The sequence below is a fragment of the Mchenga conophoros genome, linkage group LG13 (assembly GCF_057382185.1).
Source record: "Mchenga conophoros isolate Kocher_MC1m ecotype Shallow Benthic linkage group LG13, M_conophoros_male_GT1.1, whole genome shotgun sequence".
NCBI classification, from domain to species: domain Eukaryota; kingdom Metazoa; phylum Chordata; class Actinopteri; order Cichliformes; family Cichlidae; genus Mchenga; species Mchenga conophoros.
Window position 1 is genome coordinate 34,278,698 of NC_140538.1, and position 144,179 is coordinate 34,422,876.

Consider the following 144,179-nt stretch of genomic DNA (forward strand, 5'->3'; position numbering starts at 1 on the left):
TCCGGAATGTTCGGAATTCCGGAATGCACCAAGGTTCCGGAATGTTCGGAATTCCGGAATGTTCAGAGTTCCGGAATGTTCGGAATTCCGGAATGCACCAAGGTTCCGGAATGTTCAGAGTTCCGGAATGCACCAAGGATCCGGAATGTTCGGAATTCCGGAATGCACCAAGGTTCCGGAATGTTCGGAATTCCGGAATGTTCAGAGTTCCGGAATGCACCAAGGTTCCGGAATGTTCGGAATTCCGGAATGTTCAGAGTTCCGGAATGTTCAGAGTTCCGGAATGCACCAAGGTTCCCGAATGTTCGGAATTCCGGAATGTTCAGAGTTCCGGAATGCACCAAGGTTCCGGAATGTTCGGAATTCCGGAATGTACCAAGGTTCCGGAATGTTCGGAATTCCGGAATGCACCAAGGTTCCGGAATGTTCGGAATTCCGGAATGTTCAGAGTTCCGGAATGTTCGGAATTCCGGAATGCACCAAGGTTCCGGAATGTTCAGAGTTCCGGAATGCACCAAGGATCCGGAATGTTCGGAATTCCGGAATGTTCAGAGTTCCGGAATGTTCAGAGTTCCGGAATGCACCAAGGTTCCGGAATGTTCGGAATTCCGGAATGCACCAAGGTTCCGGAATGTTCGGAATTCCGGAATGTTCAGAGTTCCGGAATGTTCAGAGTTCCGGAATCCACCAAGGTTGCGGAATGTTCAGAGTTCCGGAATGCACAAAGGTTCCGGAATGTTCGGAATTCCGGAATGTTCAGAGTTCCGGAATGTTCAGAGTTCCGGAATCCACCAAGGTTCCGGAATGTTCAGAGTTCCGGAATGCACCAAGGTTCCGGAATGTTCAGAGTTCCGGAATCCACCAAGGTTCCGGAATGTTCGGAATTCCGGAATGTTCAGAGTTCCGGAATGCACCAAGGTTCCGGAATGTTCGGAATTCTGGAATGCACCAAGGTTCCGGAATGTTCGGAATTCCGGAATGTTCAGAGTTCCGGAATGCACCAAGGTTCCGGAATGTTCGGAATTCCGGAATGTTCAGAGTTCCGGAATGTTCAGAGTTCCGGAATCCACCAAGGTTCCGGAATGTTCAGAGTTCCGGAATGCACCAAGGTTCCGGAATGTTCAGAGTTCCGGAATCCACCAAGGTTCCGGAATGTTCGGAATTCCGGAATGCACCAAGGTTCCGGAATGTTCGGAATTCCGGAATGTTCAGAGTTCCGGAATGCACCAAGGTTCCGGAATGTTCGGAATTCCGGAATGTTCAGAGTTCCGGAATGTTCAGAGTTCCGGAATGCACCAAGGTTCCGGAATGTTCGGAATTCCGGAATGTTCAGAGTTCCGGAATGCACCAAGGTTCCGGAATGTTCGGAATTCTGGAATGCACCAAGGTTCCGGAATGTTCGGAATTCCGGAATGTTCAGAGTTCCGGAATGTTCAGAGTTCCGGAATGCACCAAGGTTCCGGAATGTTCGGAATTCCGGAATGTTCAGAGTTCCGGAATGTTCAGAGTTCCGGAATCCACCAAGGTTCCGGAATGTTCAGAGTTCCGGAATGCACCAAGGTTCCGGAATGTTCAGAGTTCCGGAATCCACCAAGGTTCCGGAATGTTCGGAATTCCGGAATGCACCAAGGTTCCGGAATGTTCGGAATTCCGGAATGTTCAGAGTTCCGGAATGCACCAAGGTTCCGGAATGTTCGGAATTCCGGAATGTTCAGAGTTCCGGAATGTTCAGAGTTCCGGAATGCACCAAGGTTCCGGAATGTTCGGAATTCCGGAATGTTCAGAGTTCCGGAATGCACCAAGGTTCCGGAATGTTCGGAATTCCGGAATGTACCAAGGTTCCGGAATGTTCGGAATTCCGGAATGCACCAAGGTTCCGGAATGTTCGGAATTCCGGAATTTTCAGAGTTCCGGAATGTTCGGAATTCCGGAATGCACCAAGGTTCCGGAATGTTCAGAGTTCCGGAATGCACCAAGGATCCGGAATGTTCGGAATTCCGGAATGTTCAGAGTTCCGGAATGCACCAAGGTTCCGGATTGTTCGGAATTCCGGAATGCACCAAGGTTCCGGAATGTTCTGAATTCCGGAATTTTCAGAGTTCCGGAATGTTCGGAATTCCGGAATGCACCAAGGTTCCGGAATGTTCAGAGTTCCGGAATGCACCAAGGATCCGGAATGTTCGGAATTCCGGAATGTTCAGAGTTCCGGAATGCACCAAGGTTCCGGATTGTTCGGAATTCCGGAATGCACCAAGGTTCCGGAATGTTCGGAATTCCGGAATGTTCAGAGTTCCGGAATGCACCAAGGTTCCGGAATGTTCGGAATTCCGGAATGTTCAGAGTTCCGGAATGTTCAGAGTTCCGGAATCCACCAAGGTTCCGGAATGTTCAGAGTTCCGGAATGCACCAAGGTTCCGGAATGTTCAGAGTTCCGGAATCCACCAAGGTTCCGGAATGTTCGGAATTCCGGAATGCACCAAGGTTCCGGAATGTTCGGAATTCCGGAATGTTCAGAGTTCCGGAATGCACCAAGGTTCCGGAATGTTCGGAATTCCGGAATGTTCAGAGTTCCGGAATGTTCAGAGTTCCGGAATGCACCAAGGTTCCGGAATGTTCGGAATTCCGGAATGTTCAGAGTTCCGGAATGCACCAAGGTTCCGGAATGTTCGGAATTCCGGAATGTACCAAGGTTCCGGAATGTTCGGAATTCCGGAATGCACCAAGGTTCCGGAATGTTCGGAATTCCGGAATGTTCAGAGTTCCGGAATGTTCGGAATTCCGGAATGCACCAAGGTTCCGGAATGTTCAGAGTTCCGGAATGCACCAAGGATCCGGAATGTTCGGAATTCCGGAATGTTCAGAGTTCCGGAATGCACCAAGGTTCCGGATTGTTCGGAATTCCGGAATGCACCAAGGTTCCGGAATGTTCGGAATTCCGGAATGTTCAGAGTTCCGGAATGCACCAAGGTTCCGGAATGTTCGGAATTCCGGAATGTTCAGAGTTCCGGAATGTTCAGAGTTCCGGAATGCACCAAGGTTCCGGAATGTTCGGAATTCCGGAATGCACCAAGGTTGCGGAATGTTCAGAGTTCCGGAATGCACCAAGGTTCCGGAATGTTCGGAATTCCGGAATGTTCAGAGTTCCGGAATGTTCAGAGTTCCGGAATGCACCAAGGTTCCGGAATGTTCAGAGTTCCGGAATGCACCAAGGTTCCGGAATGTTCAGAGTTCCGGAATGCACCAAGGTTCCGGAATGTTTGGAATTCCGGAATGTTCAGAGTTCCGGAATGTTCAGAGTTCCGGAATCCACCAAGGTTCCGGAATGTTCAGAGTTCCGGAATGCACCAAGGTTCCGGAATGTTCAGAGTTCCGGAATCCACCAAGGTTCCGGAATGTTCGGAATTCCGGAATGCACCAAGGTTCCGGAATGTTCGGAATTCCGGAATGTTCAGAGTTCCGGAATGCACCAAGGTTCCGGAATGTTCGGAATTCCGGAATGTTCAGAGTTCCGGAATGTTCAGAGTTCCGGAATGCACCAAGGATCCGGAATGTTCAGAGTTCCGGAATGCACCAAGGTTCCGGAATGTTCAGAGTTCCGGAATCCACCAAGGTTCCGGAATGTTCGGAATTCCGGAATGTTCAGAGTTCCGGAATGCACCAAGGTTCCGGAATGTTCGGAATTCTGGAATGCACCAAGGTTCCGGAATGTTCGGAATTCCGGAATGTTCAGAGTTCCGGAATGCACCAAGGTTCCGGAATGTTCGGAATTCCGGAATGTTCAGAGTTCCGGAATGTTCAGAGTTCCGGAATCCACCAAGGTTCCGGAATGTTCAGAGTTCCGGAATGCACCAAGGTTCCGGAATGTTCGGAATTCCGGAATGTTCAGAGTTCCGGAATGCACCAAGGTTCCGGAATGTTCGGAATTCCGGAATGTTCAGAGTTCCGGAATGTTCAGAGTTCCGGAATGCACCAAGGTTCCGGAATGTTCGGAATTCCGGAATGTTCAGAGTTCCGGAATGTTCGGAATTCCGGAATGCACCAAGGTTCCGGAATGTTCAGAGTTCCGGAATGCACCAAGGATCCGGAATGTTCGGAATTCCGGAATGCACCAAGGTTCCGGAATGTTCGGAATTCCGGAATGTTCAGAGTTCCGGAATGCACCAAGGTTCCGGAATGTTCGGAATTCCGGAATGTTCAGAGTTCCGGAATGTTCAGAGTTCCGGAATGCACCAAGGTTCCGGAATGTTCGGAATTCCGGAATGTTCAGAGTTCCGGAATGCACCAAGGTTCCGGAATGTTCGGAATTCCGGAATGTACCAAGGTTCCGGAATGTTCGGAATTCCGGAATGCACCAAGGTTCCGGAATGTTCGGAATTCCGGAATGTTCAGAGTTCCGGAATGTTCGGAATTCCGGAATGCACCAAGGTTCCGGAATGTTCAGAGTTCCGGAATGCACCAAGGATCCGGAATGTTCGGAATTCCGGAATGCACCAAGGTTCCGGAATGTTCGGAATTCCGGAATGTTCAGAGTTCCGGAATGCACCAAGGTTCCGGAATGTTCGGAATTCCGGAATGTTCAGAGTTCCGGAATGTTCAGAGTTCCGGAATGCACCAAGGTTCCCGAATGTTCGGAATTCCGGAATGTTCAGAGTTCCGGAATGCACCAAGGTTCCGGAATGTTCGGAATTCCGGAATGTACCAAGGTTCCGGAATGTTCGGAATTCCGGAATGCACCAAGGTTCCGGAATGTTCGGAATTCCGGAATGTTCAGAGTTCCGGAATGTTCGGAATTCCGGAATGCACCAAGGTTCCGGAATGTTCAGAGTTCCGGAATGCACCAAGGATCCGGAATGTTCGGAATTCCGGAATGTTCAGAGTTCCGGAATGTTCAGAGTTCCGGAATGCACCAAGGTTCCGGAATGTTCGGAATTCCGGAATGCACCAAGGTTCCGGAATGTTCGGAATTCCGGAATGTTCAGAGTTCCGGAATGTTCAGAGTTCCGGAATCCACCAAGGTTGCGGAATGTTCAGAGTTCCGGAATGCACAAAGGTTCCGGAATGTTCGGAATTCCGGAATGTTCAGAGTTCCGGAATGTTCAGAGTTCCGGAATCCACCAAGGTTCCGGAATGTTCAGAGTTCCGGAATGCACCAAGGTTCCGGAATGTTCAGAGTTCCGGAATCCACCAAGGTTCCGGAATGTTCGGAATTCCGGAATGTTCAGAGTTCCGGAATGCACCAAGGTTCCGGAATGTTCGGAATTCTGGAATGCACCAAGGTTCCGGAATGTTCGGAATTCCGGAATGTTCAGAGTTCCGGAATGCACCAAGGTTCCGGAATGTTCGGAATTCCGGAATGTTCAGAGTTCCGGAATGTTCAGAGTTCCGGAATCCACCAAGGTTCCGGAATGTTCAGAGTTCCGGAATGCACCAAGGTTCCGGAATGTTCAGAGTTCCGGAATCCACCAAGGTTCCGGAATGTTCGGAATTCCGGAATGCACCAAGGTTCCGGAATGTTCGGAATTCCGGAATGTTCAGAGTTCCGGAATGCACCAAGGTTCCGGAATGTTCGGAATTCCGGAATGTTCAGAGTTCCGGAATGTTCAGAGTTCCGGAATGCACCAAGGTTCCGGAATGTTCGGAATTCCGGAATGTTCAGAGTTCCGGAATGCACCAAGGTTCCGGAATGTTCGGAATTCTGGAATGCACCAAGGTTCCGGAATGTTCGGAATTCCGGAATGTTCAGAGTTCCGGAATGTTCAGAGTTCCGGAATGCACCAAGGTTCCGGAATGTTCGGAATTCCGGAATGTTCAGAGTTCCGGAATGTTCAGAGTTCCGGAATCCACCAAGGTTCCGGAATGTTCAGAGTTCCGGAATGCACCAAGGTTCCGGAATGTTCAGAGTTCCGGAATCCACCAAGGTTCCGGAATGTTCGGAATTCCGGAATGCACCAAGGTTCCGGAATGTTCGGAATTCCGGAATGTTCAGAGTTCCGGAATGCACCAAGGTTCCGGAATGTTCGGAATTCCGGAATGTTCAGAGTTCCGGAATGTTCAGAGTTCCGGAATGCACCAAGGTTCCGGAATGTTCGGAATTCCGGAATGTTCAGAGTTCCGGAATGCACCAAGGTTCCGGAATGTTCGGAATTCCGGAATGTACCAAGGTTCCGGAATGTTCGGAATTCCGGAATGCACCAAGGTTCCGGAATGTTCGGAATTCCGGAATTTTCAGAGTTCCGGAATGTTCGGAATTCCGGAATGCACCAAGGTTCCGGAATGTTCAGAGTTCCGGAATGCACCAAGGATCCGGAATGTTCGGAATTCCGGAATGTTCAGAGTTCCGGAATGCACCAAGGTTCCGGATTGTTCGGAATTCCGGAATGCACCAAGGTTCCGGAATGTTCGGAATTCCGGAATGTTCAGAGTTCCGGAATGCACCAAGGTTCCGGAATGTTCGGAATTCCGGAATGTTCAGAGTTCCGGAATGTTCAGAGTTCCGGAATCCACCAAGGTTCCGGAATGTTCAGAGTTCCGGAATGCACCAAGGTTCCGGAATGTTCAGAGTTCCGGAATCCACCAAGGTTCCGGAATGTTCGGAATTCCGGAATGCACCAAGGTTCCGGAATGTTCGGAATTCCGGAATGTTCAGAGTTCCGGAATGCACCAAGGTTCCGGAATGTTCGGAATTCCGGAATGTTCAGAGTTCCGGAATGCACCAAGGTTCCGGAATGTTCGGAATTCCGGAATGTTCAGAGTTCCGGAATGTTCAGAGTTCCGGAATGCACCAAGGTTCCGGAATGTTCGGAATTCCGGAATGTTCAGAGTTCCGGAATGCACCAAGGTTCCGGAATGTTCGGAATTCCGGAATGTACCAAGGTTCCGGAATGTTCGGAATTCCGGAATGCACCAAGGTTCCGGAATGTTCGGAATTCCGGAATGTTCAGAGTTCCGGAATGTTCGGAATTCCGGAATGCACCAAGGTTCCGGAATGTTCAGAGTTCCGGAATGCACCAAGGATCCGGAATGTTCGGAATTCCGGAATGCACCAAGGTTCCGGAATGTTCGGAATTCCGGAATGTTCAGAGTTCCGGAATGCACCAAGGTTCCGGAATGTTCGGAATTCCGGAATGTTCAGAGTTCCGGAATGTTCAGAGTTCCGGAATGCACCAAGGTTCCGGAATGTTCGGAATTCCGGAATGTTCAGAGTTCCGGAATGCACCAAGGTTCCGGAATGTTCGGAATTCCGGAATGTACCAAGGTTCCGGAATGTTCGGAATTCCGGAATGCACCAAGGTTCCGGAATGTTCGCAATTCCGGAATGTTCAGAGTTCCGGAATGTTCGGAATTCCGGAATGCACCAAGGTTCCGGAATGTTCAGAGTTCCGGAATGCACCAAGGATCCGGAATGTTCGGAATTCCGGAATGTTCAGAGTTCCGGAATGTTCAGAGTTCCGGAATGCACCAAGGTTCCGGAATGTTCGGAATTCCGGAATGCACCAAGGTTCCGGAATGTTCGGAATTCCGGAATGTTCAGAGTTCCGGAATGTTCAGAGTTCCGGAATCCACCAAGGTTGCGGAATGTTCAGAGTTCCGGAATGCACAAAGGTTCCGGAATGTTCGGAATTCCGGAATGTTCAGAGTTCCGGAATGTTCAGAGTTCCGGAATCCACCAAGGTTCCGGAATGTTCAGAGTTCCGGAATGCACCAAGGTTCCGGAATGTTCAGAGTTCCGGAATCCACCAAGGTTCCGGAATGTTCGGAATTCCGGAATGTTCAGAGTTCCGGAATGCACCAAGGTTCCGGAATGTTCGGAATTCTGGAATGCACCAAGGTTCCGGAATGTTCGGAATTCCGGAATGTTCAGAGTTCCGGAATGCACCAAGGTTCCGGAATGTTCGGAATTCCGGAATGTTCAGAGTTCCGGAATGTTCAGAGTTCCGGAATCCACCAAGGTTCCGGAATGTTCAGAGTTCCGGAATGCACCAAGGTTCCGGAATGTTCAGAGTTCCGGAATCCACCAAGGTTCCGGAATGTTCGGAATTCCGGAATGCACCAAGGTTCCGGAATGTTCGGAATTCCGGAATGTTCAGAGTTCCGGAATGCACCAAGGTTCCGGAATGTTCGGAATTCCGGAATGTTCAGAGTTCCGGAATGTTCAGAGTTCCGGAATGCACCAAGGTTCCGGAATGTTCGGAATTCCGGAATGTTCAGAGTTCCGGAATGCACCAAGGTTCCGGAATGTTCGGAATTCTGGAATGCACCAAGGTTCCGGAATGTTCGGAATTCCGGAATGTTCAGAGTTCCGGAATGTTCAGAGTTCCGGAATGCACCAAGGTTCCGGAATGTTCGGAATTCCGGAATGTTCAGAGTTCCGGAATGTTCAGAGTTCCGGAATCCACCAAGGTTCCGGAATGTTCAGAGTTCCGGAATGCACCAAGGTTCCGGAATGTTCAGAGTTCCGGAATCCACCAAGGTTCCGGAATGTTCGGAATTCCGGAATGCACCAAGGTTCCGGAATGTTCGGAATTCCGGAATGTTCAGAGTTCCGGAATGCACCAAGGTTCCGGAATGTTCGGAATTCCGGAATGTTCAGAGTTCCGGAATGTTCAGAGTTCCGGAATGCACCAAGGTTCCGGAATGTTCGGAATTCCGGAATGTTCAGAGTTCCGGAATGCACCAAGGTTCCGGAATGTTCGGAATTCCGGAATGTACCAAGGTTCCGGAATGTTCGGAATTCCGGAATGCACCAAGGTTCCGGAATGTTCGGAATTCCGGAATTTTCAGAGTTCCGGAATGTTCGGAATTCCGGAATGCACCAAGGTTCCGGAATGTTCAGAGTTCCGGAATGCACCAAGGATCCGGAATGTTCGGAATTCCGGAATGTTCAGAGTTCCGGAATGCACCAAGGTTCCGGATTGTTCGGAATTCCGGAATGCACCAAGGTTCCGGAATGTTCGGAATTCCGGAATGTTCAGAGTTCCGGAATGCACCAAGGTTCCGGAATGTTCGGAATTCCGGAATGTTCAGAGTTCCGGAATGTTCAGAGTTCCGGAATCCACCAAGGTTCCGGAATGTTCAGAGTTCCGGAATGCACCAAGGTTCCGGAATGTTCAGAGTTCCGGAATCCACCAAGGTTCCGGAATGTTCGGAATTCCGGAATGCACCAAGGTTCCGGAATGTTCGGAATTCCGGAATGTTCAGAGTTCCGGAATGCACCAAGGTTCCGGAATGTTCGGAATTCCGGAATGTTCAGAGTTCCGGAATGCACCAAGGTTCCGGAATGTTCGGAATTCCGGAATGTTCAGAGTTCCGGAATGTTCAGAGTTCCGGAATGCACCAAGGTTCCGGAATGTTCGGAATTCCGGAATGTTCAGAGTTCCGGAATGCACCAAGGTTCCGGAATGTTCGGAATTCCGGAATGTACCAAGGTTCCGGAATGTTCGGAATTCCGGAATGCACCAAGGTTCCGGAATGTTCGGAATTCCGGAATGTTCAGAGTTCCGGAATGTTCGGAATTCCGGAATGCACCAAGGTTCCGGAATGTTCAGAGTTCCGGAATGCACCAAGGATCCGGAATGTTCGGAATTCCGGAATGCACCAAGGTTCCGGAATGTTCGGAATTCCGGAATGTTCAGAGTTCCGGAATGCACCAAGGTTCCGGAATGTTCGGAATTCCGGAATGTTCAGAGTTCCGGAATGTTCAGAGTTCCGGAATGCACCAAGGTTCCGGAATGTTCGGAATTCCGGAATGTTCAGAGTTCCGGAATGCACCAAGGTTCCGGAATGTTCGGAATTCCGGAATGTACCAAGGTTCCGGAATGTTCGGAATTCCGGAATGCACCAAGGTTCCGGAATGTTCGGAATTCCGGAATGTTCAGAGTTCCGGAATGTTCGGAATTCCGGAATGCACCAAGGTTCCGGAATGTTCAGAGTTCCGGAATGCACCAAGGATCCGGAATGTTCGGAATTCCGGAATGTTCAGAGTTCCGGAATGTTCAGAGTTCCGGAATGCACCAAGGTTCCGGAATGTTCGGAATTCCGGAATGCACCAAGGTTCCGGAATGTTCGGAATTCCGGAATGTTCAGAGTTCCGGAATGTTCAGAGTTCCGGAATCCACCAAGGTTGCGGAATGTTCAGAGTTCCGGAATGCACAAAGGTTCCGGAATGTTCGGAATTCCGGAATGTTCAGAGTTCCGGAATGTTCAGAGTTCCGGAATCCACCAAGGTTCCGGAATGTTCAGAGTTCCGGAATGCACCAAGGTTCCGGAATGTTCAGAGTTCCGGAATCCACCAAGGTTCCGGAATGTTCGGAATTCCGGAATGTTCAGAGTTCCGGAATGCACCAAGGTTCCGGAATGTTCGGAATTCTGGAATGCACCAAGGTTCCGGAATGTTCGGAATTCCGGAATGTTCAGAGTTCCGGAATGCACCAAGGTTCCGGAATGTTCGGAATTCCGGAATGTTCAGAGTTCCGGAATGTTCAGAGTTCCGGAATCCACCAAGGTTCCGGAATGTTCAGAGTTCCGGAATGCACCAAGGTTCCGGAATGTTCAGAGTTCCGGAATCCACCAAGGTTCCGGAATGTTCGGAATTCCGGAATGCACCAAGGTTCCGGAATGTTCGGAATTCCGGAATGTTCAGAGTTCCGGAATGCACCAAGGTTCCGGAATGTTCGGAATTCCGGAATGTTCAGAGTTCCGGAATGTTCAGAGTTCCGGAATGCACCAAGGTTCCGGAATGTTCGGAATTCCGGAATGTTCAGAGTTCCGGAATGCACCAAGGTTCCGGAATGTTCGGAATTCTGGAATGCACCAAGGTTCCGGAATGTTCGGAATTCCGGAATGTTCAGAGTTCCGGAATGTTCAGAGTTCCGGAATGCACCAAGGTTCCGGAATGTTCGGAATTCCGGAATGTTCAGAGTTCCGGAATGTTCAGAGTTCCGGAATCCACCAAGGTTCCGGAATGTTCAGAGTTCCGGAATGCACCAAGGTTCCGGAATGTTCAGAGTTCCGGAATCCACCAAGGTTCCGGAATGTTCGGAATTCCGGAATGCACCAAGGTTCCGGAATGTTCGGAATTCCGGAATGTTCAGAGTTCCGGAATGCACCAAGGTTCCGGAATGTTCGGAATTCCGGAATGTTCAGAGTTCCGGAATGTTCAGAGTTCCGGAATGCACCAAGGTTCCGGAATGTTCGGAATTCCGGAATGTTCAGAGTTCCGGAATGCACCAAGGTTCCGGAATGTTCGGAATTCCGGAATGTACCAAGGTTCCGGAATGTTCGGAATTCCGGAATGCACCAAGGTTCCGGAATGTTCGGAATTCCGGAATTTTCAGAGTTCCGGAATGTTCGGAATTCCGGAATGCACCAAGGTTCCGGAATGTTCAGAGTTCCGGAATGCACCAAGGATCCGGAATGTTCGGAATTCCGGAATGTTCAGAGTTCCGGAATGCACCAAGGTTCCGGATTGTTCGGAATTCCGGAATGCACCAAGGTTCCGGAATGTTCGGAATTCCGGAATGTTCAGAGTTCCGGAATGCACCAAGGTTCCGGAATGTTCGGAATTCCGGAATGTTCAGAGTTCCGGAATGTTCAGAGTTCCGGAATCCACCAAGGTTCCGGAATGTTCAGAGTTCCGGAATGCACCAAGGTTCCGGAATGTTCAGAGTTCCGGAATCCACCAAGGTTCCGGAATGTTCGGAATTCCGGAATGCACCAAGGTTCCGGAATGTTCGGAATTCCGGAATGTTCAGAGTTCCGGAATGCACCAAGGTTCCGGAATGTTCGGAATTCCGGAATGTTCAGAGTTCCGGAATGTTCAGAGTTCCGGAATGCACCAAGGTTCCGGAATGTTCGGAATTCCGGAATGTTCAGAGTTCCGGAATGCACCAAGGTTCCGGAATGTTCGGAATTCCGGAATGTACCAAGGTTCCGGAATGTTCGGAATTCCGGAATGCACCAAGGTTCCGGAATGTTCGGAATTCCGGAATGTTCAGAGTTCCGGAATGTTCGGAATTCCGGAATGCACCAAGGTTCCGGAATGTTCAGAGTTCCGGAATGCACCAAGGATCCGGAATGTTCGGAATTCCGGAATGTTCAGAGTTCCGGAATGCACCAAGGTTCCGGATTGTTCGGAATTCCGGAATGCACCAAGGTTCCGGAATGTTCGGAATTCCGGAATGTTCAGAGTTCCGGAATGCACCAAGGTTCCGGAATGTTCGGAATTCCGGAATGTTCAGAGTTCCGGAATGTTCAGAGTTCCGGAATGCACCAAGGTTCCGGAATGTTCGGAATTCCGGAATGCACCAAGGTTGCGGAATGTTCAGAGTTCCGGAATGCACCAAGGTTCCGGAATGTTCGGAATTCCGGAATGTTCAGAGTTCCGGAATGTTCAGAGTTCCGGAATCCACCAAGGTTCCGGAATGTTCGGAATTCCGGAATGCACCAAGGTTCCGGAATGTTCGGAATTCCGGAATGTTCAGAGTTCCGGAATGTTCGGAATTCCGGAATGCACCAAGGTTCCGGAATGTTCAGAGTTCCGGAATGCACCAAGGTTCCGGAATGTTCGGAATTCCGGAATGTTCGGAATTCCGGAATGAACCAAGGTTCCGGAATGTTCGGAATTCCGGAATGCACCAAGGTTCCGGAATGTTCGGAATTCCGGAATGTTCAGAGTTCCGGAATGCACCAAGGTTCCGGAATGTTCGGAATTCCGGAATGCACCAAGGTTCCGGAATGTTCGGAATTCCGGAATGTTCAGAGTTCCGGAATGTTCAGAGTTCCGGAATGCACCAAGGTTCCGGAATGTTCGGAATTCCGGAATGTTCAGAGTTCCGGAATGTTCGGAATTCCGGAATGCACCAAGGTTCCGGAATGTTCAGAGTTCCGGAATGCACCAAGGTTCCGGAATGTTCGGAATTCCGGAATGTTCAGAGTTCCGGAATGCACCAAGGTTCCGGATTGTTCGGAATTCCGGAATGCACCAAGGTTCCGGAATGTTCGGAATTCCGGAATGTTCAGAGTTCCGGAATGCACCAAGGTTCCGGAATGTTCGGAATTCCGGAATGCACCAAGGTTCCGGAATGTTCAGAGTTCCGGAATGCACCAAGGTTCCGGAATGTTCGGAATTCCGGAATGTTCAGAGTTCCGGAATGCACCAAGGTTCCGGATTGTTCGGAATTCCGGAATGCACCAAGGTTCCGGAATGTTCGGAATTCCGGAATGTTCAGAGTTCCGGAATGCACCAAGGTTCCTGAATGTTCGGAATTCCGGAATGCACCAAGGTTCCGGAATGTTCGGAATTCCGGAATGTTCAGAGTTCCGGAATGTTCAGAGTTCCGGAATGCACCAAGGTTCCGGAATGTTCGGAATTCCGGAATGCACCAAGGTTCCGGAATGTTCGGAATTCCGGAATGTTCAGAGTTCCGGAATGTTCAGAGTTCCGGAATGCACCAAGGTTCCGGAATGTTCGGAATTCCGGAATGTTCAGAGTTCCGGAATGTTCGGAATTCCGGAATGCACCAAGGTTCCGGAATGTTCAGAGTTCCGGAATGCACCAAGGTTCCGGAATGTTCGGAATTCCGGAATGTTCAGAGTTCCGGAATGCACCAAGGTTCCGGATTGTTCGGAATTCCGGAATGCACCAAGGTTCCGGAATGTTCGGAATTCCGGAATGTTCAGAGTTCCGGAATGCACCAAGGTTCCGGAATGTTCGGAATTCCGGAATGCACCAAGGTTCCGGAATGTTCAGAGTTCCGGAATGCACCAAGGTTCCGGAATGTTCGGAATTCCGGAATGTTCAGAGTTCCGGAATGCACCAAGGTTCCGGATTGTTCGGAATTCCGGAATGCACCAAGGTTCCGGAATGTTCGGAATTCCGGAATGTTCAGAGTTCCGGAATGCACCAAGGTTCCTGAATGTTCGGAATTCCGGAATGCACCAAGGTTCCGGAATGTTCGGAATTCCGGAATGTTCAGAGTTCCGGAATGTTCAGAGTTCCGGAATGCACCAAGGTTCCGGAATGTTCGGAATTCCGGAATGCACCAAGGTTCCGGAATGTTCGGAATTCCGGAATGGTCAGAGTTCCGGAATGCACCAAGGTTGCGGAAGTTCAGAGTTCCGGAATGCACCAAGGTTCCGGAATGTTCCGAGTTCCGGAATCCACCAAGGTTCCGGAATGTTCGGAATTCCGGAATGTTCGGAATACCGGAATGCACCAAGGTTCCGGAATGTTCGGAATTCCGGAATGCACCAAGGTTCCGGAATGTTCGGAATTCCGGAATGTTCAGAGTTCCGGAATGTTCAGAGTTCCGGAATGTTCAGAGTTCCGGAATGTTCAGAGTTCCGGAATGCACCAAGGTTCCGGAATGTTCAGAGTTCCGGAATCCACCAAGGTTCCGGAATGTTCGGAATTCCGGAATGCACCAAGGTTCCGGAATGTTCGGAATTCCGGAATGTTCAGAGTTCCGGAATGCACCAAGGTTCCGGAATGTTCGGAATTCCGGAATGTTCAGAGTTCCGGAATGTTCAGAGTTCCGGAATGCACCAAGGTTCCGGAATGTTCGGAATTCCGGAATGTTCAGAGTTCCGGAATGCACCAAGGTTCCGGAATGTTCGGAATTCCGGAATGTACCAAGGTTCCGGAATGTTCGGAATTCCGGAATGCACCAAGGTTCCGGAATGTTCGGAATTCCGGAATGTTCAGAGTTCCGGAATGTTCGGAATTCCGGAATGCACCAAGGTTCCGGAATGTTCAGAGTTCCGGAATGCACCAAGGATCCGGAATGTTCGGAATTCCGGAATGTTCAGAGTTCCGGAATGCACCAAGGTTCCGGATTGTTCGGAATTCCGGAATGCACCAAGGTTCCGGAATGTTCGGAATTCCGGAATGTTCAGAGTTCCGGAATGCACCAAGGTTCCGGAATGTTCGGAATTCCGGAATGTTCAGAGTTCCGGAATGTTCAGAGTTCCGGAATGCACCAAGGTTCCGGAATGTTCGGAATTCCGGAATGCACCAAGGTTGCGGAATGTTCAGAGTTCCGGAATGCACCAAGGTTCCGGAATGTTCGGAATTCCGGAATGTTCAGAGTTCCGGAATGTTCAGAGTTCCGGAATCCACCAAGGTTCCGGAATGTTCGGAATTCCGGAATGCACCAAGGTTCCGGAATGTTCGGAATTCCGGAATGTTCAGAGTTCCGGAATGTTCGGAATTCCGGAATGCACCAAGGTTCCGGAATGTTCAGAGTTCCGGAATGCACCAAGGTTCCGGAATGTTCGGAATTCCGGAATGTTCGGAATTCCGGAATGAACCAAGGTTCCGGAATGTTCGGAATTCCGGAATGCACCAAGGTTCCGGAATGTTCGGAATTCCGGAATGTTCAGAGTTCCGGAATGCACCAAGGTTCCGGAATGTTCGGAATTCCGGAATGCACCAAGGTTCCGGAATGTTCGGAATTCCGGAATGTTCAGAGTTCCGGAATGTTCAGAGTTCCGGAATGCACCAAGGTTCCGGAATGTTCGGAATTCCGGAATGTTCAGAGTTCCGGAATGTTCGGAATTCCGGAATGCACCAAGGTTCCGGAATGTTCAGAGTTCCGGAATGCACCAAGGTTCCGGAATGTTCGGAATTCCGGAATGTTCAGAGTTCCGGAATGCACCAAGGTTCCGGATTGTTCGGAATTCCGGAATGCACCAAGGTTCCGGAATGTTCGGAATTCCGGAATGTTCAGAGTTCCGGAATGCACCAAGGTTCCGGAATGTTCGGAATTCCGGAATGCACCAAGGTTCCGGAATGTTCAGAGTTCCGGAATGCACCAAGGTTCCGGAATGTTCGGAATTCCGGAATGTTCAGAGTTCCGGAATGCACCAAGGTTCCGGATTGTTCGGAATTCCGGAATGCACCAAGGTTCCGGAATGTTCGGAATTCCGGAATGTTCAGAGTTCCGGAATGCACCAAGGTTCCTGAATGTTCGGAATTCCGGAATGCACCAAGGTTCCGGAATGTTCGGAATTCCGGAATGTTCAGAGTTCCGGAATGTTCAGAGTTCCGGAATGCACCAAGGTTCCGGAATGTTCGGAATTCCGGAATGCACCAAGGTTCCGGAATGTTCGGAATTCCGGAATGTTCAGAGTTCCGGAATGTTCAGAGTTCCGGAATGCACCAAGGTTCCGGAATGTTCGGAATTCCGGAATGTTCAGAGTTCCGGAATGTTCGGAATTCCGGAATGCACCAAGGTTCCGGAATGTTCAGAGTTCCGGAATGCACCAAGGTTCCGGAATGTTCGGAATTCCGGAATGTTCAGAGTTCCGGAATGCACCAAGGTTCCGGAATGTTCGGAATTCCGGAATGCACCAAGGTTCCGGAATGTTCAGAGTTCCGGAATGCACCAAGGTTCCGGAATGTTCGGAATTCCGGAATGTTCAGAGTTCCGGAATGCACCAAGGTTCCGGATTGTTCGGAATTCCGGAATGCACCAAGGTTCCGGAATGTTCGGAATTCCGGAATGTTCAGAGTTCCGGAATGCACCAAGGTTCCTGAATGTTCGGAATTCCGGAATGCACCAAGGTTCCGGAATGTTCGGAATTCCGGAATGTTCAGAGTTCCGGAATGTTCAGAGTTCCGGAATGCACCAAGGTTCCGGAATGTTCGGAATTCCGGAATGCACCAAGGTTCCGGAATGTTCGGAATTCCGGAATGGTCAGAGTTCCGGAATGCACCAAGGTTGCGGAAGTTCAGAGTTCCGGAATGCACCAAGGTTCCGGAATGTTCCGAGTTCCGGAATCCACCAAGGTTCCGGAATGTTCGGAATTCCGGAATGTTCGGAATACCGGAATGCACCAAGGTTCCGGAATGTTCGGAATTCCGGAATGCACCAAGGTTCCGGAATGTTCGGAATTCCGGAATGTTCAGAGTTCCGGAATGTTCAGAGTTCCGGAATGTTCAGAGTTCCGGAATGTTCAGAGTTCCGGAATGCACCAAGGTTCCGGAATGTTCAGAGTTCCGGAATGCACCAAGGTTCCTGAATGTTCGGAATTCCGGAATGCACCAAGGTTCCGGAATGTTCGGAATTCCGGAATGTTCAGAGTTCCGGAATGTTCAGAGTTCCGGAATGCACCAAGGTTCCGGAATGTTCGGAATTCCGGAATGCACCAAGGTTCCGGAATGTTCGGAATTCCGGAATGGTCAGAGTTCCGGAATGCACCAAGGTTGCGGAAGTTCAGAGTTCCGGAATGCACCAAGGTTCCGGAATGTTCCGAGTTCCGGAATCCACCAAGGTTCCGGAATGTTCGGAATTCCGGAATGTTCGGAATACCGGAATGCACCAAGGTTCCGGAATGTTCGGAATTCCGGAATGCACCAAGGTTCCGGAATGTTCGGAATTCCGGAATGTTCAGAGTTCCGGAATGTTCAGAGTTCCGGAATGTTCAGAGTTCCGGAATGTTCAGAGTTCCGGAATGCACCAAGGTTCCGGAATGTTCAGAGTTCCGGAATGCACCAAGGTTCCGGAATGTTCGGAATTCCGGAATGTTCAGAGTTCCGGAATGCACCAAGGTTCCGGAATGTTCGGAATTCCGGAATGTTCAGAGTTCCGGAATCCACCAAGGTTCCGGAATGTTCGGAATTCCGGAATGTTCAGAGTTCCGGAATGCACCAAGGTTCCGGAATGTTCGGAATTCCGGAATGCACCAAGGTTCCGGAATGTTCGGAATTCCGGAATGTTCAGAGTTCCGGAATGTTCAGAGTTCCGGAATGCACCAAGGTTCCGGAATGTTCGGAATTCCGGAATGTTCAGAGTTCCGGAATGCACCAAGGTTCCGGAATGTTCGGAATTCCGGAATGCACCAAGGTTCCGGAATGTTCGGAAATCCGGAATGTTCAGAGTTCCGGAATGTTCAGAGTTCCGGAATGCACCAAGGTTCCGGAATGTTCGGAATTCCGGTATGTTCAGAGTTCCGGAATGCACCAAGGTTCCGTAATGTTCAGAGTTCCGGAATCCACCAAGGTTCCGGAATGTTCGGAATTCCGGAATGCACCAAGGTTCCGGAATGTTCGGAATTCCGGAATGCACCAAGGTTCCGGAATGTTCGGAATTCCGGAATGTTCAGAGTTCCGGAATGTTCAGAGTTCCGGAATGCACCAAGGTTCCGGAATGTTCGGAATTCCGGAATGCACCAAGGTTCCGGAATGTTCGGAATTCCGGAATGTTCAGAGTTCCGGAATGTTCAGAGTTCCGGAATCCACCAAGGTTGCGGAATGTTCAGAGTTCCGGAATGCACAAAGGTTCCGGAATGTTCGGAATTCCGGAATGTTCAGAGTTCCGGAATGTTCAGAGTTCCGGAATCCACCAAGGTTCCGGAATGTTCAGAGTTCCGGAATGCACCAAGGTTCCGGAATGTTCAGAGTTCCGGAATCCACCAAGGTTCCGGAATGTTCGGAATTCCGGAATGTTCAGAGTTCCGGAATGCACCAAGGTTCCGGAATGTTCGGAATTCTGGAATGCACCAAGGTTCCGGAATGTTCGAAATTCCGGAATGTTCAGAGTTCCGGAATGCACCAAGGTTCCGGAATGTTCGGAATTCCGGAATGCACCAAGGTTCCGGAATGTTCAGAGTTCCGGAATGTTCAGAGTTCTGGAATGCACCAAGGTTCGGAATTCCGGAATTTTCAGAGTTCCGGAATGCACCAAGGTTCCGGAATGTTCGGAATTCCGGAATGTTCAGAGTTCCGGAATGTTCAGAGTTCCGGAATGCACCAAGGTTGCGGAATGTTCAGAGTTCCGGAATGCACCAAGGTTCCGGAATGTTCAGAGTTCCGGAATGCACCAAGGTTCCGGAATGTTCAGAGTTCCGGAATCCACCAAGGTTCCGGAATGTTCGGAATTCCGGAATGTTCAGAGTTCCGGAATGCACCAAGGTTCCGGAATGTTCGGAATTCCGGAATGCACCAAGGTTCCGGAATGTTCGGAATTCCGGAATGTTCAGAGTTCCGGAATGCACCAAGGTTCCGGAATGTTCGGAATTCCGGAATGTTCAGAGTTCCGGAATGTTCAGAGTTCCGGAATCCACCAAGGTTCCGGAATGTTCAGAGTTCCGGAATGCACCGAGGTTCCAGAATGTTCAGAGTTCCGGAATCCACCAAGGTCCCGGAATGTTCGGAATTCCGGAATGCACCAAGGTTCCGGAATGTTCGGAATTCCGGAATGTTCAGAGTTCCGGAATGCACCAAGGTTCCGGAATGTTCGGAATTCCGGAATGTTCAGAGTTCCGGAATGAAGCAAGGTCCCGGAATCCACCAAGGTTCCGGAATGTTCAGAGTTCCGGAATGCACCAAGGTTCCGTAATGTTCAGTGTTCCGGAATCCACCAAGGTTCCGGAATGTTCGGAATTCCGGAATGCACCAAGGTTCCGGAATGTTCGGAATTCCGGAATGTACCAAGGTTCCGGAATGTTCGGAATTCCGGAATGCACCAAGGTTCCGGAATGCTCGGAATTCCGGAATGTTCAGAGTTCCGGAATGCACCAAGGTTCCGGAATGTTCAGAGTTCCGGAATGTTCAGAGTTCCGGAATCCACCAAGGTTCCGGAATGTTCGGAATTCCGGAATGTTCAGAGTTCCGGAATGCACCAAGGTTCCGGAATGTTCGGAATTCCGGAATGCACCAAGGTTCCGGAATGTTCGGAATTCCGGAATGCACCAAGGTTCCGGAATGTTCGGAATTCCGGAATGTTCAGAGTTCCGGAATGCACCAAGGTTCCGGAATGTTCGGAATTCCGGAATGCACCAAGGTTCCGGAATGTTCGGAATTCCGGAATGTTAAGAGTTCCGGAATGTTCAGAGTTCCGGAATGCACCAAGGTTCCGGAATGTTCGGAATTCCGGAATGTTCAGAGTTCCGGAATCCACCAAGGTTCCGGAATGTTCGGAATTCCGGAATGTTCAGAGTTCCGGAATGCACCAAGGTTCCGGAATGTTCGGAATTCCGGAATGCACCAAGGTTCCGGAATGTTCGGAATTCCGGAATGTTCAGAGTTCCGGAATGTTCAGAGTTCCGGAATGCACCAAGGTTCCGGAATGTTCGGAATTCCGGAATGTTCAGAGTTCCGGAATGCACCAAGGTTCCGGAATGTTCGGAATTCCGGAATGCACCAAGGTTCCGGAATGTTCGGAAATCCGGAATGTTCAGAGTTCCGGAATGTTCAGAGTTCCGGAATGCACCAAGGTTCCGGAATGTTCGGAATTCCGGTATGTTCAGAGTTCCGGAATGCACCAAGGTTCCGTAATGTTCAGAGTTCCGGAATCCACCAAGGTTCCGGAATGTTCGGAATTCCGGAATGCACCAAGGTTCCGGAATGTTCGGAATTCCGGAATGCACCAAGGTTCCGGAATGTTCGGAATTCCGGAATGTTCAGAGTTCCGGAATGTTCAGAGTTCCGGAATGCACCAAGGTTCCGGAATGTTCGGAATTCCGGAATGCACCAAGGTTCCGGAATGTTCGGAATTCCGGAATGTTCAGAGTTCCGGAATGTTCAGAGTTCCGGAATCCACCAAGGTTGTGGAATGTTCAGAGTTCCGGAATGCACAAAGGTTCCGGAATGTTCGGAATTCCGGAATGTTCAGAGTTCCGGAATGTTCAGAGTTCCGGAATCCACCAAGGTTCCGGAATGTTCAGAGTTCCGGAATGCACCAAGGTTCCGGAATGTTCAGAGTTCCGGAATCCACCAAGGTTCCGGAATGTTCGGAATTCCGGAATGTTCAGAGTTCCGGAATGCACCAAGGTTCCGGAATGTTCGGAATTCTGGAATGCACCAAGGTTCCGGAATGTTCGAAATTCCGGAATGTTCAGAGTTCCGGAATGCACCAAGGTTCCGGAATGTTCGGAATTCCGGAATGTTCAGAGTTCCGGAATGTTCAGAGTTCCGGAATCCACCAAGGTTCCGGAATGTTCAGAGTTCCGGAATGCACCAAGGTTCCGGAATGTTCGGAATTCCGGAATGTTCAGAGTTCCGGAATGCACCAAGGTTCCGGAATGTTCGAAATTCCGGAATGTTCAGAGTTCCGGAATGCACCAAGGTTCCGGAATGTTCGGAATTCCGGAATGTTCAGAGTTCCGGAATGTTCAGAGTTCCGGAATGCACCAAGGTTCCGGAATGTTCAGAGTTCCGGAATCCACCAAGGTTCCGGAATGTTCGGAATTCCGGAATGCACCAAGGTTCCGGAATGTTCGGAATTCCGGAATGTTCAGAGTTCCGGAATGCACCAAGGTTCCGGAATGTTCGGAATTCCGGAATGTTCAGAGTTCCGGAATGTTCAGAGTTCCGGAATGCACCAAGGTTCCGGAATGTTCGGAATTCCGGAATGTTCAGAGTTCCGGAATGCACCAAGGTTCCGGAATGTTCGGAATTCCGGAATGCACCAAGGTTCCGGAATGTTCAGAGTTCCGGAATGCACCAAGGTTCCGGAATGTTCGGAATTCCGGAATGTTCAGAGTTCCGGAATGCAGCAAGGTCCCGGAATCCACCAAGGTTCCGGAATTTTCAGAGTTCCGGAATGCACCAAGGTTCCGTAATGTTCAGTGTTCCGGAATCCACCAAGGTTCCGGAATGTTCGGAATTCCGGAATGCACCAAGGTTCCGGAATGTTCGGAATTCCGGAATGTACCAAGGTTCCGGAATGTTCGGAATTCCGGAATGCACCAAGGTTCCGGAATGCTCGGAATTCCGGAATGTTCAGAGTTCCGGAATGCACCAAGGTTCCGGAATGTTCAGAGTTCCGGAATGTTCAGAGTTCCGGAATCCACCAAGGTTCCGGAATGTTCGGAATTCCGGAATGTTCAGAGTTCCGGAATGCACCAAGGTTCCGGAATGTTCGGAATTCCGGAATGCACCAAGGTTCCGGAATGTTCGGAATTCCAGAATGCACCAAGGTTCCGGAATGTTCGGAATTCCGGAATGTTCAGAGTTCCGGAATGCACCAAGGTTCCGGAATGTTCGGAATTCCGGAATGCACCAAGGTTCCGGAATGTTCGGAATTCCGGAATGTTCAGAGTTCCGGAATGTTCAGAGTTCCGGAATGCACCAAGGTTCCGGAATGTTCGGAATTCCGGAATGTTCAGAGTTCCGGAATCCACCAAGGTTCCGGAATGTTCGGAATTCCGGAATGTTCAGAGTTCCGGAATGCACCAAGGTTCCGGAATGTTCGGAATTCCGGAATGCACCAAGGTTCCGGAATGTTCGGAATTCCGGAATGCACTAAGGTTCCGGAATGTTCGGAATTCCGGAATGTTCAGAGTTCCGGAATGTTCAGAGTTCCGGAATGCACCAAGGTTCCGGAATGTTCGGAATTCCGGAATGTTCAGAGTTCCGGAATGCACCAAGGTTCCGGAATGTTCGGAATTCCGGAATGTTCAGAGTTCCGGAATCCACCAAGGTTCCGGAATGTTCAGAGTTCCGGAATGCACCAAGGTTCCGGAATGTTCAGAGTTCCGGAATGCACCAAGGTTCCGGAATGTTCAGAGTTCCGGAATGCACCAAGGTTCCGGAATGTTCGGAATTCCGGAATGTTCAGAGTTCCGGAATCCACCAAGGTTCCGGAATGTTCGGAATTCCGGAATGTTCAGAGTTCCGGAATGCACCAAGGTTCCGGAATGTTCAGAGTTCCGGAATGCACCAAGGTTCCGGAATGTTCAGAGTTCCGGAATGCACCAAGGTTCCGGAATGTTCGGAATTCCGGAATGTTCAGAGTTCCGGAATCCACCAAGGTTCCGGAATGTTCGGAATTCCGGAATGTTCAGAGTTCCGGAATGCACCAAGGTTCCGGAATGTTCGGAATTCCGGAATGCACCAAGGTTCCGGAATGTTCGGAATTCCGGAATGTTCAGAGTTCCGGAATGTTCAGAGTTCCGGAATCCACCAAGGTTGCGGAATGTTCAGAGTTCCGGAATGCACAAAGGTTCCGGAATGTTCGGAATTCCGGAATGTTCAGAGTTCCGGAATGTTCAGAGTTCCGGAATCCACCAAGGTTCCGGAATGTTCAGAGTTCCGGAATGCACCAAGGTTCCGGAATGTTCAGAGTTCCGGAATGCACCAAGGTTCCGGAATGTTCGGAAATCTGGAATGCACCAAGGTTCCGGAATGTTCGGAATTCCGGAATGTTCAGAGTTCCGGAATGCACCAAGGTTCCGGAATGTTTGGAATTCCGGAATGTTCAGAGTTCCGGAATGTTCAGAGTTCCGGAATCCACCAAGGTTCCGGAATGTTCAGAGTTCCGGAATGCACCAAGGTTCCGGAATGTTCAGAGTTCCGGAATCCACCAAGGTTCCGGAATGTTCGGAATTCCGGAATGCACCAAGGTTCCGGAATGTTCGGAATTCCGGAATGTTCAGAGTTCCGGAATGCACCAAGGTTCCGGAATGTTCGGAATTCCGGAATGTTCAGAGTTCCGGAATGTTCAGAGTTCCGGAATGCACCAAGGATCCGGAATGTTCAGAGTTCCGGAATGCACCAAGGTTCCGGAATGTTCAGAGTTCCGGAATCCACCAAGGTTCCGGAATGTTCGGAATTCCGGAATGTTCAGAGTTCCGGAATGCACCAAGGTTCCGGAATGTTCGGAATTCTGGAATGCACCAAGGTTCCGGAATGTTCGGAATTCCGGAATGTTCAGAGTTCCGGAATGCACCAAGGTTCCGGAATGTTCAGAATTCCGGAATGTTCAGAGTTCCGGAATGTTCAGAGTTCCGGAATGCACCAAGGTTCCGGAATGTTCGGAATTCCGGAATGTTCAGAGTTCCGGAATGCACCAAGGTTCCGGAATGTTCGGAATTCCGGAATGTTCAGAGTTCCGGAATGTTCGGAATTCCGGAATGCACCAAGGTTCCGGAATGTTCAGAGTTCCGGAATGCACCAAGGATCCGGAATGTTCGGAATTCCGGAATGCACCAAGGTTCCGGAATGTTCGGAATTCCGGAATGTTCAGAGTTCCGGAATGCACCAAGGTTCCGGAATGTTCGGAATTCCGGAATGTTCAGAGTTCCGGAATGTTCAGAGTTCCGGAATGCACCAAGGTTCCGGAATGTTCGGAATTCCGGAATGTTCAGAGTTCCGGAATGCACCAAGGTTCCGGAATGTTCGGAATTCCGGAATGTACCAAGGTTCCGGAATGTTCGGAATTCCGGAATGCACCAAGGTTCCGGAATGTTCGGAATTCCGGAATGTTCAGAGTTCCGGAATGTTCGGAATTCCGGAATGCACCAAGGTTCCGGAATGTTCAGAGTTCCGGAATGCACCAAGGATCCGGAATGTTCGGAATTCCGGAATGCACCAAGGTTCCGGAATGTTCGGAATTCCGGAATGTTCAGAGTTCCGGAATGCACCAAGGTTCCGGAATGTTCGGAATTCCGGAATGTTCAGAGTTCCGGAATGTTCAGAGTTCCGGAATGCACCAAGGTTCCGGAATGTTCGGAATTCCGGAATGTTCAGAGTTCCGGAATGCACCAAGGTTCCGGAATGTTCGGAATTCCGGAATGTACCAAGGTTCCGGAATGTTCGGAATTCCGGAATGCACCAAGGTTCCGGAATGTTCGGAATTCCGGAATGTTCAGAGTTCCGGAATGTTCGGAATTCCGGAATGCACCAAGGTTCCGGAATGTTCAGAGTTCCGGAATGCACCAAGGATCCGGAATGTTCGGAATTCCGGAATGTTCAGAGTTCCGGAATGTTCAGAGTTCCGGAATGCACCAAGGTTCCGGAATGTTCGGAATTCCGGAATGCACCAAGGTTCCGGAATGTTCGGAATTCCGGAATGTTCAGAGTTCCGGAATGTTCAGAGTTCCGGAATCCACCAAGGTTGCGGAATGTTCAGAGTTCCGGAATGCACAAAGGTTCCGGAATGTTCGGAATTCCGGAATGTTCAGAGTTCCGGAATGTTCAGAGTTCCGGAATCCACCAAGGTTCCGGAATGTTCAGAGTTCCGGAATGCACCAAGGTTCCGGAATGTTCAGAGTTCCGGAATCCACCAAGGTTCCGGAATGTTCGGAATTCCGGAATGTTCAGAGTTCCGGAATGCACCAAGGTTCCGGAATGTTCGGAATTCTGGAATGCACCAAGGTTCCGGAATGTTCGGAATTCCGGAATGTTCAGAGTTCCGGAATGCACCAAGGTTCCGGAATGTTCGGAATTCCGGAATGTTCAGAGTTCCGGAATGTTCAGAGTTCCGGAATCCACCAAGGTTCCGGAATGTTCAGAGTTCCGGAATGCACCAAGGTTCCGGAATGTTCAGAGTTCCGGAATCCACCAAGGTTCCGGAATGTTCGGAATTCCGGAATGCACCAAGGTTCCGGAATGTTCGGAATTCCGGAATGTTCAGAGTTCCGGAATGCACCAAGGTTCCGGAATGTTCGGAATTCCGGAATGTTCAGAGTTCCGGAATGTTCAGAGTTCCGGAATGCACCAAGGTTCCGGAATGTTCGGAATTCCGGAATGTTCAGAGTTCCGGAATGCACCAAGGTTCCGGAATGTTCGGAATTCTGGAATGCACCAAGGTTCCGGAATGTTCGGAATTCCGGAATGTTCAGAGTTCCGGAATGTTCAGAGTTCCGGAATGCACCAAGGTTCCGGAATGTTCGGAATTCCGGAATGTTCAGAGTTCCGGAATGTTCAGAGTTCCGGAATCCACCAAGGTTCCGGAATGTTCAGAGTTCCGGAATGCACCAAGGTTCCGGAATGTTCAGAGTTCCGGAATCCACCAAGGTTCCGGAATGTTCGGAATTCCGGAATGCACCAAGGTTCCGGAATGTTCGGAATTCCGGAATGTTCAGAGTTCCGGAATGCACCAAGGTTCCGGAATGTTCGGAATTCCGGAATGTTCAGAGTTCCGGAATGTTCAGAGTTCCGGAATGCACCAAGGTTCCGGAATGTTCGGAATTCCGGAATGTTCAGAGTTCCGGAATGCACCAAGGTTCCGGAATGTTCGGAATTCCGGAATGTACCAAGGTTCCGGAATGTTCGGAATTCCGGAATGCACCAAGGTTCCGGAATGTTCGGAATTCCGGAATTTTCAGAGTTCCGGAATGTTCGGAATTCCGGAATGCACCAAGGTTCCGGAATGTTCAGAGTTCCGGAATGCACCAAGGATCCGGAATGTTCGGAATTCCGGAATGTTCAGAGTTCCGGAATGCACCAAGGTTCCGGATTGTTCGGAATTCCGGAATGCACCAAGGTTCCGGAATGTTCGGAATTCCGGAATGTTCAGAGTTCCGGAATGCACCAAGGTTCCGGAATGTTCGGAATTCCGGAATGTTCAGAGTTCCGGAATGTTCAGAGTTCCGGAATCCACCAAGGTTCCGGAATGTTCAGAGTTCCGGAATGCACCAAGGTTCCGGAATGTTCAGAGTTCCGGAATCCACCAAGGTTCCGGAATGTTCGGAATTCCGGAATGCACCAAGGTTCCGGAATGTTCGGAATTCCGGAATGTTCAGAGTTCCGGAATGCACCAAGGTTCCGGAATGTTCGGAATTCCGGAATGTTCAGAGTTCCGGAATGCACCAAGGTTCCGGAATGTTCGGAATTCCGGAATGTTCAGAGTTCCGGAATGTTCAGAGTTCCGGAATGCACCAAGGTTCCGGAATGTTCGGAATTCCGGAATGTTCAGAGTTCCGGAATGCACCAAGGTTCCGGAATGTTCGGAATTCCGGAATGTACCAAGGTTCCGGAATGTTCGGAATTCCGGAATGCACCAAGGTTCCGGAATGTTCGGAATTCCGGAATGTTCAGAGTTCCGGAATGTTCGGAATTCCGGAATGCACCAAGGTTCCGGAATGTTCAGAGTTCCGGAATGCACCAAGGATCCGGAATGTTCGGAATTCCGGAATGCACCAAGGTTCCGGAATGTTCGGAATTCCGGAATGTTCAGAGTTCCGGAATGCACCAAGGTTCCGGAATGTTCGGAATTCCGGAATGTTCAGAGTTCCGGAATGTTCAGAGTTCCGGAATGCACCAAGGTTCCGGAATGTTCGGAATTCCGGAATGTTCAGAGTTCCGGAATGCACCAAGGTTCCGGAATGTTCGGAATTCCGGAATGTACCAAGGTTCCGGAATGTTCGGAATTCCGGAATGCACCAAGGTTCCGGAATGTTCGGAATTCCGGAATGTTCAGAGTTCCGGAATGTTCGGAATTCCGGAATGCACCAAGGTTCCGGAATGTTCAGAGTTCCGGAATGCACCAAGGATCCGGAATGTTCGGAATTCCGGAATGTTCAGAGTTCCGGAATGTTCAGAGTTCCGGAATGCACCAAGGTTCCGGAATGTTCGGAATTCCGGAATGCACCAAGGTTCCGGAATGTTCGGAATTCCGGAATGTTCAGAGTTCCGGAATGTTCAGAGTTCCGGAATCCACCAAGGTTGCGGAATGTTCAGAGTTCCGGAATGCACAAAGGTTCCGGAATGTTCGGAATTCCGGAATGTTCAGAGTTCCGGAATGTTCAGAGTTCCGGAATCCACCAAGGTTCCGGAATGTTCAGAGTTCCGGAATGCACCAAGGTTCCGGAATGTTCAGAGTTCCGGAATGCACCAAGGTTCCGGAATGTTCGGAATTCCGGAATGTTCAGAGTTCCGGAATGCACCAAGGTTCCGGAATGTTCGGAATTCTGGAATGCACCAAGGTTCCGGAATGTTCGGAATTCCGGAATGTTCAGAGTTCCGGAATGCACCAAGGTTCCGGAATGTTCGGAATTCCGGAATGTTCAGAGTTCCGGAATGTTCAGAGTTCCGGAATCCACCAAGGTTCCGGAATGTTCAGAGTTCCGGAATGCACCAAGGTTCCGGAATGTTCAGAGTTCCGGAATCCACCAAGGTTCCGGAATGTTCGGAATTCCGGAATGCACCAAGGTTCCGGAATGTTCGGAATTCCGGAATGTTCAGAGTTCCGGAATGCACCAAGGTTCCGGAATGTTCGGAATTCCGGAATGTTCAGAGTTCCGGAATGTTCAGAGTTCCGGAATGCACCAAGGTTCCGGAATGTTCGGAATTCCGGAATGTTCAGAGTTCCGGAATGCACCAAGGTTCCGGAATGTTCGGAATTCTGGAATGCACCAAGGTTCCGGAATGTTCGGAATTCCGGAATGTTCAGAGTTCCGGAATGTTCAGAGTTCCGGAATGCACCAAGGTTCCGGAATGTTCGGAATTCCGGAATGTTCAGAGTTCCGGAATGTTCAGAGTTCCGGAATCCACCAAGGTTCCGGAATGTTCAGAGTTCCGGAATGCACCAAGGTTCCGGAATGTTCAGAGTTCCGGAATCCACCAAGGTTCCGGAATGTTCGGAATTCCGGAATGCACCAAGGTTCCGGAATGTTCGGAATTCCGGAATGTTCAGAGTTCCGGAATGCACCAAGGTTCCGGAATGTTCGGAATTCCGGAATGTTCAGAGTTCCGGAATGTTCAGAGTTCCGGAATGCACCAAGGTTCCGGAATGTTCGGAATTCCGGAATGTTCAGAGTTCCGGAATGCACCAAGGTTCCGGAATGTTCGGAATTCCGGAATGTACCAAGGTTCCGGAATGTTCGGAATTCCGGAATGCACCAAGGTTCCGGAATGTTCGGAATTCCGGAATTTTCAGAGTTCCGGAATGTTCGGAATTCCGGAATGCACCAAGGTTCCGGAATGTTCAGAGTTCCGGAATGCACCAAGGATCCGGAATGTTCGGAATTCCGGAATGTTCAGAGTTCCGGAATGCACCAAGGTTCCGGATTGTTCGGAATTCCGGAATGCACCAAGGTTCCGGAATGTTCGGAATTCCGGAATGTTCAGAGTTCCGGAATGCACCAAGGTTCCGGAATGTTCGGAATTCCGGAATGTTCAGAGTTCCGGAATGTTCAGAGTTCCGGAATCCACCAAGGTTCCGGAATGTTCAGAGTTCCGGAATGCACCAAGGTTCCGGAATGTTCAGAGTTCCGGAATCCACCAAGGTTCCGGAATGTTCGGAATTCCGGAATGCACCAAGGTTCCGGAATGTTCGGAATTCCGGAATGTTCAGAGTTCCGGAATGCACCAAGGTTCCGGAATGTTCGGAATTCCGGAATGTTCAGAGTTCCGGAATGTTCAGAGTTCCGGAATGCACCAAGGTTCCGGAATGTTCGGAATTCCGGAATGTTCAGAGTTCCGGAATGCACCAAGGTTCCGGAATGTTCGGAATTCCGGAATGTACCAAGGTTCCGGAATGTTCGGAATTCCGGAATGCACCAAGGTTCCGGAATGTTCGGAATTCCGGAATGTTCAGAGTTCCGGAATGTTCGGAATTCCGGAATGCACCAAGGTTCCGGAATGTTCAGAGTTCCGGAATGCACCAAGGATCCGGAATGTTCGGAATTCCGGAATGTTCAGAGTTCCGGAATGCACCAAGGTTCCGGATTGTTCGGAATTCCGGAATGCACCAAGGTTCCGGAATGTTCGGAATTCCGGAATGTTCAGAGTTCCGGAATGCACCAAGGTTCCGGAATGTTCGGAATTCCGGAATGTTCAGAGTTCCGGAATGTTCAGAGTTCCGGAATGCACCAAGGTTCCGGAATGTTCGGAATTCCGGAATGCACCAAGGTTGCGGAATGTTCAGAGTTCCGGAATGCACCAAGGTTCCGGAATGTTCGGAATTCCGGAATGTTCAGAGTTCCGGAATGTTCAGAGTTCCGGAATCCACCAAGGTTCCGGAATGTTCGGAATTCCGGAATGCACCAAGGTTCCGGAATGTTCGGAATTCCGGAATGTTCAGAGTTCCGGAATGTTCGGAATTCCGGAATGCACCAAGGTTCCGGAATGTTCAGAGTTCCGGAATGCACCAAGGTTCCGGAATGTTCGGAATTCCGGAATGTTCGGAATTCCGGAATGAACCAAGGTTCCGGAATGTTCGGAATTCCGGAATGCACCAAGGTTCCGGAATGTTCGGAATTCCGGAATGTTCAGAGTTCCGGAATGCACCAAGGTTCCGGAATGTTCGGAATTCCGGAATGCACCAAGGTTCCGGAATGTTCGGAATTCCGGAATGTTCAGAGTTCCGGAATGTTCAGAGTTCCGGAATGCACCAAGGTTCCGGAATGTTCGGAATTCCGGAATGTTCAGAGTTCCGGAATGTTCGGAATTCCGGAATGCACCAAGGTTCCGGAATGTTCAGAGTTCCGGAATGCACCAAGGTTCCGGAATGTTCGGAATTCCGGAATGTTCAGAGTTCCGGAATGCACCAAGGTTCCGGATTGTTCGGAATTCCGGAATGCACCAAGGTTCCGGAATGTTCGGAATTCCGGAATGTTCAGAGTTCCGGAATGCACCAAGGTTCCGGAATGTTCGGAATTCCGGAATGCACCAAGGTTCCGGAATGTTCAGAGTTCCGGAATGCACCAAGGTTCCGGAATGTTCGGAATTCCGGAATGTTCAGAGTTCCGGAATGCACCAAGGTTCCGGATTGTTCGGAATTCCGGAATGCACCAAGGTTCCGGAATGTTCAGAGTTCCGGAATGTTCAGAGTTCCGGAATGCACCAAGGTTCCGGAATGTTCAGAGTTCCGGAATGCACCAAGGTTCCGGAATGTTCGGAGTTCCGGAATGCACCAAGGTTCCGGAATGTTCGGAATTCCGGAATGTTCAGAGTTCCGGAATGTTCAGAGTTCCGGAATCCACCAAGGTTCCGGAATGTTCAGAGTTCCGGAATGCACCAAGGTTCCGGAATGTTCAGAGTTCCGGAATCCACCAAGGTTCCGGAATGTTCGGAATTCCGGAATGCACCAAGGTTCCAGAATGTTCGGAATTCCGGAATGTTCAGAGTTCCGGAATGCACCAAGGTTCCGGAATGTTCGGAATTCCGGAATGTTCAGAGTTCCGGAATGCACCAAGGTTCCGGAATGTTCGGAATTCCGGAATGTTCAGAGTTCCGGAATGTTCAGAGTTCCGGAATGCACCAAGGTTCCGGAATGTTCGGAATTCCGGAATGTTCAGAGTTCCGGAATGCACCAAGGTTCCGGAATGTTCGGAATTCCGGAATGTACCAAGGTTCCGGAATGTTCGGAATTCCGGAATGCACCAAGGTTCCGGAATGTTCGGAATTCCGGAATGTTCAGAGTTCCGGAATGTTCGGAATTCCGGAATGCACCAAGGTTCCGGAATGTTCAGAGTTCCGGAATGCACCAAGGATCCGGAATGTTCGGAATTCCGGAATGTTCAGAGTTCCGGAATGTTCAGAGTTCCGGAATGCACCAAGGTTCCGGAATGTTCGGAATTCCGGAATGCACCAAGGTTCCGGAATGTTCGGAATTCCGGAATGTTCAGAGTTCCGGAATGTTCAGAGTTCCGGAATCCACCAAGGTTGCGGAATGTTCAGAGTTCCGGAATGCACAAAGGTTCCGGAATGTTCGGAATTCCGGAATGTTCAGAGTTCCGGAATGTTCAGAGTTCCGGAATCCACCAAGGTTCCGGAATGTTCAGAGTTCCGGAATCCACCAAGGTTCCGGAATGTTCGGAATTCCGGAATGTTCAGAGTTCCGGAATGTTCAGAGTTCCGGAATGCACCAAGGTTCCGGAATGTTCGGAATTCCGGAATGTTCAGAGTTCCGGAATGTTCAGAGTTCCGGAATCCACCAAGGTTCCGGAATGTTCAGAGTTCCGGAATGCACCAAGGTTCCGGAATGTTCAGAGTTCCGGAATCCACCAAGGTTCCGGAATGTTCGGAATTCCGGAATGCACCAAGGTTCCGGAATGTTCGGAATTCCGGAATGTTCAGAGTTCCGGAATGCACCAAGGTTCCGGAATGTTCGGAATTCCGGAATGTTCAGAGTTCCGGAATGTTCAGAGTTCCGGAATGCACCAAGGTTCCGGAATGTTCGGAATTCCGGAATGTTCAGAGTTCCGGAATGCACCAAGGTTCCGGATTGTTCGGAATTCCGGAATGCACCAAGGTTCCGGAATGTTCGGAATTCCGGAATGTTCAGAGTTCCGGAATGCACCAAGGTTCCGGAATGTTCGGAATTCCGGAATGCACCAAGGTTCCGGAATGTTCAGAGTTCCGGAATGCACCAAGGTTCCGGAATGTTCGGAATTCCGGAATGTTCAGAGTTCCGGAATGCACCAAGGTTCCGGATTGTTCGGAATTCCGGAATGCACCAAGGTTCCGGAATGTTCGGAATTCCGGAATGTTCAGAGTTCCGGAATGCACCAAGGTTCCTGAATGTTCGGAATTCCGGAATGCACCAAGGTTCCGGAATGTTCGGAATTCCGGAATGTTCAGAGTTCCGGAATGTTCAGAGTTCCGGAATGCACCAAGGTTCCGGAATGTTCGGAATTCCGGAATGCACCAAGGTTCCGGAATGTTCGGAATTCCGGAATGGTCAGAGTTCCGGAATGCACCAAGGTTGCGGAAGTTCAGAGTTCCGGAATGCACCAAGGTTCCGGAATGTTCCGAGTTCCGGAATCCACCAAGGTTCCGGAATGTTCGGAATTCCGGAATGTTCGGAATACCGGAATGCACCAAGGTTCCGGAATGTTCGGAATTCCGGAATGCACCAAGGTTCCGGAATGTTCGGAATTCCGGAATGTTCAGAGTTCCGGAATGTTCAGAGTTCCGGAATGTTCAGAGTTCCGGAATGTTCAGAGTTCCGGAATGCACCAAGGTTCCGGAATGTTCAGAGTTCCGGAATGCACCAAGGTTCCGGAATGTTCGGAGTTCCGGAATGCACCAAGGTTCCGGAATGTTCGGAATTCCGGAATGTTCAGAGTTCCGGAATGTTCAGAGTTCCGGAATCCACCAAGGTTCCGGAATGTTCAGAGTTCCGGAATGCACCAAGGTTCCGGAATGTTCGGAATTCCGGAATGCACCAAGGTTCCGGAATGTTCGGAATTCCGGAATGGTCAGAGTTCCGGAATGCACCAAGGTTCCGGAATGTTCGGAATTCCGGAATGTTCAGAGTTCCGGAATGTTCAGAGTTCCGGAATGCACCAAGGTTCCGGAATGTTCGGAATTCCGGAATGTTCAGAGTTCCGGAATGTTCAGAGTTCCAGAATCCACCAAGGTTCCGGAATGTTCAGAGTTCCGGAATGCACCAAGGTTCCGGAATGTTCGGAATTCCGGAATGTACCAAGGTTCCGGAATGTTCGGAATTCCGGAATGCACCAAGGTTCCGGAATGTTCGGAATTCCGGAATGTTCAGAGTTCCGGAATGTTCGGAATTCCGGAATGCACCAAGGTTCCGGAATGTTCAGAGTTCCGGAATGCACCAAGGATCCGGAATGTTCGGAATTCCGGAATGTTCAGAGTTCCGGAATGCACCAAGGTTCCGGATTGTTCGGAATTCCGGAATGCACCAAGGTTCCGGAATGTTCGGAATTCCGGAATGTTCAGAGTTCCGGAATGTTCAGAGTTCCGGAATGCACCAAGGTTCCGGAATGTTCGGAATTCCGGAATGCACCAAGGTTGCGGAATGTTCAGAGTTCCGGAATGCACCAAGGTTCCGGAATGTTCGGAATTCCGGAATGTTCAGAGTTCCGGAATGTTCAGAGTTCCGGAATCCACCAAGGTTCCGGAATGTTCGGAATTCCGGAATGCACCAAGGTTCCGGAATGTTCGGAATTCCGGAATGTTCAGAGTTCCGGAATGTTCGGAATTCCGGAATGCACCAAGGTTCCGGAATGTTCAGAGTTCCGGAATGCACCAAGGTTCCGGAATGTTCGGAATTCCGGAATGTTCGGAATTCCGGAATGAACCAAGGTTCCGGAATGTTCGGAATTCCGGAATGCACCAAGGTTCCGGAATGTTCGGAATTCCGGAATGTTCAGAGTTCCGGAATGCACCAAGGTTCCGGAATGTTCGGAATTCCGGAATGCACCAAGGTTCCGGAATGTTCGGAATTCCGGAATGTTCAGAGTTCCGGAATGTTCAGAGTTCCGGAATGCACCAAGGTTCCGGAATGTTCGGAATTCCGGAATGTTCAGAGTTCCGGAATGTTCGGAATTCCGGAATGCACCAAGGTTCCGGAATGTTCAGAGTTCCGGAATGCACCAAGGTTCCGGAATGTTCGGAATTCCGGAATGTTCAGAGTTCCGGAATGCACCAAGGTTCCGGATTGTTCGGAATTCCGGAATGCACCAAGGTTCCGGAATGTTCGGAATTCCGGAATGTTCAGAGTTCCGGAATGCACCAAGGTTCCGGAATGTTCGGAATTCCGGAATGCACCAAGGTTCCGGAATGTTCGGAATTCCGGAATGTTCAGAGTTCCGGAATGTTCGGAATTCCGGAATGCACCAAGGTTCCGGAATGTTCAGAGTTCCGGAATGCACCAAGGTTCCGGAATGTTCGGAATTCCGGAATGTTCGGAATTCCGGAATGAACCAAGGTTCCGGAATGTTCGGAATTCCGGAATGCACCAAGGTTCCGGAATGTTCGGAATTCCGGAATGTTCAGAGTTCCGGAATGCACCAAGGTTCCGGAATGTTCGGAATTCCGGAATGTTCAGAGTTCCGGAATGTTCAGAGTTCCGGAATGCACCAAGGTTCCGGAATGTTCGGAATTCCGGAATGTTCAGAGTTCCGGAATGTTCGGAATTCCGGAATGCACCAAGGTTCCGGAATGTTCAGAGTTCCGGAATGCACCAAGGTTCCGGAATGTTCGGAATTCCGGAATGTTCAGAGTTCCGGAATGCACCAAGGTTCCGGATTGTTCGGAATTCCGGAATGCACCAAGGTTCCGGAATGTTCGGAATTCCGGAATGTTCAGAGTTCCGGAATGCACCAAGGTTCCGGAATGTTCGGAATTCCGGAATGCACCAAGGTTCCGGAATGTTCAGAGTTCCGGAATGCACCAAGGTTCCGGAATGTTCGGAATTCCGGAATGTTCAGAGTTCCGGAATGCACCAAGGTTCCTGAATGTTCGGAATTCCGGAATGCACCAAGGTTCCGGAATGTTCGGAATTCCGGAATGTTGAGAGTTCCGGAATGTTCAGAGTTCCGGAATGCACAAGGTTCCGGAATGTTCGGAATTCCGGAATGTTCAGAGTTCCGGAATGCACCAAGGTTCCGGATTGTTCGGAATTCCGGAATGCACCAAGGTTCCGGAATGATCGGAATTCCGGAATGTTCAGAGTTCCGGAATGCACCAAGGTTGCGGAATGTTCGGAATTCCGGAATGCACCAAGGTTCCGGAATGTTCGGAATTCCGGAATATTCAGAGTTCCGGAATGTTCAGAGTTCCGGAATGCACCAAGGTTCCGGAATGTTCGGAATTCCGGAATGTTCAGAGTTCCGGAATGTTCGGAATTCCGGAATGTTCAGAGTTCCGGAATGCACCAAGGTTCCGGAATGTTCGGAATTCCGGAATGTTCAGAGTTCCGGAATGTTCAGAGTTCCGGAATGCACCAAGGTTCCGGAATGTTCGGAATTCCGGAATGCACCAAGGTTCCGGAATGTTCGGAATTCCGGAATGTTCAGAGTTCCGGAATGTTCGGAATTCCGGAATGCACCAAGGTTCCGGAATGTTCAGAGTTCCGGAATGCACCAAGGTTCCGGAATGTTCGGAATTCCGGAATGTTCAGAGTTCCGGAATGCACCAAGGTTCCGGATTGTTCGGAATTCCGGAATGCACCAAGGTTCCGGAATGTTCGGAATTCCGGAATGTTCAGAGTTCCGGAATGCACCAAGGTTCCGGAATGTTCGGAATTCCGGAATGCACCAAGGTTCCGGAATGTTCAGAGTTCCGGAATGCACCAAGGTTCCGGAATGTTCGGAATTCCGGAATGTTCGGAATTCCGGAATGCACCAAGGTTCCGGAATGTTCAGAGTTCCGGAATGCACCAAGGTTCCGGAATGTTCGGAATTCCGGAATGCACCAAGGTTCCGGAATGTTCAGAGTTCCGGAATGCACCAAGGTTCCGGAATGTTCGGAATTCCGGAATGTTCAGAGTTCCGGAATCCACCAAGGTTCCGGAATGTTCGGAATTCCGGAATGTTCAGAGTTCCGGAATGCACCAAGGTTCCGGAATGTTCGGAATTCCGGAATGCACCAAGGTTCCGGAATGTTCGGAATTCCGGAATGTTCAGAGTTCCGGAATGTTCGGAATTCCGGAATGCACCAAGGTTCCGGAATGTTCAGAGTTCCGGAATGTTCAGAGTTCCGGAATCCACCAAGGTTCCGGAATGTTCAGAGTTCCGGAATGCACCAAGGTTCCGGAATGTTCAGAGTTCCGGAATCCACCAAGGTTCCGGAATGTTCAGAGTTCCGGAATGCACCAAGGTTCCGGAATGTTCAGAGTTCCGGAATGCACCAAGGTTCCGGAATGTTCGGAATTCCGGAATGTTCAGAGTTCCGGAATGTTCAGAGTTCCGGAATGCACCAAGGTTCCGGAATGTTCGGAATTCCGGAATGTTCAGAGTTCCGGAATGTTCGGAATTCCGGAATGCACCAAGGTTCCGGAATGTTCAGAGTTCCGGAATGCACCAAGGTTCCGGAATGTTCGGAATTCCGGAATGTTCAGAGTTCCGGAATGCACCAAGGTTCCGGATTGTTCGGAATTCCGGAATGCACCAAGGTTCCGGAATGTTCGGAATTCCGGAATGTTCAGAGTTCCGAAATGCACCAAGGTTCCGGAATGTTCGGAATTCCGGAATGCACCAAGGTTCCGGAATGTTCAGAGTTCCGGAATGCACCAAGGTTCCGGAATGTTCGGAATTCCGGAATGTTCAGAGTTCCGGAATCCACCAAGGTTCCGGATTGTTCGGAATTCCGGAATGCACCAAGGTTCCGGAATGTTCGGAATTCCGGAATGTTCAGAGTTCCGGAATGCACCAAGGTTCCGGAATGTTCGGAATTCCGGAATGCACCAAGGTTCCGGAATGTTCAGAGTTCCGGAATGCACCAAGGTTCCGGAATGTTCGGAATTCCGGAATGTTCGGAATTCCGGAATGCACCAAGGTTCCGGAATGTTCAGAGTTCCGGAATGCACCAAGGTTCCGGAATGTTCGGAATTCCGGAATGCACCAAGGTTCCGGAATGTTCAGAGTTCCGGAATGCACCAAGGTTCCGGAATGTTCGGAATTCCGGAATGTTCAGAGTTCCGGAATCCACCAAGGTTCCGGAATGTTCGGAATTCCTGAATGTTCAGAGTTCCGGAATGCACCAAGGTTCCGGAATGTTCGGAATTCCGGAATGCACCAAGGTTCCGGAATGTTCGGAATTCCGGAATGTTCAGAGTTCCGGAATGTTCGGAATTCCGGAATGCACCAAGGTTCCGGAATGTTCGGAATTCCGGAATGTTCAGAGTTCCGGAATGTTCGGAATTCCGGAATGCACCAAGGTTCCGGAATGTTCAGAGTTCCGGAATGTTCAGAGTTCCGGAATCCACCAAGGTTCCGGAATGTTCAGAGTTCCGGAATGCACCAAGGTTCCGGAATGTTCAGAGTTCCGGAATGCACCAAGGTTCCGGAATGTTCGGAATTCCGGAATGTTCAGAGTTCCGGAATGTTCAGAGTTCCGGAATGCACCAAGGTTCCGGAATGTTCGGAATTCCGGAATGTTCAGAGTTCCGGAATGTTCGGAATTCCGGAATGCACCAAGGTTCCGGAATGTTCAGAGTTCCGGAATGCACCAAGGTTCCGGAATGTTCGGAATTCCGGAATGTTCGGAATTCCGGAATGAACCAAGGTTCCGGAATGTTCGGAATTCCGGAATGCACCAAGGTTCCGGAATGTTCGGAATTCCGGAATGCACCAAGGTTCCGGAATGTTCGGAATTCCGGAATGTTCAGAGTTCCGGAATGTTCAGAGTTCCGGAATGCACCAAGGTTCCGGAATGTTCGGAATTCCGGAATGTTCAGAGTTCCGGAATGTTCGGAATTCCGGAATGCACCAAGGTTCGGGAATGTTCAGAGTTCCGGAATGCACCAAGGTTCCGGATTGTTCGGAATTCCGGAATACACCAAGGTTCCGGAATGTTCGGAATTCCGGAATGTTCAGAGTTCCGGAATGCACCAAGGTTCCGGAATGTTCGGAATTCCGGAATGCACCAAGGTTCCGGAATGTTCAGAGTTCCGGAATGCACCAAGGTTCCGGAATGTTCGGAATTCCGGAATGTTCAGAGTTCCGGAATGCACCAAGGTTCCGGATTGTTCGGAATTCCGGAATGCACCAAGGTTCCGGAATGTTCGGAATTCCGGAATGTTCAGAGTTCCGGAATGCACCAAGGTTCCGGAATGTTCGGAATTCCGGAATGTTCAGAGTTCCGGAATGTTCGGAATTCCGGAATCCACCAAGGTTCCGGAATGTTCAGAGTTCCGGAATGCACCAAGGTTCCGGAATGTTCGGAATTCCGGAATGTTCAGAGTTCCGGAATGCACCAAGGTTCCGGATTGTTCGGAATTCCGGAATGCACCAGGGTTCCAGAATGTTCGGAATTCCGGAATGTTCAGAGTTCCGGAATGCACCAAGGTTCCGGAATGTTCGGAATTCCGGAATGCACCAAGGTTCCGGAATGTTCAGAGTTCCGGAATGCACCAAGGTTCCGGAATGTTCGGAATTCCGGAATGTTCAGAGTTCCGGAATGCACCAAGGTTCCGGAATGTTCGGAATTCCGGAATGCACCAAGGTTCCGGAATGTTCGGAATTCCGGAATGGTCAGAGTTCCGGAATGCACCAAGGTTGCGGAAGTTCAGAGTTCCGGAATGCACCAAGGTTCCGGAATGTTCAGAGTTCCGGAATGCACCAAGGTTCCGGAATGTTCCGAGTTCCGGAATCCACCAAGGTTCCGGAATGTTCGGAATTCCGGAATGTTCAGAGTTCCGGAATGCACCAAGGTTCCGGAATGTTCGGAATTCCGGAATGCACCAAGGTTCCGGAATGTTCGGAATTCCGGAATGTTCAGAGTTCCGGAATGCACCAAGGTTCCGGAATGTTCGGAATTCCGGAATGTTCAGAGTTCCGGAATGTTCAGAGTTCCGGAATGCACCAAGGTTCCGGAATGTTCGGAATTCCGGAATGCACCAAGGTTCCGGAATGTTCGGAATTCCGGAATGTTCAGAGTTCCGGAATGTTCGGAATTCCGGAATGCACCAAGGTTCCGGAATGTTCGGAATTCCGGAATGGTCAGAGTTCCGGAATGCACCAAGGTTGCGGAAGTTCAGAGTTCCGGAATGCACCAAGGTTCCGGAATGTTCAGAGTTCCGGAATGCACCAAGGTTCCGGAATGTTCCGAGTTCCGGAATCCACCAAGGTTCCGGAATGTTCGGAATTCCGGAATGTTCAGAGTTCCGGAATGCACCAAGGTTCCGGAATGTTCGGAATTCCGGAATGCACCAAGGTTCCGGAATGTTCAGAGTTCCGGAATGCAACAAGGTTCCGGAATGTTCGGAATTCCGGAATGTTCAGAGTTCCGGAATGCACCAAGGTTCCGGAATGTTCGGAATTCCGGAATGCACCAAGGTTCCGGAATGCACCAAGGTTCCGGAATGTTCGGAATTCCGGAATGTTCGTTTGCACAGTGTCTGAGGGTGGCAGGAGACACACCGTCTGGGCCGGGAGCTTTCCGAGCATTCAGATTCTTAAACTGCTTCCTCACATCTGCTTCATGAATATGAAGAGTTGTGGTGGGAGGAGGTGGTGTGAAATCCTCTTTTGTGTGGGGTGAGGAGGGGGGTGTTGTAGGTGAACAGTTTGAAGGTGGTGATGGCTCTATGGAGGGGGGAGAGGTGGGGGGATGAGTGTCCAAAGTGTCTCTATTGTTGGGGCCGTTGGAGGTGTGAAGGCTGCCTGATGGCTCGTCAAAACGGCAGTAAAAGTCGTTGAGGGTGTTGGCCAAGAGCAAGTCGTCAGTGGAGTGGGGGGTTTTAGGCTTGTAGTTTGTGATATTCCTAAAACCTTTCCACACAGAGGCAGAGTCATTCTCTGAGATCTGCTACTGCATCTTCTCAGAGTGCTGATGTTTAGCAATGTCCACTTCTCTAGTGGCATCAAAGGCCCTGATGTAATGCGGATGGCCTCAGCCAAAAGCACAGTCCCTGGTTTGGTTAAGATGGCCTCACAGGAAGCACTGTCTCTGGTGTAATGTGAATGGCCTTAGCCAACACCACTGGCCCTGGGAAATGTGCATGATATCGATCAGCACCACTGGCCCAGTGGTGTAATGTGGATGGCCTCATCCAACAACACTGGCCGTGGTGAAATGTGAATGGTTTTGGACAGCACCACTTGCGCTGGTATAATGTGGATGGCATCAACGACTAGCACAGGCCCTGGTGAAATGTAGTTGGCCTCAGCCAGTAGCACAGGCCCTGTTGTTATGTGGATGGCACCAGCCAGCAATGCAGGCCCTTGTGAAATGTGGATGGCCTCATCTAACAACACTGTCCCTGGTGAAATATGGATGGTATTGGTCAGCACCACTGGCCCTGGTGTAATGTGAATGGCCTTAGCCAACTCCACTGCCCCTGGTGTAATGTGGATGGCATCAGCCAGTATCACATGCCCTTGTGTATTGTGGATGTCGTCAGCCAGCAACACAAGCACTGGTGAAATGTAGTTGGACTCACCCAGTAGAACAGTCCCTGGTGTAATGTGGATGGCATGACCAAGCAACGCAAGCCCTGGTGAAATGAGGATGGCCTCAGCCAGCAACAAAGGCCCTGGTGTGGTGAAGATGGCCTCACAGGGAGCACTGGCCCTGGTTTAATGTGGATGGCATCAGCCAGTAGCACAGGCCTTTGTATATTGTGGATGGGATCAGGCACCAATACAGGCCCTGGTGATATGTAGTTGGCCTCAGCCATGACCACACCCTGGTGTAATGTAAATGTCCTAAGCCAGTAGCAAAGGCCCTGGTGTAATGTGAATGACCTTAGCCAACACCACTGGCCCTGGTGAAATGTGCATGATATCGGTCAGCACCACAGGCCCAGGCATAATGTGGATGGCATCAACGAGCAGCAGAGGCCCTGGTGGGGTGAAGATGGCCTCAAAGGAAGCACTGTCCCTGGTGTAATGTGGATTTTAGAAGTCGGCATCACAGGCCCTGATGTAATGCGGATGGCCTCAGCCAAAAGCACAGTCCCTGGTTTGGTTAAGATGGCCTCACAGGAAGCACTGTCTCTGGTGTAATGTGAATGGCCTTAGCCAACACCACTGGCCCTGGGAAATGTGCATGATATCGATCAGCACCACTGGCCCAGTGGTGTAATGTGGATGGCCTCATCCAACAACACTGGTGTTAAGTCTAATTGTTGAATGTTGCCATTGTGTTTCTTAAATTTGTACAGTCTTAGTAAGCAGTAGGATCAAAGCCATTCCTTTGATCCTGACCACCTCTCCAGCCACTCTGTGCTGGGGGAGGTTTTATTGTAGATACATCCTAACTTGAAGATCTGTTTGATGTTTGGTAGAGCTTCCTACCCTTTGTATGGTTTCACTGTGTTATCTTTGGTAAACCATACATTGGGTGTGGGGGAAGACTACCCTCTTTATGACCAAGGATGTTGTTCCTGCTTTTAGGTTTTATGACCCTTTGATCAAACACACACACACACACACACACACACACACACTCTCACATAACACCCACACACACACACTTACATACAGTGCCTTGTCTTTGTAACCAAAGGGGGTTGCAAGGGGAGGTGTTTTGTAAACTATTGTTTGAAGTTTGTCAATAAAAGGCGGCGAGAGGAGGCCACCAGCGTGGTCATTTCAACGTGCTGGTCACAGACGAGAGGCCTCCCTTGCGCAAGAAATCGATCGAACACTGTTGCCTTGCTTTTCTTTCATGGGAATAAGTCCTGGATACAGCGGGGTCTGAGTTTAGACCCAACATTTTTTGGTCCTTCGGAGCCGGAGCCTAACACATTGCATCCACCGAGGAGAGGGAGAGGACGCCACCGCAACGTCTGGGATGATTGACGTAAAGCCCTGGTGTTTTTGGCTTGCCACCAGGCCGGGAAGTTTGCGCCTGACCTCCCCTCGGGATGGATGACGATTGACGGGATCCAGAGACTCTTCCCATGAACGTAAACAAACAGTGAGTACAGAAGGCCTTAGAGAGCGTCTCTATAACCGTGTGAATGAATGTGGGATCCTAGATACGCGTCACCGTGATTCTGCGTGAAACGTTTGAGTCCCGGGGAGCGCTGGTCACGAGAGCGCACGTGGACCCAAAACAATAGAGAGCGGCTACGGGCTGTGCGTTAAACGTGAGTCCGGGAGCGCGCTAGCCGCGTGAGAGAGACGCAGGCTTCTTCGCCGTTTGGGGCGTAGAGAGTTCTCCGCCATTTGGGGCGTGGAGAGAACCTAGGTTCAGAGTCCGGAATCTCCGCCATTTGGGGCGTTGGAGAGTGTCCGAAGGTTGAATTCTCCGCCATATGGGGCGTTTGAGAGTTTTCAACAGAGAGCGCTAGCTGTGCGTGCAGACGCAAGCAATAGGCCTATGTTGTGTGTGTGCGGGCCAGACGTGGTCTGCGTGAGTGTGGCTGATTGTTGTCTTGTAATGGAGAATAAAATGTGTAAGTCTGCCTTAGAAGGAGATGTAAAATTTATGCAGAAAGTTTTACCAGGCAGCACGCAGTATGTAGGTTGTTGGTATAAGAAATGTGGATTTGAAGGGACATTAGTGGAAGTTCAGTGTAAAATGCTGGTAGAAAGAATAGCTGTAAGTGTAGCAGGTAAAACAGGTAAAGCGAAGCAGAGGAAGGAATTGCAGTTAGCAGTTGCTAAGTTGTGGCTGGAGCAGGCTCAGAAGAGGAGAGAAGCACAGAATGTTAAAAGAGCAATATTGCAAGCAGTAGTTGTGAAACCTGAGGATGAAACTACAGCTCAATCCACTGCAACTACTCTAGAACAACACCATAGAAAAGCATTAGGAAGAGCAAGAATGTTAGCAGAAAGTAGAGTCAGAGAAGAGCGTGAGAGAGCAGAGGCAGAAGTGGAGGAGAGATTAAAGGCATATTAGGAGCAGCATTGAGTCCAAGACAGACTTGGCAGGGTAGGAAACAGAAAGTAAAGTTAGTGAACACAAACGTTACAACTACATATCCATCCCTGACACAACACAAAAAAAAAACAAAAAAACAAAACAAAACATATGGTGTTTCTGTAACAGAGTGTGAAGATGAAGAAAGTTTTTCTCCTGATCAATTCCATGAGTGTGAGAGTGTCTGACGTCATGGTGTGTGTGAAAGGTATCCAGCTGGGGCAGACGTGATTCTGCATGTCACCTGCCCAGTGGACAAAAAGAAATAAAATAGTTGTGTGGATGAATGATAGCACGAAGAGTGTTTGGTGTTTCTCAGTCTGAAACAGCTGTAATGCTATTTTCTGTTTTGGAGAAAAGTACAGTTAAAGAAAAAAAACAGAGAGATGTGTGTTGTTTTAAGCAGTGATGAGAATAATGGAAGTGTGGTGAGAGATGAACACAAAAACATACTGAAAATGCATTAACCATACTAACCCTACATGCATATACACATACAATGATACTCATGAGACCAGACAGCATCTTAAGCATGAGATTCTGTTTGTCATCTTGTCCAAGTCACTAGTAAGATGAAAGTGATACATAGACTAGTGGACTGAATATTATAGGAGGACAGATCGTTGCATCATAGAGGAGTGTCATTTTTTTCAATTTGTAGATGTCGTGAGGTGCCATGATGAGAAGGAGAGACTGAGAGGATCGTCCACAAGATGGAAGCTGAGGCCTGGAGGGAGTCTTCAGGAGGATCGGAGATCACCTTCAGCACAGAGAGCTGTGCTACTGGGCTTCCAAAGGATTGTCACAAGGAGACTTTCAGCGTTGGAAAATGGAACCTGAGGGAGCGTGCCAAGCTCCAAAAAGTGACAGCGCAGAGGAGGTCCAGCGATGGACTTGTGGTTCTGTGAACAGCACAAATGCCAGGTGACTGTAAAATAACTAACAGCACTTTTTCCACAAGTGAAGCCAGTAACTTACTATCCTAAAAGATTAGCTCTAGTTGCTCGTGCTTTACCTCCATGCGTGAGATCAGTATGTGCAGCAGCTTAAGCTGTACAATGTTTCAATAGTTTATTTCACCTTTTGCAATTGTTAGTTCCACACGAGGTAGATGTTTACTATTGCAGACTAAACTTACATTTCTGTCACCTACAAGACACTTGTCTTTAATGTTACTGTTACTCTCACAACCACACATATTACCATAAAGTGGTGCAGAATTCTGAATCTGTCAAACCCTTTTTGCCAACGGAGGAGGACACTTCTCATGAGTGTAGAGAGCGCGAGGAGAAGACGTGTAAGCTGAGGGATGACTTAATAGATGTGCCACTCGTTGAGGGAAAGGTTTGGTTTGTTGATGATTTGAGTTTTACAACAGCAGAGGGACAGACTAGAACACGTTTTACTGTAGCTGACAGTGAGAGAGAGTTATCTATGTAGGACAACTAGCATGTTTCATGTTTGCTTGAGCAGCAGAGATGCTAGCTTTAACGGAAGCGTGTAAAGCTGTAGAGAGATTGTATACACTGATAGGTAGAATACATTTGCTACTGTACATTTCTTTGTAGTGCAGTGAGTGAGACGAGGTGTGACAACCTCTACAGGGAAACCTGCAGAACACACCAAACTCTTGCAAATTCTGCTGGATGCAGCGTTATTAACCAGTGGAATTGCCGTTTGTAAATGTGCAGCACACATGTGAGGGAAAGATCCGGTTGCATTAGGGGAAGTTTTTGCAGATAAGATCGCAAAAGAGGCAGCTTTAGTTAAACATGGTGTTAACCTTTTATCAGTACAGCATTAGCAGACATGCAGGCCCACTCACCTACTGCAGGACAATAGTTGTGACTTACAGAGGGAGCAAGCTTGCAGGATGATTTTTTTATCTGTGTGATAAACCAGTACTGCCTAATAATTTGTATAAGACTGCTGCTATTTTGAGCCATTGGCTATGCCATGTCTCAAACAGGAGGGAGATGAGCAGTCGTTATACTCACTCTAGGATTATTAAATACTTTAAAAAAAAAACTTTTGCAGACAGTAAAGTTAAGATTTAGGAAGACAGGCAGGACATGGTTAGACTGTATAGAATAAGTACATGAGGATTACTCCAACAGAGAATGGTCTGACTCTTTGAGATTACACATGTTAGAGCATTTAGAGTTCCAGTCTTCTGTAGTGATGATAGAAAAGCAGAAGAGAGAGCATATTAGCAGATTAGATGCTTGAAAATGTTTAAAAGTAAAGTAGTCATGAGAACAAATGATCTGCCAGATGATTCTGTTTCTTCGCAGGAGCAGAGCCTGAAGTCTGGAGATTGGATGATGATAAGGCCATGGAGAGGAAGTGCTGGTCCAGTCCATGGTGGGAAGGTCCATATCGGATGCTGCTGACGACGACCACAGCAGTGAAGATTGCTGGAAGGAACACTTGGATACATCAAGCGCACTGCAAGAAGGTGACACACATCCAGGCCAGCTCGGAGTAAGTGGCAGGAAGACCGGGAACAAAGGGGGGGAAAGCCTCCAGGGCCCCTCGTCTCAATCCGGTGAAGAAACCAACTGAGCCACAGGTACTCATCAGAATGGCTGGGAATGTGCTGTGCATCTTCTTGTGCCTGTGGACCCTGAGTGGGATGACAGGAGCGCATTGGGACAGAGCAAATCACACCCAGTACCCGCATGGGTTTTCAACCAACTACTGGTGGCAGTTTAAGAACACAACCGGATAGCATCACTTGGAGCGAGACAGTTTGTTTGGTTGCTTTAGCAACACATCCAGGAACACTGCCAACTTTTCAACTTTCCAATTCCTCATAACCTGAATGGAAGGTTGATTCACCAGTAGCTGGGAAGGTGAACTGCTCTGGTGAGACAGACCTGCTCGTCTGACTCAAAGAATATGACTTGTTGCAGGACATTATACAGTTAAACGAACTGGAAACAGGCCAATTGCCTATGTGTACGAAGGACAATGGATTAGCCCAAGTTGGAGATTAACCATGGAACATGGTAACATCACTTATTCTTTTGTCTTCTGCAAGAAGGATGTAAACAGAGAAGCCTTTTGTCTACATTTACATCATGAACACTTGAGGTTTTGAGCCAAGAAGATCAAAACAGCTGGATCCAATTTCCTTTACAAAGCTTTTTCTGTGGTGACAACAGGACAGGAGAAGAGTTGTAAATGCAGATAATTCACAAGTTGACTCTAACCCCCACAGGATGCCTACAGTGAGAAGATTTGGGGGGTTGATAGGAGTCATAAAGAAGGGTGTTGACCAGGCTGCAGCTTTGAAGTTAGCTGAGAGCCACATGGACAAACAATAAAGTCAACTGATGCGTTTAAATACCTATGTCTGTATACAGTTGGATTGTAGTGACATATGATTTTTGAGAATGATGATTCTTCTTGTTTGACCTTTGACATTCAGTTGTTTACTTGAAGAAATACATAATGAATTGCACGACAGGAGTAGATCCGCCACAAGGCTGGATAGCTTGGTTACTGTCTGGTCCTTGGTGGCATCTTCTTTTGAAGATATTAATTCCTGTTTTTGAACTGTTGATACTGATTTGCTTATGTATAGGATGTAGTTTACTGTGCATGAATGAAATCTACACTGACACTGTCTAAACAAAGGGTGCATAAGTTGAAATTTAAGAACAATGACAAAAAGGAGGGAAATGTTAAGTCTAATTGTTGAATGTTGCCATTGTGTTTCTTAAATTTGTACAGTCTTAGTAAGCAGTAGGATCAAAGCCATTCCTTTGATCCTGACCACCTCTCCAGCCACTCTGTGCTGGGGGAGGTTTTATTGTAGATACATCCTAACTTGAAGATCTGTTTGATGTTTGGTAGAGCTTCCTACCCTTTGTATGGTTTCACTGTGTTATCTTTGGTAAACCATACATTGGGTGTGGGGGAAGACTACCCTCTTTATGACCAAGGATGTTGTTCCTGCTTTTAGGTTTTATGACCCTTTGATCAAACACACACACACACACACACACACACACACACACACACACACACACACTCTCACATAACACCCACACACACACACTTACATACAGTGCCTTGTCTTTGTAACCAAAGGGGGTTGCAAGGGGAGGTGTTTTGTAAACTATTGTTTGAAGTTTGTCAATAAAAGGCGGCGAGAGGAGGCCACCAGCGTGGTCATTTCAACGTGCTGGTCACAGACGAGAGGCCTCCCTTGCGCAAGAAATCGATCGAACACTGTTGCCTTGCTTTTCTTTCATGGGAATAAGTCCTGGATACAGCGGGGTCTGAGTTTAGACCCAACAACTGGCCGTGGTGAAATGTGAATGGTTTTGGACAGCACCACTTGCGCTGGTATAATGTGGATGGCATCAACGACTAGCACAGGCCCTGGTGAAATGTAGTTGGCCTCAGCCAGTAGCACAGGCCCTGTTGTTATGTGGATGGCACCAGCCAGCAATGCAGGCCCTTGTGAAATGTGGATGGCCTCATCTAACAACACTGTCCCTGGTGAAATATGGATGGTATTGGTCAGCACCACTGGCCCTGGTGTAATGTGAATGGCCTTAGCCAACACCACTGCCCCTGGTGTAATGTGGATGGCATCAGCCAGTATCACATGCCCTTGTGTATTGTGGATGTCGTCAGCCAGCAACACAAGCACTGGTGAAATGTAGTTGGACTCACCCAGTAGAACAGTCCCTGGTGTAATGTGGATGGCATGACCAAGCAACGCAAGCCCTGGTGAAATGAGGATGGCCTCAGCCAGCAACAAAGGCCCTGGTGTGGTGAAGATGGCCTCACAGGGAGCACTGGCCCTGGTTTAATGTGGATGGCATCAGCCAGTAGCACAGGCCTTTGTATATTGTGGATGGGATCAGGCACCAATACAGGCCCTGGTGATATGTAGTTGGCCTCAGCCATGACCACACCCTGGTGTAATGTAAATGTCCTAAGCCAGTAGCAAAGGCCCTGGTGTAATGTGAATGACCTTAGCCAACACCACTGGCCCTGGTGAAATGTGCATGATATCGGTCAGCACCACAGGCCCAGGCATAATGTGGATGGCATCAACGAGCAGCAGAGGCCCTGGTGGGGTGAAGATGGCCTCAAAGGAAGCACTGTCCCTGGTGTAATGTGGATTTTAGAAGTCGGCATCACAGGCCCTGATGTAATGCGGATGGCCTCAGCCAAAAGCACAGTCCCTGGTTTGGTTAAGATGGCCTCACAGGAAGCACTGTCTCTGGTGTAATGTGAATGGCCTTAGCCAACACCACTGGCCCTGGGAAATGTGCATGATATCGGTCAGCACCACAGGCCCAGGTGTAATGTGGATGGCCTCATCCAACAACACTGGCCGTGGTGAAATGTGGATGGTTTTGGACAGCACCACTTGCGCTGGTATAATGTGGATGGCATCAACGACTAGCACAGGCCCTGGTGAAATGTAGTTGGCCTCAGCCTGTAGCACAGGCCCTGATGTTATGTGGATGGCATGAGCCAGCAATGCAGGCCCTTGTGAAATGTGGATGGCCTCATCTAATAACACTGTCCCTGGTGAAATATGGATGGTATTGGTCAGCACCACTGGCCCTGGTGTAATGTGAATGGCCTTAGCCAACACCACTGCCCCTGGTGTAATGTGGATGGCATTAGCCAGTATCACATGCCCTTGTGTATTGTGGATGTCGTCAGCCAGCAACACAAGCACTGGTGAAATGTAGTTGGCCTCACCCAGTAGCACAGTCCCTAGTGTAATGTGGATGGCATGACCAAGCAACGCAGGCCCTGGTGAAATGAGGATGGCCTCAGCCAGCAACAAAGGCCCTGTTTTTTTGAAGATGGACTCACAGGGAGCACTGGCCCTGGTTTAATGTGGATGGCATCAGCCAATAGCACAGGCCTTTGTATATTGTCGATGGGATCAGGCACCAATACAGGCCTTGGTGATATGTAGTTGGCCTCAGCCATGACCACACCCTGGTGTAATGTAAATGTCCTAAGCCAGTAGCAAAGGCCCTGGTGTAATGTGAATGACCTTAGCCAACACCACTGGCCCTGGGAAATGTGCATGATATCGTTCAGCACCACAGGCCCAGGTGTAATGTGGATGGCATGACCAAGCAACGCAGGCCGTGGTGAAATGAGGATGGCCTCAGCCAGCAACAAAGGCCCTGGTGTTGTGAAGATGGCCTCACAAGGAGCACTGGCCCTGGTTTAATGTGGATGGCATCAGCCAGAAGAACAGGCCTTTGTATATTGTGGATGGGATCAGGCACCAATACAGGCCCTGGTGATATGTAGTTGGCCTCAGCCATGACCACACCCTGGTGTAATGTAAATGTCCTAAGCCAGTAGCAAAGGCCCTGGTGTAATGTGAATGACCTTAGCCAACACCACTGGCCCTGGTGAAATGTGCATGATATCGGTCAGCACCACAGGCCCAGGTGTAATGTGGATGGCATCAACGAGCAGCAGAGGCCCTGGTGGGGTGAAGATGGCCTCAAAGCAAGCACTGTCCCTGGTGTAATGTGGATGGTAGAAAGGAAGGAAAGGAAGGAAAGGAAGGAAGGAAAGGAAAGGGGGTTTATTGCCAAATGTTGAGCAGGTTTACAACATTAGGAAATTGCTGCGGTGCTTCAGTGCAAACATAGTGTCATAAATTGCGCTTAAATAGACATGAAAAAATAAAAGTAAAAAATAAAAGTAAGAATAAGAATTAAAAGTGCTACGTAGAAAGATATGTGCATGAGATATACATGAGATATATACATGAGATATATACATGAGAATAAGAATTAAGAGTGCTGCGTAGAAAGATATATACATGAGAATAAGAATTAAAAGTGCTGCGTAGAAAGATATATACATGAGTGCAGGTGGTGATCAGTGCCAAACATGGAATGATGCAGTGACACAGCGTAGGGTCATGTGTTAGTGGCGGGAACAGTCATATGGTTATTGTTCATGTGTCCAACAGCAGAGGGGAAGAAGCTGTTCTTATGGCGAGAGGTTCTGGTGCGAATGGACCGGAGCCTCCTGCCTGAGGGGAGCAGGTCAAACAGACTGTGTCCAGGGTGAGAAGGGTCAGCTGAGATACGAGCTGCACGCCGCAATGTCCTGGAGGTGTGCAGGTCCTGCAGAGATGGGAGTCTGCAGCCAATCACCTTCTCAGCAGAGCGCACAACACGCTGCAGTCTCTGTTTGTCCCTGATAGTGGCTCCAGCATACCACACTGTGATGGAGGAGGTGAGGATGGACTCGATGATTGCAGTGTAGAACTGCATCATCGTCCGTGTTGGCAGGTTGAATTTCTTCAGCTGCCTCAGGAAGTACATCCTCTGCTGGGCTTTCTTGATGACGGAGGTGATGGTGGGCTCCCACTTCAGGTCCTGGGTGATGGTGGTACCCAGGAAGCGGAATGAGTCCACAGAGGTGATGGGGGTGTCAGTCAGGATGATGGGGGGGAGTGGGGCTGTGTTCTTCCTGAAGTCCACAATGATCTCCACTGTCTTCTGGGCATTCAGCACCAGGTTGTTGTGGCTGCACCAGGACACCAGACGTTCAACCTCCCTCCTGTAGGCAGACTCATCCCCGTCCGAGATGAGCCCAATAACGGTGGTGTCATCTGCAAACTTGATTAGCTTGACAGACTGGTGGGTGGAGGTGCAGCAGTTGGTGTACAGGGAGAAGAGCAGAGGAGAAAGAACACAGCCCTGAGGGAAGCCGGTGCTGATGGTCCGGGAGTCCGAGACATTCTTTCCCAGCCTCACATGCTGCTTCCTGTCCGTCAGGAAGTCAGTGATCCACCGGCAGGTGGGATCAGGCACATTCATCTGGGAAAGCTTGCCTCGGAGATGGTCTGGAAGGATGGTGTTGAAGGCAGAGCTGAAGTCCACAAACAGGATCCTGGCGTAGGTTCCTGGGGAGTCCAGATGCTGCAGGATGAAGTGTAGGGCCATATTGATGGCGTCGTCTACAGACCTGTTGGCTCTATATGCAAACTGCAGGGGGTCCAGGAGGGGGGCCGTGAGGGTCTTGAGATGGGAGAGAACTAGGCGCTCAAATGACTTCATGACCACAGATGTCAGAGCCACGGGTCTGTAGTCATTTAGTCCAGTGATCCTAGGTTTCTTGGGGACAGGGATTATGGTAGAGGACTTGAAGCAGGCAGGCACATGACAGGCCTGCAGTGAGGAGTTGAAAATGCCAGAAAACACTGGGGCCAGCTCGTTTGCACAGTGTCTGAGGGTGGCAGGAGACACACCGTCTGGGCCGGGAGCTTGCCGAGCATTCAGATTCTTAAACTGCTTCCTCACATCTGCTTCATGAATATGAAGAGTTGTGGTGGGAGGAGGTGGTGTGAAATCCTCTTTTGTGTGGGGTGAGGAGTGGGGTGTTGTAGGTGAACAGTTTGAAGGTGGTGATGGCTCTATGGAGGGGGGAGAGGTGGGGGGATGAGTGTCCAAAGTGTCTCTATTGTTGGGGCCGTTGGAGGTGTGAAGGCTGCCTGATGGCTCGTCAAAACGGCAGTAAAAGTCGTTGAGGGTGTTGGCCAAGAGCAAGTCGTCAGTGGAGTGGGGGGTTTTAGGCTTGTAGTTTGTGATATTCCTAAAACCTTTCCACACAGAGGCCGAGTCATTCTCTGAGATCTGCTACTGCATCTTCTCAGAGTGCTGATGTTTAGCAATGTCCACTTCTCTAGTGGTATCAAAGGCCCTGATGTAATGCGGATGGCCTCAGCCAAAAGCACAGTCCCTGGTTTGGTTAAGATGGCCTCACAGGAAGCACTGTCTCTGGTGTAATGTGAATGGCCTTAGCCAACACTACTGGCCCTGGGAAATGTGCATGATATCGGTCAGCACCACAGGCCCAGGTGTAATGTGGATGGCCTCATCCAACAACACTGGCCGTGGTGAAATGTGGATGGTTTTGGACAGCACCACTTGCGCTGGTATAATGTGGATGGCATCAACGACTAGCACAGGCCCTGGTGAAATGTAGTTGGCCTCAGCCAGTAGCACAGGCCCTTTTGTTATGTGGATGGCATGAGCCAGCAATGCAGGCCCTTGTGAAATGTGGATGGCCTCATCTAACAACACTGTCCCTGGTGAAATATGGATGGTATTGGTCAGCACCACTGGCCCTGGTGTAATGTGAATGGCCTTAGCCAACACCACTGCCCCTGGTGTAATGTGGATGGCATCAGCCAGTATCACATGCCCTTGTGTAGTGTGGATGTCGTCAGCCAGCAACACAAGCACTGGTGAAATGTAGTTGGCCTCACCCAGTAGCAGAGTCCCGGGTGTAATGTGGATGGCATGACCAAGCAACGCAGGCCCTGGTGAAATGAGGATGGCCTCAGCCAGCAACAAAGGCCCTGGTGTTGTGAAGATGGCCTCACAGGGAGCACTGGCACTGGTTTAATGTGGATGGCATCAGCCAGTAGCACAGGCCTTTGTATATTGTGGATGGGATCAGGCACCAATACAGGCCCTGGTGATATGTAGTTGGCCTCAGCCATGACCACACCCTGGTGTAATGTAAATGTCCTAAGCCAGTAGCAAAGGCCCTGGTGTACTGTGAATGACCTTAGCCAACACCACTGGCCCTGGTGAAATGTGCATGATATCGGTCAGCACCACAGGCCCAGGCGTAATGTGGATGGCATCAACGAGCAGCAGAGGCCCTGGTGGGGTGAAGATGGCCTCAAAGGAAGCACTGTCCCTGGTGTAATGTGGATGGTAGAAGTCGGCATGACAGGCCCTGATGTAATGCGGATGGCCTCAGCCAAAAGCACAGTCCCTGGTTTGGTTAAGATGGCCTCACAGGAAGCACTGTCTCTGGTGTAATGTGAATGGCCTTAGCCAACACCACTGGCCCTGGGAAATGTGCATGATATCGGTCAGCACCACAGGCCCAGGTGTAATGTGGATGGCCTCATCCAACAACACTGGCCGTGGTGAAATGTGGATGGTTTTGGACAGCACCACTTGCGCTGGTATAATGTGGATGGCATCAACGACTAGCACAAGCCCTGGTGAAATGTAGTTGGCCTCAGCCTGTAGCACAGGCCCTGATGTTATGTGGATGGCATGAGCCAGCAATGCAGGCCCTTGTGAAATGTGGATGGCCTCATCTAATAACACTGTCCCTGGTGAAATATGGATGGTATTGGTCAGCACCACTGGCCCTGGTGTAATGTGAATGGCCTTAGCCAACACCACTGCCCCTGGTGTAATGTGGATGGCATTAGCCAGTATCACATGCCCTTGTGTATTGTGGATGTCGTCAGCCAGCAACACAAGCACTGGTGAAATGTAGTTGGCCTCACCCAGTAGCACAGTCCCTGGTGTAATGTGGATGGCATGACCAAGCAACGCAGGCCCTGGTGAAATGAGGATGGCCTCAGCCAGCAACAAAGGCCCTGGTGTTGTGAAGATAGCCTCACAAGGAGCACTGGCCCTGGTTTAATGTGGATGGCATCAACGAGCAGCAGAGGCCCTGGTGGAGTGAAGATGGCCTCAAAACAAGCACTGTCCCTGGTGTAATGTGGATGGTAGAAGTCGGCATCAAAGGCCCTGATGTAATGTGGATGGCCTCAGCCAAAAGCACAGTCCCTGGTTTGGTTAAGATGGCCTCACAGGAAGCACAGTCTCTGGTGTAATGTGAATGGCCTTAGCCAACACCACTGGCCCTGGGAAATGTGCATGATATCGGTCAGCACCACAGGCCCAGGTGTAATGTGGATGGCATGACCAAGCAACGCAGTCCCTGGTGAAATGAGGATGGCCTCAGTCAGCAACAAAGGCCCTGGTGTTGTAAAGATGGCCTCACAGGGAGCACTGGCCCTGGTTTAATGTGGATGGCATCAGCCAGAAGAACAGGCCTTTGTATATTGTCGATGGGATCAGGCACCAATACAGGCCCTGGTGATATGTAGTTGGCCTCAGCCATGACCACACCCTGGTGTAATGTAAATGTCCTAAGCCAGTAGCAAAGGCCCTGGTGTAATGTGAATGACCTTAGCCAACACCACTGGCCCTGGTGAAATGTGCATGATATCGGTCAGCACCACAGGCCCAGGCGTAATGTGGATGGCATCAACGAGCAGCAGAGGCCCTGGTGGGGTGAAGATGGCCTCAAAGGAAGCACTGTCCCTGGTGTAATGTGGATTTTAGAAGTCGGCATCACAGGCCCTGATGTAATGCGGATGGCCTCAGCCAAAAGCACAGTCCCTGGTTTGGTTAAGATGGCCTCACAGGAAGCACTGTCTCTGGTGTAATGTGAATGGCCTTAGCCAACACCACTGGCCCTGGGAAATGTGCATGATATCGGTCAGCACCACAGGCCCAGGTGTAATGTGGATGGCCTCATCCAACAACACTGGCCGTGGTGAAATGTGGATGGTTTTGGACAGCACCACTTGCGCTGGTATAATGTGGATGGCATCAACGACTAGCACAGGCCCTGGTGAAATGTAGTTGGCCTCAGCCTGTAGCACAGGCCCTGATGTTTTGTGGATGGCATGAGCCAGCAATGCAGGCCCTTGTGAAATGTGGATGGCCTCATCTAATAACACTGTCCCTGGTGAAATATGGATGGTATTGGTCAGCACCACTGGCCCTGGTGTAATGTGAATGGCCTTAGCCAACACCACTGCCCCTGGTGTAATGTGGATGGCATTAGCCAGTATCACATGCCCTTGTGTATTGTGGATGTCGTCAGCCAGCAACACAAGCACTGGTGAAATGTAGTTGGCCTCACCCAGTAGCACAGTCCCTGGTGTAATGTGGATGGCATGACCAAGCAACGCAGGCCCTGGTGAAATGAGGATGGCCTCAGCCAGCAACAAAGGCCCTGGTGTTGTGAAGATAACCTCACAAGGAGCACTGGCCCTGGTTTAATGTGGATGGCATCAACGAGCAGCAGAGGCCCTGGTGGGGTGAAGATGGCCTCAAAGCAAGCACTGTCCCTGGTGTAATGTGGATGGTAGAAGTCGGCATCAAAGGCCCTGATGTAATGTGGATGGCCTCAGCCAAAAGCACAGTCCCTGGTTTGGTTAAGATGGCCTCACAGGAAGCACAGTCTCTGGTGTAATGTGAATGGCCTTAGCCAACACCACTGGCCCTGGGAAATGTGCATGATATCGGTCAGCACCACAGGCCCAGGTGTAATGTGGATGGCATGACCAAGCAACGCAAAGGCCCTGGTGTTGTAAAGATGGCCTCACAGGGAGCACTGGCCCTGGTTTAATGTGGATGGCATCAGGCAGTAGCACAGGCCGTTGTATATTGTGGATGGGATCGGGCACCAATACAGGCCCTGGTGATATGTAGTCGGCCTCAGCCATGACCACACCCTGGTGTAATGTAAATGTTCTAAGCCAGTAGCAAAGGCCCTGGTGTAATGTGAATGACCTTAGCCAACACCACTGGCCCTGGTGAAATGTCCAAGATATCGGTCAGCACTACAGGCCCAGGCGTAATGTGGATGGCATCAACGAGCAGCAGAGGCCCTGGTGGGGTGAAGATGGCCTCAAAGGAAGCACTGTCCCTGGTGTAATGTGGATTTTAGAAGTCGGCATCACAGGCCCTGATGTAATGCGGATGGCCTCAGCCAAAAGCACAGTCCCTGGTTTGATTAAGATGGCCTCACAGGAAGCACTGTCTCTGGTGTAATGTGAATGGCCTTAGCCAACACCACTGGCCCTGGGAAATGTGCATGATGTCGGTCAGCACCACAGGCCCAGGTGTAATGTGGATGGCCTCATCCAACAACACTGGCCGTGGTGAAATGTGGATGGTTTTGGACAGCACCACTTGCGCTGGTATAATGTGGATGGCATCAACGACTAGCACAGGCCCTGGTGAAATGTAGTTGGCCTCAGCCTGTAGCACAGGCCCTGATGTTATGTGGATGGCATGAGCCAGCAATGCAGGCCCTTGTGAAATGTGGATGGCCTCATCTAATAACACTGTCCCTGGTGAAATATGGATGGTATTGGTCAGCACCACTGGCCCTGGTGTAATGTGAATGGCCTTAGCCAACACCACATAATGAAAACCTATACTTTGTTTCGGTCGAGTTCCCCATTCAAATGCATGTAACAGTGAGAAACGCACTGTCTTGGCGAAAGAAAGCGTTTTTGTACAACTTCATTTAAATAGCTGTAACTTTTGATAGAAGACTCGGATACACATGTTTATGGCTTTATCTTATAGAACTCAAGGTCTCCGTGCTGGGCAAACAGGTTTTGCAGCTGTTTGAGCTAAGATTTCCAAGTTATTCACATAATGAAAACCTATACTTTGTTTCGGTGGAGTTCCCCATTCAAATGAATGTAACAGTGAGAAACGCACTGTCTTGGCGAAAGAAAGCGTTTTTGTACAACTTCATATGAATAGCTGTAACTTTTGATAGAAGACTCGGATACACATGTTTATGGCTTTATCTTATAGAGCTCAAGGTTCCCGTGCTGGGAAAACAGGTTTTGCAGCTGTTTGAGCTAAGATTTCCAAGTTATTCACATAATGAAAACCTATACTTTGTTTCGGTCGAGTTCCCCATTCAAATGCATGTAACAGTGAGAAACGCACTGTCTTGGCGAAAGAAAGCGTTTTTGTACAACTTCATATAAATAGCTGTAACTTTTGATAGAAGACTCAGACAAACATGTTTATGGCTTTATCTTATAGAACTCAAGGTCTCCGTGCTGGGAAAACAGGTTTTGCAGCTGTTTGAGCTAAGATTTCCAAGTTATTCACATAATGAAAACCTATACTTTGTTTCGGTGGAGTTCCCCATTCAAATGCATGTAACAGTGAGAAACGCACTGTCTTGGCGAAAGAAAGCGTTTTTGTACAACTTCATATAAATAGCTGTAACTTTTGATAGAAGACTCGGATACACATGTTTATGGCTTTATCTTATAGAACTCAAGGTTCCCGTGCTGGGAAAACAGGTTTTGCAGCTGTTTGAGCTAAGATTTCCAAGTTATTCACATAATGAAAACCTATACTTTGTTTCGGTGGAGTTCCCCATTCAAATGAATGTAACAGTGAGAAACGCACTGTCTTGGCGAAAGAAAGCGTTTTTGTACAACTTCATATAAATAGCTGTAACTTTTGATAGAAGACTCAGACAAACATGTTTATGGCTTTATCTTATAGAACTCAAGGTTCCCGTGCTGGGAAAACAGGTTTTGCAGCTGTTTGAGCTAAGATTTCCAAGTTATTCACATAATGAAAACCTATACTTTGTTTCGGTCGAGTTCCCCATTCAAATGCATGTAACAGTGAGAAACGCACTGTCTTGGCGAAAGAAAGCGTTTTTGTACAACTTCATATGAATAGCTGTAACTTTTGATAGAAGACTCGGATACACATGTTTATGGCTTTATCTTATAGAGCTCAAGGTTCCCGTGCTGGGAAAACAGGTTTTGCAGCTGTTTGAGCTAAGATTTCCAAGTTATTCACATAATGAAAACCTATACTTTGTTTCGGTCGAGTTCCCCATTCAAATGCATGTAACAGTGAGAAACGCACTGTCTTGGCGAAAGAAAGCGTTTTTGTACAACTTCATATAAATAGCTGTAACTTTTGATAGAAGACTCAGACAAACATGTTTATGGCTTTATCTTATAGAACTCAAGGTCTCCGTGCTGGGAAAACAGGTTTTGCAGCTGTTTGAGCTAAGATTTCCAAGTTATTCACATAATGAAAACCTATACTTTGTTTCGGTGGAGTTCCCCATTCAAATGCATGTAACAGTGAGAAACGCACTGTCTTGGCGAAAGAAAGCGTTTTTGTACAACTTCATATAAATAGCTGTAACTTTTGATAGAAGACTCGGATACACATGTTTATGGCTTTATCTTATAGAACTCAAGGTTCCCGTGCTGGGAAAACAGGTTTTGCAGCTGTTTGAGCTAAGATTTCCAAGTTATTCACATAATGAAAACCTATACTTTGTTTCGGTGGAGTTCCCCATTCAAATGAATGTAACAGTGAGAAACGCACTGTCTTGGCGAAAGAAAGCGTTTTTGTACAACTTCATATAAATAGCTGTAACTTTTGATAGAAGACTCAGACAAACATGTTTATGGCTTTATCTTATAGAACTCAAGGTTCCCGTGCTGGGAAAACAGGTTTTGCAGCTGTTTGAGCTAAGATTTCCAAGTTATTCACATAATGAAAACCTATACTTTGTTTCGGTCGAGTTCCCCATTCAAATGCATGTAACAGTGAGAAACGCACTGTCTTGGCGAAAGAAAGCTATTTTGTACAACTTCATTTAAATAGCTGTAACTTTTGATAGAAGACTCGGATACACATGTTTATGGCTTTATCTTATAGAACTCAAGGTCTCCGTGCTGGGAAAACAGGTTTTGCAGCTGTTTGAGCTAAGATTTCCAAGTTATTCACATAATGAAAATCTATAATTTGTTTCGGTCGAGTTCCCCATTCAAATGCATGTAACAGTGAGAAACGCACTGTCTTGGCGAAAGAAAGCTATTTTGTACAACTTCATATAAATAGCTGTAACTTTTGATAGAAGACTCGGATACACATGTTTATGGCTTTATCTTATAGAACTCAAGGTTCCCGTGCTGGGAAACCAGGTTTTGCAGCTGTTTGAGCTAAGATTTCCAAGTTATTCACATAATGAAAACCTATACTTTGTTTCGGTGGAGTTCCCCATTCAAATGAATGTAACAGTGAGAAACGCACTGCTTCATTAAAATCCACCTGAAGCTGCCGGAGGACACCGTAAAGAACATCGACTTCGATAGAGTACATCGCTTGGGGGGCGTGAGGTCGCGGACCGGGAGACCACGGCCTATTGTGGCCAAATACAGCCAATTCAAACAAAAGGAACAGGTGAAGAGTCGCGGCAGAGAGCTGAAAGGAACGGACTTCAGCGTGAACGACCAGTTCCCCAAAGAGATCCTGGAACGACGCAAGGTCCTGTTCCCAGTTCGACGTAGCTTTATCCAGAAAGGCTCCCGTGCTGTCATCGCTGTGGACCGGCTCTACGTGGACGGACAGCTGTACCGCGACCCCGGCACCACACCGTGGTTATACTGACTGCACTCCAGATAAGAACCCGCTACACTCTTTTCTTATTCATTCACACTTTCTCCTTTAAAATGTGTTTAACCTAGTATTATCAGTAGGATGTCATAGCAGATATAATACCGTCACCCTCCGTCATTGCTTTAATTGGAATGTTTCCGTTTCGTTTCCTTTTTTTTGTTGTCGCTCACAGTTCATGTGGTTTCTTTCTTTCTCTTGTCTTTCACTGCTGTGATCACCTACTTCCCCACTCACCTACAAACAACACCCTCTATTTCTCCATATTTTCACAACACGATCACGCAAACACATCAGCTCAACGGCAGCACATTCACAACAGCCTCACAGCACGCACAGACTTACAGGACACATAAGCAAGCCACGCTTGTTCATATTAGTGAATATTCACACACATAGTCAGACTTATGGAGTCTCTCACCACACTTCTTTTTCTCTTTCTATTTACAAACAAGGGATGTTTCCATATTCTCTCCACCTGTCTAAACGAAACACCCAGCATACATCATTAAACATACACGCACAATTAAGGGCATGCTGAGGTTTGTCACATGGAATGTAAATGGAGCTGGCACCAGAGGAAAGAGGTTAAAAATATTTAACCAGCTTAAAAAACTACAGGCAGATGTTGTTTTATTACAAGAAACTCATAAACCTGTCACAGGTTTAAACGAACTTAAAACACCTGAGTTTCCTAACGCGTTTGCAGCCGGTTATAATTCTAGACAACGGGGAGTAGCAATTTTAATACATAAAAATGTTAATTTTACAGTACTCGATACAGTTATAGATCCAGAGGGTAGATTTCTAATTATTAAACTATCAATATTGAACAAAAAACTATGTATTGTTAGTATATATGGTCCAAATGTTGATGAACCCTCATTCTTCCACGGTTTTTTTAGTGCACTCTCTGAACACCTTGATTGCACACTCATTCTTGGCGGTGACCTCAACCTTGGACTAAATGAAGAAATGGATAGGCTCAACACAACAGGAACTCAGCGTAATTGGCAGTCCACAAATATAATCAAACAGTATATGAACGACTTTGGTCTTTGCGATGCATGGCGCTCTCTTCACCCCACCAGTAAGGAATATACTTTTTTCTCGCATGTTCATCACTCCTACTCTCGTCTGGATTATTTTTTGGTCAGCAGCTCACTGCTGTGTGACATTTCAGACACTGAGATTCATCCTATAGCTGTCAGCGATCATGCTCCTGTATCTTTAACACTAATGCACAAGAATAATACTACGCCAAGTAAAAACTGGAGATTTAATATATCACTACTTAAAGATGAAGACTTTATTAAATACTTTAAAAAGGAATGGACTTCATATTTAGACTTTAATGACACTCCCGGAATATCTGCTTCTGTTCTATGGGAAGCAGGGAAAGCTGTGATGAGAGGTAAAATAATTTCTTTCTCATCACACAAAAAGAAAGAAGAAAACAAAAATATTCAGGAATTAGAAAAAAACATCAAATCACTAGAAGAAGCCTACGCGTGCGACCAAGATCAGGAAACATTGAACAAAATATGCAAAACAAAACTAGAATTAAATGAAATTATTAATAAAAAAACACAATTCCTTATACAAAGACTTCGCTTGCAGAATTTTGAACACAGTAACAAATCAGGTCGATTTCTAGCTAACCAGCTAAAAATAAATAAAGAAAAAACAACTATATGTGCTGCTAAAGATTTATCGGGGAACACAATATATGATCCTGGAAGAATAAACAACATTTTTAGGGATTTCTATGAAACTTTATACTCACCACAAATAAACCCATCTAAAAATGAAATTGATCTGTTTCTTGACAACGTAACTCTTCCAAAATTACTAGACAGTCAAGCAATGGAATTGGATTCGCCACTGACGCCAAGTGAACTCCAGGAAGCCCTGATAAGTATGCCCAATAATAAGGCTCCAGGTCCAGACGGCTTCCCTGCAGAATTCTACAAAGAATTCTGGACAATTTTGGCACCAGTATTCCACAGCATGTTGCAGGAAATCGAGGAAAATGGCAGACTACCACCAAATATGAATTCTGCCAACATTAGTCTCCTGCTAAAACCAGGCAAAGACCCTTTATTTCCCTCAAGCTATCGTCCAATTTCTCTTTTAAATGTAGACCTTAAAATAATCTGCAAAGCTCTCTCAAAGAGATTAGAGAAAATGACCCCCCTCTTAATTCATCCTGACCAAACTGGTTTCATAAAAGGTCGGCACTCCTCAACAAACACTCGTAGATTACTTAATTTAATAGACTACTCATACGATAAAAACATCGAAGCCATAATATTATCTCTAGATGCAGAAAAAGCATTTGACAGAGTTAATTGGAAATTTTTATTCGCAACTTTACACAAATTTGGTTTTGGAAACTCTTTCATAAACTGGATAAGAATATTATACAATTCCCCAACGGCTCGTATCAGAACAAATGACCAGATATCCTCCAGCTTCTATCTCCTGAGGGGCACCAGACAGGGATGCCCACTCTCCCCCTCACTTTTTGCAATTTTTATCGAACCTCTAGCAGCAGCATTTAGACAGGCTACAACAATTAAGGGCATAAAATGTAAGAACATAGAACATAAAATCAGTCTCTATGCGGATGATGTGTTGCTTTTTCTGCAAAACACACAAACCAACCTCTCTGAGGTAATTACTTTAATAAACTGGTTTTCAAGAGTTTCAGATTATTCAATTAACTGGCCAAAATCTACAGTTCTCCCCATTAACTGCTCCTTCCATAATTCTTCCTCTGCCCCACTGCAATCCGGAAATATTAAATATTTAGGTATTAATGTCTCTCCTAAGCTTTCAGACTTAACTAAACTAAACCACATCCCACTTCTAAAGAAAGTAGAAGGCGATCTGACTAGATGGAAATCTTTACCCATATCACTCATGGGAAGGGTCGCCACTATAAAAATGATGATCTTGCCAAAAATAAATTACTTATTTTTGATGATCCCTAACAAACCATCACAAGATTGGTTCAGATCTCTGGATTCATATATTTCCAAATTCCTTTGGAAAGATAAACCCCCGCGTATTAGCTTAAAAACGCTACAAAGAACCAAGGATAGAGGAGGATTAGATCTGCCTAATTTTCACCAATACTTCTTAGCCAACAGGCTTCAGTTCATCTCAGAATGGTTAAAACATACCTTCTTAGTTGAGCCCTGGCTAGATGTTGAACAGGCACTATGCAAGGATCTAGAGATTTCAGACCTACCATTTATTAGCTCAAACATCAAAAGACATGAATGCTTTAAAAGTATCAACATCAGCTTTTCTCTAACAGCATGGTGGGAGTTTCTAAAAATAACGGAGTCTTCATTAATCCCATGCAAACGTACACCTATCTGGAATAACCCTGACATATTACAAAACAATAATATGATTAATTTCCCAGAATGGAGTTGTAAAGGAATTAAATACTTAGAACATATATTAGAGGGAACAGAATTTATTCCATTTGACAGACTAGTTGAACAATATGGGATCAACAAGACAAGGTTTTTAGAATATCAACAAATTAAATCCATAGTAAAAAAGAAATTTAACCTCAGTCAAGTTGAATTACAAACACCACTAAGTGCGGCACATTTCCTTACTCTTAAATCCCCCAAATTATTATCTAAAATATACAGAACACTTTCTAAATTAGATGAATCAATATCCCTTCCTACTGCAAAGTGGGAAGCAGATTTATCAGTCAGCTTAGACCAAAACTTCTGGTCTCAGATTTGCTTAAAAACCTTTAAATTGATTAAAAATCCCAGTCTGCAATTAATACAATACAAAATACTTCATAGAGTGCACTATACAGGTCATCGGATGTTTAAGATGGGCTTTACATCTTCCAACAACTGCTCACACTGTCAAGGCAATACACCAGACAATTACATCCACGCTCTTTGGTTCTGTCCACCAGTGCAAAAGTTTTGGCGCGAGATATGTGAAGACTTATCAAAATGTCTGAAATGTAACATTCCAACTTCCCCCTTAGTGTGTTTGTTGGGCAGCTTAGATAATGTCACTTCAGAAAAGAATATAGCCCATATGATCTTCACTGCCCTATGCATAGCCAAGAAAACAGTCCTCATGAACTGGAAAAATAAAAATAATCTTAATTCTAACCAATATAGAAATTATCTATTAGATTACATTAGTCTTGACACAGCCTCTGCCACCACATCAGATCAATTGCTCTGGGCCCCTTTTATCAGCTCCATCACCTAGTGGGGGTGGGGGGTCATAGTTTGGTCCCGCCTTCACTGTTGTGATTGGTGAGGGGGTAGGGACAGGCTTAGGGCGTCGGGGGGTTCCCCGGAGGCATCTTCCTTGGGGGGCTCAACCCGGGGTAGCGGTCACGTCCGGTTGAGGGCTCTGTTGGCTCTCAGGTGACTGTTTCCTCGCGGCTGCGTGCAGCGGGGCTAGGGGAGGGTCTGTGCTGACGGACGTGGGTTACTGACCTGGCAACCTGGCTGCCCCTGGGTGGGTCCGGGACGGGCGTGAGGTTCTGGGGGTGCTCCGTCTCTGGGCGGGGGCCCGGGCCGGGCCTCGGGGGCTCGGGTCCTGGTTGGTGTGTTGCCGGGGTTGTGGGCGGGTGGGTGCATGGGGGCCCGGCCCTGGAGCAGGGTGCCGCTGGTGCATCGAGCCGCCTGGGGGGCTCTTCAACTGGTGGGGGGGATGGTCACATCTGGCAGGAGCTTTCTTCTCTCAGGAACTCTCTGCAGGAGGGGGAGATACAGGAGAGGTGGAGGAAGATCTCAGCCTGGGCGTTTACCGTCTTATGTAGTCTGGAAGATGTGTGGTTGGTGGGGTGGGTGCAGTTTTCTCTGTGGTGGGGTTGGGTGGACTGTCCAGGGCTCTGTGGAGCCGGGGGGCGCTACTGCACTGGGCCCCGGTCTGATGGGCCTGGGCCCCCCTTCCCTGGCGGGTCGCGGAGGGTGGGAGTGCCTACTGGGGTCAGCGGGGGAGCTGGCCCCAGGGAGGGGTTACCTGCCCCTCCCTTCCTTCCCTCCCCATCTCCAGCTGCCTCCCTCTTCCCGCTCCTCCACAACCACCCACACATGCAGGGCCTTGGAGTGGGGGTATGTCACCAGGGTGCAGAGGAGGCTACCCCCCCCCCTGTCCCCTTCTGGCTGCCTCTGCCTCAATTTTATCCCACAACTTAGACATTCACATTATTCACACTCTCATTACACATACATATAGGATCTTGGGGGTGGGCACAATCACGGAGTCCAAATCACCATCAGGGTGTATACCTCACCCCTGACGTCGTTGCCCACCTCTCAATTTTAAATACACTTAGTCATTGAGGGCTAGCAGGAGGGACCATGCGCTTACCTGCTGCTCCTTGGCAGGTAGCTCCATGCCCTCCTGGGTTTTAATTGCACCTTAGAACACATATGCATCAACACTACAATGAGCGGGTGGAGGGAGGTTTGGAGTCTTCTCCCACCCCCATTCTCTGCGGCCTGCTGGAGCGGGGGGGCTAGTAGGAGGAGTTGGCCGTCCGACTGCGGTCTGGGGTGTGGGGCCTCCCTGCTGCTGCGGAGTCGGGGTGGTCTGCCTCTCCCCACCGCAGGGAAAAGGGTAACACCACCTGGGTCTGGGTGCAATTCCCCCCTCCAGGGGCAAGGGTACCTAGACCCGGTTTGTAGAGTACGCTTGGGGAGTGTGATTGTGTGTACAGCGTCTCTTTATGTCTGTCTCCACGTTGGTTGAGTGTGGAGTGAGTGCATATGAGAGCATGAGGGTGGGAATGGATGTTTGTGTCTGTGTGTGCCTGTATGTCTGTGTCTATATGTCAGGTTGGGTATCAGACGCCACCTCTCTGGGGACACCTCAGGCCCTCCAAGGTTTGGAGGCCTATCTCCACCCACCACCACTTCCCCTGCCGGTGGCGGACTCCCTCAGGTGTCGGTGTGTTGGTGGTTCTTTGTGTCTGGGGGTGGGCGTCCGGGTACACACCGGCTCACTCCTTGGCGGCCGCTTGTCGGGGCCTGGGGCCTGGGGCTCGCTCGGGCCCCTTTGGAGGTGGGGTGCCCCCGGCCTCTCGGCCTAGGGCTCGGTCACTCAGGCGCAGCTGGGGGCCGGCGGAGCTCACGGGCGCGTCACTGCAACCCCCCCTGGCTTCTGCTCCGCGGCTGCTGAGTGAGCCCTCATCTGGGACTCTCCTCAGCTCTTACTGGAACAGTGGCGCGGCTGCCCCTCTGTTGGTCTTCCATGGTCTCTTGTGTTCTGGGGGCCTCTGGATGTCTGGAGTTTTGATCTCCTCCATACCCGCTTCACACCCTGGAGGATGGGGCTGTGGCCCCCCCACACTCCCTAGCAGATCATTACATGGAGAAACCTTTGGAATGCAAGCATGCTGATCCACACAGGTATGCACACATGGGTATTCACAGACGCGGACTAAAGCTTTCTTGGCTGCTGCCTCAAAGCACACTGTGCGCTGTCTATCTTGCGTGCTGCACAATATCGTTTATTACTTAGTAAATACTGATATCTATGACTAGCTAGTTTATTGTGATGGTGCTTTGTTTTCTCTATTATTATGTTGCTCTTTGTTGTTTGCTGTCTCCTCTGTTTGTTTGTTTGTTTGTTTGTTTTTTCTCCATACAGGTGACCCAGGAGTTTTTTTTTTTTTTTTTTTTTTGTCTCTCTTCCCCCCCCTTCTCACCGTCTCTTCTCCCCTTGGGTTTTCTTTCTTTCTCTCCCCCTCTCTCTCTCATTCATTCCCCCTGTCCTATTTATTAAAAAAAAAAAAAAAAAAAAAAAAAAAAAAATGACAAAGGATGAACTGAAGCTCTGCCATCACGTAAAAAAAAAAAAAAAAAAAAAAAAAAAAAAAAGAGAAACGCACTGTCTTGGCGAAAGAAAGCGTTTTTGTACAACTTCATATAAATAGCTGTAACTTTTGATAGAAGACTCAGACAAACATGTTTACGGCTTTATCTTATAGAACTCAAGGTCTCCGTGCTGGGAAAACAGGTTTTGCAGCTGTTTGAGCTAAGATTTCCAAGTTATTCACATAATGAAAACCTATACTTTGTTTCGGTGGAGTTCCCCATTCAAATGCATGTAACAGTGAGAAACGCACTGTCTTGGCGAAAGAAAGCGTTTTTGTACAACTTCATATGAATAGCTGTAACTTTTGATAGAAGACTCGGATACACATGTTTATGGCTTTATCTTATAGAGCTCAAGGTTCCCGTGCTGGGAAAACAGGTTTTGCAGCTGTTTGAGCTAAGATTTCCAAGTTATTCACATAATGAAAACCTATACTTTGTTTCGGTGGAGTTCCCCATTCAAATGCATGTAACAGTGAGAAACGCACTGTCTTGGCGAAAGAAAGCGTTTTTGTGCAACTTCATATGAATAGCTGTAACTTTTGATAGAAGACTCGGATACACATGTTTATGGCTTTATCTTATAGAGCTCAAGGTTCCCGTGCTGGGAAAACAGGTTTTGCAGCTGTTTGAGCTAAGATTTCCAAGTTATTCACATAATGAAAACCTATACTTTGTTTCAGTCGAGTTCCCCATTCAAATGCATGTAACAGTGAGAAACGCACTGTCTTGGCGAAAGAAAGCGTTTTTGTACAACTTCATATAAATAGCTGTAACTTTTGATAGAAGACTCGGATACACATGTTTATGGCTTTATCTTATAGAACTCAAGGTCTCCGTGCTGGGAAAACAGGTTTTGCAGCTGTTTGAGCTAAGATTTCCAAGTTATTCACATAATGAAAACCTATACTTTGTTTCGGTGGAGTTCCCCATTCAAATGCATGTAACAGTGAGAAACGCACTGTCTTGGCGAAAGAAAGCGTTTTTGTACAACTTCATATAAATAGCTGTAACTTTTGATAGAAGACTCAGACAAACATGTTTATGGCTTTATCTTATAGAACTCAAGGTTCCCGTGCTGGGAAAACAGGTTTTGCAGCTGTTTGAGCTAAGATTTCCAAGTTATTCACATAATGAAAACCTATACTTTGTTTCGGTGGAGTTCCCCATTCAAATGCATGTAACAGTGAGAAACGCACTGTCTTGGCGAAAGAAAGCGTTTTTGTACAACTTCATATAAATAGCTGTAACTTTTGATAGAAGACGCGGATACACATGTTTATGGCTTTATCTTATAGAGCTCAAGGTTCCCGTGCTGGGAAAACAGGTTTTGCAGCTGTTTGAGCTAAGATTTCCAAGTTATTCACATAATGAAAACCTATACTTTGTTTCGGTCGAGTTCCCCATTCAAATGCATGTAACAGTGAGAAACGCACTGTCTTGGCGAAAGAAAGCGTTTTTGTACAACTTCATATGAATAGCTGTAACTTTTGATAGAAGACTCGGATACACATGTTTATGGCTTTATCTTATAGAGCTCAAGGTTCCCGTGCTGGGAAAACAGGTTTTGCAGCTGTTTGAGCTAAGATTTCCAAGTTATTCACATAATGAAAACCTATACTTTGTTTCGGTCGAGTTCCCCATTCAAATGCATGTAACAGTGAGAAACGCACTGTCTTGGCGAAAGAAAACGTTTTTGTACAACTTCATATAAATAGCTGTAACTTTTGATAGAAGACTCAGACAAACATGTTTATGGCTTTATCTTATAGAACTCAAGGTTCCCGTGCTGGGAAAACAGGTTTTGCAGCTGTTTGAGCTAAGATTTCCAAGTTATTCACATAATGAAAACCTATACTTTGTTTCGGTCGAGTTCGCCATTCAAATGCATGTAACAGTGAGAAACGCACTGTCTTGGCGAAAGAAAGCGTTTTTGTACAACTTCATTTAAATAGCTGTAACTTTTGATAGAAGACTCGGATACACATGTTTATGGCTTTATCTTATAGAACTCAAGGTCTCCGTGCTGGGCAAACAGGTTTTGCAGCTGTTTGAGCTAAGATTTCCAAGTTATTCACATAATGAAAACCTATACTTTGTTTCGGTCGAGTTCCCCATTCAAATGCATGTAACAATGAGAAACGCACTGTCTTGGCGAAAGAAAGCGTTTTTGTACAACTTCATATGAATAGCTGTAACTTTTGATAGAAGACTCGGATACACATGTTTATGGCTTTATCTTATAGAGCTCAAGGTTCCCGTGCTGGGAAAACAGGTTTTGCAGCTGTTTGAGCTAAGATTTCCAAGTTATTCACATAATGAAAATCTATACTTTGTTTCGGTCGAGTTCCCCATTCAAATGCATGTAACAGTGAGAAACGCACTGTCTTGGCGAAAGAAAGCGTTTTTGTACAACTTCATATAAATAGCTGTAACTTTTGATAGAAGACTCAGACAAACATGTTTACGGCTTTATCTTATAGAACTCAAGGTCTCCGTGCTGGGAAAACAGGTTTTGCAGCTGTTTGAGCTAAGATTTCCAAGTTATTCACATAATGAAAACCTATACTTTGTTTCGGTGGAGTTCCCCATTCAAATGCATGTAACAGTGAGAAACGCACTGTCTTGGCGAAAGAAAGCGTTTTTGTACAACTTCATATGAATAGCTGTAACGTTTGATAGAAGACTCGGATACACATGTTTATGGCTTTATCTTATAGAGCTCAAGGTTCCCGTGCTGGGAAAACAGGTTTTGCAGCTGTTTGAGCTAAGATTTCCAAGTTATTCACATAATGAAAACCTATACTTTGTTTCGGTCGAGTTCCCCATTCAAATGCATGTAACAGTGAGAAACGCACTGTCTTGGCGAAAGAAAGCGTTTTTGTACAACTTCATATGAATAGCTGTAACTTTTGATAGAAGACTCGGATACACATGTTTATGGCTTTATCTTATAGAGCTCAAGGTTCCCGTGCTGGGAAAACAGGTTTTGCAGCTGTTTGAGCTAAGATTTCCAAGTTATTCACATAATGAAAACCTATACTTTGTTTCAGTCGAGTTCCCCATTCAAATGCATGTAACAGTGAGAAACGCACTGTCTTGGCGAAAGAAAGCGTTTTTGTACAACTTCATATAAATAGCTGTAACTTTTGATAGAAGACTCGGATACACATGTTTATGGCTTTATCTTATAGAACTCAAGGTTCCCGTGCTGGGAAACCAGGTTTTGCAGCTGTTTGAGCTAAGATTTCCAAGTTATTCACATAATGAAAACCTATACTTTGTTTCGGTGGAGTTCCCCATTCAAATGCATGTAACAGTGAGAAACGCACTGTCTTGGCGAAAGAAAGCGTTTTTGTACAACTTCATATGAATAGCTGTAACTTTTGATAGAAGACTCGGATACACATGTTTATGGCTTTATCTTATAGAGCTCAAGGTTCCCGTGCTGGGAAAACAGGTTTTGCAGCTGTTTGAGCTAAGATTTCCAAGTTATTCACATAATGAAAACCTATACTTTGTTTCAGTCGAGTTCCCCATTCAAATGCATGTAACAGTGAGAAACGCACTGTCTTGGCGAAAGAAAGCGTTTTTGTACAACTTCATATAAATAGCTGTAACTTTTGATAGAAGACTCGGATACACATGTTTATGGCTTTATCTTATAGAACTCAAGGTTCCCGTGCTGGGAAACCAGGTTTTGCAGCTGTTTGAGCTAAGATTTCCAAGTTATTCACATAATGAAAACCTATACTTTGTTTCGGTGGAGTTCCCCATTCAAATGCATGTAACAGTGAGAAACGCACTGTCTTGGCGAAAGAAAGCGTTTTTGTACAACTTCATTTAAATAGCTGTAACTTTTGATAGAAGACTCGGATACACATGTTTATGGCTTTATCTTATAGAACTCAAGGTCTCCGTGCTGGGCAAACAGGTTTTGCAGCTGTTTGAGCTAAGATTTCCAAGTTATTCACATAATGAAAACCTATACTTTGTTTCGGTCGAGTTCCCCATTCAAATGCATGTAACAATGAGAAACGCACTGTCTTGGCGAAAGAAAGCGTTTTTGTACAACTTCATATAAATAGCTGTAACTTTTGATAGAAGACTCAGACAAACATGTTTATGGCTTTATCTTATAGAACTCAAGGTCTCCGTGCTGGGAAAACAGGTTTTGCAGCTGTTTGAGCTAAGATTTCCAAGTTATTCACATAATGAAAACCTATACTTTGTTTCGGTCGAGTTCCCCATTCAAATGCATGTAACAGTGAGAAACGCACTGTCTTGGCGAAAGAAAGCGTTTTTGTACAACTTCATATGAATAGCTGTAACTTTTGATAGAAGACTCGGATACACATGTTTATGGCTTTATCTTATAGAGCTCAAGGTTCCCGTGCTGGGAAAACAGGTTTTGCAGCTGTTTGAGCTAAGATTTCCAAGTTATTCACATAATGAAAACCTATACTTTGTTTCGGTCGAGTTCCCCATTCAAATGCATGTAACAGTGAGAAACGCACTGTCTTGGCGAAAGAAAGCTATTTTGTACAACTTCATTTAAATAGCTGTAACTTTTGATAGAAGACTCGGATACACATGTTTATGGCTTTATCTTATAGAACTCAAGGTTCCCGTGCTGGGAAACCAGGTTTTGCAGCTGTTTGAGCTAAGATTTCCAAGTTATTCACATAATGAAAACTTATACTTTGTTTCGGTCGAGTTCCCCATTCAAATGCATGTAACAGTGAGAAACGCACTGTCTTGGCGAAAGAAAGCTATTTTGTACAACTTCATTTAAATAGCTGTAACTTTTGATAGAAGACTCGGATACACATGTTTATGGCTTTATCTTATAGAACTCAAGGTTCCCGTGCTGGGAAACCAGGTTTTGCAGCTGTTTGAGCTAAGATTTCCAAGTTATTCACATAATGAAAACTTATACTTTGTTTCGGTCGAGTTCCCCATTCAAATGCATGTAACAGTGAGAAACGCACTGTCTTGGCGAAAGAAAGCGTTTTTGTACAACTTCATATAAATAGCTGTAACTTTTGATAGAAGACTCAGACAAACATGTTTATGGCTTTATCTTATAGAACTCAAGGTCTCCGTGCTGGGAAAACAGGTTTTGCAGCTGTTTGAGCTAAGATTTCCAAGTTATTCACATAATGAAAACCTATACTTTGTTTCGGTCGAGTTCCCCATTCAAATGCATGTAACAGTGAGAAACGCACTGTCTTGGCGAAAGAAAGCGTTTTTGTACAACTTCATATGAATAGCTGTAACTTTTGATAGAAGACTCGGATACACATGTTTATGGCTTTATCTTATAGAGCTCAAGGTTCCCGTGCTGGGAAAACAGGTTTTGCAGCTGTTTGAGCTAAGATTTCCAAGTTATTCACATAATGAAAATCTATACTTTGTTTCGGTGGAGTTCCCCATTCAAATGCATGTAACAGTGAGAAACGCACTGTCTTGGCGAAAGAAAGCGTTTTTGTACAACTTCATATAAATAGCTGTAACTTTTGATAGAAGACTCAGACAAACATGTTTATGGCTTTATCTTATAGAACTCAAGGTTCCCGTGCTGGGAAAACAGGTTTTGCAGCTGTTTGAGCTAAGATTTCCAAGTTATTCACATAATGAAAACCTATACTTTGTTTCGGTCGAGTTCCCCATTCAAATGCATGTAACAGTGAGAAACGCACTGTCTTGGCGAAAGAAAGCGTTTTTGTACAACTTCATATAAATAGCTGTAACTTTTGATAGAAGACTCGGATACACATGTTTATGGCTTTATCTTATAGAGCTCAAGGTTCCCATGCTGGGAAAACAGGTTTTGCAGCTGTTTGAGCTAAGATTTCCAAGTTATTCACATAATGAAAATCTATACTTTGTTTCGGTGGAGTTCCCCATTCAAATGCATGTAACAGTGAGAAACGCACTGTCTTGGCGAAAGAAAGCGTTTTTGTACAACTTCATATAAATAGCTGTAACTTTTGATAGAAGACTCAGACAAACATGTTTATGGCTTTATCTTATAGAACTCAAGGTCTCCGTGCTGGGAAAACAGGTTTTGCAGCTGTTTGAGCTAAGATTTCCAAGTTATTCACATAATGAAAACCTATACTTTGTTTCGGTCGAGTTCCCCATTCAAATGCATGTAACAGTGAGAAACGCACTGTCTTGGCGAAAGAAAGCGTTTTTGTACAACTTCATTTAAATAGCTGTAACTTTTGATAGAAGACTCGGATACACATGTTTATGGCTTTATCTTATAGAACTCAAGGTCTCCGTGCTGGGAAAACAGGTTTTGCAGCTGTTTGAGCTAAGATTTCCAAGTTATTCACATAATGAAAACCTATACTTTGTTTCGGTCGAGTTCCCCATTCAAATGCATGTAACAATGAGAAACGCACTGTCTTGGCGAAAGAAAGCGTTTCTGTACAACTTCATATGAATAGCTGTAACTTTTGATAGAAGACTCGGATACACATGTTTATGGCTTTATCTTATAGAGCTCAAGGTTCCCGTGCTGGGAAAACAGGTTTTGCAGCTGTTTGAGCTAAGATTTCCAAGTTATTCACATAATGAAAATCTATACTTTGTTTCGGTCGAGTTCCCCATTCAAATGCATGTAACAGTGAGAAACGCACTGTCTTGGCGAAAGAAAGCGTTTTTGTACAACTTCATATAAATAGCTGTAACTTTTGATAGAAGACTCAGACAAACATGTTTATGGCTTTATCTTATAGAACTCAAGGTTCCCGTGCTGGGAAAACAGGTTTTGCAGCTGTTTGAGCTAAGATTTCCAAGTTATTCACATAATGAAAACCTATACTTTGTTTCGGTCGAGTTCCCCATTCAAATGCATGTAACAGTGAGAAACGCACTGTCTTGGCGAAAGAAAGCGTTTTTGTACAACTTCATTTAAATAGCTGTAACTTTTGATAGAAGACTCGGATACACATGTTTATGGCTTTATCTTATAGAACTCAAGGTCTCCGTGCTGGGCAAACAGGTTTTGCAGCTGTTTGAGCTAAGATTTCCAAGTTATTCACATAATGAAAACCTATACTTTGTTTCGGTCGAGTTCCCCATTCAAATGCATGTAACAATGAGAAACGCACTGTCTTGGCGAAAGAAAGCATTTTTGTACAACTTCATATAAATAGCTGTAACTTTTGATAGAAGACTCAGACAAACATGTTTATGGCTTTATCTTATAGAACTCAAGGTCTCCGTGCTGGGAAAACAGGTTTTGCAGCTGTTTGAGCTAAGATTTCCAAGTTATTCACATAATGAAAACCTATACTTTGTTTCGGTCGAGTTCCCCATTCAAATGCATGTAACAGTGAGAAACGCACTGTCTTGGCGAAAGAAAGCGTTTTTGTACAACTTCATATGAATAGCTGTAACTTTTGATAGAAGACTCGGATACACATGTTTATGGCTTTATCTTATAGAGCTCAAGGTTCCCGTGCTGGGAAAACAGGTTTTGCAGCTGTTTGAGCTAAGATTTCCAAGTTATTCACATAATGAAAACCTATACTTTGTTTCGGTCGAGTTCCCCATTCAAATGCATGTAACAGTGAGAAACGCACTGTCTTGGCGAAAGAAAGCGTTTTTGTACAACTTCATATAAATAGCTGTAACTTTTGATAGAAGACTCAGACAAACATGTTTATGGCTTTATCTTATAGAACTCAAGGTTCCCGTGCTGGGAAAACAGGTTTTGCAGCTGTTTGAGCTAAGATTTCCAAGTTATTCACATAATGAAAACCTATACTTTGTTTCGGTCGAGTTCCCCATTCAAATGCATGTAACAGTGAGAAACGCACTGTCTTGGCGAAAGAAAGCGTTTTTGTACAACTTCATATGAATAGCTGTAACTTTTGATAGAAGACTCGGATACACATGTTTATGGCTTTATCTTATAGAGCTCAAGGTCTCCGTGCTGGGCAAACAGGTTTTGCAGCTGTTTGAGCTAAGATTTCCAAGTTATTCACATAATGAAAACCTATACTTTGTTTCGGTCGAGTTCCCCATTCAAATGCATGTAACAGTGAGAAACGCACTGTCTTGGCGAAAGAAAGCGTTTTTGTACAACTTCATATAAATAGCTGTAACTTTTGATAGAAGACTCAGACAAACATGTTTATGGCTTTATCTTATAGAACTCAAGGTTCCCGTGCTGGGAAAACAGGTTTTGCAGCTGTTTGAGCTAAGATTTCCAAGTTATTCACATAATGAAAACCTATACTTTGTTTCGGTCGAGTTCCCCATTCAAATGCATGTAACAGTGAGAAACGCACTGTCTTGGCGAAAGAAAGCGTTTTTGTACAACTTCATTTAAATAGCTGTAACTTTTGATAGAAGACTCGGATACACATGTTTATGGCTTTATCTTATAGAACTCAAGGTCTCCGTGCTGGGCAAACAGGTTTTGCAGCTGTTTGAGCTAAGATTTCCAAGTTATTCACATAATGAAAACCTATACTTTGTTTCGGTCGAGTTCCCCATTCAAATGCATGTAACAGTGAGAAACGCACTGTCTTGGCGAAAGAAAGCGTTTTTGTACAACTTCATATGAATAGCTGTAACTTTTGATAGAAGACTCGGATACACATGTTTATGGCTTTATCTTATAGAGCTCAAGGTTCCCGTGCTGGGAAAACAGGTTTTGCAGCTGTTTGAGCTAAGATTTCCAAGTTATTCACATAATGAAAACCTATACTTTGTTTCGGTCGAGTTCCCCATTCAAATGCATGTAACAGTGAGAAACGCACTGTCTTGGCGAAAGAAAGCTATTTTGTACAACTTCATATAAATAGCTGTAACTTTTGATAGAAGACTCAGACAAACATGTTTATGGCTTTATCTTATAGAACTCAAGGTCTCCGTGCTGGGAAAACAGGTTTTGCAGCTGTTTGAGCTAAGATTTCCAAGTTATTCACATAATGAAAACCTATACTTTGTTTCGGTCGAGTTCCCCATTCAAATGCATGTAACAGTGAGAAACGCACTGTCTTGGCGAAAGAAAGCGTTTTTGTACAACTTCATATGAATAGCTGTAACTTTTGATAGAAGACTCGGATACACATGTTTATGGCTTTATCTTATAGAGCTCAAGGTTCCCGTGCTGGGAAAACAGGTTTTGCAGCTGTTTGAGCTAAGATTTCCAAGTTATTCACATAATGAAAACCTATACTTTGTTTCGGTCGAGTTCCCCATTCAAATGCATGTAACAGTGAGAAACGCACTGTCTTGGCGAAAGAAAGCGTTTTTGTACAACTTCATATAAATAGCTGTAACTTTTGATAGAAGACTCAGACAAACATGTTTATGGCTTTATCTTATAGAACTCAAGGTCTCCGTGCTGGGAAAACAGGTTTTGCAGCTGTTTGAGCTAAGATTTCCAAGTTATTCACATAATGAAAACCTATACTTTGTTTCGGTCGAGTTCCCCATTCAAATGCATGTAACAGTGAGAAACGCACTGTCTTGGCGAAAGAAAGCGTTTTTGTACAACTTCATATAAATAGCTGTAACTTTTGATAGAAGACTCGGATACACATGTTTATGGCTTTATCTTATAGAACTCAAGGTTCCCGTGCTGGGAAAACAGGTTTTGCAGCTGTTTGAGCTAAGATTTCCAAGTTATTCACATAATGAAAACCTATACTTTGTTTCGGTGGAGTTCCCCATTCAAATGAATGTAACAGTGAGAAACGCACTGTCTTGGCGAAAGAAAGCGTTTTTGTACAACTTCATATAAATAGCTGTAACTTTTGATAGAAGACTCGGATACACATGTTTATGGCTTTATCTTATAGAACTCAAGGTCTCCGTGCTGGGAAAACAGGTTTTGCAGCTGTTTGAGCTAAGATTTCCAAGTTATTCACATAATGAAAACCTATACTTTGTTTCGGTCGAGTTCCCCATTCAAATGCATGTAACAATGAGAAACGCACTGTCTTGGCGAAAGAAAGCGTTTTTGTACAACTTCATTTAAATAGCTGTAACTTTTGATAGAAGACTCGGATACACATGTTTATGGCTTTATCTTATAGAACTCAAGGTCTCCGTGCTGGGCAAACAGGTTTTGCAGCTGTTTGAGCTAAGATTTCCAAGTTATTCACATAATGAAAACCTATACTTTGTTTCGGTCGAGTTCCCCATTCAAATGCATGTAACAATGAGAAACGCACTGTCTTGGCGAAAGAAAGCGTTTTTGTACAACTTCATATAAATAGCTGTAACTTTTGATAGAAGACTCAGACAAACATGTTTATGGCTTTATCTTATAGAACTCAAGGTCTCCGTGCTGGGAAAACAGGTTTTGCAGCTGTTTGAGCTAAGATTTCCAAGTTATTCACATAATGAAAACCTATACTTTGTTTCGGTCGAGTTCCCCATTCAAATGCATGTAACAGTGAGAAACGCACTGTCTTGGCGAAAGAAAGCGTTTTTGTACAACTTCATATAAATAGCTGTAACTTTTGATAGAAGACTCGGATACACATGTTTATGGCTTTATCTTACAGAACTCAAGGTTCCCGTGCTGGGAAAACAGGTTTTGCAGCTGTTTGAGCTAAGATTTCCAAGTTATTCACATAATGAAAACCTATACTTTGTTTCGGTGGAGTTCCCCATTCAAATGAATGTAACAGTGAGAAACGCACTGTCTTGGCGAAAGAAAGCGTTTTTGTACAACTTCATATAAATAGCTGTAACTTTTGATAGAAGACTCAGACAAACATGTTTATGGCTTTATCTTATAGAACTCAGGTCTCCGTGCTGGGAAAACAGGTTTTGCAGCTGTTTGAGCTAAGATTTCCAAGTTATTCACATAATGAAAACCTATACTTTGTTTCGGTCGAGTTCCCCATTCAAATGCATGTAACAGTGAGAAACGCACTGTCTTGGCGAAAGAAAGCGTTTTTGTACAACTTCATTTAAATAGCTGTAACTTTTGATAGAAGACTCGGATACACATGTTTATGGCTTTATCTTATAGAACTCAAGGTTCCCGTGCTGGGAAAACAGGTTTTGCAGCTGTTTGAGCTAAGATTTCCAAGTTATTCACATAGTGAAAACCTATACTTTGTTTCGGTCAAGTTCCCCATTCAAATGCATGTAACAGTGAGAAACGCACTGTCTTGGCGAAAGAAAGCGTTTTTGTACAACTTCATATAAATAGCTGTAACTTTTGATAGAAGACTCAGACAAACATGTTTATGGCTTTATCTTATAGAACTCAAGGTTCCCGTGCTGGGCAAACAGGTTTTGCAGCTGTTTGAGCTAAGATTTCCAAGTTATTCACATAATGAAAACCTATACTTTGTTTCGGTCGAGTTCCCCATTCAAATGCATGTAACAGTGAGAAACGCACTGTCTTGGCGAAAGAAAGCGTTTTTGTACAACTTCATTTAAATAGCTGTAACTTTTGATAGAAGACTCGGATACACATGTTTATGGCTTTATCTTATAGAACTCAAGGTCTCCGTGCTGGGCAAACAGGTTTTGCAGCTGTTTGAGCTAAGATTTCCAAGTTATTCACATAATGAAAACCTATACTTTGTTTCGGTCGAGTTCCCCATTCAAATGCATGTAACAGTGAGAAACGCACTGTCTTGGCGAAAGAAAGCTATTTTGTACAACTTCATATAAATAGCTGTAACTTTTGATAGAAGACTCGGATACACATGTTTATGGCTTTATCTTATAGAACTCAAGGTCTCCGTGCTGGGAAAACAGCTTTTGCAGCTGTTTGAGCTAAGATTTCCAAGTTATTCACATAATGAAAACCTATACTTTGTTTCGGTCGAGTTCCCCATTCAAATGCATGTAACAGTGAGAAACGCACTGTCTTGGCGAAAGAAAGCGTTTTTGTACAACTTCATTTAAATAGCTGTAACTTTTGATAGAAGACTCGGATACACATGTTTATGGCTTTATCTTATAGAACTCAAGGTCTCCGTGCTGGGAAAACAGGTTTTGCAGCTGTTTGAGCTAAGATTTCCAAGTTATTCACATAATGAAAACCTATACTTTGTTTCGGTCGAGTTCCCCATTCAAATGCATGTAACAGTGAGAAACGCACTGTCTTGGCGAAAGAAAGCGTTTTTGTACAACTTCATATAAATAGCTGTAACTTTTGATAGAAGACTCGGATGCACATGTTTATGGCTTTATCTTACAGAACTCAAGGTTCCCGTGCTGGGAAAACAGGTTTTGCAGCTGTTTGAGCTAAGATTTCCAAGTTATTCACATAATGAAAACCTATACTTTGTTTCGGTGGAGTTCCCCATTCAAATGAATGTAACAGTGAGAAACGCACTGTCTTGGCGAAAGAAAGCGTTTTTGTACAACTTCATATAAATAGCTGTAACTTTTGATAGAAGACTCAGACAAACATGTTTATGGCTTTATCTTATAGAACTCAGGTCTCCGTGCTGGGAAAACAGGTTTTGCAGCTGTTTGAGCTAAGATTTCCAAGTTATTCACATAATGAAAACCTATACTTTGTTTCGGTCGAGTTCCCCATTCAAATGCATGTAACAGTGAGAAACGCACTGTCTTGGCGAAAGAAAGCGTTTTTGTACAACTTCATTTAAATAGCTGTAACTTTTGATAGAAGACTCGGATACACATGTTTATGGCTTTATCTTATAGAACTCAAGGTCTCCGTGCTGGGCAAACAGGTTTTGCAGCTGTTTGAGCTAAGATTTCCAAGTTATTCACATAATGAAAACCTATACTTTGTTTCGGTCGAGTTCCCCATTCAAATGCATGTAACAGTGAGAAACGCACTGTCTTGGCGAAAGAAAGCTATTTTGTACAACTTCATATAAATAGCTGTAACTTTTGATAGAAGACTCGGATACACATGTTTATGGCTTTATCTTATAGAACTCAAGGTCTCCGTGCTGGGAAAACAGCTTTTGCAGCTGTTTGAGCTAAGATTTCCAAGTTATTCACATAATGAAAACCTATACTTTGTTTCGGTGGAGTTCCCCATTCAAATGAATGTAACAGTGAGAAACGCACTGTCTTGGCGAAAGAAAGCGTTTTTGTACAACTTCATATAAATAGCTGTAACTTTTGATAGAAGACTCGGATACACATGTTTATGGCTTTATCTTATAGAACTCAAGGTCTCCGTGCTGGGAAAACAGGTTTTGCAGCTGTTTGAGCTAAGATTTCCAAGTTATTCACATAATGAAAACCTATACTTTGTTTCGGTCGAGTTCCCCATTCAAATGCATGTAACAATGAGAAACGCACTGTCTTGGCGAAAGAAAGCGTTTTTGTACAACTTCATTTAAATAGCTGTAACTTTTGATAGAAGACTCGGATACACATGTTTATGGCTTTATCTTATAGAACTCAAGGTCTCCGTGCTGGGCAAACAGGTTTTGCAGCTGTTTGAGCTAAGATTTCCAAGTTATTCACATAATGAAAACCTATACTTTGTTTCGGTCGAGTTCCCCATTCAAATGCATGTAACAATGAGAAACGCACTGTCTTGGCGAAAGAAAGCGTTTTTGTACAACTTCATATAAATAGCTGTAACTTTTGATAGAAGACTCAGACAAACATGTTTATGGCTTTATCTTATAGAACTCAAGGTCTCCGTGCTGGGAAAACAGGTTTTGCAGCTGTTTGAGCTAAGATTTCCAAGTTATTCACATAATGAAAACCTATACTTTGTTTCGGTCGAGTTCCCCATTCAAATGCATGTAACAGTGAGAAACGCACTGTCTTGGCGAAAGAAAGCGTTTTTGTACAACTTCATATAAATAGCTGTAACTTTTGATAGAAGACTCGGATACACATGTTTATGGCTTTATCTTACAGAACTCAAGGTTCCCGTGCTGGGAAAACAGGTTTTGCAGCTGTTTGAGCTAAGATTTCCAAGTTATTCACATAATGAAAACCTATACTTTGTTTCGGTGGAGTTCCCCATTCAAATGAATGTAACAGTGAGAAACGCACTGTCTTGGCGAAAGAAAGCGTTTTTGTACAACTTCATATAAATAGCTGTAACTTTTGATAGAAGACTCAGACAAACATGTTTATGGCTTTATCTTATAGAACTCAGGTCTCCGTGCTGGGAAAACAGGTTTTGCAGCTGTTTGAGCTAAGATTTCCAAGTTATTCACATAATGAAAACCTATACTTTGTTTCGGTCGAGTTCCCCATTCAAATGCATGTAACAGTGAGAAACGCACTGTCTTGGCGAAAGAAAGCGTTTTTGTACAACTTCATTTAAATAGCTGTAACTTTTGATAGAAGACTCGGATACACATGTTTATGGCTTTATCTTATAGAACTCAAGGTTCCCGTGCTGGGAAAACAGGTTTTGCAGCTGTTTGAGCTAAGATTTCCAAGTTATTCACATAGTGAAAACCTATACTTTGTTTCGGTCAAGTTCCCCATTCAAATGCATGTAACAGTGAGAAACGCACTGTCTTGGCGAAAGAAAGCGTTTTTGTACAACTTCATATAAATAGCTGTAACTTTTGATAGAAGACTCAGACAAACATGTTTATGGCTTTATCTTATAGAACTCAAGGTTCCCGTGCTGGGCAAACAGGTTTTGCAGCTGTTTGAGCTAAGATTTCCAAGTTATTCACATAATGAAAACCTATACTTTGTTTCGGTCGAGTTCCCCATTCAAATGCATGTAACAGTGAGAAACGCACTGTCTTGGCGAAAGAAAGCGTTTTTGTACAACTTCATTTAAATAGCTGTAACTTTTGATAGAAGACTCGGATACACATGTTTATGGCTTTATCTTATAGAACTCAAGGTCTCCGTGCTGGGCAAACAGGTTTTGCAGCTGTTTGAGCTAAGATTTCCAAGTTATTCACATAATGAAAACCTATACTTTGTTTCGGTCGAGTTCCCCATTCAAATGCATGTAACAGTGAGAAACGCACTGTCTTGGCGAAAGAAAGCTATTTTGTACAACTTCATATAAATAGCTGTAACTTTTGATAGAAGACTCGGATACACATGTTTATGGCTTTATCTTATAGAACTCAAGGTCTCCGTGCTGGGAAAACAGCTTTTGCAGCTGTTTGAGCTAAGATTTCCAAGTTATTCACATAATGAAAACCTATACTTTGTTTCGGTCGAGTTCCCCATTCAAATGCATGTAACAGTGAGAAACGCACTGTCTTGGCGAAAGAAAGCGTTTTTGTACAACTTCATTTAAATAGCTGTAACTTTTGATAGAAGACTCGGATACACATGTTTATGGCTTTATCTTATAGAACTCAAGGTCTCCGTGCTGGGCAAACAGGTTTTGCAGCTGTTTGAGCTAAGATTTCCAAGTTATTCACATAATGAAAACCTATACTTTGTTTCGGTCGAGTTCCCCATTCAAATGCATGTAACAGTGAGAAACGCACTGTCTTGGCGAAAGAAAGCGTTTTTGTACAACTTCATATAAATAGCTGTAACTTTTGATAGAAGACTCGGATGCACATGTTTATGGCTTTATCTTACAGAACTCAAGGTTCCCGTGCTGGGAAAACAGGTTTTGCAGCTGTTTGAGCTAAGATTTCCAAGTTATTCACATAATGAAAACCTATACTTTGTTTCGGTGGAGTTCCCCATTCAAATGAATGTAACAGTGAGAAACGCACTGTCTTGGCGAAAGAAAGCGTTTTTGTACAACTTCATATAAATAGCTGTAACTTTTGATAGAAGACTCAGACAAACATGTTTATGGCTTTATCTTATAGAACTCAGGTCTCCGTGCTGGGAAAACAGGTTTTGCAGCTGTTTGAGCTAAGATTTCCAAGTTATTCACATAATGAAAACCTATACTTTGTTTCGGTCGAGTTCCCCATTCAAATGCATGTAACAGTGAGAAACGCACTGTCTTGGCGAAAGAAAGCGTTTTTGTACAACTTCATTTAAATAGCTGTAACTTTTGATAGAAGACTCGGATACACATGTTTATGGCTTTATCTTATAGAACTCAAGGTTCCCGTGCTGGGAAAACAGGTTTTGCAGCTGTTTGAGCTAAGATTTCCAAGTTATTCACATAGTGAAAACCTATACTTTGTTTCGGTCAAGTTCCCCATTCAAATGCATGTAACAGTGAGAAACGCACTGTCTTGGCGAAAGAAAGCGTTTTTGTACAACTTCATATAAATAGCTGTAACTTTTGATAGAAGACTCAGACAAACATGTTTATGGCTTTATCTTATAGAACTCAAGGTTCCCGTGCTGGGCAAACAGGTTTTGCAGCTGTTTGAGCTAAGATTTCCAAGTTATTCACATAATGAAAACCTATACTTTGTTTCGGTCGAGTTCCCCATTCAAATGCATGTAACAGTGAGAAACGCACTGTCTTGGCGAAAGAAAGCGTTTTTGTACAACTTCATTTAAATAGCTGTAACTTTTGATAGAAGACTCGGATACACATGTTTATGGCTTTATCTTATAGAACTCAAGGTCTCCGTGCTGGGCAAACAGGTTTTGCAGCTGTTTGAGCTAAGATTTCCAAGTTATTCACATAATGAAAACCTATACTTTGTTTCGGTCGAGTTCCCCATTCAAATGCATGTAACAGTGAGAAACGCACTGTCTTGGCGAAAGAAAGCGTTTTTGTACAACTTCATATAAATAGCTGTAACTTTTGATAGAAGACTCGGATACACATGTTTATGGCTTTATCTTATAGAACTCAAGGTCTCCGTGCTGGGAAAACAGGTTTTGCAGCTGTTTGAGCTAAGATTTCCAAGTTATTCACATAATGAAAACCTATACTTTGTTTCGGTCGAGTTCCCCATTCAAATGAATGTAACAGTGAGAAACGCACTGTCTTGGCGAAAGAAAGCGTTTTTGTACAACTTCATATAAATAGCTGTAACTTTTGATAGAAGACTCAGACAAACATGTTTATGGCTTTATCTTATAGAACTCAGGTCTCCGTGCTGGGAAAACAGGTTTTGCAGCTGTTTGAGCTAAGATTTCCAAGTTATTCACATAATGAAAACCTATACTTTGTTTCGGTCGAGTTCCCCATTCAAATGCATGTAACAGTGAGAAACGCACTGTCTTGGCGAAAGAAAGCGTTTTTGTACAACTTCATTTAAATAGCTGTAACTTTTGATAGAAGACTCGGATACACATGTTTATGGCTTTATCTTATAGAACTCAAGGTTCCCGTGCTGGGAAACCAGGTTTTGCAGCTGTTTGAGCTAAGATTTCCAAGTTATTCACATAATGAAAACCTATACTTTGTTTCGGTCGAGTTCCCCATTCAAATGCATGTAACAGTGAGAAACGCACTGTCTTGGCGAAAGAAAGCGTTTTTGTACAACTTCATATAAATAGCTGTAACTTTTGATAGAAGACTCAGACAAACATGTTTATGGCTTTATCTTATAGAACTCAAGGTTCCCGTGCTGGGAAAACAGGTTTTGCAGCTGTTTGAGCTAAGATTTCCAAGTTATTCACATAATGAAAACCTATACTTTGTTTCGGTCGAGTTCCCCATTCAAATGCATGTAACAGTGAGAAACGCACTGTCTTGGTGAAAGAAAGCGTTTTTGTACAACTTCATTTAAATAGCTGTAACTTTTGATAGAAGACTCGGATACACATGTTTATGGCTTTATCTTATAGAACTCAAGGTCTCCGTGCTGGGAAAACAGGTTTTGCAGCTGTTTGAGCTAAGATTTCCAAGTTATTCACATAATGAAAACCTATACTTTGTTTCGGTGGAGTTCCCCATTCAAATGCATGTAACAGTGAGAAACGCACTGTCTTGGCGAAAGAAAGCGTTTTTGTACAACTTCATATAAATAGCTGTAACTTTTGATAGAAGACTCAGACAAACATGTTTATGGCTTTATCTTATAGAACTCAAGGTCTCCGTGCTGGGAAAACAGGTTTTGCAGCTGTTTGAGCTAAGATTTCCAAGTTATTCACATAATGAAAACCTATACTTTGTTTCGGTCGAGTTCCCCATTCAAATGCATGTAACAGTGAGAAACGCACTGTCTTGGCGAAAGAAAGCGTTTTTGTACAACTTCATATGAATAGCTGTAACTTTTGATAGAAGACTCGGATACACATGTTTATGGCTTTATCTTATAGAGCTCAAGGTTCCCGTGCTGGGAAAACAGGTTTTGCAGCTGTTTGAGCTAAGATTTCCAAGTTATTCACATAATGAAAACCTATACTTTGTTTCGGTCGAGTTCCCCATTCAAATGCATGTAACAGTGAGAAACGCACTGTCTTGGCGAAAGAAAGCGTTTTTGTACAACTTCATTTAAATAGCTGTAACTTTTGATAGAAGACTCGGATACACATGTTTATGGCTTTATCTTATAGAGCTCAAGGTTCCCGTGCTGGGAAAACAGGTTTTGCAGCTGTTTGAGCTAAGATTTCCAAGTTATTCACATAATGAAAACCTATACTTTGTTTCGGTCGAGTTCCCCATTCAAATGCATGTAACAGTGAGAAACGCACTGTCTTGGCGAAAGAAAGCGTTTTTGTACAACTTCATATAAATAGCTGTAACTTTTGATAGAAGACTCAGACAAACATGTTTATGGCTTTATCTTATAGAACTCAAGGTCTCCGTGCTGGGAAAACAGGTTTTGCAGCTGTTTGAGCTAAGATTTCCAAGTTATTCACATAATGAAAACCTATACTTTGTTTCGGTCGAGTTCCCCATTCAAATGCATGTAACAGTGAGAAACGCACTGTCTTGGCGAAAGAAAGCGTTTTTGTACAACTTCATATAAATAGCTGTAACTTTTGATAGAAGACTCAGACAAACATGTTTATGGCTTTATCTTATAGAACTCAAGGTTCCCGTGCTGGGAAAACAGGTTTTGCAGCTGTTTGAGCTAAGATTTCCAAGTTATTCACATAATGAAAACCTATACTTTGTTTCGGTCGAGTTCCCCATTCAAATGCATGTAACAGTGAGAAACGCACTGTCTTGGCGAAAGAAAGCGTTTTTGTACAACTTCATTTAAATAGCTGTAACTTTTGATAGAAGACTCGGATACACATGTTTATGGCTTTATCTTATAGAACTCAAGGTTCCCGTGCTGGGAAACCAGGTTTTGCAGCTGTTTGAGCTAAGATTTCCAAGTTATTCACATAATGAAAACTTGTACTTTGTTTCGGTCGAGTTCCCCATTCAAATGCATGTAACAGTGAGAAACGCACTGTCTTGGCGAAAGAAAGCGTTTTTGTACAACTTCATATAAATAGCTGTAACTTTTGATAGAAGACTCAGACAAACATGTTTATGGCTTTATCTTATAGAACTCAAGGTCTCCGTGCTGGGAAAACAGGTTTTGCAGCTGTTTGAGCTAAGATTTCCAAGTTATTCACATAATGAAAATCTATACTTTGTTTCGGTCGAGTTCCCCATTCAAATGCATGTAACAGTGAGAAACGCACTGTCTTGGCGAAAGAAAGCGTTTTTGTACAACTTCATATGAATAGCTGTAACTTTTGATAGAAGACTCGGATACACATGTTTATGGCTTTATCTTATAGAGCTCAAGGTTCCCGTGCTGGGAAAACAGGTTTTGCAGCTGTTTGAGCTAAGATTTCCAAGTTATTCACATAATGAAAATCTATACTTTGTTTCGGTCGAGTTCCCCATTCAAATGCATGTAACAGTGAGAAACGCACTGTCTTGGCGAAAGAAAGCGTTTTTGTACAACTTCATATAAATAGCTGTAACTTTTGATAGAAGACTCAGACAAACATGTTTATGGCTTTATCTTATAGAACTCAAGGTTCCCGTGCTGGGAAAACAGGTTTTGCAGCTGTTTGAGCTAAGATTTCCAAGTTATTCACATAATGAAAACCTATACTTTGTTTCGGTCGAGTTCCCCATTCAAATGCATGTAACAGTGAGAAACGCACTGTCTTGGCGAAAGAAAGCGTTTTTGTACAACTTCATATGAATAGCTGTAACTTTTGATAGAAGACTCGGATACACATGTTTATGGCTTTATCTTATAGAGCTCAAGGTTCCCGTGCTGGGAAAACAGGTTTTGCAGCTGTTTGAGCTAAGATTTCCAAGTTATTCACATAATGATAACCTATACTTTGTTTCGGTCGAGTTCCCCATTCAAATGCATGTAACAGTGAGAAACGCACTGTCTTGGCGAAAGAAAGCGTTTTTGTACAACTTCATATGAATAGCTGTAACTTTTGATAGAAGACTCAGACAAACATGTTTATGGCTTTATCTTATAGAACTCAAGGTTCCCGTGCTGGGAAAACAGGTTTTGCAGCTGTTTGAGCTAAGATTTCCAAGTTATTCACATAATGAAAACCTATACTTTGTTTCGGTCGAGTTCCCCATTCAAATGCATGTAACAGTGAGAAACGCACTGTCTTGGCGAAAGAAAGCTATTTTGTACAACTTCATTTAAATAGCTGTAACTTTTGATAGAAGACTCGGATACACATGTTTATGGCTTTATCTTATAGAACTCAAGGTTCCCGTGCTGGGAAACCAGGTTTTGCAGCTGTTTGAGCTAAGATTTCCAAGTTATTCACATAATGAAAACCTATACTTTGTTTCGGTCGAGTTCCCCATTCAAATGCATGTAACAGTGAGAAACGCACTGTCTTGGCGAAAGAAAGCGTTTTTGTACAACTTCATATAAATAGCTGTAACTTTTGATAGAAGACTCAGACAAACATGTTTATGGCTTTATCTTATAGAACTCAAGGTTCCCGTGCTGGGAAAACAGGTTTTGCAGCTGTTTGAGCTAAGATTTCCAAGTTATTCACATAATGAAAACCTATACTTTGTTTCGGTCGAGTTCCCCATTCAAATGCATGTAACAGTGAGAAACGCACTGTCTTGGTGAAAGAAAGCGTTTTTGTACAACTTCATTTAAATAGCTGTAACTTTTGATAGAAGACTCGGATACACATGTTTATGGCTTTATCTTATAGAACTCAAGGTCTCCGTGCTGGGAAAACAGGTTTTGCAGCTGTTTGAGCTAAGATTTCCAAGTTATTCACATAATGAAAACCTATACTTTGTTTCGGTGGAGTTCCCCATTCAAATGCATGTAACAGTGAGAAACGCACTGTCTTGGCGAAAGAAAGCGTTTTTGTACAACTTCATATAAATAGCTGTAACTTTTGATAGAAGACTCAGACAAACATGTTTATGGCTTTATCTTATAGAACTCAAGGTCTCCGTGCTGGGAAAACAGGTTTTGCAGCTGTTTGAGCTAAGATTTCCAAGTTATTCACATAATGAAAACCTATACTTTGTTTCGGTCGAGTTCCCCATTCAAATGCATGTAACAGTGAGAAACGCACTGTCTTGGCGAAAGAAAGCGTTTTTGTACAACTTCATATGAATAGCTGTAACTTTTGATAGAAGACTCGGATACACATGTTTATGGCTTTATCTTATAGAGCTCAAGGTTCCCGTGCTGGGAAAACAGGTTTTGCAGCTGTTTGAGCTAAGATTTCCAAGTTATTCACATAATGAAAACCTATACTTTGTTTCGGTCGAGTTCCCCATTCAAATGCATGTAACAGTGAGAAACGCACTGTCTTGGCAAAAGAAAGCGTTTTTGTACAACTTCATATGAATAGCTGTAACTTTTGATAGAAGACTCGGATACACATGTTTATGGCTTTATCTTATAGAGCTCAAGGTTCCCGTGCTGGGAAAACAGGTTTTGCAGCTGTTTGAGCTAAGATTTCCAAGTTATTCACATAATGAAAACCTATACTTTGTTTCGGTCGAGTTCCCCATTCAAATGCATGTAACAGTGAGAAACGCACTGTCTTGGCGAAAGAAAGCGTTTTTGTACAACTTCATATAAATAGCTGTAACTTTTGATAGAAGACTCAGACAAACATGTTTATGGCTTTATCTTATAGAACTCAAGGTCTCCGTGCTGGGAAAACAGGTTTTGCAGCTGTTTGAGCTAAGATTTCCAAGTTATTCACATAATGAAAACCTATACTTTGTTTCGGTCGAGTTCCCCATTCAAATGCATGTAACAGTGAGAAACGCACTGTCTTGGCGAAAGAAAGCGTTTTTGTACAACTTCATATAAATAGCTGTAACTTTTGATAGAAGACTCAGACAAACATGTTTATGGCTTTATCTTATAGAACTCAAGGTTCCCGTGCTGGGAAAACAGGTTTTGCAGCTGTTTGAGCTAAGATTTCCAAGTTATTCACATAATGAAAACCTATACTTTGTTTCGGTGGAGTTCCCCATTCAAATGCATGTAACAGTGAGAAACGCACTGTCTTGGCGAAAGAAAGCTATTTTGTACAACTTCATTTAAATAGCTGTAACTTTTGATAGAAGACTCGGATACACATGTTTATGGCTTTATCTTATAGAACTCAAGGTTCCCGTGCTGGGAAACCAGGTTTTGCAGCTGTTTGAGCTAAGATTTCCAAGTTATTCACATAATGAAAACTTGTACTTTGTTTCGGTCGAGTTCCCCATTCAAATGCATGTAACAGTGAGAAACGCACTGTCTTGGCGAAAGAAAGCGTTTTTGTACAACTTCATATGAATAGCTGTAACTTTTGATAGAAGACTCGGATACACATGTTTATGGCTTTATCTTATAGAGCTCAAGGTTCCCGTGCTGGGAAAACAGGTTTTGCAGCTGTTTGAGCTAAGATTTCCAAGTTATTCACATAATGAAAACCTATACTTTGTTTCGGTCGAGTTCCCCATTCAAATGCATGTAACAGTGAGAAACGCACTGTCTTGGCGAAAGAAAGCGTTTTTGTACAACTTCATATAAATAGCTGTAACTTTTGATAGAAGACTCAGACAAACATGTTTATGGCTTTATCTTATAGAACTCAAGGTCTCCGTGCTGGGAAAACAGGTTTTGCAGCTGTTTGAGCTAAGATTTCCAAGTTATTCACATAATGAAAACCTATACTTTGTTTCGGTCGAGTTCCCCATTCAAATGCATGTAACAGTGAGAAACGCACTGTCTTGGCGAAAGAAAGCGTTTTTGTACAACTTCATATAAATAGCTGTAACTTTTGATAGAAGACTCAGACAAACATGTTTATGGCTTTATCTTATAGAACTCAAGGTTCCCGTGCTGGGAAAACAGGTTTTGCAGCTGTTTGAGCTACGATTTCCAAGTTATTCACATAATGAAAACCTATACTTTGTTTCGGTCGAGTTCCCCATTCAAATGCATGTAACAGTGAGAAACGCACTGTCTTGGCGAAAGAAAGCTATTTTGTACAACTTCATTTAAATAGCTGTAACTTTTGATAGAAGACTCGGATACACATGTTTATGGCTTTATCTTATAGAACTCAAGGTTCCCGTGCTGGGAAACCAGGTTTTGCAGCTGTTTGAGCTAAGATTTCCAAGTTATTCACATAATGAAAACTTGTACTTTGTTTCGGTCGAGTTCCCCATTCAAATGCATGTAACAGTGAGAAACGCACTGTCTTGGCGAAAGAAAGCGTTTTTGTACAACTTCATATAAATAGCTGTAACTTTTGATAGAAGACTCAGACAAACATGTTTATGGCTTTATCTTATAGAACTCAAGGTCTCCGTGCTGGGAAAACAGGTTTTGCAGCTGTTTGAGCTAAGATTTCCAAGTTATTCACATAATGAAAATCTATACTTTGTTTCGGTCGAGTTCCCCATTCAAATGCATGTAACAGTGAGAAACGCACTGTCTTGGCGAAAGAAAGCGTTTTTGTACAACTTCATATGAATAGCTGTAACTTTTGATAGAAGACTCGGATACACATGTTTATGGCTTTATCTTATAGAGCTCAAGGTTCCCGTGCTGGGAAAACAGGTTTTGCAGCTGTTTGAGCTAAGATTTCCAAGTTATTCACATAATGAAAATCTATACTTTGTTTCGGTCGAGTTCCCCATTCAAATGCATGTAACAGTGAGAAACGCACTGTCTTGGCGAAAGAAAGCGTTTTTGTACAACTTCATATAAATAGCTGTAACTTTTGATAGAAGACTCAGACAAACATGTTTATGGCTTTATCTTATAGAACTCAAGGTTCCCGTGCTGGGAAAACAGGTTTTGCAGCTGTTTGAGCTAAGATTTCCAAGTTATTCACATAATGAAAACCTATACTTTGTTTCGGTCGAGTTCCCCATTCAAATGCATGTAACAGTGAGAAACGCACTGTCTTGGCGAAAGAAAGCGTTTTTGTACAACTTCATATAAATAGCTGTAACTTTTGATAGAAGACTCAGACAAACATGTTTATGGCTTTATCTTATAGAACTCAAGGTTCCCGTGCTGGGAAAACAGGTTTTGCAGCTGTTTGAGCTAAGATTTCCAAGTTATTCACATAATGAAAACCTATACTTTGTTTCGGTCGAGTTCCCCATTCAAATGCATGTAACAGTGAGAAACGCACTGTCTTGGTGAAAGAAAGCGTTTTTGTACAACTTCATTTAAATAGCTGTAACTTTTGATAGAAGACTCGGATACACATGTTTATGGCTTTATCTTATAGAACTCAAGGTCTCCGTGCTGGGAAAACAGGTTTTGCAGCTGTTTGAGCTAAGATTTCCAAGTTATTCACATAATGAAAACCTATACTTTGTTTCGGTGGAGTTCCCCATTCAAATGCATGTAACAGTGAGAAACGCACTGTCTTGGCGAAAGAAAGCGTTTTTGTACAACTTCATATAAATAGCTGTAACTTTTGATAGAAGACTCAGACAAACATGTTTATGGCTTTATCTTATAGAACTCAAGGTCTCCGTGCTGGGAAAACAGGTTTTGCAGCTGTTTGAGCTAAGATTTCCAAGTTATTCACATAATGAAAACCTATACTTTGTTTCGGTCGAGTTCCCCATTCAAATGCATGTAACAGTGAGAAACGCACTGTCTTGGCGAAAGAAAGCGTTTTTGTACAACTTCATATAAATAGCTGTAACTTTTGATAGAAGACTCAGACAAACATGTTTATGGCTTTATCTTATAGAACTCAAGGTCTCCGTGCTGGGAAAACAGGTTTTGCAGCTGGTTGAGCTAAGATTTCCAAGTTATTCACATAATGAAAACCTATACTTTGTTTCGGTCGAGTTCCCCATTCAAATGCATGTAACAGTGAGAAACGCACTGTCTTGGCGAAAGAAAGCGTTTTTGTACAACTTCATATGAATAGCTGTAACTTTTGATAGAAGACTCGGATACACATGTTTATGGCTTTATCTTATAGAACTCAAGGTCTCCGTGCTGGGAAAACAGGTTTTGCAGCTGGTTGAGCTAAGATTTCCAAGTTATTCACATAATGAAAACCTATACTTTGTTTCGGTCGAGTTCCCCATTCAAATGCATGTAACAGTGAGAAACGCACTGTCTTGGCGAAAGAAAGCGTTTTTGTACAACTTCATATGAATAGCTGTAACTTTTGATAGAAGACTCGGATACACATGTTTATGGCTTTATCTTATAGAGCTCAAGGTTCCCGTGCTGGGAAAACAGGTTTTGCAGCTGTTTGAGCTAAGATTTCCAAGTTATTCACATAATGAAAACCTATACTTTGTTTCGGTCGAGTTCCCCATTCAAATGCTTGTAACAGTGAGAAACGCACTGTCTTGGCGAAAGAAAGCGTTTTTGTACAACTTCATATAAATAGCTGTAACTTTTGATAGAAGACTCAGACAAACATGTTTATGGCTTTATCTTATAGAACTCAAGGTCTCCGTGCTGGGAAAACAGGTTTTGCAGCTGTTTGAGCTAAGATTTCCAAGTTATTCACATAATGAAAACCTATACTTTGTTTCGGTCGAGTTCCCCATTCAAATGCATGTAACAGTGAGAAACGCACTGTCTTGGCGAAAGAAAGCGTTTTTGTACAACTTCATATAAATAGCTGTAACTTTTGATAGAAGACTCAGACAAACATGTTTATGGCTTTATCTTATAGAACTCAAGGTTCCCGTGCTGGGAAAACAGGTTTTGCAGCTGTTTGAGCTACGATTTCCAAGTTATTCACATAATGAAAACCTATACTTTGTTTCGGTCGAGTTCCCCATTCAAATGCATGTAACAGTGAGAAACGCACTGTCTTGGCGAAAGAAAGCTATTTTGTACAACTTCATTTAAATAGCTGTAACTTTTGATAGAAGACTCGGATACACATGTTTATGGCTTTATCTTATAGAACTCAAGGTTCCCGTGCTGGGAAACCAGGTTTTGCAGCTGTTTGAGCTAAGATTTCCAAGTTATTCACATAATGAAAACTTGTACTTTGTTTCGGTCGAGTTCCCCATTCAAATGCATGTAACAGTGAGAAACGCACTGTCTTGGCGAAAGAAAGCGTTTTTGTACAACTTCATATAAATAGCTGTAACTTTTGATAGAAGACTCAGACAAACATGTTTATGGCTTTATCTTATAGAACTCAAGGTCTCCGTGCTGGGAAAACAGGTTTTGCAGCTGTTTGAGCTAAGATTTCCAAGTTATTCACATAATGAAAATCTATACTTTGTTTCGGTCGAGTTCCCCATTCAAATGCATGTAACAGTGAGAAACGCACTGTCTTGGCGAAAGAAAGCGTTTTTGTACAACTTCATATGAATAGCTGTAACTTTTGATAGAAGACTCGGATACACATGTTTATGGCTTTATCTTATAGAGCTCAAGGTTCCCGTGCTGGGAAAACAGGTTTTGCAGCTGTTTGAGCTAAGATTTCCAAGTTATTCACATAATGAAAATCTATACTTTGTTTCGGTCGAGTTCCCCATTCAAATGCATGTAACAGTGAGAAACGCACTGTCTTGGCGAAAGAAAGCGTTTTTGTACAACTTCATATAAATAGCTGTAACTTTTGATAGAAGACTCAGACAAACATGTTTATGGCTTTATCTTATAGAACTCAAGGTTCCCGTGCTGGGAAAACAGGTTTTGCAGCTGTTTGAGCTAAGATTTCCAAGTTATTCACATAATGAAAACCTATACTTTGTTTCGGTCGAGTTCCCCATTCAAATGCATGTAACAGTGAGAAACGCACTGTCTTGGCGAAAGAAAGCGTTTTTGTACAACTTCATATAAATAGCTGTAACTTTTGATAGAAGACTCAGACAAACATGTTTATGGCTTTATCTTATAGAACTCAAGGTTCCCGTGCTGGGAAAACAGGTTTTGCAGCTGTTTGAGCTAAGATTTCCAAGTTATTCACATAATGAAAACCTATACTTTGTTTCGGTCGAGTTCCCCATTCAAATGCATGTAACAGTGAGAAACGCACTGTCTTGGTGAAAGAAAGCGTTTTTGTACAACTTCATTTAAATAGCTGTAACTTTTGATAGAAGACTCGGATACACATGTTTATGGCTTTATCTTATAGAACTCAAGGTCTCCGTGCTGGGAAAACAGGTTTTGCAGCTGTTTGAGCTAAGATTTCCAAGTTATTCACATAATGAAAACCTATACTTTGTTTCGGTGGAGTTCCCCATTCAAATGCATGTAACAGTGAGAAACGCACTGTCTTGGCGAAAGAAAGCGTTTTTGTACAACTTCATATAAATAGCTGTAACTTTTGATAGAAGACTCAGACAAACATGTTTATGGCTTTATCTTATAGAACTCAAGGTCTCCGTGCTGGGAAAACAGGTTTTGCAGCTGTTTGAGCTAAGATTTCCAAGTTATTCACATAATGAAAACCTATACTTTGTTTCGGTCGAGTTCCCCATTCAAATGCATGTAACAGTGAGAAACGCACTGTCTTGGCGAAAGAAAGCGTTTTTGTACAACTTCATATAAATAGCTGTAACTTTTGATAGAAGACTCAGACAAACATGTTTATGGCTTTATCTTATAGAACTCAAGGTCTCCGTGCTGGGAAAACAGGTTTTGCAGCTGGTTGAGCTAAGATTTCCAAGTTATTCACATAATGAAAACCTATACTTTGTTTCGGTCGAGTTCCCCATTCAAATGCATGTAACAGTGAGAAACGCACTGTCTTGGCGAAAGAAAGCGTTTTTGTACAACTTCATATGAATAGCTGTAACTTTTGATAGAAGACTCGGATACACATGTTTATGGCTTTATCTTATAGAACTCAAGGTCTCCGTGCTGGGAAAACAGGTTTTGCAGCTGGTTGAGCTAAGATTTCCAAGTTATTCACATAATGAAAACCTATACTTTGTTTCGGTCGAGTTCCCCATTCAAATGCATGTAACAGTGAGAAACGCACTGTCTTGGCGAAAGAAAGCGTTTTTGTACAACTTCATATGAATAGCTGTAACTTTTGATAGAAGACTCGGATACACATGTTTATGGCTTTATCTTATAGAGCTCAAGGTTCCCGTGCTGGGAAAACAGGTTTTGCAGCTGTTTGAGCTAAGATTTCCAAGTTATTCACATAATGAAAACCTATACTTTGTTTCGGTCGAGTTCCCCATTCAAATGCTTGTAACAGTGAGAAACGCACTGTCTTGGCGAAAGAAAGCGTTTTTGTACAACTTCATTTAAATAGCTGTAACTTTTGATAGAAGACTCGGATACACATGTTTATGGCTTTATCTTATAGAACTCAAGGTCTCCGTGCTGGGCAAACAGGTTTTGCAGCTGTTTGAGCTAAGATTTCCAAGTTATTCACATAATGAAAACCTATACTTTGTTTCGGTCGAGTTCCCCATTCAAATGCATGTAACAATGAGAAACGCACTGTCTTGGCGAAAGAAAGCGTTTTTGTACAACTTCATATAAATAGCTGTAACTTTTGATAGAAGACTCAGACAAACATGTTTATGGCTTTATCTTATAGAACTCAAGGTCTCCGTGCTGGGAAAACAGGTTTTGCAGCTGTTTGAGCTAAGATTTCCAAGTTATTCACATAATGAAAACCTATACTTTGTTTCGGTCGAGTTCCCCATTCAAATGCATGTAACAGTGAGAAACGCACTGTCTTGGCGAAAGAAAGCGTTTTTGTACAACTTCATATAAATAGCTGTAACTTTTGATAGAAGACTCAGACAAACATGTTTATGGCTTTATCTTATAGAACTCAAGGTCTCCGTGCTGGGAAAACAGGTTTTGCAGCTGGTTGAGCTAAGATTTCCAAGTTATTCACATAATGAAAACCTATACTTTGTTTCGGTCGAGTTCCCCATTCAAATGCATGTAACAGTGAGAAACGCACTGTCTTGGCGAAAGAAAGCGTTTTTGTACAACTTCATATGAATAGCTGTAACTTTTGATAGAAGACTCGGATACACATGTTTATGGCTTTATCTTATAGAGCTCAAGGTTCCCGTGCTGGGAAAACAGGTTTTGCAGCTGTTTGAGCTAAGATTTCCAAGTTATTCACATAATGAAAACCTATACTTTGTTTCGGTCGAGTTCCCCATTCAAATGCTTGTAACAGTGAGAAACGCACTGTCTTGGCGAAAGAAAGCGTTTTTGTACAACTTCATTTAAATAGCTGTAACTTTTGATAGAAGACTCGGATACACATGTTTATGGCTTTATCTTATAGAACTCAAGGTCTCCGTGCTGGGCAAACAGGTTTTGCAGCTGTTTGAGCTAAGATTTCCAAGTTATTCACATAATGAAAACCTATACTTTGTTTCGGTCGAGTTCCCCATTCAAATGCATGTAACAATGAGAAACGCACTGTCTTGGCGAAAGAAAGCGTTTTTGTACAACTTCATATAAATAGCTGTAACTTTTGATAGAAGACTCAGACAAACATGTTTATGGCTTTATCTTATAGAACTCAAGGTCTCCGTGCTGGGAAAACAGGTTTTGCAGCTGTTTGAGCTAAGATTTCCAAGTTATTCACATAATGAAAACCTATACTTTGTTTCGGTCGAGTTCCCCATTCAAATGCATGTAACAGTGAGAAACGCACTGTCTTGGCGAAAGAAAGCGTTTTTGTACAACTTCATATGAATAGCTGTAACTTTTGATAGAAGACTCGGATACACATGTTTATGGCTTTATCTTATAGAGCTCAAGGTTCCCGTGCTGGGAAAACAGGTTTTGCAGCTGTTTGAGCTAAGATTTCCAAGTTATTCACATAATGAAAACTTATACTTTGTTTCGGTCGAGTTCCCCATTCAAATGCATGTAACAGTGAGAAACGCACTGTCTTGGCGAAAGAAAGCGTTTTTGTACAACTTCATATAAATAGCTGTAACTTTTGATAGAAGACTCAGACAAACATGTTTATGGCTTTATCTTATAGAACTCAAGGTTCCCGTGCTGGGAAAACAGGTTTTGCAGCTGTTTGAGCTACGATTTCCAAGTTATTCACATAATGAAAACCTATACTTTGTTTCGGTCGAGTTCCCCATTCAAATGCATGTAACAGTGAGAAACGCACTGTCTTGGCGAAAGAAAGCTATTTTGTACAACTTCATTTAAATAGCTGTAACTTTTGATAGAAGACTCGGATACACATGTTTATGGCTTTATCTTATAGAACTCAAGGTTCCCGTGCTGGGAAACCAGGTTTTGCAGCTGTTTGAGCTAAGATTTCCAAGTTATTCACATAATGAAAACTTATACTTTGTTTCGGTCGAGTTCCCCATTCAAATGCATGTAACAGTGAGAAACGCACTGTCTTGGCGAAAGAAAGCGTTTTTGTACAACTTCATATAAATAGCTGTAACTTTTGATAGAAGACTCAGACAAACATGTTTATGGCTTTATCTTATAGAACTCAAGGTCTCCGTGCTGGGAAAACAGGTTTTGCAGCTGTTTGAGCTAAGATTTCCAAGTTATTCACATAATGAAAATCTATACTTTGTTTCGGTCGAGTTCCCCATTCAAATGCATGTAACAGTGAGAAACGCACTGTCTTGGCGAAAGAAAGCGTTTTTGTACAACTTCATATGAATAGCTGTAACTTTTGATAGAAGACTCGGATACACATGTTTATGGCTTTATCTTATAGAGCTCAAGGTTCCCGTGCTGGGAAAACAGGTTTTGCAGCTGTTTGAGCTAAGATTTCCAAGTTATTCACATAATGAAAAGTTATACTTTGTTTCGGTCGAGTTCCCCATTCAAATGCATGTAACAGTGAGAAACGCACTGTCTTGGCGAAAGAAAGCGTTTTTGTACAACTTCATATAAATAGCTGTAACTTTTGATAGAAGACTCAGACAAACATGTTTATGGCTTTATCTTATAGAACTCAAGGTTCCCGTGCTGGGAAAACAGGTTTTGCAGCTGTTTGAGCTACGATTTCCAAGTTATTCACATAATGAAAACCTATACTTTGTTTCGGTCGAGTTCCCCATTCAAATGCATGTAACAGTGAGAAACGCACTGTCTTGGCGAAAGAAAGCTATTTTGTACAACTTCATTTAAATAGCTGTAACTTTTGATAGAAGACTCGGATACACATGTTTATGGCTTTATCTTATAGAACTCAAGGTTCCCGTGCTGGGAAACCAGGTTTTGCAGCTGTTTGAGCTAAGATTTCCAAGTTATTCACATAATGAAAACTTATACTTTGTTTCGGTCGAGTTCCCCATTCAAATGCATGTAACAGTGAGAAACGCACTGTCTTGGCGAAAGAAAGCGTTTTTGTACAACTTCATATAAATAGCTGTAACTTTTGATAGAAGACTCAGACAAACATGTTTATGGCTTTATCTTATAGAACTCAAGGTCTCCGTGCTGGGAAAACAGGTTTTGCAGCTGTTTGAGCTAAGATTTCCAAGTTATTCACATAATGAAAATCTATACTTTGTTTCGGTCGAGTTCCCCATTCAAATGCATGTAACAGTGAGAAACGCACTGTCTTGGCGAAAGAAAGCGTTTTTGTACAACTTCATATGAATAGCTGTAACTTTTGATAGAAGACTCGGATACACATGTTTATGGCTTTATCTTATAGAGCTCAAGGTTCCCGTGCTGGGAAAACAGGTTTTGCAGCTGTTTGAGCTAAGATTTCCAAGTTATTCACATAATGAAAATCTATACTTTGTTTCGGTCGAGTTCCCCATTCAAATGCATGTAACAGTGAGAAACGCACTGTCTTGGCGAAAGAAAGCGTTTTTGTACAACTTCATATGAATAGCTGTAACTTTTGATAGAAGACTCGGATACACATGTTTATGGCTTTATCTTATAGAGCTCAAGGTTCCCGTGCTGGGAAAACAGGTTTTGCAGCTGTTTGAGCTAAGATTTCCAAGTTATTCACATAATGAAAACCTATACTTTGTTTCGGTCGAGTTCCCCATTCAAATGCATGTAACAGTGAGAAACGCACTGTCTTGGCGAAAGAAAGCTATTTTGTACAACTTCATTTAAATAGCTGTAACTTTTGATAGAAGACTCGGATACACATGTTTATGGCTTTATCTTATAGAACTCAAGGTTCCCGTGCTGGGAAACCAGGTTTTGCAGCTGTTTGAGCTAAGATTTCCAAGTTATTCACATAATGAAAACTTATACTTTGTTTCGGTCGAGTTCCCCATTCAAATGCATGTAACAGTGAGAAACGCACTGTCTTGGCGAAAGAAAGCGTTTTTGTACAACTTCATATAAATAGCTGTAACTTTTGATAGAAGACTCAGACAAACATGTTTATGGCTTTATCTTATAGAACTCAAGGTCTCCGTGCTGGGAAAACAGGTTTTGCAGCTGTTTGAGCTAAGATTTCCAAGTTATTCACATAATGAAAATCTATACTTTGTTTCGGTCGAGTTCCCCATTCAAATGCATGTAACAGTGAGAAACGCACTGTCTTGGCGAAAGAAAGCGTTTTTGTACAACTTCATATGAATAGCTGTAACTTTTGATAGAAGACTCGGATACACATGTTTATGGCTTTATCTTATAGAGCTCAAGGTTCCCGTGCTGGGAAAACAGGTTTTGCAGCTGTTTGAGCTAAGATTTCCAAGTTATTCACATAATGAAAAGTTATACTTTGTTTCGGTCGAGTTCCCCATTCAAATGCATGTAACAGTGAGAAACGCACTGTCTTGGCGAAAGAAAGCGTTTTTGTACAACTTCATATAAATAGCTGTAACTTTTGATAGAAGACTCAGACAAACATGTTTATGGCTTTATCTTATAGAACTCAAGGTTCCCGTGCTGGGAAAACAGGTTTTGCAGCTGTTTGACCTACGATTTCCAAGTTATTCACATAATGAAAACCTATACTTTGTTTCGGTCGAGTTCCCCATTCAAATGCATGTAACAGTGAGAAACGCACTGTCTTGGCGAAAGAAAGCTATTTTGTACAACTTCATTTAAATAGCTGTAACTTTTGATAGAAGACTCGGATACACATGTTTATGGCTTTATCTTATAGAACTCAAGGTTCCCGTGCTGGGAAACCAGGTTTTGCAGCTGTTTGAGCTAAGATTTCCAAGTTATTCACATAATGAAAACTTATACTTTGTTTCGGTCGAGTTCCCCATTCAAATGCATGTAACAGTGAGAAACGCACTGTCTTGGCGAAAGAAAGCGTTTTTGTACAACTTCATATAAATAGCTGTAACTTTTGATAGAAGACTCAGACAAACATGTTTATGGCTTTATCTTATAGAACTCAAGGTCTCCGTGCTGGGAAAACAGGTTTTGCAGCTGTTTGAGCTAAGATTTCCAAGTTATTCACATAATGAAAATCTATACTTTGTTTCGGTCGAGTTCCCCATTCAAATGCATGTAACAGTGAGAAACGCACTGTCTTGGCGAAAGAAAGCGTTTTTGTACAACTTCATATGAATAGCTGTAACTTTTGATAGAAGACTCGGATACACATGTTTATGGCTTTATCTTATAGAGCTCAAGGTTCCCGTGCTGGGAAAACAGGTTTTGCAGCTGTTTGAGCTAAGATTTCCAAGTTATTCACATAATGAAAATCTATACTTTGTTTCGGTCGAGTTCCCCATTCAAATGCATGTAACAGTGAGAAACGCACTGTCTTGGCGAAAGAAAGCGTTTTTGTACAACTTCATATGAATAGCTGTAACTTTTGATAGAAGACTCGGATACACATGTTTATGGCTTTATCTTATAGAGCTCAAGGTTCCCGTGCTGGGAAAACAGGTTTTGCAGCTGTTTGAGCTAAGATTTCCAAGTTATTCACATAATGAAAACCTATACTTTGTTTCGGTCGAGTTCCCCATTCAAATGCATGTAACAGTGAGAAACGCACTGTCTTGGCGAAAGAAAGCTATTTTGTACAACTTCATTTAAATAGCTGTAACTTTTGATAGAAGACTCGGATACACATGTTTATGGCTTTATCTTATAGAACTCAAGGTTCCCGTGCTGGGAAACCAGGTTTTGCAGCTGTTTGAGCTAAGATTTCCAAGTTATTCACATAATGAAAACTTATACTTTGTTTCGGTCGAGTTCCCCATTCAAATGCATGTAACAGTGAGAAACGCACTGTCTTGGCGAAAGAAAGCGTTTTTGTACAACTTCATATAAATAGCTGTAACTTTTGATAGAAGACTCAGACAAACATGTTTATGGCTTTATCTTATAGAACTCAAGGTCTCCGTGCTGGGAAAACAGGTTTTGCAGCTGTTTGAGCTAAGATTTCCAAGTTATTCACATAATGAAAATCTATACTTTGTTTCGGTCGAGTTCCCCATTCAAATGCATGTAACAGTGAGAAACGCACTGTCTTGGCGAAAGAAAGCGTTTTTGTACAACTTCATATGAATAGCTGTAACTTTTGATAGAAGACTCGGATACACATGTTTATGGCTTTATCTTATAGAGCTCAAGGTTCCCGTGCTGGGAAAACAGGTTTTGCAGCTGTTTGAGCTAAGATTTCCAAGTTATTCACATAATGAAAAGTTATACTTTGTTTCGGTCGAGTTCCCCATTCAAATGCATGTAACAGTGAGAAACGCACTGTCTTGGCGAAAGAAAGCGTTTTTGTACAACTTCATATAAATAGCTGTAACTTTTGATAGAAGACTCAGACAAACATGTTTATGGCTTTATCTTATAGAACTCAAGGTTCCCGTGCTGGGAAAACAGGTTTTGCAGCTGTTTGACCTACGATTTCCAAGTTATTCACATAATGAAAACCTATACTTTGTTTCGGTCGAGTTCCCCATTCAAATGCATGTAACAGTGAGAAACGCACTGTCTTGGCGAAAGAAAGCTATTTTGTACAACTTCATTTAAATAGCTGTAACTTTTGATAGAAGACTCGGATACACATGTTTATGGCTTTATCTTATAGAACTCAAGGTTCCCGTGCTGGGAAACCAGGTTTTGCAGCTGTTTGAGCTAAGATTTCCAAGTTATTCACATAATGAAAACTTATACTTGGTTTCGGTCGAGTTCCCCATTCAAATGCATGTAACAGTGAGAAACGCACTGTCTTGGCGAAAGAAAGCGTTTTTGTACAACTTCATATAAATAGCTGTAACTTTTGATAGAAGACTCAGACAAACATGTTTATGGCTTTATCTTATAGAACTCAAGGTCTCCGTGCTGGGAAAACAGGTTTTGCAGCTGTTTGAGCTAAGATTTCCAAGTTATTCACATAATGAAAATCTATACTTTGTTTCGGTCGAGTTCCCCATTCAAATGCATGTAACAGTGAGAAACGCACTGTCTTGGCGAAAGAAAGCGTTTTTGTACAACTTCATATGAATAGCTGTAACTTTTGATAGAAGACTCGGATACACATGTTTATGGCTTTATCTTATAGAGCTCAAGGTTCCCGTGCTGGGAAAACAGGTTTTGCAGCTGTTTGAGCTAAGATTTCCAAGTTATTCACATAATGAAAATCTATACTTTGTTTCGGTCGAGTTCCCCATTCAAATGCATGTAACAGTGAGAAACGCACTGTCTTGGCGAAAGAAAGCGTTTTTGTACAACTTCATATGAATAGGTGTAACTTTTGATAGAAGACTCGGATACACATGTTTATGGCTTTATCTTATAGAGCTCAAGGTTCCCGTGCTGGGAAAACAGGTTTTGCAGCTGTTTGAGCTAAGATTTCCAAGTTATTCACATAATGAAAATCTATACTTTGTTTCGGTCGAGTTCCCCATTCAAATGCATGTAACAGTGAGAAACGCACTGTCTTGGCGAAAGAAAGCGTTTTTGTACAACTTCATATGAATAGCTGTAACTTTTGATAGAAGACTCGGATACACATGTTTATGGCTTTATCTTATAGAGCTCAAGGTTCCCGTGCTGGGAAAACAGGTTTTGCAGCTGTTTGAGCTAAGATTTCCAAGTTATTCACATAATGAAAATCTATACTTTGTTTCGGTCGAGTTCCCCATTCAAATGCATGTAACAGTGAGAAACGCACTGTCTTGGCGAAAGAAAGCGTTTTTGTACAACTTCATATGAATAGCTGTAACTTTTGATAGAAGACTCGGATACACATGTTTATGGCTTTATCTTATAGAGCTCAAGGTTCCCGTGCTGGGAAAACAGGTTTTGCAGCTGTTTGAGCTAAGATTTCCAAGTTATTCACATAATGAAAACCTATACTTTGTTTCGGTCGAGTTCCCCATTCAAATGCATGTAACAGTGAGAAACGCACTGTCTTGGCGAAAGAAAGCGTTTTTGTACAACTTCATATGAATAGCTGTAACTTTTGATAGAAGACTCGGATACACATGTTTATGGCTTTATCTTATAGAGCTCAAGGTTCCCGTGCTGGGAAAACAGGTTTTGCAGCTGTTTGAGCTAAGATTTCCAAGTTATTCACATAATGAAAACCTATACTTTGTTTCGGTCGAGTTCCCCATTCAAATGCATGTAACAGTGAGAAACGCACTGTCTTGGCGAAAGAAAACGTTTTTGTACAACTTCATATAAATAGCTGTAACTTTTGATAGAAGACTCAGACAAACATGTTTATGGCTTTATCTTATAGAACTCAAGGTTCCCGTGCTGGGAAAACAGGTTTTGCAGCTGTTTGAGCTAAGATTTCCAAGTTATTCACATAATGAAAACCTATACTTTGTTTCGGTCGAGTTCCCCATTCAAATGCATGTAACAGTGAGAAACGCACTGTCTTGGCGAAAGAAAACGTTTTTGTACAACTTCATATAAATAGCTGTAACTTTTGATAGAAGACTCGGACAAACATGTTTATGGCTTTATCTTATAGAACTCAAGGTTCCCGTGCTGGGAAAACAGGTTTTGCAGCTGTTTGAGCTAAGATTTCCAAGTTATTCACATAATGAAAACCTATACTTTGTTTCGGTCGAGTTCCCCATTCAAATGCATGTAACAGTGAGAAACGCACTGTCTTGGCGAAAGAAAGCGTTTTTGTACAACTTCATATGAATAGCTGTAACTTTTGATAGAAGACTCGGATACACATGTTTATGGCTTTATCTTATAGAGCTCAAGGTTCCCGTGCTGGGAAAACAGGTTTTGCAGCTGTTTGAGCTAAGATTTCCAAGTTATTCACATAATGAAAACCTATACTTTGTTTCGGTCGAGTTCCCCATTCAAATGCATGTAACAATGAGAAACGCACTGTCTTGGCGAAAGAAAGCGTTTTTGTACAACTTCATATAAATAGGTGTAACTTTTGATAGAAGACTCAGACAAACATGTTTATGGCTTTATCTTATAGAACTCAAGGTCTCCGTGCTGGGAAAACAGGTTTTGCAGCTGTTTGAGCTAAGATTTCCAAGTTATTCACATAATGAAAACCTATACTTTGTTTCGGTCGAGTTCCCCATTCAAATGCATGTAACAGTGAGAAACGCACTGTCTTGGCGAAAGAAAACGTTTTTGTACAACTTCATATAAATAGCTGTAACTTTTGATAGAAGACTCAGACAAACATGTTTATGGCTTTATCTTATAGAACTCAAGGTTCCCGTGCTGGGAAAACAGGTTTTGCAGCTGTTTGAGCTAAGATTTCCAAGTTATTCACATAATGAAAACCTATACTTTGTTTCGGTCGAGTTCCCCATTCAAATGCATGTAACAGTGAGAAACGCACTGTCTTGGCGAAAGAAAGCGTTTTTGTACAACTTCATATGAATAGCTGTAACTTTTGATAGAAGACTCGGATACACATGTTTATGGCTTTATCTTATAGAGCTCAAGGTTCCCGTGCTGGGAAAACAGGTTTTGCAGCTGTTTGAGCTAAGATTTCCAAGTTATTCACATAATGAAAACCTATACTTTGTTTCGGTCGAGTTCCCCATTCAAATGCATGTAACAGTGAGAAACGCACTGTCTTGGCGAAAGAAAACGTTTTTGTACAACTTCATATAAATAGCTGTAACTTTTGATAGAAGACTCAGACAAACATGTTTATGGCTTTATCTTATAGAACTCAAGGTTCCCGTGCTGGGAAAACAGGTTTTGCAGCTGTTTGAGCTAAGATTTCCAAGTTATTCACATAATGAAAACCTATACTTTGTTTCGGTCGAGTTCCCCATTCAAATGCATGTAACAGTGAGAAACGCACTGTCTTGGCGAAAGAAAACGTTTTTGTACAACTTCATATAAATAGCTGTAACTTTTGATAGAAGACTCAGACAAACATGTTTATGGCTTTATCTTATAGAACTCAAGGTTCCCGTGCTGGGAAAACAGGTTTTGCAGCTGTTTGAGCTAAGATTTCCAAGTTATTCACATAATGAAAACCTATACTTTGTTTCGGTCGAGTTCCCCATTCAAATGCATGTAACAGTGAGAAACGCACTGTCTTGGCGAAAGAAAGCGTTTTTGTACAACTTCATATGAATAGCTGTAACTTTTGATAGAAGACTCGGATACACATGTTTATGGCTTTATCTTATAGAACTCAAGGTTCCCGTGCTGGGAAAACAGGTTTTGCAGCTGTTTGAGCTAAGATTTCCAAGTTATTCACATAATGAAAACCTATACTTTGTTTCGGTCGAGTTCCCCATTCAAATGCATGTAACAGTGAGAAACGCACTGTCTTGGCGAAAGAAAACGTTTTTGTACAACTTCATATAAATAGCTGTAACTTTTGATAGAAGACTCAGACAAACATGTTTATGGCTTTATCTTATAGAACTCAAGGTTCCCGTGCTGGGAAAACAGGTTTTGCAGCTGTTTGAGCTAAGATTTCCAAGTTATTCACATAATGAAAACCTATACTTTGTTTCGGTCGAGTTCCCCATTCAAATGCATGTAACAGTGAGAAACGCACTGTCTTGGCGAAAGAAAACGTTTTTGTACAACTTCATATAAATAGCTGTAACTTTTGATAGAAGACTCAGACAAACATGTTTATGGCTTTATCTTATAGAACTCAAGGTTCCCGTGCTGGGAAAACAGGTTTTGCAGCTGTTTGAGCTAAGATTTCCAAGTTATTCACATAATGAAAACCTATACTTTGTTTCGGTCGAGTTCCCCATTCAAATGCATGTAACAGTGAGAAACGCACTGTCTTGGCGAAAGAAAGCGTTTTTGTACAACTTCATTTAAATAGCTGTAACTTTTGATAGAAGACTCGGATACACATGTTTATGGCTTTATCTTATAGAACTCAAGGTCTCCGTGCTGGGCAAACAGGTTTTGCAGCTGTTTGAGCTAAGATTTCCAAGTTATTCACATAATGAAAACCTATACTTTGTTTCGGTCGAGTTCCCCATTCAAATGCATGTAACAATGAGAAACGCACTGTCTTGGCGAAAGAAAGCGTTTTTGTACAACTTCATATAAATAGCTGTAACTTTTGATAGAAGACTCAGACAAACATGTTTATGGCTTTATCTTATAGAACTCAAGGTCTCCGTGCTGGGAAAACAGGTTTTGCAGCTGTTTGAGCTAAGATTTCCAAGTTATTCACATAATGAAAACCTATACTTTGTTTCGGTCGAGTTCCCCATTCAAATGCATGTAACAGTGAGAAACGCACTGTCTTGGCGAAAGAAAGCGTTTTTGTACAACTTCATATGAATAGCTGTAACTTTTGATAGAAGACTCGGATACACATGTTTATGGCTTTATCTTATAGAGCTCAAGGTTCCCGTGCTGGGAAAACAGGTTTTGCAGCTGTTTGAGCTAAGATTTCCAAGTTATTCACATAATGAAAACCTATACTTTGTTTCGGTCGAGTTCCCCATTCAAATGCATGTAACAGTGAGAAACGCACTGTCTTGGCGAAAGAAAACGTTTTTGTACAACTTCATATAAATAGCTGTAACTTTTGATAGAAGACTCAGACAAACATGTTTATGGCTTTATCTTATAGAACTCAAGGTTCCCGTGCTGGGAAAACAGGTTTTGCAGCTGTTTGAGCTAAGATTTCCAAGTTATTCACATAATGAAAACCTATACTTTGTTTCGGTCGAGTTCCCCATTCAAATGCATGTAACAGTGAGAAACGCACTGTCTTGGCGAAAGAAAACGTTTTTGTACAACTTCATATAAATAGCTGTAACTTTTGATAGAAGACTCAGACAAACATGTTTATGGCTTTATCTTATAGAACTCAAGGTTCCCGTGCTGGGAAAACAGGTTTTGCAGCTGTTTGAGCTAAGATTTCCAAGTTATTCACATAATGAAAACCTATACTTTGTTTCGGTCGAGTTCCCCATTCAAATGCATGTAACAGTGAGAAACGCACTGTCTTGGCGAAAGAAAGCGTTTTTGTACAACTTCATATGAATAGCTGTAACTTTTGATAGAAGACTCGGATACACATGTTTATGGCTTTATCTTATAGAACTCAAGGTTCCCGTGCTGGGAAAACAGGTTTTGCAGCTGTTTGAGCTAAGATTTCCAAGTTATTCACATAATGAAAACCTATACTTTGTTTCGGTCGAGTTCCCCATTCAAATGCATGTAACAGTGAGAAACGCACTGTCTTGGCGAAAGAAAGCGTTTTTGTACAACTTCATATAAATAGCTGTAACTTTTGATAGAAGACTCAGACAAACATGTTTATGGCTTTATCTTATAGAACTCAAGGTCTCCGTGCTGGGAAAACAGGTTTTGCAGCTGTTTGAGCTAAGATTTCCAAGTTATTCACATAATGAAAACCTATACTTTGTTTCGGTCGAGTTCCCCATTCAAATGCATGTAACAGTGAGAAACGCACTGTCTTGGCGAAAGAAAACGTTTTTGTACAACTTCATATGAATAGCTGTAACTTTTGATAGAAGACTCGGATACACATGTTTATGGCTTTATCTTATAGAGCTCAAGGTTCCCGTGCTGGGAAAACAGGTTTTGCAGCTGTTTGAGCTAAGATTTCCAAGTTATTCACATAATGAAAACCTATACTTTGTTTCGGTCGAGTTCCCCATTCAAATGCATGTAACAGTGAGAAACGCACTGTCTTGGCGAAAGAAAACGTTTTTGTACAACTTCATATAAATAGCTGTAACTTTTGATAGAAGACTCAGACAAACATGTTTATGGCTTTATCTTATAGAACTCAAGGTTCCCGTGCTGGGAAAACAGGTTTTGCAGCTGTTTGAGCTAAGATTTCCAAGTTATTCACATAATGAAAACCTATACTTTGTTTCGGTCGAGTTCCCCATTCAAATGCATGTAACAGTGAGAAACGCACTGTCTTGGCGAAAGAAAGCGTTTTTGTACAACTTCATTTAAATAGCTGTAACTTTTGATAGAAGACTCGGATACACATGTTTATGGCTTTATCTTATAGAACTCAAGGTCTCCGTGCTGGGCAAACAGGTTTTGCAGCTGTTTGAGCTAAGATTTCCAAGTTATTCACATAATGAAAACCTATACTTTGTTTCGGTCGAGTTCCCCATTCAAATGCATGTAACAATGAGAAACGCACTGTCTTGGCGAAAGAAAGCGTTTTTGTACAACTTCATATAAATAGCTGTAACTTTTGATAGAAGACTCAGACAAACATGTTTATGGCTTTATCTTATAGAACTCAAGGTCTCCGTGCTGGGAAAACAGGTTTTGCAGCTGTTTGAGCTAAGATTTCCAAGTTATTCACATAATGAAAACCTATACTTTGTTTCGGTCGAGTTCCCCATTCAAATGCATGTAACAGTGAGAAACGCACTGTCTTGGCGAAAGAAAGCGTTTTTGTACAACTTCATATGAATAGCTGTAACTTTTGATAGAAGACTCGGATACACATGTTTATGGCTTTATCTTATAGAGCTCAAGGTTCCCGTGCTGGGAAAACAGGTTTTGCAGCTGTTTGAGCTAAGATTTCCAAGTTATTCACATAATGAAAACCTATACTTTGTTTCGGTCGAGTTCCCCATTCAAATGCATGTAACAGTGAGAAACGCACTGTCTTGGCGAAAGAAAACGTTTTTGTACAACTTCATATAAATAGCTGTAACTTTTGATAGAAGACTCAGACAAACATGTTTATGGCTTTATCTTATAGAGCTCAAGGTTCCCGTGCTGGGAAAACAGGTTTTGCAGCTGTTTGAGCTAAGATTTCCAAGTTATTCACATAATGAAAACCTATACTTTGTTTCGGTCGAGTTCCCCATTCAAATGCATGTAACAGTGAGAAACGCACTGTCTTGGCGAAAGAAAACGTTTTTGTACAACTTCATATAAATAGCTGTAACTTTTGATAGAAGACTCAGACAAACATGTTTATGGCTTTATCTTATAGAACTCAAGGTTCCCGTGCTGGGAAAACAGGTTTTGCAGCTGTTTGAGCTAAGATTTCCAAGTTATTCACATAATGAAAACCTATACTTTGTTTCGGTCGAGTTCCCCATTCAAATGCATGTAACAGTGAGAAACGCACTGTCTTGGCGAAAGAAAACGTTTTTGTACAACTTCATATAAATAGCTGTAACTTTTGATAGAAGACTCAGACAAACATGTTTATGGCTTTATCTTATAGAACTCAAGGTTCCCGTGCTGGGAAAACAGGTTTTGCAGCTGTTTGAGCTAAGATTTCCAAGTTATTCACATAATGAAAACCTATACTTTGTTTCGGTCGAGTTCCCCATTCAAATGCATGTAACAGTGAGAAACGCACTGTCTTGGCGAAAGAAAGCGTTTTTGTACAACTTCATTTAAATAGCTGTAACTTTTGATAGAAGACTCGGATACACATGTTTATGGCTTTATCTTATAGAACTCAAGGTCTCCGTGCTGGGCAAACAGGTTTTGCAGCTGTTTGAGCTAAGATTTCCAAGTTATTCACATAATGAAAACCTATACTTTGTTTCGGTCGAGTTCCCCATTCAAATGCATGTAACAATGAGAAACGCACTGTCTTGGCGAAAGAAAGCGTTTTTGTACAACTTCATATAAATAGCTGTAACTTTTGATAGAAGACTCAGACAAACATGTTTATGGCTTTATCTTATAGAACTCAAGGTCTCCGTGCTGGGAAAACAGGTTTTGCAGCTGTTTGAGCTAAGATTTCCAAGTTATTCACATAATGAAAACCTATACTTTGTTTCGGTCGAGTTCCCCATTCAAATGCATGTAACAGTGAGAAACGCACTGTCTTGGCGAAAGAAAACGTTTTTGTACAACTTCATATGAATAGCTGTAACTTTTGATAGAAGACTCGGATACACATGTTTATGGCTTTATCTTATAGAGCTCAAGGTTCCCGTGCTGGGAAAACAGGTTTTGCAGCTGTTTGAGCTAAGATTTCCAAGTTATTCACATAATGAAAACCTATACTTTGTTTCGGTCGAGTTCCCCATTCAAATGCATGTAACAGTGAGAAACGCACTGTCTTGGCGAAAGAAAACGTTTTTGTACAACTTCATATAAATAGCTGTAACTTTTGATAGAAGACTCAGACAAACATGTTTATGGCTTTATCTTATAGAACTCAAGGTTCCCGTGCTGGGAAAACAGGTTTTGCAGCTGTTTGAGCTAAGATTTCCAAGTTATTCACATAATGAAAACCTATACTTTGTTTCGGTCGAGTTCCCCATTCAAATGCATGTAACAGTGAGAAACGCACTGTCTTGGCGAAAGAAAGCGTTTTTGTACAACTTCATTTAAATAGCTGTAACTTTTGATAGAAGACTCGGATACACATGTTTATGGCTTTATCTTATAGAACTCAAGGTCTCCGTGCTGGGCAAACAGGTTTTGCAGCTGTTTGAGCTAAGATTTCCAAGTTATTCACATAATGAAAACCTATACTTTGTTTCGGTCGAGTTCCCCATTCAAATGCATGTAACAGTGAGAAACGCACTGTCTTGGCGAAAGAAAGCGTTTTTGTACAACTTCATATAAATAGCTGTAACTTTTGATAGAAGACTCAGACAAACATGTTTATGGCTTTATCTTATAGAACTCAAGGTCTCCGTGCTGGGAAAACAGGTTTTGCAGCTGTTTGAGCTAAGATTTCCAAGTTATTCACATAATGAAAACCTATACTTTGTTTCGGTCGAGTTCCCCATTCAAATGCATGTAACAGTGAGAAACGCACTGTCTTGGCGAAAGAAAGCGTTTTTGTACAACTTCATATGAATAGCTGTAACTTTTGATAGAAGACTCGGATACACATGTTTATGGCTTTATCTTATAGAGCTCAAGGTTCCCGTGCTGGGAAAACAGGTTTTGCAGCTGTTTGAGCTAAGATTTCCAAGTTATTCACATAATGAAAACCTATACTTTGTTTCGGTCGAGTTCCCCATTCAAATGCATGTAACAGTGAGAAACGCACTGTCTTGGCGAAAGAAAGCGTTTTTGTACAACTTCATATAAATAGGTGTAACTTTTGATAGAAGACTCAGACAAACATGTTTATGGCTTTATCTTATAGAACTCAAGGTCTCCGTGCTGGGAAAACAGGTTTTGCAGCTGTTTGAGCTAAGATTTCCAAGTTATTCACATAATGAAAACCTATACTTTGTTTCGGTCGAGTTCCCCATTCAAATGCATGTAACAGTGAGAAACGCACTGTCTTGGCGAAAGAAAGCGTTTTTGTACAACTTCATATAAATAGCTGTAACTTTTGATAGAAGACTCCGACAAACATGTTTATGGCTTTATCTTATAGAACTCAAGGTTCCCGTGCTGGGAAAACAGGTTTTGCAGCTGTTTGAGCTAAGATTTCCAAGTTATTCACATAATGAAAACCTATACTTTGTTTCGGTGGAGTTCCCCATTCAAATGCATGTAACAGTGAGAAACGCACTGTCTTGGCGAAAGAAAGCGTTTTTGTACAACTTCATATGAATAGCTGTAACTTTTGATAGAAGACTCGGATACACATGTTTATGGCTTTATCTTATAGAGCTCAAGGTTCCCGTGCTGGGAAAACAGGTTTTGCAGCTGTTTGAGCTAAGATTTCCAAGTTATTCACATAATGAAAACCTATACTTTGTTTCGGTCGAGTTCCCCATTCAAATGCATGTAACAATGAGAAACGCACTGTCTTGGCGAAAGAAAGCGTTTTTGTACAACTTCATATAAATAGGTGTAACTTTTGATAGAAGACTCAGACAAACATGTTTATGGCTTTATCTTATAGAACTCAAGGTCTCCGTGCTGGGAAAACAGGTTTTGCAGCTGTTTGAGCTAAGATTTCCAAGTTATTCACATAATGAAAACCTATACTTTGTTTCGGTCGAGTTCCCCATTCAAATGCATGTAACAGTGAGAAACGCACTGTCTTGGCGAAAGAAAACGTTTTTGTACAACTTCATATAAATAGCTGTAACTTTTGATAGAAGACTCAGACAAACATGTTTATGGCTTTATCTTATAGAACTCAAGGTTCCCGTGCTGGGAAAACAGGTTTTGCAGCTGTTTGAGCTAAGATTTCCAAGTTATTCACATAATGAAAACCTATACTTTGTTTCGGTCGAGTTCCCCATTCAAATGCATGTAACAGTGAGAAACGCACTGTCTTGGCGAAAGAAAGCGTTTTTGTACAACTTCATATGAATAGCTGTAACTTTTGATAGAAGACTCGGATACACATGTTTATGGCTTTATCTTATAGAACTCAAGGTTCCCGTGCTGGGAAAACAGGTTTTGCAGCTGTTTGAGCTAAGATTTCCAAGTTATTCACATAATGAAAACCTATACTTTGTTTCGGTCGAGTTCCCCATTCAAATGCATGTAACAGTGAGAAACGCACTGTCTTGGCGAAAGAAAACGTTTTTGTACAACTTCATATAAATAGCTGTAACTTTTGATAGAAGACTCAGACAAACATGTTTATGGCTTTATCTTATAGAACTCAAGGTTCCCGTGCTGGGAAAACAGGTTTTGCAGCTGTTTGAGCTAAGATTTCCAAGTTATTCACATAATGAAAACCTATACTTTGTTTCGGTCGAGTTCCCCATTCAAATGCATGTAACAGTGAGAAACGCACTGTCTTGGCGAAAGAAAGCGTTTTTGTACAACTTCATATGAATAGCTGTAACTTTTGATAGAAGACTCGGATACACATGTTTATGGCTTTATCTTATAGAGCTCAAGGTTCCCGTGCTGGGAAAACAGGTTTTGCAGCTGTTTGAGCTAAGATTTCCAAGTTATTCACATAATGAAAACCTATACTTTGTTTCGGTCGAGTTCCCCATTCAAATGCATGTAACAGTGAGAAACGCACTGTCTTGGCGAAAGAAAACGTTTTTGTACAACTTCATATAAATAGCTGTAACTTTTGATAGAAGACTCAGACAAACATGTTTATGGCTTTATCTTATAGAACTCAAGGTCTCCGTGCTGGGAAAACAGGTTTTGCAGCTGTTTGAGCTAAGATTTCCAAGTTATTCACATAATGAAAACCTATACTTTGTTTCGGTCGAGTTCCCCATTCAAATGCATGTAACAGTGAGAAACGCACTGTCTTGGCGAAAGAAAGCGTTTTTGTACAACTTCATATAAATAGCTGTAACTTTTGATAGAAGACTCCGACAAACATGTTTATGGCTTTATCTTATAGAACTCAAGGTTCCCGTGCTGGGAAAACAGGTTTTGCAGCTGTTTGAGCTAAGATTTCCAAGTTATTCACATAATGAAAACCTATACTTTGTTTCGGTGGAGTTCCCCATTCAAATGCATGTAACAGTGAGAAACGCACTGTCTTGGCGAAAGAAAGCGTTTTTGTACAACTTCATATGAATAGCTGTAACTTTTGATAGAAGACTCGGATACACATGTTTATGGCTTTATCTTATAGAGCTCAAGGTTCCCGTGCTGGGAAAACAGGTTTTGCAGCTGTTTGAGCTAAGATTTCCAAGTTATTCACATAATGAAAACCTATACTTTGTTTCGGTCGAGTTCCCCATTCAAATGCATGTAACAATGAGAAACGCACTGTCTTGGCGAAAGAAAGCGTTTTTGTACAACTTCATATAAATAGGTGTAACTTTTGATAGAAGACTCAGACAAACATGTTTATGGCTTTATCTTATAGAACTCAAGGTCTCCGTGCTGGGAAAACAGGTTTTGCAGCTGTTTGAGCTAAGATTTCCAAGTTATTCACATAATGAAAACCTATACTTTGTTTCGGTCGAGTTCCCCATTCAAATGCATGTAACAGTGAGAAACGCACTGTCTTGGCGAAAGAAAGCGTTTTTGTACAACTTCATATAAATAGCTGTAACTTTTGATAGAAGACTCCGACAAACATGTTTATGGCTTTATCTTATAGAACTCAAGGTTCCCGTGCTGGGAAAACAGGTTTTGCAGCTGTTTGAGCTAAGATTTCCAAGTTATTCACATAATGAAAACCTATACTTTGTTTCGGTGGAGTTCCCCATTCAAATGCATGTAACAGTGAGAAACGCACTGTCTTGGCGAAAGAAAGCGTTTTTGTACAACTTCATATGAATAGCTGTAACTTTTGATAGAAGACTCGGATACACATGTTTATGGCTTTATCTTATAGAGCTCAAGGTTCCCGTGCTGGGAAAACAGGTTTTGCAGCTGTTTGAGCTAAGATTTCCAAGTTATTCACATAATGAAAACCTATACTTTGTTTCGGTCGAGTTCCCCATTCAAATGCATGTAACAATGAGAAACGCACTGTCTTGGCGAAAGAAAGCGTTTTTGTACAACTTCATATAAATAGGTGTAACTTTTGATAGAAGACTCAGACAAACATGTTTATGGCTTTATCTTATAGAACTCAAGGTCTCCGTGCTGGGAAAACAGGTTTTGCAGCTGTTTGAGCTAAGATTTCCAAGTTATTCACATAATGAAAACCTATACTTTGTTTCGGTCGAGTTCCCCATTCAAATGCATGTAACAGTGAGAAACGCACTGTCTTGGCGAAAGAAAACGTTTTTGTACAACTTCATATAAATAGCTGTAACTTTTGATAGAAGACTCAGACAAACATGTTTATGGCTTTATCTTATAGAACTCAAGGTTCCCGTGCTGGGAAAACAGGTTTTGCAGCTGTTTGAGCTAAGATTTCCAAGTTATTCACATAATGAAAACCTATACTTTGTTTCGGTCGAGTTCCCCATTCAAATGCATGTAACAGTGAGAAACGCACTGTCTTGGCGAAAGAAAGCGTTTTTGTACAACTTCATATGAATAGCTGTAACTTTTGATAGAAGACTCGGATACACATGTTTATGGCTTTATCTTATAGAACTCAAGGTTCCCGTGCTGGGAAAACAGGTTTTGCAGCTGTTTGAGCTAAGATTTCCAAGTTATTCACATAATGAAAACCTATACTTTGTTTCGGTCGAGTTCCCCATTCAAATGCATGTAACAGTGAGAAACGCACTGTCTTGGCGAAAGAAAACGTTTTTGTACAACTTCATATAAATAGCTGTAACTTTTGATAGAAGACTCAGACAAACATGTTTATGGCTTTATCTTATAGAACTCAAGGTTCCCGTGCTGGGAAAACAGGTTTTGCAGCTGTTTGAGCTAAGATTTCCAAGTTATTCACATAATGAAAACCTATACTTTGTTTCGGTCGAGTTCCCCATTCAAATGCATGTAACAGTGAGAAACGCACTGTCTTGGCGAAAGAAAGCGTTTTTGTACAACTTCATATGAATAGCTGTAACTTTTGATAGAAGACTCGGATACACATGTTTATGGCTTTATCTTATAGAGCTCAAGGTTCCCGTGCTGGGAAAACAGGTTTTGCAGCTGTTTGAGCTAAGATTTCCAAGTTATTCACATAATGAAAACCTATACTTTGTTTCGGTCGAGTTCCCCATTCAAATGCATGTAACAGTGAGAAACGCACTGTCTTGGCGAAAGAAAACGTTTTTGTACAACTTCATATAAATAGCTGTAACTTTTGATAGAAGACTCAGACAAACATGTTTATGGCTTTATCTTATAGAACTCAAGGTTCCCGTGCTGGGAAAACAGGTTTTGCAGCTGTTTGAGCTAAGATTTCCAAGTTATTCACATAATGAAAACCTATACTTTGTTTCGGTCGAGTTCCCCATTCAAATGCATGTAACAGTGAGAAACGCACTGTCTTGGCGAAAGAAAGCGTTTTTGTACAACTTCATTTAAATAGCTGTAACTTTTGATAGAAGACTCGGATACACATGTTTATGGCTTTATCTTATAGAACTCAAGGTCTCCGTGCTGGGCAAACAGGTTTTGCAGCTGTTTGAGCTAAGATTTCCAAGTTATTCACATAATGAAAACCTATACTTTGTTTCGGTCGAGTTCCCCATTCAAATGCATGTAACAGTGAGAAACGCACTGTCTTGGCGAAAGAAAACGTTTTTGTACAACTTCATATAAATAGCTGTAACTTTTGATAGAAGACTCAGACAAACATGTTTATGGCTTTATCTTATAGAACTCAAGGTTCCCGTGCTGGGAAAACAGGTTTTGCAGCTGTTTGAGCTAAGATTTCCAAGTTATTCACATAATGAAAACCTATACTTTGTTTCGGTCGAGTTCCCCATTCAAATGCATGTAACAGTGAGAAACGCACTGTCTTGGCGAAAGAAAGCGTTTTTGTACAACTTCATATGAATAGCTGTAACTTTTGATAGAAGACTCGGATACACATGTTTATGGCTTTATCTTATAGAGCTCAAGGTTCCCGTGCTGGGAAAACAGGTTTTGCAGCTGTTTGAGCTAAGATTTCCAAGTTATTCACATAATGAAAACCTATACTTTGTTTCGGTCGAGTTCCCCATTCAAATGCATGTAACAGTGAGAAACGCACTGTCTTGGCGAAAGAAAACGTTTTTGTACAACTTCATATAAATAGCTGTAACTTTTGATAGAAGACTCAGACAAACATGTTTATGGCTTTATCTTATAGAACTCAAGGTTCCCGTGCTGGGAAAACAGGTTTTGCAGCTGTTTGAGCTAAGATTTCCAAGTTATTCACATAATGAAAACCTATACTTTGTTTCGGTCGAGTTCCCCATTCAAATGCATGTAACAGTGAGAAACGCACTGTCTTGGCGAAAGAAAGCGTTTTTGTACAACTTCATTTAAATAGCTGTAACTTTTGATAGAAGACTCGGATACACATGTTTATGGCTTTATCTTATAGAACTCAAGGTCTCCGTGCTGGGCAAACAGGTTTTGCAGCTGTTTGAGCTAAGATTTCCAAGTTATTCACATAATGAAAACCTATACTTTGTTTCGGTCGAGTTCCCCATTCAAATGCATGTAACAATGAGAAACGCACTGTCTTGGCGAAAGAAAGCGTTTTTGTACAACTTCATATAAATAGCTGTAACTTTTGATAGAAGACTCAGACAAACATGTTTATGGCTTTATCTTATAGAACTCAAGGTCTCCGTGCTGGGAAAACAGGTTTTGCAGCTGTTTGAGCTAAGATTTCCAAGTTATTCACATAATGAAAACCTATACTTTGTTTCGGTCGAGTTCCCCATTCAAATGCATGTAACAGTGAGAAACGCACTGTCTTGGCGAAAGAAAGCGTTTTTGTACAACTTCATATGAATAGCTGTAACTTTTGATAGAAGACTCGGATACACATGTTTATGGCTTTATCTTATAGAGCTCAAGGTTCCCGTGCTGGGAAAACAGGTTTTGCAGCTGTTTGAGCTAAGATTTCCAAGTTATTCACATAATGAAAACCTATACTTTGTTTCGGTCGAGTTCCCCATTCAAATGCATGTAACAGTGAGAAACGCACTGTCTTGGCGAAAGAAAGCGTTTTTGTACAACTTCATATAAATAGGTGTAACTTTTGATAGAAGACTCAGACAAACATGTTTATGGCTTTATCTTATAGAACTCAAGGTCTCCGTGCTGGGAAAACAGGTTTTGCAGCTGTTTGAGCTAAGATTTCCAAGTTATTCACATAATGAAAACCTATACTTTGTTTCGGTCGAGTTCCCCATTCAAATGCATGTAACAGTGAGAAACGCACTGTCTTGGCGAAAGAAAGCGTTTTTGTACAACTTCATATAAATAGCTGTAACTTTTGATAGAAGACTCAGACAAACATGTTTATGGCTTTATCTTATAGAACTCAAGGTTCCCGTGCTGGGAAAACAGGTTTTGCAGCTGTTTGAGCTAAGATTTCCAAGTTATTCACATAATGAAAACCTATACTTTGTTTCGGTGGAGTTCCCCATTCAAATGCATGTAACAGTGAGAAACGCACTGTCTTGGCGAAAGAAAGCGTTTTTGTACAACTTCATATGAATAGCTGTAACTTTTGATAGAAGACTCGGATACACATCTTTATGGCTTTATCTTATAGAGCTCAAGGTTCCCGTGCTGGGAAAACAGGTTTTGCAGCTGTTTGAGCTAAGATTTCCAAGTTATTCACATAATGAAAACCTATACTTTGTTTCGGTCGAGTTCCCCATTCAAATGCATGTAACAGTGAGAAACGCACTGTCTTGGCGAAAGAAAGCGTTTTTGTACAACTTCATTTAAATAGCTGTAACTTTTGATAGAAGACTCGGATACACATGTTTATGGCTTTATCTTATAGAACTCAAGGTCTCCGTGCTGGGCAAACAGGTTTTGCAGCTGTTTGAGCTAAGATTTCCAAGTTATTCACATAATGAAAACCTATACTTTGTTTCGGTCGAGTTCCCCATTCAAATGCATGTAACAATGAGAAACGCACTGTCTTGGCGAAAGAAAGCGTTTTTGTACAACTTCATATAAATAGCTGTAACTTTTGATAGAAGACTCAGACAAACATGTTTATGGCTTTATCTTATAGAACTCAAGGTCTCCGTGCTGGGAAAACAGGTTTTGCAGCTGTTTGAGCTAAGATTTCCAAGTTATTCACATAATGAAAACCTATACTTTGTTTCGGTCGAGTTCCCCATTCAAATGCATGTAACAGTGAGAAACGCACTGTCTTGGCGAAAGAAAGCGTTTTTGTACAACTTCATATGAATAGCTGTAACTTTTGATAGAAGACTCCTACAAACATGTTTATGGCTTTATCTTATAGAGCTCAAGGTTCCCGTGCTGGGAAAACAGGTTTTGCAGCTGTTTGAGCTAAGATTTCCAAGTTATTCACATAATGAAAACCTATACTTTGTTTCGGTCGAGTTCCCCATTCAAATGCATGTAACAGTGAGAAACGCACTGTCTTGGCGAAAGAAAGCGTTTTTGTACAACTTCATTTAAATAGCTGTAACTTTTGATAGAAGACTCGGATACACATGTTTATGGCTTTATCTTATAGAACTCAAGGTCTCCGTGCTGGGCAAACAGGTTTTGCAGCTGTTTGAGCTAAGATTTCCAAGTTATTCACATAATGAAAACCTATACTTTGTTTCGGTCGAGTTCCCCATTCAAATGCATGTAACAATGAGAAACGCACTGTCTTGGCGAAAGAAAGCGTTTTTGTACAACTTCATATAAATAGCTGTAACTTTTGATAGAAGACTCAGACAAACATGTTTATGGCTTTATCTTATAGAACTCAAGGTCTCCGTGCTGGGAAAACAGGTTTTGCAGCTGTTTGAGCTAAGATTTCCAAGTTATTCACATAATGAAAACCTATACTTTGTTTCGGTCGAGTTCCCCATTCAAATGCATGTAACAGTGAGAAACGCACTGTCTTGGCGAAAGAAAGCGTTTTTGTACAACTTCATATGAATAGCTGTAACTTTTGATAGAAGACTCGGATACACATGTTTATGGCTTTATCTTATAGCGCTCAAGGTTCCCGTGCTGGGAAAACAGGTTTTGCAGCTGTTTGAGCTAAGATTTCCAAGTTATTCACATAATGAAAACCTATACTTTGTTTCGGTCGAGTTCCCCATTCAAATGCATGTAACAGTGAGAAACGCACTGTCTTGGCGAAAGAAAGCGTTTTTGTACAACTTCATATAAATAGGTGTAACTTTTGATAGAAGACTCAGACAAACATGTTTATGGCTTTATCTTATAGAACTCAAGGTCTCCGTGCTGGGAAAACAGGTTTTGCAGCTGTTTGAGCTAAGATTTCCAAGTTATTCACATAATGAAAACCTATACTTTGTTTCGGTCGAGTTCCCCATTCAAATGCATGTAACAGTGAGAAACGCACTGTCTTGGCGAAAGAAAGCGTTTTTGTACAACTTCATATAAATAGCTGTAACTTTTGATAGAAGACTCCTACAAACATGTTTATGGCTTTATCTTATAGAACTCAAGGTTCCCGTGCTGGGAAAACAGGTTTTGCAGCTGTTTGAGCTAAGATTTCCAAGTTATTCACATAATGAAAACCTATACTTTGTTTCGGTCGAGTTCCCCATTCAAATGCATGTAACAGTGAGAAACGCACTGTCTTGGCGAAAGAAAGCGTTTTTGTACAACTTCATATGAATAGCTGTAACTTTTGATAGAAGACTCGGATACACATGTTTATGGCTTTATCTTATAGAGCTCAAGGTTCCCGTGCTGGGAAAACAGGTTTTGCAGCTGTTTGAGCTAAGATTTCCAAGTTATTCACATAATGAAAACCTATACTTTGTTTCGGTCGAGTTCCCCATTCAAATGCATGTAACAGTGAGAAACGCACTGTCTTGGCGAAAGAAAACGTTTTTGTACAACTTCATATAAATAGCTGTAACTTTTGATAGAAGACTCAGACAAACATGTTTATGGCTTTATCTTATAGAACTCAAGGTTCCCGTGCTGGGAAAACAGGTTTTGCAGCTGTTTGAGCTAAGATTTCCAAGTTATTCACATAATGAAAACCTATACTTTGTTTCGGTCGAGTTCCCCATTCAAATGCATGTAACAGTGAGAAACGCACTGTCTTGGCGAAAGAAAACGTTTTTGTACAACTTCATATAAATAGCTGTAACTTTTGATAGAAGACTCAGACAAACATGTTTATGGCTTTATCTTATAGAACTCAAGGTTCCCGTGCTGGGAAAACAGGTTTTGCAGCTGTTTGAGCTAAGATTTCCAAGTTATTCACATAATGAAAACCTATACTTTGTTTCGGTCGAGTTCCCCATTCAAATGCATGTAACAGTGAGAAACGCACTGTCTTGGCGAAAGAAAGCGTTTTTGTACAACTTCATATGAATAGCTGTAACTTTTGATAGAAGACTCGGATACACATGTTTATGGCTTTATCTTATAGAGCTCAAGGTTCCCGTGCTGGGAAAACAGGTTTTGCAGCTGTTTGAGCTAAGATTTCCAAGTTATTCACATAATGAAAACCTATACTTTGTTTCGGTCGAGTTCCCCATTCAAATGCATGTAACAGTGAGAAACGCACTGTCTTGGCGAAAGAAAGCGTTTTTGTACAACTTCATATGAATAGCTGTAACTTTTGATAGAAGACTCGGATACACATGTTTATGGCTTTATCTTATAGAGCTCAAGGTTCCCGTGCTGGGAAAACAGGTTTTGCAGCTGTTTGAGCTAAGATTTCCAAGTTATTCACATAATGAAAACCTATACTTTGTTTCGGTCGAGTTCCCCATTCAAATGCATGTAACAATGAGAAACGCACTGTCTTGGCGAAAGAAAGCGTTTTTGTACAACTTCATATAAATAGGTGTAACTTTTGATAGAAGACTCAGACAAACATGTTTATGGCTTTATCTTATAGAACTCAAGGTCTCCGTGCTGGGAAAACAGGTTTTGCAGCTGTTTGAGCTAAGATTTCCAAGTTATTCACATAATGAAAACCTATACTTTGTTTCGGTCGAGTTCCCCATTCAAATGCATGTAACAGTGAGAAACGCACTGTCTTGGCGAAAGAAAGCGTTTTTGTACAACTTCATATAAATAGCTGTAACTTTTGATAGAAGACTCAGACAAACATGTTTATGGCTTTATCTTATAGAACTCAAGGTTCCCGTGCTGGGAAAACAGGTTTTGCAGCTGTTTGAGCTAAGATTTCCAAGTTATTCACATAATGAAAACCTATACTTTGTTTCGGTCGAGTTCCCCATTCAAATGCATGTAACAGTGAGAAACGCACTGTCTTGGCGAAAGAAAGCGTTTTTGTACAACTTCATATAAATAGCTGTAACTTTTGATAGAAGACTCAGACAAACATGTTTATGGCTTTATCTTATAGAACTCAAGGTTCCCGTGCTGGGAAAACAGGTTTTGCAGCTGTTTGAGCTAAGATTTCCAAGTTATTCACATAATGAAAACCTATACTTTGTTTCGGTCGAGTTCCCCATTCAAATGCATGTAACAGTGAGAAACGCACTGTCTTGGCGAAAGAAAACGTTTTTGTACAACTTCATATAAATAGCTGTAACTTTTGATAGAAGACTCAGACAAACATGTTTATGGCTTTATCTTATAGAACTCAAGGTTCCCGTGCTGGGAAAACAGGTTTTGCAGCTGTTTGAGCTAAGATTTCCAAGTTATTCACATAATGAAAACCTATACTTTGTTTCGGTCGAGTTCCCCATTCAAATGCATGTAACAGTGAGAAACGCACTGTCTTGGCGAAAGAAAGCGTTTTTGTACAACTTCATATGAATAGCTGTAACTTTTGATAGAAGACTCGGATACACATGTTTATGGCTTTATCTTATAGAACTCAAGGTTCCCGTGCTGGGAAAACAGGTTTTGCAGCTGTTTGAGCTAAGATTTCCAAGTTATTCACATAATGAAAACCTATACTTTGTTTCGGTGGAGTTCCCCATTCAAATGCATGTAACAGTGAGAAACGCACTGTCTTGGCGAAAGAAAACGTTTTTGTACAACTTCATATAAATAGCTGTAACTTTTGATAGAAGACTCAGACAAACATGTTTATGGCTTTATCTTATAGAACTCAAGGTTCCCGTGCTGGGAAAACAGGTTTTGCAGCTGTTTGAGCTAAGATTTCCAAGTTATTCACATAATGAAAACCTATACTTTGTTTCGGTCGAGTTCCCCATTCAAATGCATGTAACAGTGAGAAACGCACTGTCTTGGCGAAAGAAAGCGTTTTTGTACAACTTCATATGAATAGCTGTAACTTTTGATAGAAGACTCGGATACACATGTTTATGGCTTTATCTTATAGAGCTCAAGGTTCCCGTGCTGGGAAAACAGGTTTTGCAGCTGTTTGAGCTAAGATTTCCAAGTTATTCACATAATGAAAACCTATACTTTGTTTCGGTCGAGTTCCCCATTCAAATGCATGTAACAGTGAGAAACGCACTGTCTTGGCGAAAGAAAACGTTTTTGTACAACTTCATATAAATAGCTGTAACTTTTGATAGAAGACTCAGACAAACATGTTTATGGCTTTATCTTATAGAACTCAAGGTTCCCGTGCTGGGAAAACAGGTTTTGCAGCTGTTTGAGCTAAGATTTCCAAGTTATTCACATAATGAAAACCTATACTTTGTTTCGGTCGAGTTCCCCATTCAAATGCATGTAACAGTGAGAAACGCACTGTCTTGGCGAAAGAAAGCGTTTTTGTACAACTTCATTTAAATAGCTGTAACTTTTGATAGAAGACTCGGATACACATGTTTATGGCTTTATCTTATAGAACTCAAGGTCTCCGTGCTGGGCAAACAGGTTTTGCAGCTGTTTGAGCTAAGATTTCCAAGTTATTCACATAATGAAAACCTATACTTTGTTTCGGTCGAGTTCCCCATTCAAATGCATGTAACAGTGAGAAACGCACTGTCTTGGCGAAAGAAAACGTTTTTGTACAACTTCATATAAATAGCTGTAACTTTTGATAGAAGACTCAGACAAACATGTTTATGGCTTTATCTTATAGAACTCAAGGTTCCCGTGCTGGGAAAACAGGTTTTGCAGCTGTTTGAGCTAAGATTTCCAAGTTATTCACATAATGAAAACCTATACTTTGTTTCGGTCGAGTTCCCCATTCAAATGCATGTAACAGTGAGAAACGCACTGTCTTGGCGAAAGAAAGCGTTTTTGTACAACTTCATATGAATAGCTGTAACTTTTGATAGAAGACTCGGATACACATGTTTATGGCTTTATCTTATAGAGCTCAAGGTTCCCGTGCTGGGAAAACAGGTTTTGCAGCTGTTTGAGCTAAGATTTCCAAGTTATTCACATAATGAAAACCTATACTTTGTTTCGGTCGAGTTCCCCATTCAAATGCATGTAACAGTGAGAAACGCACTGTCTTGGCGAAAGAAAACGTTTTTGTACAACTTCATATAAATAGCTGTAACTTTTGATAGAAGACTCAGACAAACATGTTTATGGCTTTATCTTATAGAACTCAAGGTCTCCGTGCTGGGAAAACAGGTTTTGCAGCTGTTTGAGCTAAGATTTCCAAGTTATTCACATAATGAAAACCTATACTTTGTTTCGGTCGAGTTCCCCATTCAAATGCATGTAACAGTGAGAAACGTACTGTCTTGGCGAAAGAAAGCGTTTTTGTACAACTTCATATGAATAGCTGTAACTTTTGATAGAAGACTCGGATACACATGTTTATGGCTTTATCTTATAGAGCTCAAGGTTCCCGTGCTGGGAAAACAGGTTTTGCAGCTGTTTGAGCTAAGATTTCCAAGTTATTCACATAATGAAAACCTATACTTTGTTTCGGTCGAGTTCCCCATTCAAATGCATGTAACAGTGAGAAACGCACTGTCTTGGCGAAAGAAAGCGTTTTTGTACAACTTCATATAAATAGGTGTAACTTTTGATAGAAGACTCAGACAAACATGTTTATGGCTTTATCTTATAGAACTCAAGGTCTCCGTGCTGGGAAAACAGGTTTTGCAGCTGTTTGAGCTAAGATTTCCAAGTTATTCACATAATGAAAACCTATACTTTGTTTCGGTCGAGTTCCCCATTCAAATGCATGTAACAGTGAGAAACGCACTGTCTTGGCGAAAGAAAGCGTTTTTGTACAACTTCATATAAATAGCTGTAACTTTTGATAGAAGACTCCTACAAACATGTTTATGGCTTTATCTTATAGAACTCAAGGTTCCCGTGCTGGGAAAACAGGTTTTGCAGCTGTTTGAGCTAAGATTTCCAAGTTATTCACATAATGAAAACCTATACTTTGTTTCGGTGGAGTTCCCCATTCAAATGCATGTAACAGTGAGAAACGCACTGTCTTGGCGAAAGAAAGCGTTTTTGTACAACTTCATATGAATAGCTGTAACTTTTGATAGAAGACTCGGATACACATCTTTATGGCTTTATCTTATAGAGCTCAAGGTTCCCGTGCTGGGAAAACAGGTTTTGCAGCTGTTTGAGCTAAGATTTCCAAGTTATTCACATAATGAAAACCTATACTTTGTTTCGGTCGAGTTCCCCATTCAAATGCATGTAACAATGAGAAACGCACTGTCTTGGCGAAAGAAAGCGTTTTTGTACAACTTCATATAAATAGGTGTAACTTTTGATAGAAGACTCAGACAAACATGTTTATGGCTTTATCTTATAGAACTCAAGGTCTCCGTGCTGGGAAAACAGGTTTTGCAGCTGTTTGAGCTAAGATTTCCAAGTTATTCACATAATGAAAACCTATACTTTGTTTCGGTCGAGTTCCCCATTCAAATGCATGTAACAGTGATAAACGCACTGTCTTGGCGAAAGAAAACGTTTTTGTACAACTTCATATAAATAGCTGTAACTTTTGATAGAAGACTCAGACAAACATGTTTATGGCTTTATCTTATAGAACTCAAGGTTCCCGTGCTGGGAAAACAGGTTTTGCAGCTGTTTGAGCTAAGATTTCCAAGTTATTCACATAATGAAAACCTATACTTTGTTTCGGTCGAGTTCCCCATTCAAATGCATGTAACAGTGAGAAACGCACTGTCTTGGCGAAAGAAAGCGTTTTTGTACAACTTCATATGAATAGCTGTAACTTTTGATAGAAGACTCAGACAAACATGTTTATGGCTTTATCTTATAGAACTCAAGGTTCCCGTGCTGGGAAAACAGGTTTTGCAGCTGTTTGAGCTAAGATTTCCAAGTTATTCACATAATGAAAACCTATACTTTGTTTCGGTCGAGTTCCCCATTCAAATGCATGTAACAGTGAGAAACGCACTGTCTTGGCGAAAGAAAGCGTTTTTGTACAACTTCATTTAAATAGCTGTAACTTTTGATAGAAGACTCGGATACACATGTTTATGGCTTTATCTTATAGAACTCAAGGTCTCCGTGCTGGGCAAACAGGTTTTGCAGCTGTTTGAGCTAAGATTTCCAAGTTATTCACATAATGAAAACCTATACTTTGTTTCGGTCGAGTTCCCCATTCAAATGCATGTAACAATGAGAAACGCACTGTCTTGGCGAAAGAAAGCGTTTTTGTACAACTTCATATAAATAGCTGTAACTTTTGATAGAAGACTCAGACAAACATGTTTATGGCTTTATCTTATAGAACTCAAGGTCTCCGTGCTGGGAAAACAGGTTTTGCAGCTGTTTGAGCTAAGATTTCCAAGTTATTCACATAATGAAAACCTATACTTTGTTTCGGTCGAGTTCCCCATTCAAATGCATGTAACAGTGAGAAACGCACTGTCTTGGCGAAAGAAAGCGTTTTTGTACAACTTCATATGAATAGCTGTAACTTTTGATAGAAGACTCGGATACACATGTTTATGGCTTTATCTTATAGAGCTCAAGGTTCCCGTGCTGGGAAAACAGGTTTTGCAGCTGTTTGAGCTAAGATTTCCAAGTTATTCACATAATGAAAACCTATACTTTGTTTCGGTCGAGTTCCCCATTCAAATGCATGTAACAGTGAGAAACGCACTGTCTTGGCGAAAGAAAGCGTTTTTGTACAACTTCATTTAAATAGCTGTAACTTTTGATAGAAGACTCGGATACACATGTTTATGGCTTTATCTTATAGAACTCAAGGTCTCCGTGCTGGGCAAACAGGTTTTGCAGCTGTTTGAGCTAAGATTTCCAAGTTATTCACATAATGAAAACCTATACTTTGTTTCGGTCGAGTTCCCCATTCAAATGCATGTAACAATGAGAAACGCACTGTCTTGGCGAAAGAAAGCGTTTTTGTACAACTTCATATAAATAGCTGTAACTTTTGATAGAAGACTCAGACAAACATGTTTATGGCTTTATCTTATAGAACTCAAGGTCTCCGTGCTGGGAAAACAGGTTTTGCAGCTGTTTGAGCTAAGATTTCCAAGTTATTCACATAATGAAAACCTATACTTTGTTTCGGTCGAGTTCCCCATTCAAATGCATGTAACAGTGAGAAACGCACTGTCTTGGCGAAAGAAAGCGTTTTTGTACAACTTCATATGAATAGCTGTAACTTTTGATAGAAGACTCGGATACACATGTTTATGGCTTTATCTTATAGCGCTCAAGGTTCCCGTGCTGGGAAAACAGGTTTTGCAGCTGTTTGAGCTAAGATTTCCAAGTTATTCACATAATGAAAACCTATACTTTGTTTCGGTCGAGTTCCCCATTCAAATGCATGTAACAGTGAGAAACGCACTGTCTTGGCGAAAGAAAGCGTTTTTGTACAACTTCATATAAATAGCTGTAACTTTTGATAGAAGACTCCTACAAACATGTTTATGGCTTTATCTTATAGAACTCAAGGTTCCCGTGCTGGGAAAACAGGTTTTGCAGCTGTTTGAGCTAAGATTTCCAAGTTATTCACATAATGAAAACCTATACTTTGTTTCGGTCGAGTTCCCCATTCAAATGCATGTAACAGTGAGAAACGCACTGTCTTGGCGAAAGAAAGCGTTTTTGTACAACTTCATATGAATAGCTGTAACTTTTGATAGAAGACTCGGATACACATGTTTATGGCTTTATCTTATAGAGCTCAAGGTTCCCGTGCTGGGAAAACAGGTTTTGCAGCTGTTTGAGCTAAGATTTCCAAGTTATTCACATAATGAAAACCTATACTTTGTTTCGGTCGAGTTCCCCATTCAAATGCATGTAACAGTGAGAAACGCACTGTCTTGGCGAAAGAAAACGTTTTTGTACAACTTCATATAAATAGCTGTAACTTTTGATAGAAGACTCAGACAAACATGTTTATGGCTTTATCTTATAGAACTCAAGGTTCCCGTGCTGGGAAAACAGGTTTTGCAGCTGTTTGAGCTAAGATTTCCAAGTTATTCACATAATGAAAACCTATACTTTGTTTCGGTCGAGTTCCCCATTCAAATGCATGTAACAGTGAGAAACGCACTGTCTTGGCGAAAGAAAACGTTTTTGTACAACTTCATATAAATAGCTGTAACTTTTGATAGAAGACTCAGACAAACATGTTTATGGCTTTATCTTATAGAACTCAAGGTTCCCGTGCTGGGAAAACAGGTTTTGCAGCTGTTTGAGCTAAGATTTCCAAGTTATTCACATAATGAAAACCTATACTTTGTTTCGGTCGAGTTCCCCATTCAAATGCATGTAACAGTGAGAAACGCACTGTCTTGGCGAAAGAAAGCGTTTTTGTACAACTTCATATGAATAGCTGTAACTTTTGATAGAAGACTCGGATACACATGTTTATGGCTTTATCTTATAGAGCTCAAGGTTCCCGTGCTGGGAAAACAGGTTTTGCAGCTGTTTGAGCTAAGATTTCCAAGTTATTCACATAATGAAAACCTATACTTTGTTTCGGTCGAGTTCCCCATTCAAATGCATGTAACAGTGAGAAACGCACTGTCTTGGCGAAAGAAAGCGTTTTTGTACAACTTCATATGAATAGCTGTAACTTTTGATAGAAGACTCGGATACACATGTTTATGGCTTTATCTTATAGAGCTCAAGGTTCCCGTGCTGGGAAAACAGGTTTTGCAGCTGTTTGAGCTAAGATTTCCAAGTTATTCACATAATGAAAACCTATACTTTGTTTCGGTCGAGTTCCCCATTCAAATGCATGTAACAATGAGAAACGCACTGTCTTGGCGAAAGAAAGCGTTTTTGTACAACTTCATATAAATAGGTGTAACTTTTGATAGAAGACTCAGACAAACATGTTTATGGCTTTATCTTATAGAACTCAAGGTCTCCGTGCTGGGAAAACAGGTTTTGCAGCTGTTTGAGCTAAGATTTCCAAGTTATTCACATAATGAAAACCTATACTTTGTTTCGGTCGAGTTCCCCATTCAAATGCATGTAACAGTGATAAACGCACTGTCTTGGCGAAAGAAAACGTTTTTGTACAACTTCATATAAATAGCTGTAACTTTTGATAGAAGACTCAGACAAACATGTTTATGGCTTTATCTTATAGAACTCAAGGTTCCCGTGCTGGGAAAACAGGTTTTGCAGCTGTTTGAGCTAAGATTTCCAAGTTATTCACATAATGAAAACCTATACTTTGTTTCGGTCGAGTTCCCCATTCAAATGCATGTAACAGTGAGAAACGCACTGTCTTGGCGAAAGAAAGCGTTTTTGTACAACTTCATATGAATAGCTGTAACTTTTGATAGAAGACTCAGACAAACATGTTTATGGCTTTATCTTATAGAACTCAAGGTTCCCGTGCTGGGAAAACAGGTTTTGCAGCTGTTTGAGCTAAGATTTCCAAGTTATTCACATAATGAAAACCTATACTTTGTTTCGGTCGAGTTCCCCATTCAAATGCATGTAACAGTGAGAAACGCACTGTCTTGGCGAAAGAAAGCGTTTTTGTACAACTTCATTTAAATAGCTGTAACTTTTGATAGAAGACTCGGATACACATGTTTATGGCTTTATCTTATAGAACTCAAGGTCTCCGTGCTGGGCAAACAGGTTTTGCAGCTGTTTGAGCTAAGATTTCCAAGTTATTCACATAATGAAAACCTATACTTTGTTTCGGTCGAGTTCCCCATTCAAATGCATGTAACAATGAGAAACGCACTGTCTTGGCGAAAGAAAGCGTTTTTGTACAACTTCATATAAATAGCTGTAACTTTTGATAGAAGACTCAGACAAACATGTTTATGGCTTTATCTTATAGAACTCAAGGTCTCCGTGCTGGGAAAACAGGTTTTGCAGCTGTTTGAGCTAAGATTTCCAAGTTATTCACATAATGAAAACCTATACTTTGTTTCGGTCGAGTTCCCCATTCAAATGCATGTAACAGTGAGAAACGCACTGTCTTGGCGAAAGAAAGCGTTTTTGTACAACTTCATATGAATAGCTGTAACTTTTGATAGAAGACTCGGATACACATGTTTATGGCTTTATCTTATAGAGCTCAAGGTTCCCGTGCTGGGAAAACAGGTTTTGCAGCTGTTTGAGCTAAGATTTCCAAGTTATTCACATAATGAAAACCTATACTTTGTTTCGGTCGAGTTCCCCATTCAAATGCATGTAACAGTGAGAAACGCACTGTCTTGGCGAAAGAAAGCGTTTTTGTACAACTTCATTTAAATAGCTGTAACTTTTGATAGAAGACTCGGATACACATGTTTATGGCTTTATCTTATAGAACTCAAGGTTCCCGTGCTGGGCAAACAGGTTTTGCAGCTGTTTGAGCTAAGATTTCCAAGTTATTCACATAATGAAAACCTATACTTTGTTTCGGTCGAGTTCCCCATTCAAATGCATGTAACAATGAGAAACGCACTGTCTTGGCGAAAGAAAGCGTTTTTGTACAACTTCATATAAATAGCTGTAACTTTTGATAGAAGACTCAGACAAACATGTTTATGGCTTTATCTTATAGAACTCAAGGTCTCCGTGCTGGGAAAACAGGTTTTGCAGCTGTTTGAGCTAAGATTTCCAAGTTATTCACATAATGAAAACCTATACTTTGTTTCGGTCGAGTTCCCCATTCAAATGCATGTAACAGTGAGAAACGCACTGTCTTGGCGAAAGAAAGCGTTTTTGTACAACTTCATATGAATAGCTGTAACTTTTGATAGAAGACTCGGATACACATGTTTATGGCTTTATCTTATAGCGCTCAAGGTTCCCGTGCTGGGAAAACAGGTTTTGCAGCTGTTTGAGCTAAGATTTCCAAGTTATTCACATAATGAAAACCTATACTTTGTTTCGGTCGAGTTCCCCATTCAAATGCATGTAACAGTGAGAAACGCACTGTCTTGGCGAAAGAAAGCGTTTTTGTACAACTTCATATAAATAGCTGTAACTTTTGATAGAAGACTCCTACAAACATGTTTATGGCTTTATCTTATAGAACTCAAGGTTCCCGTGCTGGGAAAACAGGTTTTGCAGCTGTTTGAGCTAAGATTTCCAAGTTATTCACATAATGAAAACCTATACTTTGTTTCGGTCGAGTTCCCCATTCAAATGCATGTAACAGTGAGAAACGCACTGTCTTGGCGAAAGAAAGCGTTTTTGTACAACTTCATAGAAATAGCTGTAACTTTTGATAGAAGACTCGGATACACATGTTTATGGCTTTATCTTATAGAGCTCAAGGTTCCCGTGCTGGGAAAACAGGTTTTGCAGCTGTTTGAGCTAAGATTTCCAAGTTATTCACATAATGAAAACCTATACTTTGTTTCGGTCGAGTTCCCCATTCAAATGCATGTAACAGTGAGAAACGCACTGTCTTGGCGAAAGAAAACGTTTTTGTACAACTTCATATAAATAGCTGTAACTTTTGATAGAAGACTCAGACAAACATGTTTATGGCTTTATCTTATAGAACTCAAGGTTCCCGTGCTGGGAAAACAGGTTTTGCAGCTGTTTGAGCTAAGATTTCCAAGTTATTCACATAATGAAAACCTATACTTTGTTTCGGTCGAGTTCCCCATTCAAATGCATGTAACAGTGAGAAACGCACTGTCTTGGCGAAAGAAAACGTTTTTGTACAACTTCATATAAATAGCTGTAACTTTTGATAGAAGACTCAGACAAACATGTTTATGGCTTTATCTTATAGAACTCAAGGTTCCCGTGCTGGGAAAACAGGTTTTGCAGCTGTTTGAGCTAAGATTTCCAAGTTATTCACATAATGAAAACCTATACTTTGTTTCGGTCGAGTTCCCCATTCAAATGCATGTAACAGTGAGAAACGCACTGTCTTGGCGAAAGAAAGCGTTTTTGTACAACTTCATATGAATAGCTGTAACTTTTGATAGAAGACTCGGATACACATGTTTATGGCTTTATCTTATAGAGCTCAAGGTTCCCGTGCTGGGAAAACAGGTTTTGCAGCTGTTTGAGCTAAGATTTCCAAGTTATTCACATAATGAAAACCTATACTTTGTTTCGGTCGAGTTCCCCATTCAAATGCATGTAACAGTGAGAAACGCACTGTCTTGGCGAAAGAAAGCGTTTTTGTACAACTTCATATGAATAGCTGTAACTTTTGATAGAAGACTCGGATACACATGTTTATGGCTTTATCTTATAGAGCTCAAGGTTCCCGTGCTGGGAAAACAGGTTTTGCAGCTGTTTGAGCTAAGATTTCCAAGTTATTCACATAATGAAAACCTATACTTTGTTTCGGTCGAGTTCCCCATTCAAATGCATGTAACAATGAGAAACGCACTGTCTTGGCGAAAGAAAGCGTTTTTGTACAACTTCATATAAATAGGTGTAACTTTTGATAGAAGACTCAGACAAACATGTTTATGGCTTTATCTTATAGAACTCAAGGTCTCCGTGCTGGGAAAACAGGTTTTGCAGCTGTTTGAGCTAAGATTTCCAAGTTATTCACATAATGAAAACCTATACTTTGTTTCGGTCGAGTTCCCCATTCAAATGCATGTAACAGTGAGAAACGCACTGTCTTGGCGAAAGAAAGCGTTTTTGTACAACTTCATATAAATAGCTGTAACTTTTGATAGAAGACTCAGACAAACATGTTTATGGCTTTATCTTATAGAACTCAAGGTTCCCGTGCTGGGAAAACAGGTTTTGCAGCTGTTTGAGCTAAGATTTCCAAGTTATTCACATAATGAAAACCTATACTTTGTTTCGGTCGAGTTCCCCATTCAAATGCATGTAACAGTGAGAAACGCACTGTCTTGGCGAAAGAAAGCGTTTTTGTACAACTTCATATAAATAGCTGTAACTTTTGATAGAAGACTCAGACAAACATGTTTATGGCTTTATCTTATAGAACTCAAGGTTCCCGTGCTGGGAAAACAGGTTTTGCAGCTGTTTGAGCTAAGATTTCCAAGTTATTCACATAATGAAAACCTATACTTTGTTTCGGTCGAGTTCCCCATTCAAATGCATGTAACAGTGAGAAACGCACTGTCTTGGCGAAAGAAAGCTATTTTGTACAACTTCATATGAATAGCTGTAACTTTTGATAGAAGACTCGGATACACATGTTTATGGCTTTATCTTATAGAGCTCAAGGTTCCTGTGCTGGGAAAACAGGTTTTGCAGCTGTTTGAGCTAAGATTTCCAAGTTATTCACATAATGAAAACCTATACTTTGTTTCGGTCGAGTTCCCCATTCAAATGCATGTAACAGTGAGAAACGCACTGTCTTGGCGAAAGAAAGCGTTTTTGTACAACTTCATATAAATAGCTGTAACTTTTGATAGAAGACTCAGACAAACATGTTTATGGCTTTATCTTATAGAACTCAAGGTCTCTGTGCTGGGAAAACAGGTTTTGCAGCTGTTTGAGCTAAGATTTCCAAGTTATTCACATAATGAAAACCTATACTTTGTTTCGGTCGAGTTCCCCATTCAAATGCATGTAACAGTGAGAAACGCACTGTCTTGGCGAAAGAAAACGTTTTTGTACAACTTCATATAAATAGCTGTAACTTTTGATAGAAGACTCAGACAAACATGTTTATGGCTTTATCTTATAGAACTCAAGGTTCCCGTGCTGGGAAAACAGGTTTTGCAGCTGTTTGAGCTAAGATTTCCAAGTTATTCACATAATGAAAACCTATACTTTGTTTCGGTCGAGTTCCCCATTCAAATGCATGTAACAGTGAGAAACGCACTGTCTTGGCGAAAGAAAGCGTTTTTGTACAACTTCATTTAAATAGCTGTAACTTTTGATAGAAGACTCGGATACACATGTTTATGGCTTTATCTTATAGAACTCAAGGTCTCCGTGCTGGGCAAACAGGTTTTGCAGCTGTTTGAGCTAAGATTTCCAAGTTATTCACATAATGAAAACCTATACTTTGTTTCGGTCGAGTTCCCCATTCAAATGCATGTAACAATGAGAAACGCACTGTCTTGGCGAAAGAAAGCGTTTTTGTACAACTTCATATAAATAGGTGTAACTTTTGATAGAAGACTCAGACAAACATGTTTATGGCTTTATCTTATAGAACTCAAGGTCTCCGTGCTGGGAAAACAGGTTTTGCAGCTGTTTGAGCTAAGATTTCCAAGTTATTCACATAATGAAAACCTATACTTTGTTTCGGTCGAGTTCCCCATTCAAATGCATGTAACAGTGAGAAACGCACTGTCTTGGCGAAAGAAAGCGTTTTTGTACAACTTCATATGAATAGCTGTAACTTTTGATAGAAGACTCGGATACACATGTTTATGGCTTTATCTTATAGAGCTCAAGGTTCCCGTGCTGGGAAAACAGGTTTTGCAGCTGTTTGAGCTAAGATTTCCAAGTTATTCACATAATGAAAACCTATACTTTGTTTCGGTCGAGTTCCCCATTCAAATGCATGTAACAGTGAGAAACGCACTGTCTTGGCGAAAGAAAGCGTTTTTGTACAACTTCATATAAATAGCTGTAACTTTTGATAGAAGACTCAGACAAACATGTTTATGGCTTTATCTTATAGAACTCAAGGTTCCCGTGCTGGGAAAACAGGTTTTGCAGCTGTTTGAGCTAAGATTTCAAAGTTATTCACATAATGAAAACCTATACTTTGTTTCGGTCGAGTTCCCCATTCAAATGCATGTAACAGTGAGAAACGCACTGTCTTGGCGAAAGAAAGCGTTTTTGTACAACTTCATATGAATAGCTGTAACTTTTGATAGAAGACTCGGATACACATGTTTATGGCTTTATCTTATAGAGCTCAAGGTTCCCGTGCTGGGAAAACAGGTTTTGCAGCTGTTTGAGCTAAGATTTCCAAGTTATTCACATAATGAAAACCTATACTTTGTTTCGGTCGAGTTCCCCATTCAAATGCATGTAACAGTGAGAAACGCACTGTCTTGGCGAAAGAAAGCGTTTTTGTACAACTTCATTTAAATAGCTGTAACTTTTGATAGAAGACTCGGATACACATGTTTATGGCTTTATCTTATAGAACTCAAGGTCTCCGTGCTGGGCAAACAGGTTTTGCAGCTGTTTGAGCTAAGATTTCCAAGTTATTCACATAATGAAAACCTATACTTTGTTTCGGTCGAGTTCCCCATTCAAATGCATGTAACAATGAGAAACGCACTGTCTTGGCGAAAGAAAGCGTTTTTGTACAACTTCATATAAATAGCTGTAACTTTTGATAGAAGACTCAGACAAACATGTTTATGGCTTTATCTTATAGAACTCAAGGTCTCCGTGCTGGGAAAACAGGTTTTGCAGCTGTTTGAGCTAAGATTTCCAAGTTATTCACATAATGAAAACCTATACTTTGTTTCGGTCGAGTTCCCCATTCAAATGCATGTAACAGTGAGAAACGCACTGTCTTGGCGAAAGAAAGCGTTTTTGTACAACTTCATATGAATAGCTGTAACTTTTGATAGAAGACTCGGATACACATGTTTATGGCTTTATCTTATAGAGCTCAAGGTTCCCGTGCTGGGAAAACAGGTTTTGCAGCTGTTTGAGCTAAGATTTCCAAGTTATTCACATAATGAAAACCTATACTTTGTTTCGGTCGAGTTCCCCATTCAAATGCATGTAACAGTGAGAAACGCACTGTCTTGGCGAAAGAAAGCGTTTTTGTACAACTTCATATAAATAGCTGTAACTTTTGATAGAAGACTCAGACAAACATGTTTATGGCTTTATCTTATAGAACTCAAGGTTCCCGTGCTGGGAAAACAGGTTTTGCAGCTGTTTGAGCTAAGATTTCAAAGTTATTCACATAATGAAAACCTATACTTTGTTTCGGTCGAGTTCCCCATTCAAATGCATGTAACAGTGAGAAACGCACTGTCTTGGCGAAAGAAAGCGTTTTTGTACAACTTCATATGAATAGCTGTAACTTTTGATAGAAGACTCGGATACACATGTTTATGGCTTTATCTTATAGAGCTCAAGGTTCCCGTGCTGGGAAAACAGGTTTTGCAGCTGTTTGAGCTAAGATTTCCAAGTTATTCACATAATGAAAACCTATACTTTGTTTCGGTCGAGTTCCCCATTCAAATGCATGTAACAGTGAGAAACGCACTGTCTTGGCGAAAGAAAGCGTTTTTGTACAACTTCATTTAAATAGCTGTAACTTTTGATAGAAGACTCGGATACACATGTTTATGGCTTTATCTTATAGAACTCAAGGTCTCCGTGCTGGGCAAACAGGTTTTGCAGCTGTTTGAGCTAAGATTTCCAAGTTATTCACATAATGAAAACCTATACTTTGTTTCGGTCGAGTTCCCCATTCAAATGCATGTAACAATGAGAAACGCACTGTCTTGGCGAAAGAAAGCGTTTTTGTACAACTTCATATAAATAGCTGTAACTTTTGATAGAAGACTCAGACAAACATGTTTATGGCTTTATCTTATAGAACTCAAGGTCTCCGTGCTGGGAAAACAGGTTTTGCAGCTGTTTGAGCTAAGATTTCCAAGTTATTCACATAATGAAAACCTATACTTTGTTTCGGTCGAGTTCCCCATTCAAATGCATGTAACAGTGAGAAACGCACTGTCTTGGCGAAAGAAAGCGTTTTTGTACAACTTCATATGAATAGCTGTAACTTTTGATAGAAGACTCGGATACACATGTTTATGGCTTTATCTTATAGAGCGCAAGGTTCCCGTGCTGGGAAAACAGGTTTTGCAGCTGTTTGAGCTAAGATTTCCAAGTTATTCACATAATGAAAACCTATACTTTGTTTCGGTCGAGTTCCCCATTCAAATGCATGTAACAGTGAGAAACGCACTGTCTTGGCGAAAGAAAGCGTTTTTGTACAACTTCATATAAATAGCTGTAACTTTTGATAGAAGACTCAGACAAACATGTTTATGGCTTTATCTTATAGAACTCAAGGTTCCCGTGCTGGGAAAACAGGTTTTGCAGCTGTTTGAGCTAAGATTTCCAAGTTATTCACATAATGAAAACCTATACTTTGTTTCGGTCGAGTTCCCCATTCAAATGCATGTAACAGTGAGAAACGCACTGTCTTGGCGAAAGAAAGCGTTTTTGTACAACTTCATATGAATAGCTGTAACTTTTGATAGAAGACTCGGATACACATGTTTATGGCTTTATCTTATAGAGCTCAAGGTTCCCGTGCTGGGAAAACAGGTTTTGCAGCTGTTTGAGCTAAGATTTCCAAGTTATTCACATAATGAAAACCTATACTTTGTTTCGGTCGAGTTCCCCATTCAAATGCATGTAACAGTGAGAAACGCACTGTCTTGGCGAAAGAAAGCGTTTTTGTACAACTTCATTTAAATAGCTGTAACTTTTGATAGAAGACTCGGATACACATGTTTATGGCTTTATCTTATAGAACTCAAGGTCTCCGTGCTGGGCAAACAGGTTTTGCAGCTGTTTGAGCTAAGATTTCCAAGTTATTCACATAATGAAAACCTATACTTTGTTTCGGTCGAGTTCCCCATTCAAATGCATGTAACAATGAGAAACGCACTGTCTTGGCGAAAGAAAGCGTTTTTGTACAACTTCATATAAATAGCTGTAACTTTTGATAGAAGACTCAGACAAACATGTTTATGGCTTTATCTTATAGAACTCAAGGTCTCCGTGCTGGGAAAACAGGTTTTGCAGCTGTTTGAGCTAAGATTTCCAAGTTATTCACATAATGAAAACCTATACTTTGTTTCGGTCGAGTTCCCCATTCAAATGCATGTAACAGTGAGAAACGCACTGTCTTGGCGAAAGAAAGCGTTTTTGTACAACTTCATATAAATAGCTGTAACTTTTGATAGAAGACTCAGACAAACATGTTTATGGCTTTATCTTATAGAACTCAAGGTTCCCGTGCTGGGAAAACAGGTTTTGCAGCTGTTTGAGCTAAGATTTCCAAGTTATTCACATAATGAAAACCTATACTTTGTTTCGGTCGAGTTCCCCATTCAAATGCATGTAACAGTGAGAAACGCACTGTCTTGGCGAAAGAAAGCGTTTTTGTACAACTTCATATGAATAGCTGTAACTTTTGATAGAAGACTCGGATACACATGTTTATGGCTTTATCTTATACAGCTCAAGGTTCCCGTGCTGGGAAAACAGGTTTTGCAGCTGTTTGAGCTAAGATTTCCAAGTTATTCACATAATGAAAATCTATACTTTGTTTCGGTCGAGTTCCCCATTCAAATGCATGTAACAGTGAGAAACGCACTGTCTTGGCGAAAGAAAGCGTTTTTGTACAACTTCATATAAATAGCTGTAACTTTTGATAGAAGACTCAGACAAACATGTTTATGGCTTTATCTTATAGAACTCAAGGTTCCCGTGCTGGGAAAACAGGTTTTGCAGCTGTTTGAGCTAAGATTTCCAAGTTATTCACATAATGAAAACCTATACTTTGTTTCGGTCGAGTTCCCCATTCAAATGCATGTAACAGTGAGAAACGCACTGTCTTGGCGAAAGAAAGCGTTTTTGTACAACTTCATTTAAATAGCTGTAACTTTTGATAGAAGACTCGGATACACATGTTTATGGCTTTATCTTATAGAACTCAAGGTCTCCGTGCTGGGCAAACAGGTTTTGCAGCTGTTTGAGCTAAGATTTCCAAGTTATTCACATAATGAAAACCTATACTTTGTTTCGGTCGAGTTCCCCATTCAAATGCATGTAACAATGAGAAACGCACTGTCTTGGCGAAAGAAAGCGTTTTTGTACAACTTCATATAAATAGCTGTAACTTTTGATAGAAGACTCAGACAAACATGTTTATGGCTTTATCTTATAGAACTCAAGGTCTCCGTGCTGGGAAAACAGGTTTTGCAGCTGTTTGAGCTAAGATTTCCAAGTTATTCACATAATGAAAACCTATACTTTGTTTCGGTCGAGTTCCCCATTCAAATGCATGTAACAGTGAGAAACGCACTGTCTTGGCGAAAGAAAGCGTTTTTGTACAACTTCATATGAATAGCTGTAACTTTTGATAGAAGACTCGGATACACATGTTTATGGCTTTATCTTATAGAGCTCAAGGTTCCCGTGCTGGGAAAACAGGTTTTGCAGCTGTTTGAGCTAAGATTTCCAAGTTATTCACATAATGAAAACCTATACTTTGTTTCGGTCGAGTTCCCCATTCAAATGCATGTAACAGTGAGAAACGCACTGTCTTGGCGAAAGAAAGCGTTTTTGTACAACTTCATATAAATAGCTGTAACTTTTGATAGAAGACTCAGACAAACATGTTTATGGCTTTATCTTATAGAACTCAAGGTTCCCGTGCTGGGAAAACAGGTTTTGCAGCTGTTTGAGCTAAGATTTCCAAGTTATTCACATAATGAAAACCTATACTTTGTTTCGGTCGAGTTCCCCATTCAAATGCATGTAACAGTGAGAAACGCACTGTCTTGGCGAAAGAAAGCTATTTTGTACAACTTCATATGAATAACTGTAACTTTTGATAGAAGACTCGGATACACATGTTTATGGCTTTATCTTATAGAGCTCAAGGTTCCCGTGCTGGGAAAACAGGTTTTGCAGCTGTTTGAGCTAAGATTTCCAAGTTATTCACATAATGAAAATCTATACTTTGTTTCGGTCGAGTTCCCCATTCAAATGCATGTAACAGTGAGAAACGCACTGTCTTGGCGAAAGAAAGCGTTTTTGTACAACTTCATATAAATAGCTGTAACTTTTGATAGAAGACTCAGACAAACATGTTTATGGCTTTATCTTATAGAACTCAAGGTTCCCGTGCTGGGAAAACAGGTTTTGCAGCTGTTTGAGCTAAGATTTCCAAGTTATTCACATAATGAAAACCTATACTTTGTTTCGGTCGAGTTCCCCATTCAAATGCATGTAACAGTGAGAAACGCACTGTCTTGGCGAAAGAAAGCGTTTTTGTACAACTTCATTTAAATAGCTGTAACTTTTGATAGAAGACTCGGATACACATGTTTATGGCTTTATCTTATAGAACTCAAGGTCTCCGTGCTGGGCAAACAGGTTTTGCAGCTGTTTGAGCTAAGATTTCCAAGTTATTCACATAATGAAAACCTATACTTTGTTTCGGTCGAGTTCCCCATTCAAATGCATGTAACAATGAGAAACGCACTGTCTTGGCGAAAGAAAGCGTTTTTGTACAACTTCATATAAATAGGTGTAACTTTTGATAGAAGACTCAGACAAACATGTTTATGGCTTTATCTTATAGAACTCAAGGTCTCCGTGCTGGGAAAACAGGTTTTGCAGCTGTTTGAGCTAAGATTTCCAAGTTATTCACATAATGAAAACCTATACTTTGTTTCGGTCGAGTTCCCCATTCAAATGCATGTAACAGTGAGAAACGCACTGTCTTGGCGAAAGAAAGCGTTTTTGTACAACTTCATATGAATAGCTGTAACTTTTGATAGAAGACTCGGATACACATGTTTATGGCTTTATCTTATAGAGCTCAAGGTTCCCGTGCTGGGAAAACAGGTTTTGCAGCTGTTTGAGCTAAGATTTCCAAGTTATTCACATAATGAAAACCTATACTTTGTTTCGGTCGAGTTCCCCATTCAAATGCATGTAACAGTGAGAAACGCACTGTCTTGGCGAAAGAAAGCGTTTTTGTACAACTTCATATAAATAGCTGTAACTTTTGATAGAAGACTCAGACAAACATGTTTATGGCTTTATCTTATAGAACTCAAGGTTCCCGTGCTGGGAAAACAGGTTTTGCAGCTGTTTGAGCTAAGATTTCCAAGTTATTCACATAATGAAAACCTATACTTTGTTTCGGTCGAGTTCCCCATTCAAATGCATGTAACAGTGAGAAACGCACTGTCTTGGCGAAAGAAAGCGTTTTTGTACAACTTCATATGAATAGCTGTAACTTTTGATAGAAGACTCGGATACACATCTTTATGGCTTTATCTTATACAGCTCAAGGTTCCCGTGCTGGGAAAACAGGTTTTGCAGCTGTTTGAGCTAAGATTTCCAAGTTATTCACATAATGAAAATCTATACTTTGTTTCGGTCGAGTTCCCCATTCAAATGCATGTAACAGTGAGAAACGCACTGTCTTGGCGAAAGAAAGCGTTTTTGTACAACTTCATATAAATAGCTGTAACTTTTGATAGAAGACTCAGACAAACATGTTTATGGCTTTATCTTATAGAACTCAAGGTTCCCGTGCTGGGAAAACAGGTTTTGCAGCTGTTTGAGCTAAGATTTCCAAGTTATTCACATAATGAAAACCTATACTTTGTTTCGGTCGAGTTCCCCATTCAAATGCATGTAACAGTGAGAAACGCACTGTCTTGGCGAAAGAAAGCGTTTTTGTACAACTTCATTTAAATAGCTGTAACTTTTGATAGAAGACTCGGATACACATGTTTATGGCTTTATCTTATAGAACTCAAGGTCTCCGTGCTGGGCAAACAGGTTTTGCAGCTGTTTGAGCTAAGATTTCCAAGTTATTCACATAATGAAAACCTATACTTTGTTTCGGTCGAGTTCCCCATTCAAATGCATGTAACAATGAGAAACGCACTGTCTTGGCGAAAGAAAGCGTTTTTGTACAACTTCATATGAATAGCTGTAACTTTTGATAGAAGACTCGGATACACATGTTTATGGCTTTATCTTATAGAGCTCAAGGTTCCCGTGCTGGGAAAACAGGTTTTGCAGCTGTTTGAGCTAAGATTTCCAAGTTATTCACATAATGAAAACCTATACTTTGTTTCGGTCGAGTTCCCCATTCAAATGCATGTAACAGTGAGAAACGCACTGTCTTGGCGAAAGAAAGCGTTTTTGTACAACTTCATATAAATAGCTGTAACTTTTGATAGAAGACTCAGACAAACATGTTTATGGCTTTATCTTATAGAACTCAAGGTTCCCGTGCTGGGAAAACAGGTTTTGCAGCTGTTTGAGCTAAGATTTCCAAGTTATTCACATAATGAAAACCTATACTTTGTTTCGGTCGAGTTCCCCATTCAAATGCATGTAACAGTGAGAAACGCACTGTCTTGGCGAAAGAAAGCGTTTTTGTACAACTTCATTTAAATAGCTGTAACTTTTGATAGAAGACTCGGATACACATGTTTATGGCTTTATCTTATAGAACTCAAGGTCTCCGTGCTGGGCAAACAGGTTTTGCAGCTGTTTGAGCTAAGATTTCCAAGTTATTCACATAATGAAAACCTATACTTTGTTTCGGTCGAGTTCCCCATTCAAATGCATGTAACAATGAGAAACGCACTGTCTTGGCGAAAGAAAGCGTTTTTGTACAACTTCATATAAATAGCTGTAACTTTTGATAGAAGACTCAGACAAACATGTTTATGGCTTTATCTTATAGAACTCAAGGTCTCCGTGCTGGGAAAACAGGTTTTGCAGCTGTTTGAGCTAAGATTTCCAAGTTATTCACATAATGAAAACCTATACTTTGTTTCGGTCGAGTTCCCCATTCAAATGCATGTAACAGTGAGAAACGCACTGTCTTGGCGAAAGAAAGCGTTTTTGTACAACTTCATATAAATAGCTGTAACTTTTGATAGAAGACTCAGACAAACATGTTTATGGCTTTATCTTATAGAACTCAAGGTTCCCGTGCTGGGAAAACAGGTTTTGCAGCTGTTTGAGCTAAGATTTCCAAGTTATTCACATAATGAAAACCTATACTTTGTTTCGGTCGAGTTCCCCATTCAAATGCATGTAACAGTGAGAAACGCACTGTCTTGGCGAAAGAAAGCGTTTTTGTACAACTTCATATGAATAGCTGTAACTTTTGATAGAAGACTCGGATACACATGTTTATGGCTTTATCTTATACAGCTCAAGGTTCCCGTGCTGGGAAAACAGGTTTTGCAGCTGTTTGAGCTAAGATTTCCAAGTTATTCACATAATGAAAATCTATACTTTGTTTCGGTCGAGTTCCCCATTCAAATGCATGTAACAGTGAGAAACGCACTGTCTTGGCGAAAGAAAGCGTTTTTGTACAACTTCATATAAATAGCTGTAACTTTTGATAGAAGACTCAGACAAACATGTTTATGGCTTTATCTTATAGAACTCAAGGTTCCCGTGCTGGGAAAACAGGTTTTGCAGCTGTTTGAGCTAAGATTTCCAAGTTATTCACATAATGAAAACCTATACTTTGTTTCGGTCGAGTTCCCCATTCAAATGCATGTAACAGTGAGAAACGCACTGTCTTGGCGAAAGAAAGCGTTTTTGTACAACTTCATTTAAATAGCTGTAACTTTTGATAGAAGACTCGGATACACATGTTTATGGCTTTATCTTATAGAACTCAAGGTCTCCGTGCTGGGAAAACAGGTTTTGCAGCTGTTTGAGCTAAGATTTCCAAGTTATTCACATAATGAAAACCTATACTTTGTTTCGGTCGAGTTCCCCATTCAAATGCATGTAACAGTGAGAAACGCACTGTCTTGGCGAAAGAAAGCGTTTTTGTACAACTTCATATGAATAGCTGTAACTTTTGATAGAAGACTCGGATACACATGTTTATGGCTTTATCTTATAGAGCTCAAGGTTCCCGTGCTGGGAAAACAGGTTTTGCAGCTGTTTGAGCTAAGATTTCCAAGTTATTCACATAATGAAAACCTATACTTTGTTTCGGTCGAGTTCCCCATTCAAATGCATGTAACAGTGAGAAACGCACTGTCTTGGCGAAAGAAAGCGTTTTTGTACAACTTCATATAAATAGCTGTAACTTTTGATAGAAGACTCAGACAAACATGTTTATGGCTTTATCTTATAGAACTCAAGGTTCCCGTGCTGGGAAAACAGGTTTTGCAGCTGTTTGAGCTAAGATTTCCAAGTTATTCACATAATGAAAACCTATACTTTGTTTCGGTCGAGTTCCCCATTCAAATGCATGTAACAGTGAGAAACGCACTGTCTTGGCGAAAGAAAGCGTTTTTGTACAACTTCATATGAATAGCTGTAACTTTTGATAGAAGACTCGGATACACATCTTTATGGCTTTATCTTATACAGCTCAAGGTTCCCGTGCTGGGAAAACAGGTTTTGCAGCTGTTTGAGCTAAGATTTCCAAGTTATTCACATAATGAAAATCTATACTTTGTTTCGGTCGAGTTCCCCATTCAAATGCATGTAACAGTGAGAAACGCACTGTCTTGGCGAAAGAAAGCGTTTTTGTACAACTTCATATAAATAGCTGTAACTTTTGATAGAAGACTCAGACAAACATGTTTATGGCTTTATCTTATAGAACTCAAGGTTCCCGTGCTGGGAAAACAGGTTTTGCAGCTGTTTGAGCTAAGATTTCCAAGTTATTCACATAATGAAAACCTATACTTTGTTTCGGTCGAGTTCCCCATTCAAATGCATGTAACAGTGAGAAACGCACTGTCTTGGCGAAAGAAAGCGTTTTTGTACAACTTCATTTAAATAGCTGTAACTTTTGATAGAAGACTCGGATACACATGTTTATGGCTTTATCTTATAGAACTCAAGGTCTCCGTGCTGGGCAAACAGGTTTTGCAGCTGTTTGAGCTAAGATTTCCAAGTTATTCACATAATGAAAACCTATACTTTGTTTCGGTCGAGTTCCCCATTCAAATGCATGTAACAATGAGAAACGCACTGTCTTGGCGAAAGAAAGCGTTTTTGTACAACTTCATATGAATAGCTGTAACTTTTGATAGAAGACTCGGATACACATGTTTATGGCTTTATCTTATAGAGCTCAAGGTTCCCGTGCTGGGAAAACAGGTTTTGCAGCTGTTTGAGCTAAGATTTCCAAGTTATTCACATAATGAAAACCTATACTTTGTTTCGGTCGAGTTCCCCATTCAAATGCATGTAACAGTGAGAAACGCACTGTCTTGGCGAAAGAAAGCGT